Below are 144179 nucleotides of genomic sequence, written 5' to 3' on the forward strand. Positions count from 1 at the left end.
GCAAACTTCTTAACAGCACCAATAGAAGTCAGAAGACAATAGAATATCATTTTCAAAGAGCCAAGAGAAAAGTAACTGTCCACTTAGAATTCTATGCTTTGCTAAGTCACCATTGAAGAATAAGACTAAAAGAATTTATCTAACAGACTCTTGCTGAAAGGATAATTTTCTTCCTCCAAACATAAATGGCAAATGAGGAAAAAGCAAGTGACACCCAGAGAAGTGAGATATAAGAAGAAATGGTGAGGAAGAAGTGGGTACGCATGTGCATAAACCTAAATATTAGCAATCTAAATAATAAAGATCATGATTAATTTGGGGGATAGAACTAGAAATATGGGACAAAAGAAACTTGTAAGATGGAAGATTGTTATCAATATTAAAGCTTTCTAAAGTCTTTACATTGTTCAGGAGGATGATAGAGCTACTGACTAACTTTGGCCGTTAGGCAAAGTGTACATGATATAGTATTAAAATGTACTGTTAAAAAATTGGAAAGAATAACTTTCCAATCAGTAGAAGGGATGAGAAGGAATAAATAAAATGCAACCTACCCAAAAAAGACAAAAAAGGAGTGGAGAACATCAAAGCGAAGGGGGGGAAATGCTAGAATAAATCCTGACGTATTTTTTTTTATCAGTAATCACAAGAAATGTAAATGGATTAAGTTCTGCCGTTAAAATTCAGATTGTTCAAATTGGATAGAAAAACTAAAGCTAGTTAGATGCTACTTACAAGAGATATACCCAAAAGAAAAGGACAAAATGAATGTAAAAAGATGGGGAAAAAGATGTTGTTGTTAGTTACCATCAAGTTGTTTCTGACTCGCAGTGACCCTGTGTACAACAGAACAAAACACTGCCAGGTCCTGTGCCATCCTCATAATTGTTGCTATGTTTGAGCCCATTGTGGCAGTCACTGTGTCAATCCATCTCATTGAGGGTCTTCTTCTTTTTCACTGACCCTCTGCATTCCCAAGCATGATATTCTTCTCTCGGGGCTGGTCCCTCCTCATAACATGTCCAAAGAATGTGAGACAAAGTCTTGCCATCCTGGCTTCCAAGGAGCACTCTGGCTGTACTTCTTCCAAGACAAACTTGTTCATTCTTCTGGCAGTCCATGATATATTCAATATTCTTCACCATTACCATAATTCAAAGGCATCAATTCTTTTTCGGTTTTCCTTATTTGTAATCCAGTTTTTGCATGCATGTGAGGCTATGGAAAATATAAACCAGACATGTATCATCCAAAAGAAGCCTGACAAAATGGGGTTTAGGAGGAAAGGCATTATTAAAGACAAAGATGTTCACTATCTGTCTTAGTTTCTTTGTGCTGCTATAACAGAAATACCACAAGTGAGTGGCTTTAAAGAACAGAAATGTATTTTCTCACAGTTCAGGAGGCTAGAAGTCTGAATTCAGGACACTGGCCCTAAGGGAAGGCTTTCTCTCTCTAAGAGAAGCTTCTTGTCTCCTAGAGTTTCTCAGTTCCTTGTCAATCCTCGCATGGCATCTATCTTCCCCTATTTGTGCATGCTTATCTCTGTGTGTGTGCTGCTCTTTATATCACTCAGAAGGTATTAGGTTTAGGACATACCCTACACTGATGTGGTACATTAACATAATGAAGAAAACCCCACTCCTGAACAGGATTATATCCACAAATATTGACCTTAGGATTCTGCCTTAGTCATCTAGTGCTGCCATAACAGAAATACCACAAGTGGATGGCTTTAACACAGAGAAATTTATTTTCTCACAGTCTAATAGATTACAAGCCCAAATTCAGGCGTAGGCTCCAGGGGAAGGCTTTCTCTCTCTGTCAGCTCTGGAGGAAGGTCCTTGTCCTCAATCTTCCCTTAGTCGAGGAACTTCTCAGGCGCAGGGACCCCAGGTCCAAAGGATGCACTCTGCTGCTGGTGCTGCTTCCTTGATGGTATGAGGTCCGCAACTCTCTGCTTGCTTCCTTTTCCTTTTATTTCTTGAGAGATAAAAGGTGGTACAGGCCACACCCCCAGGGAAATGCCCTTTACCTTGGATCAGGGAGGTGACCTGAGTAAGGGTGGTGTTACCACCCCACCCTAACCCTCTCAACATAAAATTACAATCACAAAAATGGAGGACAACCATGCAGTACTGGGAATCATGGCCTAACCAAGCTGACACATACTTTGGGGGGGACGCAATTCAATCCATGACAGATTCCAACACACATTTTGGGAGACGCAACTCAATCCATAACAGTACCCAGTAATAAAAATTTTTCGGCAAGATATCACAAGTCTAAAGTTGTTTGCACCTAATAATACAATCTCAAAATATATAAACAAAAAATTGACAGAATTACCCTGTGAATTCAACAAATCAACAATCACAATGGGAAATTGTAGCACCTCTCTCAATAATTAACACATTAAGGAGAACAAAAATTAGTAAAGATAGAAGATTTGAATAACATGATTAAAAATTTGATCTAATGGACAGATACAGATCTCCCTACCCACATTATATAAGGTCACTATGAGTCAGAATCAACTTGATGGCACTGGTTACCCACATTCTGTCTGTCTTCACTTCCTCACCTCCCACTGCCACCTCCCATTCTTCAACCAGAAGCTTCCACTCACAACAATCCTCTGAAAAGACCATCATAAGAGCTACCAGTGACCTCCCAATTACTAAATCCTTATTCTTCTGCTTTTAACGCTGTTGGCTATTCTGTTTTTGAAATTCTTTCAAAACTTGACTTCTATGACCCTACATTCCTGTTCCTTCTAGCTCTCCATGTGCACGTTCATCATTTCCCTTATGTTTAGCCACATCTTCTGGTTTTCCAAAACTCTGTTCTCATCTCTTTTTATCTCATTCCACACTACCTTCCTGGAAACCTCATTGCTCACCAAGAATCTCTGTTAGAAATGCAAGTTTAGGAGTCAAGGCTGTATTTCAGGAGCCAGCACAGATGCAGTGCAGCCTGCCGGCTCCCTTAGTGAGCACCCTGGCAAACAGCAGGGCTTGGAGGTGGATAGAGGCTGGGAGGTCTGAATAATGACAGTGTCCCCCAAAATTCAGGGCAAAGACCATGTGTGTCTAATTCACCTTTACACCTAGCTCAGTGTCTAGTCTGTAACAGATATTTATGCTTAATAAAATTTTATTACTTGATTGATCATAAACTGAGTTTTGAATATTCTCCAGAGAGCTCCAGAAGTACAGTCCATTGAGGAAGGGAAGTTATTATCAATCTGTGAGCTTCATCAAGGACTTTTGGCTCAGACCAGGTGCTCTGGCCCAAACAATAGCCAAGATTATGGTCAAGAGGTCAATCAAAACCAACCCCGCCTCCCCCAGTGAGGTCACTACTTGAACACTTTATTGCTTTGTGAAGCCACTGTGGACCAGGGAAAGCCATGTTCTGGTCAGAGCAAAGTGGCCATTTTCACCGACATTTCATAAGCACAGAAGCCAAACCCCAAGCTGCTGAAAAATCGGTCTCCTGTTCTTTCACATTCCTGTGGCAATAGAAGTTCATTTTCTCATCATATACTGTAAATTACAAACTGAAAAGGTGGGTCGTGTCTGACTTCGCCCTATAAATAGCTGATCTTCCTTTGCTTTCTCAGAGGGGCCATTCTCAACAGTGGCTTATCTCAACACATCTCTGGCAGAGAGAAAAAAATGCAGGAACAGAAATCAAATCTCCCTCCAGTGAGCACTGGGGCAGAGTCTAGAGTTCTTCATGCTTCCAAATCAGAGAAGACCCTACCCAGTGCACACATATTTTTCTATAAAACAACATCTAAGTAAATCCATTTCTAGTCTCTCTTCATCTTTCTCACGCACCCCTTCTGCAAATAGCTCCCAGCACTGCCCCGGCATCTTGTAAAATAAAAATCAAAGCTGAGCAAATAATTTCAGACTCATGTTTAAACCCTGAATTCATTGCCTCTTAAAGTGAAAATGTTTCTGCCAGAGGCTCCTGAAGCCATTCAGAGATTACAGCCCCCCACCCCTTCCCACTGAAGACGTATTTTGTTTAGCATTTATGGAGCTCTTTTTCACAGGACAGGTGGAAGCAGCTTTTAATCAATCATCAATAGTATTTATCACCAGCCATATACATGACACTAAATAGATGGAAAGATGAATGAAAAACACAAGTTTTGTCCTCAGGGAGCACATAGTCAAGTGGAATAGACACAACAAACAGAAATGACAGCTGACAGAAGAGAACTATTATTAGGTGTTAGATCAAGTGGAACAGACTAAACAATAGGAGTTCAAGGAGAAATCTGAAAGAACAGAGGCTTCGTAGTGGAGGTGGGGACTGAGCTATTAGGTTTTTGAGAAACAGAAAAGATGAAAGAAAGCACCTGAAGCAAGAAGACCAGCAAGAGCAAAGGCAAGGAAGTAAAATGAAAATCATGTTTGGGGAGGATGTGTCATCCTATGCGTGAGGAGGAATGCAGGGTCCAGTTCTCTTGGAAATAGACCTCTGAGGCATCCCACTGGTCCAGCCAAGAGAGCATCTCGGCCTGAGCCAAGGCAGCAGCTATGAGAATGGAGACAGAAACGTGGATGTAAAGGATCAGTCTTAGAAGAAATACAACCAGAATATTCCTTAGAAGGAAGGATGGCGAGGCTTGGGCTCTCTTTGAATGCGCCATCAGGAAAGACCAATCACTAGAAAAATACATCATATTTGGTAAAGTAGAAGGTGAGTGAACGTGAGAAAAGTCCTCAAGGAGGTGGATTGACACAACAGCCACAGCAATGGACTCAGACATACCAATGGCCATGAAGATGGCACAGGACAGGGCAACATTTCATTCTGTTCTACGTAAGGTCTCCATGAGTCGGAGCTGACTCAAAGGCTACTAACAACAATGATAGCTAAAACTTGGTTACTGCTGCAGGGAGGGGTGAAGAAAGGGGAAGAGTTGAGGATGCCTTTGATATCTGAGGTAGAAAGACTCCAGGGAAGCCAGCTGCCATTTCAGTTCCCTGAGGCAATCTTTTCCACAGAAACCTGGCTTCTCTCCCTCCCCAGCCCCACCCCATCTCAGTGTAGCCTGAGACACTTTCAAGGGTGCATGATGCTGATGAATTCAGTCCCAACCCACAGTGCTTCCTGCTGGCTCCAGCTTGGAGCAACTTGTTAGGAGAAAAAAAAAAAAAAAAAACCCACAAATCATAACTTGGCACCTGCTCTAGCACTTCCCTGCCCAGATCTTAGTGGGAGCCAGGTGGGGAGTCAGGGAAGAAATCCCTTCTGGAAAAACAGTCCTTAAGAAACACTGGGAAGGAAAGTATCTCTCTCTTCATTCAGTCACTGGGAATCCTAGACTCCTCAATGACTCAGTTCCAAGAACCTCAATTGTAATCACTACCATCTTCAAACCTGAGACACCAGAGCTCATGCTGGAAGGCAGGAGTCAGAAAATGTGTACTGTGACTCCTTGATGAGAGGTGGCCCCTGGTGAGATCTCTGAGCTCCCAAGATACCTTTGAGCTTGTGCTACGACATGGTGCTCTCTCTCTGTGCAGGTACTAAGTACCTGTCATATACTGACGTATTTCATTCTCCCAACAACCCTGTGGTGGCAATGCGAATTGTAACTGCAATGTAACGTCACTATGAACCCACCAGAAGGGCTACCATAAAAAAGAAAAACTTACATGTTGGTGTGGACGTGGAGCAGCCAAAACTCCCACTCACTGCTGGGGGGAGTACAACCACTGTGGAAAACTGTCTGGAAGTAGCTACTAAAGCTAAGCATACATACACTTTATGATCCATTCCTAGGTCTATACCCTATGGAAACGTGCACATATGTGCATCAAAAGGCATATACAACAGCAGCATTACTGTTCTGGAAACCTCTCAAATTAAATGGGAGTGAATGAATGAACTCCAGCTATGCGCAACAATATGGTGGACTCTCACAAACATAATGTTGAGAAAAGGTAACTAAGCACAAAAGACTACATATTATATGATCCTATCTATATAATTTTATCTATATAAAAGCTCAAAAACAGACAAAAGTAATCTATGGCATCAGGAGTCAGATTAGTGGTTCTGCCTGGGATGGGGAAGAATGTATCCTTTACTACTCTAAGAGAACATGAGGGAGGTTCCTGAGGTTCAAGTGATGTTCTGGTTCAACTGGGTGTTGGTTTTATGGACGTGTTCACTCTGAAAATTCAGTGGGCTATACACTTATATTTGTACCCTTTCCTTTATGCATGTTATGTTTTAACTAAAAGTTAAAATAATTAAAACTCCATATGGTAGGAAAATTATTGCCTGGATTAAGGAAAACAAACCACAGAGAATTTAAGTAACTTTACCAATGTCAGATGGCCAATAAGTGTCAGAGACAGGATCTGAACCTAAACAGTCTGGCTCTAGGGTCCAGGTACTTATCCACTTTACTATGCCACCTCTTGGGAGAAGAGGAAGTCTTAGCACATGTCCTGCATTGTCTGTCTTGTGCAACCCCTGTAGAACGCTAAGCATAGTTTCTTGGCACTTAATAGGTGTCTAGAACGTGTCTTATGTTAAATAAATTCCACTGAAAACTATGTCCAGTAGGTAGCATGATCTCCGTGGTCTATAAAAGCCAGACCTATGGACAGATAACTACATTTATATCATAGATACTACAAATGATTCTTTAGACCTAGAAGAAGCCATATTTCACCCATCCCTTCCATCCTATTCTATCTTATCCCATGCCATGCCTTCCCATTCCATCCCATGTCATCCTATCCCATTTCATCCCATGCTATTCCATCCCACCTTATGCCATCTCATCTCATCCCATCCAACCTATGCCATCTCATTCCTTTTGGAGACCTCGTAGAATGGACCAACCCAGGCCTGGATTTCCTCTGGGCTAAAGATTTCTGTCAATAATCTGTGATGGACTGTACCCCAGTGACTTGGAAAAGCTATTTCATCCTGGCATTTAAGAAGATATCTTCAGGCCTTAAGGACCAACTTACTGGTCAGGAAGCTGTTTGAAGAATTTAGAACACAAAATATGGGGTGTAAAAAGAGTAGAAATCAAGTTGAACAATCTTTTCTCTAGAAAATGCTAGCGCCTGACTTCAATCCATTCATTCAGCAAGCTAGCCACTTCACACCCTGGGTATACAAAAGTGAATGAGACACAGTCCATGCCCACAAGGAGCTCACACTGGGGTAGAGGGGCCAGACATGTAAAACAGTCTAATGTCTCAGAAAATTCCTATCTCGTAGCATTGTTGTAAGAATTAAATGAGCTAATACAGGTGGAGGTTAGCACATAGTAAGCACTTGGTAAATGTTAGCCATCATTCTTATTATTTGCAATAACATGCTGCAGAAGTGTGTGCAGTTTTCAGTGAGAATTCAAAGAAGAAAGTGGTCCATTTCACTTGGTGCAGGGTGATTGGGGAAAGCTTCATAGATGAGATGCTCTAACAGGCCACTTTTTCCTAGGACATGCATTCCAAGGGCATCAGGGGGCTTTTCTATATGATGACTTGCCTCCATCTCTACCCCCACCAGCCTAAGCTTCATCCTTGATGATTCCACAGAAAACAAGAGAAACTCAGGCCCAAGGATGTTAGGACATCTCTGTCCAGACAGCAGAGGTTCCAGCCTCAATGTGCCTATTCTTCAGAGAGCTCGGGTGCACTGGAACTAGCTACTCACTGTTGGTGTCCTAATCCCACATCTCACCACCACCACCTCTAGCTCAGTTCACATGTTCCCTCTCGTCTCGTCACCACTGTGACTTTCCAGAGTCATATCTGGATTTCTGCTGAGTGGATGCTGACCACTCCATGACCCACCCATGTCTCCACTCAGCACAAGCAGGGCATCTGGGCAGTGTGTCTCCCCTTCCTGTTTCCCAGGGGAGAAATAGTGACATGTGATAGAACTGTCAAAAATACATCAAAACAGCTATATACATTGTGATCACTAAGTCACAGTTCTATTAGTTCTGTGACCTTGTAAAAATAACAAAATTTCCATCAAAATGGAAAATAACAACAAAGAAAGCACTTCGATGGTATTTGAAAATGATGTCTAAACAAAAGTCCCTTTTCCTCTCCCTGGCAATCTCTCAGTAGTAGCCTCTAGTTAGTTACAACTCCCTCTCTCTTACTCCCTGTCTTATCTCACTCCTGCCCTCTCTTCATCTCCTTCTTTCCCATCCACTTGGGCCCTTTTTCCATACCTCGCTCAGGCTTCCTGGGAGAGGTTGGGAAAGAGTCACCAGGGTCTCTCCCTAAGAGAAACTCCATGTCCCGGTTTACATTGGTGGTTCAGCACCGTGAGACAACTCATGAGGGCTGATGAGGGCTGGGGTGCAGGCAGAACTGGAGGGCCTAGAATGCCATTAACTGTGCCAGTTTTCCAGGCCCTGTCCACTAGCTGACCCCTAAGCCCATTACATAGACGCTGTCACTGAGGCAGCCCCTTGCACCCAAGCATTGCCCCCAGATGCCTCAAATGGAGCTGTCAGCTGTCAGCACCTCCCAATGCCCATTTCTTCAAGAATGTTCTATTCTGAAAATGGATTAAGAACAACCTCTAGAAGGAAATACCAAGTCTGTACAAGGACATTCAATAAACTCCAATGGCAGAGTCTTCTCTACTCATCAACTCAAGAAAATACGTGACAAGCACCTGCTGTATGCCTTGCCCTCTGTTAGAGTGCTATTATGTGGACCCCGCTGTACAAAGGACCCCCTTCAATTGAAGACATGTTGTCAAGCACATAGCAGATGCTTAGGAGATACTTGTTGACTGTATATCAAACTAATAAATAAATGATATTAATGAGTCTCACTAATAAATGATCTAATCAGTACTGCTGCTTTGGGAAAGTTTTATTCATTTGCCTATTTGATAATCTATTGAGTAGCCATCAGATGAAAGATTCAGAGGAAAATAGAACCCTGAATGTGAAAAGGTGCCTAAGGGCATGAGGCTAAGGGAAATAAGTGCCTTTGCGCAGCCCAGAGAAGCTCCTAGAGCAAGAGGAGCTCTGAGGCTGAGAGCAGTCAAAGAGGTCTGCCTGGAGGAAGAGGGACAGGTAAGTAGAGAGGGATCATGTGGGACACTTAGGCAGCTGACAAATAGAGAGATGCAGGCAGGCATCCCAGAGAGGAGAATGGCTTGGACAAAGCGTGAAATCAGGAAAGGGCAAGGTACCTTTGGGGAAAGCCAGGACACCTATCAGTCTGGAACATAAGGAGTAATGAAGATTAAAAAAAACACGGTCTTCAAGTTGATTCCAACTCACAGTGACCCTATAGGACAGAGGAGAACTGCCCCATAGGGTTTCTGAGGCTTTTTTTTTTTTTTTAATCTTCACATAAGCAGACCAGCTGGTGGGTTTGAACCTCTGACCTTTTGGTTAGCAGCCGAGTGCTTAACCACTGCACCAGCAGGGCTCCTTATAATGAGGATAGCAGGGGGAAATAACCCAGTGTTTCAGGGACTTGGGGACTGGAGGATCAGGAGGAATATAGAAGAGGTGCAGATTTCTGCCTCTTAAGTGTTAGTTCTACAGAAGATTTAACTATTCGCCTGCATTATTTTGATAAAATAAGAATTTTTAAATATGATAATTATCATAGATTTCCATCATAGATTGAATTATGTACCCCCAAAAATGTGTGTATCAACTGGTTAGGCCACGATTCCCAGTATTGTGTGGCTGTCCATCATTTTGTGATTGTACATTTATGTTAAAGAGGATTAGGGTGGGATTGTAACACACTTACCCAGGTCAAGTCCCTGATCCAATGTAGTTTCCCTGTGGTATGGCCTGCATCAGCTTTTATCTTAAAAGAGATAAAAGGAAACGGAAGCAAGCAGAGAGAGGAGGACCTCATACCACCAGGAAAGCAGCACTGGGAGCAGAGGGCATCCTTTGGACCTGGGGTCCCTGTGCCTAAGAAGCATCTCTACCAGGGGAAGTTTGATGATAAGGACTTCATTCAGAGCCTACAGAGAGAGGAAGTCTTCCCCTGGAGCTGACACACTGAATTTGGACTTCTAGCCTACTAGACCATGAGAAAATAAATTTCTCTTAGTTGAAGCCATACTCTTATGGTATTTCTGTTACAGCAGCACTAGATGACTAAGACAATTTCCATAAGCTTAATTTTATTATAAGCTAAATTTTAAGTTCATGGAGGAACTTAATTTCCCTCCCCACCATGAAGTTCTCATCGCACACATAGAGTCATTGGTTTATAGAATACCAACCATCAAAATTCAGTGTAGGCAGAATTTTAAAATGGCCCCTAGATTCCTACCCCTGGTGTACAAACTCTGTACAATCTCTTACTCTTGAGTGTGGCAGGATATCACTCCCATAACAGAATATCACTCCAATCTCTCCAACTGGATATCACTCCAATTTAGTATACAGGTTACTAAACAGTTCATTTTGAGTTAATCAAAAGGGAGATTATCCCGGGTGAGCCTGACCTAATCAGGTGAGTTCTTACAAGAGCCTTGCAACAGCAGCAAATATTCTCCTATTGGTCTTGTAGAAGTAAACTGCTATGTTGTAGAGAGGGCCACATGGTAGAAGGTGGCACGCAGCCTCTAGGATCTGAGGGCTTCAGTCCTTCAGGTGCAAGGAACTGAATTCTTCTAATAACCACATAAGCTTGGAAGAAGACCCCATGTCTCAGATGAGACAATCCCCAGCCAATACCTTGTTGCAGCCTTGTGAGATCCTGAGCAGAAGACCCAGTTAACTTGTACCCAGACTCCTGACCTACAAAAACTATAGATAATAAATCTGTGTTGTTGCAAGCCACTAAATTTGTGCTATTTTGTTATGTAATAATAAACTGCAGGAGGAGTTGACGTGTCCCTTTGTGTGCAGCATAGATCAAGTGGAAAAGATCATTATCTATGGTTACTGACCGATAATGAAATATTGTTATGTCTTTCTCAAAAATATGAGTTAAAAAATGACAAGGACAGAAAATTTCAATGAGTAATACAAAAAGATAGAAACCAACTTCTGCTGGAGACTCATTTGTTCCAGAGTGATGTCTGCTTAAACAAGAATCAAGAGGCTTCAACCTCTTGGACTTGAAGACAGGTTCCAAATGCCCCAGAGTCTCCCCCAACTCAGCTCTGCCAGTGCAGCCCCCAGTACCACTAGGAATACATCTAGATCCTCCAACCAAGGGATTATAATATTTAAATTGTTCTAACAAAGTCAGGACAGGTAAGTGTCAGGGTTGTATTCTTTCACCATACTGATTCAGTCTGTGTGCTGAACAAACAGTCCAAGAAGCTGTACTATGTGGAAGAAGAATGCAGCATCAGGATTGGACAAAGACTCATTAACAACCTGCTATAGACATATGACATGACCTTGCTTGCTGAAAGCGAATAGGACTTGAAGCACTTGCTGAGGAAGATCAAAGACTACAGACTTTAGTATGTGTTACAGCTCAACATAAAGAAAACAAAAATTCTCACAACTGGACCAACAAGCAAAATCATGATAAATGAAGAAAAGATAGAAGTTATCAAGGATTTCATTTTACTTAGATCCACAATCAATGCCCATGGAAGAGGCAGTCAAGAAATCAAAGGATGTACTGCATTGGGCAAATCTGCTGCAAAAGGCCTCTTTAAAGTGTTAAAAAGCAAAGATATCACTTTGAGAACTAAGGTGTGTCTGATCCAAGCCATAGTATTTTCAATTGCCTCATACGCATGCAAAAGCTGAACAATGAATAAGGAAGACCAAATAAGAATTGACACCTTTGAATTATGGTGTTAGTGAAGAATATTAAATATACCATAGACTGTCAGAAGAACAAACAAATCTGTCTTGACAGAAGTACAGCCAGAATGCTCTGTAGAAGCAAGGATGGCAAGACTTCATCTCACGTACTTTCGATATATTATCAGGATAGACCAGTCACTGGAAAAGGACATCATACTTCGTAAAGTAGAAGGTCAGGGACAGGGGAAGACCCTTGACAAGACGGATTGACCCAGTGGCTGCAACAATGGGATCAAGCTTAACAACAACTGTGAGGATGGCACAGGACAGGGCAGTGTTTAGTTCTGTTGTACCTACGGTTGCCGTGAGTCGGAATCGACTCAATGGCAACTAACAACAACAATTTGGCCTGAAAGAAGACTGGGGTGGGAGTGTTCCTCCAGATGCTACCACAAAATTCCCCAGAGCTGGATGCTCCATTCTCTGTACTCATATCTGTTATAGCATTGATCATTCAGATTGTCTGTTCCCCAGTTAAACTCTAAATTATGCGAAGGCAAGACAGCATGATCCTCCACCTCTCCATCCTCCATACACAGCCTGACTCCTACCCCAGAGGATGAAGATGTTGAGGAAATATATTAAATGACTAAACAAATAAATAAAGGCTGGCATGAATGCATGAAAAAATGAATGCTTAGATCACAGAGGAAAAATGCTTATAATTTTTAACTAATGTTTATGTGTATCACAATAATGCATGTAGATGGTCTAAATAAAATTCATAGAAACAACAAAAAGACAAACAATCTAATCAAAAAATGTACAAAGGATTGAAATAGACATTTCTCCAAAGAAGACAGATGAATGCTCAATGAGCACTTGAAAAGATGCTCAGCATCATTAGTTGTTAGAAAAAATGCAAATAAAACCACAATGAGCTATCACTTCACATCCACTAGGATGGCTATTGAAAATATATATACTGGAAAATCATAAATGTGGGCGAGGATGTGGAGAAACTGGAGCCCTCATACTTTGCTGGTAGGAATGGAAAATGGTACAGCCACTGTGGAAAACAATTTACGGGTTCTCCAATAAGTTAAACATAGAATTACTATGTGACCCAGCAATTCTACTCCTAGGTACAAACTCAAAAGAATTGAAAACATATTCAAACAAATATTTGTACACAAATGTTCATAGCTGCACTCTTTGCAACAGCCAAAGGCTGGAAATAGCCTAAATGTCTATCAACTGATGAATGGGTAATCAAAATGTGGGGCAGCCTTACAATGGAATATCATTGAGCCATGAAAAGGAATGAAGTACTGCTACAACATCAATGAACCTCGAAAAGATTATGCTAAGTGAAAGAGACAAGACACAAAAGGTCACATATTGTGTAATGGTATTTTATGAAATATCCAGAATAGGTAAATCTATAGAGGCAGAAAGCAGATTAGTGGTTTCCAGGGGCTGGGGAAGGGGTACTCCGTCTCCTTTGGGGGGACGAAAATGTTTTGGAGCCACAGAGAGGTGATGGTTGCACAACACTGTGAATGTATGAAATGCCATTGAACTGTTCACCTTAAAATGGTAAATTTTATGTTATATGAAATTTATTGTTGCTGTGTGCTGTCCAGTCAACTATGATGCATAGAGATCCTATACAACAGGGTAGAACTTCCCCATAGGGTTTATAAGGCTGCAATCTTTAGGGAAGCAGACTGTCACATTTTTCTCCTGTGGAGCAGCTAGTGGGTTCGGACCACCAAACTTTTTGTTAGCAGCTGAGCTCTTAACCACTGCACAACCAGGACTCTTTATGGGAATTTTACCTCAATAAAAAAAAAAAGAATTAGAAAAAACTCATACAGAACTAACACAAGGGAGACAGCAGTTTCCTTCTGCACACCTGCAGCCCTGATCCAAATGACAACCACTCCCATCTCTTTACCTCTTCCTTCTGATATTTATCTTCATATATCTTGGCTTATCAACTTTGGACATTGTGCATTGATTTCCTATTATGCTGGATAAGGATTTATGCTCTTATATCACCACACCCTCACTTCCCCTCCCATAACGTGTACATACAATGTTTCGTTAAATCAATAGTCGTTTTGTTACTTTGACATTATTTATAATTTTTTAATGAATGCTTATTTATATCAAAATAATGCATATACGTGTATTACATGTACTAAGTTTGTACCTTATCAAGCTGACCTATCTGTGGATAAAGCTGAGTCATTTTTTCTGTCACATCTGCTGCTGAGACAGGTAGTGTGTCATGATTGTGAGGAGTGGATGAAGGTACCAGGGCTCTAACCCCTTCATATCTACCAACCCTGTATTTTCACGTTCATAACTCACCCTTACCTCTCCTGAGGCCCTTCATCTCCAGGCCCTGATCCCTTTTTCCAGAAGAGTAAACTTGGTCCAGTTCTCACTGATATCACCCTCTAAAGATAAAACTTAGATTGTAACGTCCTCACTTAGTTAAATTAGCTACCACTCCATTCACTTTCCATTTTCCAAACATTTGTTGTAATCACTCACACACTCTTGCCTCCATTTCCATTCTCTTTGTTCTCTTAGCATTATAATTTTTTTAATTCCCTTACTGTCTTTTTAAGGAGCCCTGGTGACACAATGGTTAGGCATTTGGCTGCTAACAAAAGGTCAGCAGTTCAAAACTACCAGCTGCTCCTCGGGAGAAAGGCCTGGCAATCTGCTCCCCTAAAGACTAAAACCAAAAACAACCCACACCCGTTGCTGCTGAGTCAATTCCGACTCATAGCAACCATACAGGACAGAGTAGAACTGCTATATAGGGTTTCCAAGGAGCAGCTGGTGGATTCCAACTGCTAACTTTCTGGTTAGCAGCCAAGCTCTTAACCACTGCACCACCAGGGCTCCCCATAAAGATTATAGCCTAGTAATCCCTATAGCGCAGTTCTACTCTGTCCTGTAGAGTTGCTGTGAGTCAGAATCAACTTGATGGCACACAACAACAACAGTGTCATTTTAGTGGGATATCAAGAGGAGGAGAAGGAAAATATATGTGGTCAACCCACTTATGTTTAAATCAAAGCTGAACAACCTGTTAAGAAATGGGTAATTACATACTCAGTGTCAAACAGCTCATAACTTATCCGACATGGTTTCAGGCACCTTTTTGAGATGGAGGGTTGTAATGGATACTTTGCTATGCTATCCAGATCCTCTCTTTAGGAGACAGGCACTCATTCCCCCAGTAGCCAGGGCTGTTGGATGCTATGGGCTGTCAATTGTGTTCCTCGTTAGGAATACTCTCATCCAAAGGAGCCACCTCGACCAAAGGGAGTTGCCTCATCTAAGGTTACACTCCTCTATATGAGCAACCAGCATCCAATGACTGAGCCACTTGTTTTAACTTAGGCAACGTTGCATGGCCATCCCAACTCTAGAGCTCCACATGGAATCAGGTGAGGCTTCTGTGTTCCTGGGGTCAAAATATGTGTGGCTAAAAAAGATAATGCTTATACCACAAAAATAAAACAAGAATAGATGATCAGGAGATTGAGGGTAGTTTTTCAACAAAAAGTCATGACCCTTTGATAGTTTCTAGACCTGAGTCAATACTCAGACCCACAACTCACTGAGTAAAGGAAAGTCTGTGTCCCCAGAAGGAAGGATCCTGCAACTCCATGGTAAGTATATACAGTAATGATTCTCCAAATTCTTCCTTTTGTGGGAGGCCTGGCAGGAAACAATAGTGACAGGCAAACCATACACTGGAGAAAGAAGAATTCAGTTCTCTGCAGACTGTCAGACACAGAGCCTAAGTTGGCGTTGATACACAGGAACCTAAAGTGAATTCATGGCCCCCTGCTAGAGTGAAGCTTACATCAAATCCAACAGAAGAATCACAGTAGAGTTCCCTGGGGTTCGGAAGTCAGGTCATGCCGTGTGCAGCAGAGGACGACACACTACTTGAAAAATGGTCCCTGGATGATACTGGGCCCTGGTAGAAACAGATAATCTAATCCTGGACACTGAGAAGACCATGTGGGCAGAACCACCCAACATAAACTAAACTCTATTCATAATGTTAGTTGAGCTCTGCAGTAATCCATAGTAAGATCTCAGTGGTATATCTAGGACTGGGCACCGAAATGGCCACAGGGTATAAGTAAGCTGCTTGAGCAGATGGCTCAAATCCATATGTCATACACCTCTGTTGCACTGACACCTGTCCCTCAACTTACACCTATGGCCTCATGAAGTGTCTTCTATGACCTTCCAAGGGCAGCAGAAAATGACTCTGCTTTATTCACTGATAGGTCAGTTTGATGATATGTGGTTTCAAACAGAAAATGGATTGATGCTGCAGTATATTCTCATTTCGGGGTGGTCCTAAAAAACAGAAGTAAGGGGAAATCCTTCCAAAAGGTAGAGTTTCATACAAAACCACTTGTTCATCCACATTGTGTGGAAAGAGAAGTTGCCCAGGTTAAGAATATACATAGACTCATGGGCAGTAGCAATGGCTTGGCTGGTTTGTCCCTAGTAGAAACAGAATCTGGAAGGTTAAAGATTGGAAGACTGAAGACAAGGATGTCCGAGGTAGAGGCATGTGGACGGACCTGTGGTTAAGATCTTGGTATGTCATGTTAATGACATAGAGTATCCACCCGCCATGGAAGAGACATTAAACAACCAAGTAGAGAGAAAGGCTTGGCCAGTTAACATTAGCCAGCCTTTGTCACTGGCCACTCCAGTGTTAGCACAATGGCTCATGAATGGACTAGCCATGGTGGCAGGAATAAAGCTTTGAATGAGTCCAACGGTATGGACTTCCACTCACCAAGGTTGATCTAGCTTCTATTGCTACTGAATCTCCAAAGTGTCGTCAACATAAACCAACATTGCACCCCTAATATGACACCATCACTCAAGGAGACCAACCTTGGTGGCAAATAATTTAAACTTGAGCCCTTCCACTTAAAAAGGACAGTAATTTTTCTTGATTAGGGAAATACATATATCAAGTATATATTTGCTTTTCCTGCCCAGAAGTTCTTGGCCAGCGTTGAGGGATTACAGAATATTTGATCCACTGACATGAGATCTGCAATCAAAAAACTCTGGTCTGTGGGATCCACTCTACAACAAAGAAGTTGTGGCCCGCGTATGGGACCAGAAGATCAACTGTCCACTGTTTTATTACACGCCACATCACTCAGAAGCTGCCAGACTGATAGAATGATGAAGCAGCCATTTGAAAGCATAATTCAAATACCAGCTTGGAATGATACCCTGAGATGACGGGGGCTTAGCATTCACCAAAGTCAGTGACCATTATTTGGTACTGTGACCCCAGTAAGTAGAATATAAGAGTCTGAGAACTAAGAAGTGGAAGTAGGAATGAATCTATTTACCATCCCTCCCAGTCACCCACTGGGGGAATTTGTGATTTTCATCCCCACAATTTTACATACTGTGGGTCTAGAGAACCTGTTTCCAAAGGGAAAACACTTCCATCATAGGAAAATTAAAACACCCATTGAACTTTATTCCATACCTACTGTCTTAGGCTGCGCTCTCTAGAGAAGCAAAACCAGTAAGGCATATAACTATATAGAGAGAGAGAGATTTATATCAAGGAAATGGCTCCCGTGGTTGTAAAGACTGGAATGTCCCAAGTCCTTGGGTCAGAATAGAGGCTTCTCCTGATTTATGTAGCCGCAGGGGCTGGTGAACCCAATATCGGCAGGTCAGAGAGCAGGGCTCTTGCTCACAGGCTGCGAAGATCGATGAATCACAAGATCAGCAGGCAAGACCACAGGTAAGCTGCTAGATCAAGTCCCAAGAATCAGAGGTCAGATGAACAAGAGCCAGCTGCAGGATCCAGCAAGAGCAAAAATCCCCTGAGTCTTGCCAGAATGCCCACTTATATTCTATGCAAGGCCACATGCCCAAGGAAACTCCCTTTCAACTGACTGGCTACTCACAGCAGATCCCATCATGGGAGTGATCATATATCAAACCTCAACATGGAAGTGACCACAACATTGTATGACTACCAAAACACTGAGAATCATGGCCCAGCCAAGTTGACATACAATCTTAACCATCACACCTACTGAATAGTTACTTGTGTCAAGGGAACAACAAGCAAGGAAAGAAGTCACAATACTAGCAGGGGTATAAAAATATTTTTTTACTGACTCTAATCCTCAGGAGGATGTAGGGCTTCTGTTGCACAATGGAGTAAGGAGAAAATGGTTGACATCTAGGTGATTCACTGGGGCATCTCTTGGTAGTCTGACAGTTTTAATGGTAAAAACAAAAAGCGGCAGTCACAGCCTAAGAAGGGCATGGTGACCAGAGGTTCAGACTTAAACTTAGCCCACATTATAGGCAATTGAGTCATCTAGATGAGCAGAAATGCTAGCTGAGGGCGAGGGGAATCCAGTAGAAGAGAAAGAAGATGACGAGCATCAGCCACAGTTTCAAAGTCAGCCACAGCAGCAGGAGCTATAGTTCAACTCTCCTCTTGCAAGCTTCCCCAGAAAAAGGGACCAGCAAGAATTCTGGAGAAGCTGTACTCTGATATAGTCAATTTACTATAAAAAAGCACATGGAGCTAAATGATGCATATTGTAGCAAGTTGGCCATATTTACCTTCAGAAACAAGACACTCATTTTCTCTGCTGCGAGGCCTCCCAGCCAAGACTCTCTCTGGAATTATCCAAGGTCACACCCTTCCCCATGGGTAAAAAGGGTCAAAAAAAAGAAAAAAACAATTTTCTTGCCTCAGTTGGGAGTGACTCTGCAAGGCCAGCTCAGCTCAAGAGTTCACCATGATCCGGTTGGTGTCTTTGTAGCAAGTGAATTGCATTTCAACTTCTCACTCTGCCCAATTCTGCTCCCCTCACTTCCTTATAGGTGTTGTTGCCATGGTGGAGTAGGCAGCTTCTAAGATGCCCCCCACAATGATCCATACCTCTGGTATCCGTGCCCCTGTGCAATCACCTCCCCTTGAGTGTGAGCTGGATTTTTTGATTCACTCTAACTGAATAGAATCCAGATGAAGTGATGGGATGTCAATTTTGAGAAAAAGTTATGAAATCTCTGGCTTCCTTCTTGGGTGGCCTCTGACTCATTCTCAGGTCACCAGCTTCACAACATGAAGACACTCAGGAAGCCCTTATGGAGAGGCCCACATAGCAAGGAACCAAGCCCTACTAGCAACCACAAAAGCAAACTTGGAAGTGGATCCCTCCTCCAAGTCAAGCCCTTAGATAAGACCACAGCCCCCCCATCGACATCTTGACTGCAACCTCATCACAGACCTTGAGCCAGAGGCACCCAGCTAAACCACACCCAGATTTCTAACTCTCAGAAACTGTAAAGTATTGAATGTTTGTTGTTTTAAGCCACTAACTTTTGGGGTAATTTCTTTTCCAGCAGTAGATAACTAATGCACGAGGGCATTCCCCAGTAAACCTCCTGCCCACAAATTTCCTCAGAGTCTGTATCCAGAGAACTCAACTTACAGTTTCCAAAACCTTCACAGAACAAAACCCCTCATGTCCTCGCTTTGTTTCTTTTGACAGAGTTTTATAAAAGTTGTTGTATGTGTATAAATATATGTAACTTGGCCCACATTAGACCCAATAAAATCTAGAGAAGCTGCAGCCACTAAGTCCCTCATCCAATGTATAAATTTAGAGCAAAGGCTTTTAACCTACAGAAGAGAATTTCAACTCTCCTGCTGAGATGCTGCTGCTCTGCTTCGGAGACTCAGCAGACAGTTTTCCCTACAACTCACCCCTCCCTTAGGTAGCTCCTAGTGTGCCATGGATGCCAGCAGAGAGACTGTGCTGAAGTGTGGATGCTGCTGCCAATAGGCCAAGACAGTACTGACCCTACAGTGCCTCCTTGCTGTTCTAGAGTCACCAAACACCGGCCCTGACCTGGGTACTCCCAGTCCACCAGGCACCTAAGCCAACTTCCAAGACAGGCCTGACTCCCAATGGCTCTACACAGCCTGACGTGAAGGTGTTATGAGGCACTTTTTCAGTGAACTATAAACAAAACCTCCTGTGGTGCTTCTCCCAGATATTATGCCTGCTTGAAAGCCTGTGGTATGATGATTAAAGTGTCAAACAGAGTGAATCTGAGCCTAAGCTGTACCATTTATTAAATGTATAAGCACAGACAACTTACTTAACCAATTAGCCTCAGTTTCTTCCTCTGAAAAATGGAGAAACAATAATATCTACCTGAGAGGGCTTACGTGAGGATTGAATAAGGAACTGAATGTAAAAAGCTTAGCATGTTCTCTGACCTATCATAAGCCTGAATTAATGCTAGTTATTGGGCTTTTTTTTGGGGGGGGGGCTGTTGCTCTTATTGGATTCAGTATAGGTCCCTCCTGCCCATGGACGGAGTTGGGAGTCAGGCCAACTCAGTATGGGCCTATCTGGGAGGGGGAGCTCACTTTTGTGAATTTCCCTGCCTTATCCCAAGTCAGCCTTCTCTCCTTCCCTTTCCCCTAATTCCTTCCCCTATCCCTCCCTTCCTTCTTTCCTGCTTTCCTACCTCCCTTTCTTCCTTCCATCTTTGCCAAAATCTGAAGGCCTCAAGGAACAGCCAGAGAACTGACGCCAATATTGCCAGAAATGGGATCTACTCCATCTGCTGGCTGTTTCACACATACTCTGGGCTGACTTTTGAGGGTGAGTCAAAGAAGGGCAAGGTGACTCCTGCACCTGCTACCAGGAGGCTGCTTAGCTGGAGAAGGAGATAAACAAGTAAAAGTTTAAGAACTACTAACTCTAGCCATTGAATCAAAGGTCAAAGTCAAAGGTCTTTCCAAAATGTCACCTGCCCTGGGTTTTCAGGACATTTATGGGAAGAGCCTTGGGCTTTATGGAAGCATGGACAATAGCCCCAACTTAATTGCTGATGAGCTTCATAACCTTGAACGAGCCACTTTACTCCTTTGCCTTCATTTCCTCAGTTTATGAATGGAAATGACATTATCTGTCTTGTCTACCTCAAAAGAGTTTGACAATTCCCAAACAAGATGCTGTTGTTGTAGTTGTTAGGTGCCATCAAGTCAGTTCCAACTCATAGCAACCTTATGCACAACAGAACACCAGTACTGCGCCATCTTTGCAACTTGCCATGCTTAAGCCCATTGTTGCAGCCATGGTGTCAATCCGTCTCATTGAGGGTCCTCTTTTTCACTGATCCGCTACCTTACCAAGCATGATATTCTTCTCCAGGGACTGATCCCTCCTGATAACATGTCTAAATTATGTGTGACACAGTCTCGCCATCCTTGCTTCCAAGGGGCATTCTGGTTGTACTTCTTCAAAGACAGATTTGTCCATTCTTTTGGCAGTCCATGTCATTTAACAGTCAACATTCCTTGCCAACACACAATTCAAAGTCGTCAATTCTTCTTCAGTCTTCCTTATTCGTTGTCCAGCTTTTGCATGCATATGAGACGATTAAAAACACCACGGCTTGGGTCAGGCGCACCTTAGTCCTCAAAGTGACATCTTTGCTTTTTAACACTTTAAAGAGATCTCTTGCAGCTGATTTGCCCAATGCAATCCATCTTTTGGTTTCTTGACTGCTGCTTCCGTGGGTGTTGATTGTGGGTCCAAGTAAAATGAAATCCTTGGCAACTTTAATCTTTTCTTTGTTTATCATGATGTTGCTTATTGGTCCAGTTGTGAGGATTTTCGTTTTCTTTATGTTGAGATATAATCCACACTGAAAGCTGTGGTCTTTGATCTTCATCAGTAAGTGCTTCAAGTCCTCTTCACTTTCAGCAAGCAAGGCTGTGTCATCTGTATAATGCAGGTTGTTATTGAGCCTTCCTCCAATCCTGATGCCGGGTTCTTCATATAGCCCAGCTTCTTGCGTTATTTGCTCAGCATACAAATTGAGTAGGTATGGCAAAAGGATACAACCCTGATGCACACCTTTCCTGACTTTAAACCGTGCAGTATCCTCTTGTTCTGTTTGAATGACTGCCTTTTGATCCATGTACAGATTCCTCATGAGCACAATTAAGTGTTCTGGAATTCCCATTCTCTGCAGTGTTATCTATAATTTGTTATGATCCACACAGTTGAATTCCTTAGCATGGTCAAAAAAAAAAACACAGGTAAACATCTTTCTGGTATTTCCTGCTTTCAGCCAGGATCCATCTGACAACAGCAATGATATTCCTGGTTGCACATCCTCTTCTAAATTCGGCTTGAACTTCTGGCAGTTCCCTGTTGATATATTGCTGTAGCCACTTTGAATGATCTTCAGCAAAATTTTGCTTGCATGTGATATTAATGATATTGTTTGATAATTTCCACAATTTTATGTGTATTCCCAGGAAAAGCGATCCAACCAAACAAGATGCTAGAGTGCTGAAAATGTTTAAATATGAAATAAAAAGGTAAAAAACGTATATCCTTTCCAGAAAAAAAAGTGACTGTGGTCACAGGAAAATAGCATACATAAAGGGTATAGTAAAATACATAGTACACAGATAAAAAACCAATTGTCATCGAGTCAGCTCTGACTCATGGCAACCACGTATATATCAGAATAGAACTGTGCTCCACAGGGTTTTCAGTGACTGATTTTTTGGAAGTAGATCACCAGGCCTTTCTTCCAAGGTGCCTCTGGGTGCCCTTGAACCTACAAACCTTTCAGTTAGCAGCCAAGTCCATTTACATCACCCAGGGACTCCAGTACATAGATAAAGCCTAATAAATGCTAACCATTTTATAATTAACAGCAAATTTACCAAAAAAAAAAAAAACACTCAAAAAGTTACTTAATGAACAAGTGATTTCTGAAGATCAACAAAACAGTATAATAACTATAGATGAGAGATTTTGTTCTTACAGACTCTATACATATAACTCTTACAAACTCTATGGTTTCTTCAGCTCATTTATTACACTAAATAATGACCACACATAATAAAATAAAACAAAAACACATAATAAAATAGGTATAGCAAAAAATGCCAACTAGAAATTAAGACTTACTCCTTCTTCCTCAGGCTCTGCTGTTGCCAAAGCCCCATGAGCTTAGGCAAGACACTTTCTATCTTTCTTATTCCTTAGTTTCCCTGTCAATAACATGGAATACTAATATTATCCCTGATGTCCTTACAGTATCAGTGTGTGCATAGGAGTCCATGTAGTCCTACATCCTTCCAGTAAACAGCACCTGAGCACCAAACTATCATGGCCAAGGGAAGTCCCTCACCTTGGAGGACCTACAGTTCCTGTGAGGGGTAAACCCTGCACATGAGTAACCAGAATTCAAAGAAGGGCACTGCCAGAGCTATCAGAGATCTAGAGGTGAGGGGCCAAGGGAGCCTGAGAAAGGGAGGTTGTGCCCAATTAGGGAAAATCAGAGGGTATTCACAGAGGTGTTGGCCCATGAAAGAGTCCTAAAGCATGCACAGGATGTGGATAGAGGCAGTGGCAGAGATCAGGTACAGGAAGCAACAGGGACACAGTGCACCTGGAGTGCCAGATACACAAAAGTTTGAATGAGAAATGAAACTTAAAAGTCATGTCGTGGCTGGACCACAGAGGCCCTAGATGTGGTTAGGTTTCTTGGAGATGACAAAGACCTCTAAGTAGAAGAATCAGTGGAAGAACCAGCTGAAGACCCCTGAGAAGCTATCCCAGAAGTACCCAAGTTCATCAGCAGATAATTCATTCCATCTCCCTTATGACCCGCCCCCATAAGCAACCCTGACAGAACCAACATTGACAGAACTATGTCTATTTTATCATGTGTGAGAGAATTGTCTATCTCTGGCTCCACGGGTGTTTGTTGTTGTTAGTTGCTATCGAGTCGACTCTGACTCATGGCAACTTTATGTACAAACAGAACAAAACTTTGCCCAGGGGCAGAGCCAATATTGTGCCATAGACAGACGCATCGTGCCATCCCTCTGCAGCAAAGACCTGAAAACCTAAGTAAAATAGACACAAACATCAATCCTGCAACCCTAAGCATCAAACGAAGGGACAGAACTAGATAAAACACTGAATGGAAGAAGAAACTGAAGGAAAACAGAGAACAAGGAGAGATATGGAGTAGAGTTCCCCTGCTCTCTAACATGGCACAGTGTCACCATCTTTGTTCACAGTCAACAATCACCCCAGGGAGGGAGTACAAGAAGATAACTTCATGAAGCTCCCAACAGGAGACAGAGTGCCTGGTAACCAGAGAAACATGCTTTCCTACACCTCACCCTTCTGCTCAATATGCCACCTCCACCGCTTCCCAATGGGCTACATCATACCACCTTAACTAAACAGCCACCAGCCCTACCATCCCAGGTCTATCCTGCCCCCACCTGCCACCTCCCAATGTGCCATTTTTTTTTTCTTTTCTCCTTTCTTCCTTTTCTTTCTTCCTCCCACCTAGCCTCATATGCCACCTCTATCCCTTCTCATTGGGCCCCTCAGCACTGTCACAGGTAGAGAGCTACTGGCCAGCCACCAAACCAGGTCCTACCCACTCCACCCTCTGGCTCCCACAGTGCTATTTTTTTTCCTCTTTCTTCCTTTTCTTTCTCCCTCCCACATAGCCCCATAAGCCACCTCTAACTCTTCTCACCAGACATGCTGCACCACCATGGATAGAGAGCCACCACCCCAACAGCACCCTAAGTCTCATTCGCCCTCACCCACCCCCACCCGCCAGCTCCCACTGCACCATTATTTTTTCCCTTTCCTCCATTTCTCTCTTCTACCTAGCCCCATATGCTGTGTCTACTCCTTCCCACTGGGCCACACCTCACCACTGAAGGTAAACAGCCATCAGCCAGCCACATTCTACGTCCCACCTATCCCCATACACCACCTCCCCCCTTTCCACCAGCCTCCAGGTCCACCCTGACCCTACTTGTCAACTGCCTTTTTTCTTTCTTTCTCTGTCTTTTGATTTCCTTGTTTCCTACCTAGATTCATACTTCACCCCCTTCCCCCTGAACCTTGCCATGCTGCAACAGCTAAAGCATCCCCAGCTCAGAGTTGCCACTGTACCAGGCCTGCACAGCCCCTCCTGCCACTACTGAACAGAGGGAAACAAGCTCATACCACTCCCTATCTGATCCCCCCGCCTATCTGGTGAGGGGCTGTGAATGCTCCCACACTGCTGGACCAACATCAGGAGGCAGACAGCACCCACCCACTCTGCTCTCAGCCACCTCACCAAACCAGTATACAGTGAAGTGGGCTCACCCTGTCTGCTGCTACCTTCCCCTCCCAGACAAGGTTGTGAGAGGTATCATGCCCACAGATGAGCAAGCAGCAAAGCATGCCTGGCTCACCTGCTCTGACATAGCAAAACAAAACAAAGAAGGACATAAACAATGAATATAAAATCAATACATAAAGAAAATAATACCTTAATGTCTCAGAAACAGCCAACAATATCAAAACATAAAAAGCAGGACAAGGTGGCTCCAGCAAGTGACCAAAATAGTCACATGATCTTCTGTAAGAAGAAAAGGCAATGGAACTACCTGATATGGAATTCAAAAGACTAATATTTAGGGCTCTCCAAGACATTAGGAAAGAAATCAAGGAAAACACAGATAAAACCAAGGATAAAATAGACAAAATCATGGAAAACACAGACAAAACCAATGAAAACATCGTCAAAATCAAGGAAAACATAGACAAAGCAATAGAATAATTCAGGAAAACAATACAAGAACAAAACAAAATAAATAAATAAGAGAGCATATAAAGACAGCAACTAGAAATCCAAAAGTTAAACAACAAAATTTCAGAAATGGACAACTCAATATAAGGTTTTAAGAGCAAATCTGAAATAATGAAAAATAAAATCAGCGAGATTGAAGACAAATCTATAGATGCCACTCTGAGGAAAAATCAGAGAAAAGAATGAAGAAAACCTAAGAATTATGTGCGAAAAACTCAAGAACAAAAATTTGCAAGTGATTGGAGTTCAGGAATAAGGGAAGAAAATGGAAAATACAGGGAAAATTGTTGAAGATTTGCTGGCAGAAAACTTCCCAAATATCATTAAAGACAAAAACTTGCACATCCAAGAAGCTCCCTGAACCCAAAATAGGATAGACCCCAAAAGAAAGCCACCAAGACATGTCATAATCACACTTGCCAAAACCAAAGACAAAAAAAGAATCCTGAGAGCAGCTCAGGAAAAATGAAGTCATTTACAAAGGGGAAACAATAACACCAAACTCTGATCACTTGGCAGAAACTATACACACAAGAAGGCAATGGGATGACATATATAAATCCTTGAAAGAAGAAAACTGTGAACCAAGAATATAATATATTATGCAAAACTCTCACTCAAATACAATGGCTAAACTAGGACATGTCCAGATAAACAGAAATTAAGGGAATTGGTAAAAAACCAAACCAAACTCACAATAAATATAAAAGGGAATCCTTCAATTGGAGAACCAACAACATCAGATAACAAATGGAGTCTAGGACACAGGACAGCATCAGCCAGATACCAACCTAGGTAAAGGATTCTCAATAATAAAGCTAAAAGACTTAAAACAGGGAAAAAGAAATGTCAATCTGTAAATCATGACAAAGTCAAAGCAATAAAAGGGGGAATAAATAGTGCAGGTATAGAATTTTCAAATGGAGAGGAAGTCAAGTGATATCAAGTAATAAAATCTTTCAAACTTAAGGATACAAGGGTAAGTTTCAAGGTAAACACAAAGAAAGTTAACAAACCTACTCATGAGAATAAAAAAGAAAAAAATAAATAAAGTCTCAGTAAACACAAAATCTGTCAAAAAAGAAAGAAAGAAAATCCATGAACAAAAGGAACTCATTACAGGAAAGTAAGAGGAACAAAGAAAACATCAGCACCACAAAAAAAAAAAAGCACAACAATATGACAGCAATAAGCTCATAAAAAAAAAAACCTATCGATAATCACACTGACTATAAATGGATTAAATACCCCTGTAAAGAGACCGAGAGTGGCAGAATGGATTCAAAAGCACGATCTATCAATATGCTGTCTACAAGAGACACACTTTAGATGCAAGACATAAATATATTAAAAATCAAAGGACAAAATATATATATATATATATAGATCAAGCAACAGAAACCAAAAAAGGGCAGAAGTAGCAATACTAATATCAGATAAAATAGGCTTTAAGGCAAAATCCAGCATAAAAGACAAGGACATTATATAATTATTAAAGGGACAGTCCATCAAGAAGACATAACCTTAATAAATACCTATGCACCCAACGAGAGGGCTCCAAAATACATAAAACAAAATCTAACAGCACTGAAAAGAGAAATAGATAGTTCCACAGTAATAGCAGGAGACATCCACACACCACTCTTGGTAAAGGAAAGAGCATCTAGAAAGAAACTCAACAAAGATACAGGAGACCTCACTGACATATATAGAAAACTCTACCCTACAGCAGCAAAGTATATATTCTTTTCCAATGCACATGGAACATTCTCTGGAATAGACCACATTTCAGGCCACAAAACAATAAAATACAAAACATCAAAATAATACAAAGCATTCTCTCTGACCACAAGGCCATAAAAGTAGAAGTCAGTAACAGGAAAGCAAGGGAAAAAAACTAAATGCTTGAAAACCAAATAACACCTTGATTAAAAACAATTCAATAATAGAAGAAATCAAAGAAGGAATAGAAAAATTCCTAGAATTAAATGAGAATGAAAACACATCATACCAAAATCTTTGGGGCACAGCAAAGGCAGGGCTCAGGGGTCAATTTATAACAATAACCATATACATCCAAAAAGAAGAATGGGCCAAAATCAAAATGTTAGTCTTACAACTGGAACAAATAAAGAACAGCAAAAGAAGCCCACAGCCCAGAGAAAAAGTAAATAATAAAGATTAGACCAGAAATAAACAATATAGAGAAAAGAAAAACAATAGAAAGAATCAACAAGACCAAAAGTTGGCTCTTAGAAAAGATCAACAAAATCAACAAACCACTGGACAAACTGACAGAAGAAAAACAAGAGAGGAAGCAAATAACCTAAATAAGAAATGAGATGGGGGACATTATAACAGACCCAACTGAAATAAAAAGGATCATAACAGAATACTGTGAAAAATTATACTCCAACAAATTTGAGAACCTAGAGGAAATGAACATATTTCTAGAAACACACTATGTAGCTAAGCTGACACAGACAAGCAGAGATAGAAAATCTAAACAGACTCATAATAACAGAAGTGATTGAAGTGATTGAAAAAAAAAAAAAAAAAAAAACTTCCAACAAAATAAAAGCCCTGCCCTGTCAGCGCCACTGAAGAATTTCACCAAACATTTAGAGAAGAGCTCCCATCAGTACCACTCAAACTATTTCACAGCATAGAAAAGGAAGGAATACTCCAAATTCATTCTCTGAAGCCAGAATAACCCTGATATCAAAGCCAAGCAAAGAGGACAAAAAAAGAAAATTACAGACCAATATCTCTCATGAATGTAGATGCAAAAATTCTCAACAAAATTCTAGCTAATAGAATTCAGCATCATATCAAATAAATAATACACCACGACCAAGCGAGATTCCTACCAGGTATGCAAGGATGGCTCACCATTAGAAAATTAATCACTGTAATCCACCACATAATAGAACAAAGGAAAAGAATCACATGATAAACTCCAATACCCATTCCTGATAAAAACTCTCAATAAAATAGGAATAAATGGGAAATTCCTCAACATAATAAAGAGCATCTATACAAAACCAACAGCCAACATCATCCTCGATGGAGAAAGGATGAAAGCATCCCCCTGAAAATGAGAACAAGACAAGAATGCCCTTTATCACCACTTCTATTTAACATTGTGCTGGAAGTCCTAGCTAGAGCAATAAGGCAAGAAAAAGAAATAAAGGAGTCCAAATTGGAAAGGAAGAAGTAAACCTACCCCTATTTCCAGATGATATGATCCTATACATAAAGAATCCCAAAGATTCCACAAGAATACTGGGACTAATAGAAAGATTCAGCACACTAGCAGAATACAAGATAAACATACAAAAATCAATTGGATTCCTATACGCTAAGAAAGAAAACTTCAAAAAAGAAATCAGGAAAACAATACCATTTATAATAGCCCCTGAAAAGATAAAATACCCAGGAATTAATCTAACCAAGGACATAAAAGACCCATACAAAGAAAACTACAAATGCTATTGCAAGAAACCAAAAGAGACCTACATAAATGGAAAAACATACCATGCTCATGGATAAGAAGGCTCAACATTGTGAAAATGTCAGTCCTATCCAAAGCTATCTACAGATATAATGCAATTCCAATCCAAATACCAACAGCATTCTTTAACAAAATGGAAAAACTTTATATGGAAAGAGGCCCAGGATAAGCAAGGCATTATTGAAGAATAAGAACAAAGTAAGAGGCCTCACACTACCTGATCTCAGAACCTACCATATAGCCATGCTACTCAAAACAGCCTGGTACTGGTACAACAATAGACAAAGAGACCAATGGAACAGAATCAAGAACCTAGACATAAATCCACCCACCTACGGTCAGCTGATCTTTGATGAAGGCCCAAAGTTCATTAAATGGGGAAAAGACAGTCTTTTTAACAAATGGTGTTGGCAAAACTGGATGTTCATCTGTCAAAAAATATATATATATAGGAAACGGGACCCATACCTCACACCTTACACAAAAACTAACTCAAAATGGATCAAAGACCTAAATAGAAAATCTAAAATAATAAATTTCATGGAAAAAAAAAACAAGGATAACTCTAGGGGCCATAATACATGGCATAAAGAGAATAGAAACCATAACTAATAACGCATAAACACCAGAAGATAAACTAGGTAACTCGGAGTTCCTAAAAATTAAACACTTAGGCTCATCAAAGGCTTCACCAAAAGAATAAAGTGAAAACCTGCAGACTGGAAAAAAATTTCTGGCTACAACATATCCGACAAGGGTTTACTCTCTAAAATCTTTAAAATACTTTAATACCTCAACAACAAAAAGAGAAAGAACCCAGTTAAAAAATGGGCAAAGGATATGAGCAAACACATCACCAAAGAAGACATTCAGGCAGCTAATAGGCACATGAGAAAATGCTTTCAATCATTAGCCATTAGAGAAATGCAAATCAAAACTACCATGAGATACCATCTCACACCGATATTACTGGCAGTAATTTGAAAAAAAAAAAAAAAACAGAAAATAACAAATGTTGGAGAGGTTGCAGGGAGATTGGACCTCTTATGCACTGCTGGTGGGAATGCAAAATGGTGCAACAATCTTGGGGAATGATGTGGTGCCTCCTTAAAAAACTAGAAATAGAAATACCATATGATCCAGCAATCCCACTCCCTAGGAATATACCCTAGAGAAAAAAGAGCCCTCGCACCAATAGATGTATATATACCCATGTTCATTGCAGCAATACTCACAATAGCTAAAAGATGGAAACAACCTAAGTGCCCATCAATAGATGAATGGATAAACAAATTATGGTACATATGCACAATGGAATACTACCCAAGATAAAGAACAATGACAGATCTGCAAAATATCTCACAACATGGATGAATCTGGAGGGCATTACGCTGAGTGAAATAAGTCAATCCCAAAAGGACAAATATTGTATGAGACCACTATTACAAAAAAACAAGAAAAGGTTTACACACAGAAATAAAAAAAATCTTTGATGGTCATGAGAGAGGGGAGGGGTAGGGAGGGAAAATCACTAACTAGACAGGAGACAAGTGATAACTTTGGTGAAAGACAACACACAATATAGGGAAAGTCAATACAACTTGACCAAAGCAAAGTCATAGATGCTTCCTAGACACACCCAAACACCTTGAAGGACCAAGTTACTGGGGCTTAGGGTTGGGGACCATGGTCTCAGGTCAATTGGTATAGTTCATAAAGAAAATGTTCTACACCCTACTTTGCTAAGTAGTGTCTGAAGTCTTAAAAGCTTCCGGGCAGCCATCTAAGATACATCCATTGGACCCATTATGTTCAGAGCAAAGGTGAATGAAAACCAAATACAAGAAGAAAATATTAGTCCAAAGGACTAATGGACCACATGAACCAAGCCTCCACCAGCCTGAGCCCTGAAGATCTAGATGGTGCCTGGCTACCACCACCGACCGCTATCTCAGGGATCACAGTAGAGGGTCCTGGACAGAGTGGGATAAAAATGTAGAACAAAATTCAAATTCACCAAAAAAAGACCAGGCTTATTGATCTAACAGAGACTGGAGGAACCCTCGAGACTATGATCTCCAGACACCTGCTAACTGAAACCACTCTAAAGTCTACCTGTCAGCCAAAGATTAAACAGGTCTTTTTTTAATATATATATACAATAACACATGTGAGGAACATGCTTCTTAGTTCAATCAAGTATGCAAGACCAAATGGGCAACACCTGCCCAAAAGCAAAGATGAGAAGGCAGGAAGGGAATGAAAACTGGACAAATGGACATGGAGAATACAGGGTGGAAAGGGAAAGAGGGAGAGTGCTGACGCATTGTTGGGATTGCGACTAATATCACAAAATAACTTGTGTATAAAATTTTTGAATGAAAAACTAATTTGCACAACAAACTTTCACCTAAAACACGATAAAATAAAATTTTAAAAAACATTGCCCGGTCCTACATTATCTTCACAAGCATTGGCATGTTCAAGTCCATCGTTGCAGCTATTGTGTCAATTCACCTCACCAAAGGTCTTCCATGTCCTCCTTGGCCCTCTACTTGTCCTCCTCCAGTGACTGATCCCTCTTGATAATATGTCCAAGGAAAGTGAATCAGACAATGTTCTGTTGTGATCCATAAAATTTTCATTGGCTACTTTTACAGAAGTTAATTACGAGATCTTTCTTCCTAATCTGGAAGTCCACTGAAACATGCTCACCATGGACGACCCTGCTGGTATTTGAAATACTAGTGGCATAGATTCCAGGATTACATCAATATGCAAACCACCACAGTACAACAAACTGACAGATGGGTGGTGGCCCCAGATGTTTAGATGTTAGAAAACAAGCCAACAAAAAACAAACCTATTGCCATGGAGTTGATTCTGACTCATAGCAACCCTATAGACGGAGCAGAACTGCCCCATAGTTTCCAAGGAGTGGCTGGTGGATTGGAACTCCCAACCTTTTGGTCAGCAGCTGAGCTCTTAACCACTGCACCACCAGGGCTCCCTTAGAAAACTAGGGCAACTACTATCCTTTTAGCTACAAAAAGACTCAAGTCTTTCTGACCAAATAGCTCCATTTCCACTTCAGAGTGCTCTGTGAAGGCAGCCACAATTCACTCACCTTGAAAAATAAGCAAGGATGTGGGAGGGTTGTTGTTGTCTTTTATTGTTGAAAAATATAGATAAAACAATATTTGCCAATTCAACATTTTTCACGTGTAAAATTCAGTGGGAACAATTACATCAATTGCATGCAACCATCGCTAATATCAGCTGCCAAACTTTCAATCGCCATAAACAGAGGCAATGCTTTCTAAACAATGCTCCCCCTTTCGTTCTTCTTTCTGCCCTGCTGTTGTCGCTGTTAGGTGCCATTGAGTCAGTTCTGACTCCTAACGACCCATATATGACAGAACAAAACGCTGCTCAGTCCTGTGCCATTCTCACAATCATTGTTATGCTTGAGCCCATTGTTGCATCCACTGTGTCAATTCATCTCATTGAGGATCTTCCTCTTTTTCAATGACCCTCTGCTTTACCAAGCATGGTGTCCTTCTCCAGGAACTGGTCCCTCCCAATAACATGTCCAAAGTATGTGAGACGAAGTCTCACCATCCTCGTTTCTAAGAGGCATTCTGGCTGTACATCTTCCAAGACAGATTTATTCATTCTTCTGGCTGACCATAGTACATTCAATATTTTTCGCCTTATTCAAAGGCATCAATTCTTCTTCAGTCTTCCTTATTCATTGTCCAGCTTTTGCATGCTAACCACTGTTAAACTCTGATCTCTATACATTTGCCTATTCTAGGTATTTCATAAGTGAGATGATTCAACATTTGTCTTTTTATAACTGGCTTACTTCACTTAGCATAATGTTTTCAGGGTTCACCTACGTTGTGGCATATATCAGGACTTTATGATAGAGTAATATTCCATTGTGTATATACACCACATTTTGCTTATCCATGCACATCTGTTGATAGACATTTAGGTTGTTTCCACATTTGGGCTATTGTGAATAGTGTTGCAATAAACATAGGTATACACGTGTCTATTTGTTTTGCTGCTTTCAGGTCTCTTGTGTATAAACCTAGGAGTGGAATTGCTGGGTCATATGGTAGCCCTGTGTTTATCTTTTTGAGGAACTGCCAAACTGTCTAACAGGGATATGTTTTATTAACCATTAATTCATTCCTATTATCAAGGAGAAAAGATTTTTTATTTTCAGCCATATAAAGACCCTTGGTGAATGTTAGTTCAATAGTGCAATTATATGAGAAAACTTAAGCTCAGCAACAACAACCTAACAGCTTTACTGAACCCTCTAGTAACTGAAATGAATGGTACACAGAGATGCTAATTTACCTAAAGGAATCAGAGGAAAATCTTAATATGATGCATGCTATGGACAAAGCAAAGTCCACCAAGCCAGTAGAACCTACCTGTACGTTCTTCACGGTTTCAACGCTGCCACTTTGAAGACTCAGAATGGCGTCTGTGTGTGAAAGGCCAATTTCTCACATTGGGAAAAAGGAGAAATGGAGTCAGCATGAGTGAGCATTTATATGCATCAAACCTTCCTGTCTTCATCCCACTCCAGTCAAAGGCATCTCTTTAACTTTCTCCCAGAAGCTCAGGATGAAAACTTTGAAGTATCCTCCCATTTCATGGCACCCAACATGCAGTAACTCCTACAAATCACCAGATTCCACTTCCGAAATGTACTATTCCCTCCTCTCTTTTCCCTCAGCCTTTTCTCTCTCCCTACCTCACACTTAGAGGGGCCCGTTATGATTCTGAAGCATTCCTCCTTCCTGGGCCCTCAGGGAGACTACATTTCCTAGCCTTTCTTGCAGTTACATTGAGACCATGTGATGTGGAATGTGGACAGAAATTGTACATATGATTTGCAGTCCTGGCCATAAAACCACCTACACAATTGCTCACACTCTTCTCTTTCCACACCAACTGTGGAGGCCAGGTATTAAAATGGCAGCATGACAAGATAGAAGAAGCCTATATCCCTTAGTTACCACTTGAGGAAGAGCTTCCAGAAGAGCTTTCCAACCCACATCAGACATGAGAGTGAGGAATAGACCTTTTTGAGATTAAGTCTTTGAAAGTTGAGGGCTGCTCATGACCACAGAGCAGCATAGGCTATCATGACCAAAGAAGATCCCCTCCAACTTGCATGGATAACTGTAGACAAGAGTAAGAGTTACTTGGTAGAATTGTACAAAGGTTCCATTTCAGCAGACTGGATATCAGATAGATAAACTAAGTAGTATGAAGATCTACTATCAAGGCCAGATAAGACTATACGAAGGCTCAGAGTTAGACTTCACTAAACACCCTCTTGGACTAATTATAAAATGCATTGGAAATTTTTATGCAGATATATTACTGCTTCATTTATCAAACTGTGGTCCACAATAACCATAGAATGTTGTTGTTAGCTGCTATGGTGTCACCTCTGACTCCCGGCAGCCTTGTGTACACCAGAACAAAACATTGCCCGGTTCTACATCATTCCCACAATTGCCAGCATGTTTAAGTTCGTCATTGTGGCTATTGTGCCAGTCCATCTCACTGAGGGTCTCCCTCACCATTGGTGGCCCTCTATTTCATCAAACATGACATCCTCCTTTAGTGATTGATCCCCTCAGATAATGTGTTCAAAACAAGCGAGTCGGACAATGTTCTGTTGTGATCCATAGGTTTCCATTGGCTAATTTTCAGAAGCAGATCACCAGGCATTTCTTCCTAGTCTGTCTGTCTTAGTCTGGAACCTCCACTGAAACTCATCCACCGTGGGTGACCCTGCTAGTATTTGAAATACCAATGACATCGTTTCCAGCATTATAGCAACACTTAAGTTATGACAGTATGACAATCTGATAGATTGGTGATGAAACCATAGAATAGTAGTGGTGTATTTTATGCTTAATGTCATTTAATCCATTGAACTGGACATCCTCTGCTACTTAGCAAAAAAATTTAAATACTATTGTGTATTACATGATATCTTTCATTCTTAGAGTAAAGTCAGGCAGTGACATCTTTTAAAATGTGTATTGCCTGATTCTTGATTTCACTATAAGAATACTTTATGCAACTTGTCTCCTATGAATGTGCACCACTTGTTGATGTTAAAATCAGTCAGTTCACAAAGAAATTCAACCAGTCAGAACTGGGCAGTCATGAACTGCACACGCACAGAGTCTTTGTCTGTACTCATTTTAGAACTCAATACCTTAACTGTAGTATTAACTAATAAAACACTTCCAAACAGCAAAGATCAAGTAAAAAGTTACCTATAATTTGTGGTCAATAGAGCATTTGCAAGATCACAACAAAGGCAGAAGCTTGAGTTTCTTCTGCCAGAATATGACTGCATAAAAAGAGATTACAAAATTATATGAGTTCAAGGGGGACAAAAGTCTGGTATGCTAAAGTTTGCAGGCAAAAATGAAAAAGAATAGAGAGCCCAGAAATTAGAGCCCAACTGCTCGACCCCAAAGAATAAGAGATAAGGCTAAGAAAATGCTTCTGGCAATTAAGGGTTATTAAGACTTAAGACTTCTCCCTTAAGCAGAGGGACTCAATCCTACATCAAAATTAAATTAAGTACGCTATCTTCCTACCCAAGCCTATGGCTTTAGACAGTCTCAAGGTAGCTACCATTGAGCTAAGAGACACAATGGAAAGTAAGCAAATAAATAAGGTTAGCTTGATAATTACAGAAAAGAAAGAACTTTGGGTGAAGCTATAGATATAGGCAACTAAATACAAGCACATACATCAGGAGCCTGTTACATTTTTGACAGAACTTTATTATCAAAGAAACTATAATCCTGGCCTCCAAGAAGCTTGTGGTTACTAAACAACCTTCAAGCCCTTCACCTTCCACCAGGAGGAAAAAAGCAAGCAGGGAAGATTCCCCAGTGCCCACTTCAGTTGTACCTTTAAAGAATGATGGACAAGGTTTTCCAGAGGAAAGTTTTCCAGACAGTGGAGCCAGAGACCATGGGAACAGTAAACAAGAGAGCAAAATCAGGACTAACCAAGGAAGCTGCCCCCCTAACTAGGGCAGGAGTTTTCACAATGGACCAATGTCTACTGTGCCTTCCAGTTATCCCTTTTGTGAATGGGAGTGCTTGTTGTACTGATGCTGTCTCTGCTCCACCATTTACACTGGGAGAAAGGGCAGATATGTGTCTTTTGGTTCACTGGTTACTGGGCAGCAATGAGCCATATCCAGACCTGAAGGTTCTGCAAATCACCTGGAGTTTCAGGAATCTGAGTCCAATGCAGTAATTGAATGAAGCTTTAGGAAGAAGTAAGGATGGTCCAGGTGTGGGAAGAAGGGTGTGCACAGATATTCAATATCCAGAGGACAGACTCTGACAGTGACAACTAGCTGTCCAGCAATTCATGCTGTCCCTTCCATAGTGTGGATTGGCACTGGAGGTGGCTGTCAAGCCAGGGACTGCATTCCTTATCTCCCCAGACCCTTGCATGTGGTGTGGCCAAGTGACTCATTCTTGCCAAAGGAATATTCCTGGAAGAAATGTGCATCACTTTCAAGCTGGGGTTTTAAAGAAGTGAATTTTTTCACCTTCATTCTCCTTTTCCCCTACTGCCAGCTAAAAACAGAAGGTTTCAAGGTCCTAGGCAATCGTGTACAGCCAAAAGATGAAAAATGACTGGATTCCTGAACCACCATTTGGAAGAGCATCACCTACCAACCAGGAGCACCCAAAGTGGACTGACACTTGAGTGAGAAATAAACCTTTATTTTGCTAAGCCATTGAAATTTGGGCAGTATACATCAAGAGTGAGAGCTACCCTAAATCATATATTAACAGACTGTTTGAAGCAATGTTCTCTAATTTTTGCATTTACAGCATACTTTCAATATCAGAATTTTTGCCAACACGTTTGAAGGGCCCAAATTCTATCCAAATTGTTACACCACTCACTTCAGCATTGTGTCACTGCTTGAGTGGATCAATTTACTTGCTCTTTTACATACAAAGGAAGCAAGGTTCTTGCATTTTGCAGTGAACAGGTGATCTCCCTTTGGCACAGACGTGTCATGATGCCATCCCTTTACAAGATGACACAACCCTTTGAGTTCAACATTCCATTCCTATCCCCACCAGAGTTGACTGCCACAAAAATTAACTTTGCAAACTGCTCAATTATAAGGGTTCACAATTTGCCTGCCAGTGTACTGGGGCACACTGGTTAAGAACCACTTGTTCAAAGGTTGGAAATAACCAAGCACAAAATACTTTAGCCCAAGAATCCCTCAAAAGTCACAGATTCTCCAAGTCCAGGGAGATGGGGTCTCAGTGAAATAATTTCAGCTAGGTTAACTCTAGCTTTCATTTGGACAGGAGAACATTTCTGCTAAGGTCAAATTTGACTTTATGGCTCAAGGTCAAGAAGGGTTGAAATTTCTCTTTCTATTTCAGAGTGTTTTGGTGTCGCTGGGGTGAGGGAGAAAGAAATTCACTGTTATGTTGACAGCTAATATGAAACAGCAGTCTACAGCAGTTAAATTACAAAATCAATAAATATTAAAAGATAAATAATAAATAATACATACATACTGTCTCAGTTTCTTAGTGTTGCTATAACAGAAATACCACAAGTGGGTGGCTTTAACAAACAGAAATTCATTTTCTCACAGTTCAGGAGGCTAGAAATCCAAATTCATGGTGCTGGCTCTAGGGGAAGGCACTCTCTCTGTGAGCTCTGGCAAGTCTTGGTCTCAGCTTCTCCAGCCAGCCACCTTTGGAATTCCTGGCCTTGTCAACTGGTCTGCCTCTATCATCTTCAGATAGTGTTGGTCTTTCCCCTGTGTCTGCTTTCTTTTGTGCCTAATCAGCTCTTTTACCTCAAAAGTGATTGGTTTAAAACCCACCCTACACTGACAATGGCATCATTAACATAACAAAGAAAACCCTATTCCCCAGTGGGATTACATTCGCAGGTATAAGGGTTAGGATTTATAACACACAATTTCGGGAGACACAATTCAACCCATAACACATACATAAAAAGAATCAAAATCATTCACACAACTCACTGTCTACATAACATGACTTTACCCTTCCAGGAGATGATTTCCAAAGAAGATAAAAGTTGTCCATACCAGGAACTTGCTGAAACATTCACCAACTCTTCAATGGAAAGCATCAAAAGGCAATTGCTAGCTAAGACGCTTTGAACCCCTTGCCTCAAAATCCTCACCTTGCTGTGTCCACCAATTCCAAGCTATTATATCATGATTCTTAAACCCATTGCCACTGAATGAATTCCGACTCACAGAAACCCTGTAGGACAGAGCAGAATTGCTCCATAGGGTTTCCAAGGAAGGGCTGTGAATTTGAACTGCTGACTTTTTAGTTAGCAGCTGAGCTCTTAACCACTGTGCCACTAGTGCTCCATGATTCTTACTGGTCCTAATCAACATCTTAAACCAGACTTCAAAGTCTCAGGAAATACCCCAGCTTGGCTCTTTCCACATGAGACACTACCGGAATCTGTCAGTGAGGGGTTCTCTCATACTGCAGGAAGCAAGAAGCTCTGCTCTGTTTATTAACAGGTTGTTGTGGTGACATGGGGTGGCGGGGGGGGAGGGCAGCATTTGGTTACCAATACATACGTACATTCTAGTCCTGTTTCTGTGAATATTTCATTGGGTATCTCAGGGCAGGTGTCTTAACTTCTCTGTTTGCTCACAATAAATCTAGAGATGCTAGATAAACACATACGCCTAGCTATTTTAGGCAAGGCGCTCAGCATGACCTCAAGGTCCCTGGGTGGTGAAAACAGTTTGCGCTCAGCTGGTAACTGAAAGGTTGGCTGTTCAAACCCACCCAGCAGCACCGTGGAGGAAACAAGCATGGGGCTCTGTTTCCATAAAGATTACAGCCAAGAAAACCCTATGGAGCAGTTCTACTCTGTAACACATAGGGTAACTATGAGTAGAATTGACTCAGTAACACACAACAATAACAATAACACAACAATAAGCATGACCTAATGAGCCTGCGGAGCCCTGGTGGTGCAGTGGTTAAGAGCTTGGCTGCTAACGAAAGCTTGACAGTTCAAATCCACTAGCTGCTCCTTGGAAACTCTATGAAGCAGTTCTACTCTGTCCTATAAAGTCACTATGAGTCAGAATCAACTCGATGGCAATGGGTTTGCTTGTTGGTTTAACGTGCCTAAAGCAAAAAATCGCCCATCAAAATAGAGGTATTTGTATCACTGAGATCTGTCACTAGCTCCTTTGAGGATTCTTGTAATCATCATTACAAAACAGACATGTGCATTCACCGTGGTCAATTAGGAAACAAAAAACTATTTGAGAAGAGAAAGAGTTACAATTGGGAAGATGTTGGGAGAAAACGAAATTAAAAAAAAATTAACAGTTCTATTCAGATAAAAAGTCTAGAATATTAGAGATAGAGGAGAATTTTTTTCAACAATTTTACAAACTGAGCAATCATTTTCCCTCCTTATGACCCACATACTGAAGCTAATGGTAAAAGCATTAATTTATCATGAGATTTTAAAGACCTCTCTTGTCAGTAATGAAAGAAACACGTGATAGAGTAGCCAGACAGTTATTGTTTATGGGAAGTTTATTAGAGTAATTAAGATTTATAGCAATTACTTGTCATGTTTGTGGATTTTTTTCTTTGGGATACAACTGTAGCCATATTAAATACTTAATTAACACATCTCCATGTCTGGCTAAGAACACATAGGTTCACAAGGTCTCCATCTTCTTCGGTGTTCCATAACCAAATAAATAAATCAATAAGCACCATGCAGCACCTGGCTCCCATTTTGAAAGGAAATTTCTAAATGAAACCAGGCACTGGATCAGGGAAGGGGCCTAAAATGGAAATCAACACTTTTTCCTCAACCCATTGTTCAGGACCTTGTTAATTCCCACTGATGGCTAAGGAAATGAAGATTCTGGATCCCACTGCCTATTTGTGTGTTTTTGTGTGTGTACATAAATAAATATATATCTTGTGTTATATATTTCATATAAGTAATTTACCTTCATACAAAATGCGATTTTTTACTCTTCAGTCACAGCAGTATAAGAGAAACCTTAATTTTATTGAATGTTTTCCAGAGGAGCATGAAAATGGGTAAAAATGCTTCTTCATATTAGAATTCGGGTTTTTTGTTTTCTAAGGGAGGGGTTTGCCTTTTACACAACTCAGCACAGGGTAGGGGGGCAAGAGGAGGAGTCAAGGAAATCACTTACCCTCACCCAGAGGAAGTCCACAGTCTCTTCCAAGAAATGCTTGAGGTCACGAGGAACACAAAGAGAGCAGGGCCACGCATGAGACGGTCGCCTGCCTAGGGCCTGCTGCTGAACAGAAGCAAAGTGTGTTTTAAAAGAAGAAATGTTTGGCGGAAACAGGCAAAGGAAGTGCTTGCTCCCTCCCAAGTTAACCCTTCCTCAAAAATCGCAGGCCCACAGCTAAATTAGGATCACAGGCCAGAAAAGCAGACACTGGCCGATGTCGGGAAAGTCTGGAGCAGGAGACAAACTGGACAGTAGAATCCCTGCTTCCCAGGACGAGCTTCACCCCTCCCCACCTGGTCATTAAACTCACCCCCTCAGACACCTCTTTTCTACTCTGAATCTCCTCCACACACCACATACAAGTGCAGACACACAAACACATATCACACAGCCAAACCAAAAAACCAAAGCTGTTGCCATTGAGTCGATTCTGACTCATAGCGACCCCATAGGACAGAGTAGAACTGCCCCACAGGTTTCCAAGGAGCAGCTGGTGTATTCAAACTGCCGACCTTTTGGTTAGCAGCCATGGCTTTCAACCACTGTGCCACCTGCGCACAACCAGCAGCTGCCAAAGTACACAGAGTTTCACGTCTCCCTGAACACTCATTTTCAAACTGATAAATTGCATTCATTCTATAATAAACGTGTGTTTACCTGGTGATCTACTTCTGAAAAGTCAGCCATTGAAAACCTTGTGGAGCACATGTGTTCTACTCTGACAACATGGGGTCGCCATGAGTCTGAGTTGACTTGAAGGCAACTGGTGGTTGTGGTGGTGGTTGTATAGATGGGGGAGGGAGCGGAGGAAGCAAAGATGAAAAGGGGGAAAAAAAGGTATTTATTGAGCCTGCCAAGAAAGAGGATTGGTACTTGAGCTCTGGGCTTGGATAAAGATCACAAAGACACACCTCCTAATCGCTGAGAAGGCTACATGGAGCAGGAGGAAATAGATATTGTAAGGGAGTCACTTTCTTAGTAAAATAATACCTCGGACTTTGAAGTTCAGCTCCAGGAAAGAATCGTGGGAGGCGGCTAGTGTGCTCTCACCCACCTCTGCCTTCCCTTGGGACCATCACTCTGGCCGTATCACGACCCAGCCCCCAGAAGCTACTGGTGTTTTTCAGGGGAGGCGAACACTCCCCTTGACTTCTCTAATCCCAGCTGAAAAAGATGAGTTCACAAAAAGACTGCTGTATGCTGATAGAACAAAGGGAGGTAAATATGGCGGGAGAGAATGGGAAGCCTAAGACCACTAAGCTCACATAGCCCAAGAAACAGATCCCTCCATGGATAACACCTTCCCTGGGCACAGGAACCCTGAACCATCTAGCTCTCTAACTTCAGCCCTCCACACCTTTATTCATATGTCTTCTGCACCTGGGTTCCTTGCTTCCCAACTCACCGGTCTACATTCCCCTGCTTATTACTATCTTGCTTCCCATCCTCTTACCCTTCTTGGTTCTTCCAACCCCTAGGCTAGGAGAACAACCCTCACTCTGAGAGCCACCTGGGGATACCATTTGTTTTGAGGGTCTTCTGCCACAGAGTTATTATAGGCAAGAGTTATGTCCACCACTTAGGATAAAACCCATACCTTATATACAGGGCATGGCCTGGTCCCCTGAAGGGCTACACTGTCACAGAGCTTTAACCAACACCCACCCCACAGGAATGAGTCAGACATGGGAGCAGGGTTCCAGGTACATTTCCCCAAAGAGTTCCAAATGCAGACAAAGCAAGTGAAAGGTCATGGAGATCAGAAGAAGGAGCAGCTTCTTGGAGGAGATGACATTTGAACCTTATTTTGACCCAAGAACCTTTTTTTGCTTCCTTCTATAGGTAGGAATAAAGTAGAAGGAGGCATATAAGGGAGACATGAAGAGTATGAACAAAGAGATAGTGATAGAAATGTAAGAGGTATTAACAAGTTGAAGAATCTAAAAGGAAGGAGAAAACTCAAGCATATTGGATAGAATACATGAAGAGCAAAGATGGAACAGTCCCTGGGTGGTACAAAATCTTAAGCACTAGGCTACCTAAATAGTTGGAGGTTAAAGTCCATGCAGAAGTACCTCAGAAGAAAGGCCTGGTAATCTCCTTTCCAAAAAAGTCAGCTACTGAAATCTCTGTGACACACGTAGGGCTGCCATGAGTTAGAGCCAACTCAATGGCAACTCGTAAGCTGATAAGGTAAAAGTCAAGACAGCTTCTAAAACCCAAGATAAAAAATAGCCTGTCATAAAATTAAGTTCTGAGCCTTTCACGGTAGCTTACAGGTGTGGACACCGCATTCCTGTGGATGAGGCTCCATATGGTAGGCATGTGCAGGTACTGAGAACTAGAGCTCAGGGAGCAGTCTGGCTGAAGATGAGGAGGTGAGTGTCAAAGGCACACGGATACAGCTGAGGCTCTGAGAGGGAGATGGCCAGGGAAAGTATGCAGAGTGACAAAGATGCTAGTCAAAATGTAGAGCCCTCAAGAGCACTAATTTATAAGAAGCAGGCTGAGCAGGTGGAGAAGGACAAGGAGTATAAGTAACAGAGGCATAAGGACATCCAGAAGGCTGAGGAACTCAGAGACTAAGGAAGGAGAAAAGATCAAGGACGAGAAGCCTCACTTGAACACAACTGATGTCTGCTCCAGTGGCCCCCCTGAAGTTCATCCACCAATCCAATGTCACACTAATCCTCTGAGATTGCAGTTGTGACCATGACATCTGCTTACTCAGAATGCCTCAAAAGATTCTTTACCATCTTAGACTGGCATTAAGGTCCTTCATGAACTGGTTCTCACCAATCTCTCCACCCTCATCCTGTAAATGCTACCACAGAGATTCCCCTGCTCTAGTTAAATTACACTACACTGTTTGCTCAGCATTCTCCCCACTTTCTTGCCACCATTCTTTAATTCACACTGTTCCAACTTCTAGAATGCCTTGACTATTGTCTTTTATTCTTACTGTTCCAACTTCTAGAATGCCTTGACTATTGTATTACGCTGGGTTCTCTAGAGAAGCAAAGCCAGTAAAGTGTGTAAATATATACAGAGAGAGAGATTTATATCAAAGAAATGGCTCACACAGTTGTAGAGGCTGTAATGTCCCAAGTCCTTGGGTCAGGAAAGATGCTTCTCCTGATTCACATAGCCGCAGGGGCTGGTGAACCCAAGACTGACAGCGAGGCTGTTGCTCACAGGCTGAGAAGATAGACAAATCCCAAGATCGGCAGGCAAGACCACAGGAAATCTGCTAGATCAAGTCCCAAGAACTGGTGGTCAGACTAACAGGAGCCAGCTGCAGGAACCAGGACTAGCCAAAGCCGCTGAGCCCTGCCTGACCCTCCGCCCACACTGGATGCAAGCCACACACCCAAGGAAACTCCCCTTCAACTGATTGGCTACTCACAGCAGATACCATCATGGGGGTGATCGTGTATCAAATCTCAACAGGGAAGTGATCACAACATTATACATAAACTGCCAAAACACTGAGGATCATGGCCCCAGCCAAGCTGACACACAATCTTAACCATCACAGCTATCTTGCCTGCCAGAGAAGTGGGTGAACACGATCACTTTAGTCTATCTTATGACTCCAATAGTAAGCCACCCACAGCTAATGTGTACATTAAACCATACTGTGGATAGGCACAGGCAGACAAACCAGCCTCTCCTGTCTACCTTGGGTAGATGTGGGCCCTTTGATGGTCGATAGTCATGATATTCATAGCACGCCCCCTTGGACACGTAGAAGTGTGTAGGTAAGAACCATGGTAATCTGTATGTTTGCTACAATCCCAGAACAGTGGTCCCCCAACAGCTATTTAAAATCCTTGTTGGCTTCTTCATGGGTCTTCGTTGTCTCCCTGGGTAGGAGAAGCCTATTTGGCATTTGCAATCACTGACTCCAGGCTCCTCCGGCTACTGTCTAGAGAAATTGAAGCACTCCTTCAGAGCGTTCGGAGATCTCCCAAGGCAAGGCCCAGTATCAGTGTTAATAAAAAGCAAGTATGACTGCGTTGCTCTCCGCTCCGACACAGCATGGGAATCCTTATCAAACAAACCCCAGCATGGGAGGAGAGGTCACTGTGGATATCCCAGTGCCAACATTCAAGTGCTAATAACTTTACCGCGTAGATTAATTTTAAATGTCAGACAACAGTGCTGTGTAAAGCTAAGAAACTTGGGAAAACGTACGTCGTCAGGCTTCCTGACAACACCAGCACTTTCCGTGTTTGATCACCTGTGGGGTGGGCAGAATCGGAGGAGAAGAGGGCGTTTCTTTAGCAGTCATTGCCCCTGCAATGCAAACATGACGAATCCAGAGTATCTGAACACATCCACCGCCTAGTTTCTCAACCAGGAAAATGGCCGAGCTGATGGTAATGAGATTTTGCACAGAACCACAAGGCTGGGCGTGGCCTGAGACCTTGCCCTGGCTACCAGGTTCCAAGCTCAAACAAATGCTTGTAACTTGGTTAAGAGCCCTCGGAAAAAAGCATTTGTAATGAGAAGACTGGTCATGCGCAGCTGCCGATCCCGCCGTGGGGCAGGAGGCAGAGCTGGGTCAGGGCTGCTGGGGGTGCTCTGCAAGGTGAGAAAGGGGGCTGCCCCAGCCCAGCGAACGCTTGAAAGGAGGAGGGAGGAGAGGCAGAGGCTGCACGAGAAGCAGGGAGAAGGAGCAGATGCTGCACAAAAAACCCACCCAGGGCTGCCAGGATTGCAATTAAAAATTCACATATTTTGGACTGAAATTCTCATATTTTAGGAGAACTTGGGCAAAACCCTCCTCCCACCAATATTAGCAATGCAAAACTGGCAGTCAAGACAGACCCAAATTATCATCCATTTTGCAAAAAGGATGAAAATTGTATAGCACGGAGTCCAAAATTCTTCAGCAAAAACAATCATTACAGCGCACCTGGCAGCCCTTGGTTCCATCCCCCAGGTTCCAAGGACCCAAGGACTGGTGACAAAGAGGCCCACCCTCTCCCCCACAGAGCTATGGGCTCCAGGTCCGGGACTGACACAGAAGCCACAAGTCACCAGGGACTTGCAGGATTCTCTTTGTTTGAGAGGCACCCTATTTGGATAAACGTGCACATTGAATTCAAGAGGCCCTGATACTACAGCAGGAAAAAGTGAAATGCCAAACACGAAGAGTGCCAGATCTCCCAACACGAACAGGGTCCCAAGCCTGATGCAACTGGATTGGGTCTCTTATATCTTACGCCAACAAATGAGGTAAAGAAAAGGCCAGGAAGGAAAACGGTGGGCTCCCAGAATTCGAAGGAAAATGAAATCCACAGGAACAGAGTCCAGCATAGGGCTGAGCACTTAACAGCCAATCAATACCTCTGTTGAAGGATGATGAAAATCTTAGAGGTTCTACCTCCAAAACAGCTCTCAAATACATCTCCCCTCCTTCTTCCCTACTGTCAATCTCCCTACTCCAGCCTCCCTGCTCACTGCCTCCAGAGTGATCTTTCATGAATACCCATCTCATGTTACTGCCATGCTTAAAGGTCCCAAATTGCTGCCACTGCAAACAGGATTAACTTCCAGCCCCAGCCAGGCTCTCTGGGGCCTGGTCCAAGATGGTAGCACCTGCAGGGCCGACTAAAACACAAAAGGTAGGAAGACAAGAGGGACCTAGCCTTACCAAATAATGAAATGCATTTTGCATACAAATATCATCTTTATAAAAGGAATAGAAATATAAATACAAGTATAATATAAATATAACTAAATTCTGAGTTCCAAGCAGCATATTGTAAGAACTATTGGAGTCTTGTAATTACAGGACCGAGGATGGGATGGGCATGATCCAATTTCAGTCTGACAAAGGTGCAGGAGTCATGTTCGTAAACCGAATGCACACAGCAGGAGCTGCTGGGCTGGCATCAGGATTTGCAGCAAGCGCCTGTCTCTCTAATCAGGGTAGCAAGGCTCCCAAGGAGCAGCTGAAGGGGGCAGGAGCATCAGCTCTGAACTCATACATCTTAGGTTCAAGCCTCTGAACTCATAATTCCCAGGTATAAGACCTCAGTTTCCTCACCTGTAAAGTGGCATAATAATAGTACCTACTTCATAGGTTTATTGGGAGATTTAAATGAGGTAATTGGCACAAAGCATTTAGCATGCTGCCTTAAGACTCAATAAATCTTATCTACTGTTTTTAGAATTAGAAGACCATGACCAAAGAAGTGAAAAATCTTACCCAAGGTCAGAAGGTGAGCTGGTGTTAGGGCTAGGGACACAACTCTGGTCTCCAGATCCCCCATCCAAGGCTTCTTCCCCACACCAGGCTCCTTTCCTTGGCTGCAGAGTCTATAGCAGAAATATTACATCAGGAGCCAGAAGATAATAAACCTAATTGGGCCATTAGGACCAGTCACTTCCCTCTACATCGAGCCTTTGGGGGACATTTCGGGTGATCAATATAATAAATAACATTGCATAGTCTGAGGCACCTCTCAAGGGAGCATCTTGGAAACCAAGAACAGAAAGAGGTTGAGATCATAAGAAGATATTCAGAGAGAAAGCAAGATCTCCCAGCATTACTGAGGTTCCCCCTTGCCTACCTTGCCTTGCTTTGTGTCAGACGCTGGGGGACGGAAGAGGGATACCAAACAAGGACAGGTAACCCAGCTGTTTCAAGTTTTGTAGTTGGAGGTTTTTGTTTTCCAAGGTATATTTCCCAGTCATGCAACCAATGCACAGTTATGGTTCACAGGTAATAGTCGTAAGGCCTTGGTGATTCCAGCTCTGAATAGAGGCTTTCTTCTCTCCAAGGAGAACCTTAAATGCCTGAGAAAATCTCACCAGAGCCCAGGAACCCTTTCAATGGTAGTCCTCAACCCCAAAGGCATTCACCTGCTTGCCGTCTTTCAGAACCATGCAGAAATATCTGTCCTGGATAAATGTTCCTCTGGCTCCCTAGAATAACACAGGGATGACTTTGAGTTCAAAGGGCATAGGTTGAACTTACAGAACCAGTTCAGTGGGAGAAGGATGTTTCCTCTGGGAATCCCTAGCGAGTCAAAGAGCTGGCCAATGCATCAGAAAATCAGAAGTTCCCAAAGGTTTCCTAAGATTTCACTGCAGGTCATGGCCATGACCTAGGGGTACACACTGGAGGTTTTGAGAAGCTGGGTCACACACAGATCCACCGATGGCTCCAGGGCATGTGCTGCCCACATGACAATGAAAGTGAAATCATTGAACCAATAACCTTTGGGTGTTTCGTGCTGGTGGGGATATTCAATGGTGTGTACAGTAGCTGCTATGCCAGCTACTTTTGCCAAAGGAAGAAAATATTGTAAGTGTGGTCTCCAATCAGTAGCCTCCTGATTGGAGCATTGGTACTTTCATCTGGTGACCACAAAGTCTTCAGATATGAAGTGTTGCGGTATCGAGCCCACAGGTAGAGAAGCCATCATCCAGTACCAAATAAGGCAGCTCACAGCCGTGCAGAGAGGTACTGAAGGGATGCAAGCTCCTTAGCAGTACAATGACAAAGGTTGAGTACATCAAAGGACCTTTGACCAAGGGCATAAGTAGGGACAGAGAACTTTCTCCAGGTCAAAACTCCAAAATCCAGAGCTGACCAGACGAGAACAGTGCAGGACCTCCAGGAGAAACAAAGAACGGTAACTAGACCAGAGCAAAGATTATCTAAGTGAGAAGGAATGAAAATTAGTAACAGAACACAATATGTTATCGTTTGTTACATTAATCGTGCTTATTTCCCTGTTTGGTAACCACTTCTAGCTCTTTCTCTATTATCTCTGCTAATATCTTCACTGAAGGTACTTCTCCACATACTGTTATTGTAAACAGGGGCTTGGGCAAGCCCTGTCATCACTATAGGACACTGTTCCCAGATTAGACAAAGCCAGGTGCCTGGCCTTCTTAGAGGAAACCTACCCTAAGACAGAGAATTTCTATCTGAGAGTCCTCCATTACCCACTCACCAGGAGCCTGCTCATACATCTGTGAGTGCACATGGCAGTGATGATAACCACATACACCACCGGGGAGAAACTCTCACCTAAATCGCATTGCAGGCCTCCTGCCCCACCGCAGGTGCCTAACGTACCATGAATGTCTCTGGAACCTTCCTGTGAGCCCCGTGTGTGAACATGACAGCCTCCCGGGGAGAAAATGAAGCCAAGCAGCTAAGAACAGACCTTAAGGCACTGGTTCCTTTGTTATTCCCCAGAATATAAAAGAAGCAACCCTCTGAATGCCATCCCCTGAAAGCATCAGGCAAGGGGGTCCAGGGTGGTTTGGGGTCTGTCTGTGTGCCTGTGTGTGCATATATGTGGCTGTGTATGCCTGTTTATACCTATGTGTGTACATGTGTGCCTGTGAGTGCCTGTGCGTGTGCCTGTATATGCGCTTCTATGTGGCTGTATGTGCTTATGTCTATGCCTCTGTGTGCCTGTGTGCATGCCTGTGTGTGTGCCTGTGTGCCTGTGTGTGCCTGTTTGTACCTGTGCGTGCACCTGTGTGTGCGCCTGTGTTGGCCTGTTTGTACCTGTGTGTGCACCTGTGTCTGCCTGTGTGCCTATGTCTGTGCCTGCCTGTTTGGACCTGTGTTTGCACCTGTGTATGCACCTATGTGTAACTGTGTGTACCTGTGTGGGCCTGTGTGTACCAGCCTTTGAGGCTTTGTTTGCACTGCTCTGTGACTGTGGGAGCCATTTAGGCCATACCTGTCTCTACCCCTGTCTGCCCTCTACTTCCCATCTCTAGGTCCCAGACTCTGTCTCTGAGCCTGGGCCTCTGGGCTTGTCGCTGTCCAAGCCTGAACATAGCCATGACCCTGCCCATGTGTCCCTAGGGCACAGCTATGTCTGCGTAAAGTGATGGCTACCCCTGGAATTATGATTGTCTCGTTATACTTGCGGTTGTTTCTGGCTCTGTCTTGGTGATGCTCTCTGTCCACGGGAGTGATATTCAGAACATTTAACAACCGATACAGCACCAACCATCAAACAGGTGCTAATCATGACTAACTGGAATGGATACACTGGGGCATTTCAGCTGGTTTGTAGTGACGTATAATCATGAAAGTGTTTTATTTTTTTCCAATCACTGCCTCCAACCATGCTGTCAAAACCTTTCCCTGCCACTTAATGACATCTTGAGTGGATCCCATTGCTCTGCAGTCACTCAGTTATTGAAAGTCTGGTCCAGCCTGCAGGCTCGTATCTGATTGAAACCCCAGAGCAGACAGGCTGATGGCAGCCTGGCCAGAGAGGGAGGGAGCGTGGTCCTCTCTCATTCCTTCTCCCACTCTCCCTTCCTGAAGCAGGGAGGGAGCTAGGAGACCAATTACATACCTGGTCACCTGTGGCAATGGGGTGGAGTCCCTGGTTTTTTCCTGGCTCTGTATGGCTTCCTTGGCCTTGGGGTGGCTGCAATGTGGAGTTGGTGGGGAGATGGTGCCTGCGGTTTCCTTGGGGCTGTGTCCAGCTTCCTGGCAACTCCCTCCAACACTGAGGACAGCTGCTTTTGGCCCCAGCGCTGTCCACACCCTCCCCTCCCCCTGAGGGCATCCCTGAACTATGGCAGCAGCCACGTGGGCAGCCCTATGGCCCCATATCCTAATCTCCATAAGCCTTCCGAGGGCAGCCTGTGGCCCCGCATCCTAATCTCTGTGCTCCTTCCCAGGGCAGCCCCATGGCCCCACATCCTAATCCCTGTGCTCCTTCCCAGGGCAGCCCCGTGGCTGTACATCCTAATCTCTGGGCTCCTTCCCAGGGCAGCTGCATGGCCCTGCATCCTAATCTCTGTACTCCTTCCCAGAGCAGCCCCGTGGCCCCACATCCTAATCTCTGGGCTCCTTCCCAGGGCAGCTGCATGGCCCTGCATCCTAATCTCTGTACTCCTTCCCAGAGCAGCCCCGTGGCCCCACATCCTAATCTCTGGGCTCCTTCCCACGGCAGCCCCATGGCCCCACATCCTAATCTCCGTAAGCCTTCTGAGGGCAGCCTATGGCCCCGCATCCTAATCTGTGTGTTCCTTCCCAGGGCAGCCCCATAGCTCCACATACTAATCTCTGTGCTCCTTCCTAAGGCAGCCCCATGGCCCCACATCCTAATCTCTGTGTTCTTCCCAGGGCAGCCCCGTGGCCCCACATCCTAATCTCTGTGCTCCTTCCCAGGGCAACTCCAAGGCCCCACAACCTAATCTCCATGCTTCTTCCCAGGGAGCCATAGGAACCCTCGAGGCCTCCTTTCCTAACCTCAGAAGGCTCAAGGGAACAGCCCCCTGCTCTCATCCTCTTCCTGCAAGGCACACTTCCTCAACCCCCAGGTCCCAAACTTGCTGTCAGCCCTGTCCTTCAGAAATCTCCAGGGAAGAAGCAGGCACCAGACTCTCTGGCCAGGTAGATGCTGAAAGTATGAGGGGCTCAGGTTGAGTTCTCCCAGGACCCCTCTTACAGCACTCTGCAGTGCCAATTACCAAGCACCAAGGGGCTAGCACCTCAACCCCACCCCAAGCGATTCTCTGGGAGGTCTTTCTCACTTAGCTCTGGGGAGGGAGTGGGCAGCAGAAGGGAAGGGAAGCCTTGCTACAAACCCTGCACCCTCCTGTCAACTTGAACAAAGCCCCCTCTCACCCTTACCTGTCTTGTTTGATAGGAAGGGAAGATGGAGGTGGGGGGGGCAGTCAGTTGATGGTGCTGTTGGGAACAGGGTCTGTTCTCCCCTGAGGGAGATGTCTGGCCCCCACTGCTGGCAATATTCTTCTTTAGAATAAGGGGTGCTCAGCCCTTCTTTGACCTAAGCTTTGGACCAAGCTAACAATTTGGGGAAAACCCATGCCTAATCAAGTTCCCTGTGACTGTATCTTTGTCTATTCCCCTGCATGTAACAGTTTTTGTAGCTGTATCTCTCCCCTGTTGCTGATTCCAAGCTATCTTCAACTGAGGTCTGAGATTCTGTCTCAGTCTTCATTTCAGGTATCAATGATGCTTTCTTTCTAATGAGGAGCTTTCTTTGTGCCTGCAGCCATGGTCCAGGGCCCAGGGTAGCATGTCTGTAACTGTGTCTCCATGACAGCACTTCTCTGCCCAGGCCTGCACTCAGCCTAATGGGGCCTCTGTCTCTTCGGGAGCAGCCTTTTCTGACTCCTCTAGCTGTCTTGGCTGCCCCTTCTCTGGACCCTTATTGTCCTTAGACTATAAAATTTAGATCCCAATGATAAACTAGTTGGCCTTCCCAATCTACGAGCCCATGACTGGGGTGTGTGTGTGTGTGTGTGTGTGTGTGTGTGTGTGTGTGTGCGTGTGCATGGGCGTGTGTTCTTCCCATAAGTTCTGGGTGGGCAGGGTCCTGTCAGTGCCCCCTTGCTTCCCACTCCTGGCCACATCCTGAAGGTGCCCTGTCAATACTGTCAACGTATAGGACCCAAGGTGACTTTGTGTTGGTGGCCCTGGTCAGTGCGGGCCTTTTGTCAGGGACAGCTCATGTGGACCCTGGAGGGGACAGTAACAGGCTGTTAGGTCACACAGCATGTCAGGATGGTCATGAGGAGGGCCTTTTCTCCCACTTAGCTCTTTTGTCTAACTGCGTGGACTAAAGAAAAAGCTTTAGAAAAATCAGTTCAAAGAGTAGATAGATTTTTCTCTCCTCTCTCACTCCTCTCCTTTTTTTTTTAAGAAGAGGTAATATGTCCCTTACCTTCCTTTAGTTTACAAAGATTTTATTCCTAAGTGAATTATGAATAATTAAAAGTCAACTCCATTTGTTCTATATTGTTGTTAATTGAAAAAATTAAAGATGCATAGGCTGCAACCTCTGGGTGGCCCCGGGGAAGCCGGTGGACAGCTCGGGAGGGCTGTGTAGGCGCCTCCCAGGCCCGCTGCCAGCTTCCCTCTGAGTGCGCCTTGGCCTACCACCGTACGCACTTTCTCTGCCTGTCCTCACCACTTCCCACCAAGAGCACTGAGGGAATAATGTAATTTCTTACCCTAATGCACATTTCTCTCTTGCTCATTTAAGAACCAGGAGGTGAAAGGAGTGTATTAATCACTCAGGCAACAAGGAACATTGTTCTCATTTCTCTTGAGTGCCCTCTCAGGATGACCAGGACCCCAGAAGCCAGGGTGACTGGTGCGTGTGGGAGGTGATGTCTTCTAGGGACACCATATAAAGTCTAAATCTGATCGTAAGACTAGTCACACTACCCAGCACTACCTCCCACAGGTAACAGGCACAGACCTGGAGCTCAAGAAACCAAGGTCCATGTCTTCTCCCTCAAAACTTAGCCTGGTGTGTTCTCACTCAACTTGGTAGGACTTCATCTGGCCCCTATGACCCTCCCTTCTTCCTCTGAAGTTCTCTATATCCCTGTCTGCTTGGGCTCATCAGACCACACCTGCTGCCTCAAAAAGTATTTGTTGAATGAGTGAATGATGTTCACAGGCTGGGTTAACACTTGTGAAGCCCAAGCAAAGTTAGGCATTGCATTAGGCAAGGTAGGCTAATTGCTGTAACAAACAACCCCAAATCGCAATGGCTTAATACACTGAGTGTTTATCTCTCAATTACCACTGGGGCAATAGTCTACTGCCCTCCTGAGCTGTGGTTCTGCTCAAGCAGCAACTCAGAGTCCTGGGGTCCTTCCTTCTTGCAGCCCACCCTACCCTCTATTTGTTGCTTGGAGAGCTGTCCATTCAGCTGGTGGATAGAGAAAGAGAATGGAGGCCCACCTGCCATGCTTTGCCATCATGTCTGCCCTCTCCTCCTGGTGAAAGGCCCCACCACCAAGGCTCTCCAGGGGGCTCTTTCTTCCAGATCTCCTCATCTGTCCTGTTTAGAACGAGCTCTTGAAATGCCTTGTCCTGTAGGCATCTTTAAGGATGATTGCCCTAATTCAGTCTTGGTCTGAGGAGGGCTTCTCCAACATGCTCCATCTGAATAGCCTACCATGGACATGGTATAAGCTATTGGGGCTGAAGAGACACCCAGGCCATGAAGGAGAGGAACTGGCTGGGACTTAGGTTCCTGTTTGAGCTGGGCTTCCAGTCTTTTGTCTGGTGCACCTTTACTTAGTGGGCAGAAAGGCTTTTTCCAAACTCCTCACCCCAAGGGCCAAGCTGACATGTCCCTGCAAGGGTGAGCAACCCCTTCCAGACAGGCCCAGAATAGGGCTCATCCCCTGGGAAAATTGCCCAGTTTGAGTTTTGCTTGTTTTCATTTTAGACAGTTCAGTGATGGGAGGAGTTGAGAATTCACATCCAGAAACCCAGGGAGAGCCACATTCTAATTAGTTGCTTTTTGCCTTGGTTTGTGAGCAGTTCTTGCACGTGCTCACACCTTGCTGTGAGCGCGACTTTGTACATTTGTCTCCCCCACCTCTAATGTTTCCAGGATCCAATTTCCATGGCAATAAATAAATAAAATGTTTTCGTTGAATACAAACCTACTCCCTGCAAGAGGCCGGGGCAGCGCATAAACTATGAAAAATTAGTTTTCTGTGTCAAAGCAGTCAGTTGTTAATCTGCACACTTTCTCCTTCCCCACAGTCTGACTTGATCACGTGGAAATAAAACCACAGCCTCATCTCAGGAAGGTGTTCACTCCCAGAGGTTCACACACTAATAAGCCTCAGCCTTAGAGAAACGCACGCATATGGCAAAAATCAGCGCCGCCCAGGGCCTGGAGAGAAGCAGGCAGCAGGAGTCCTGAGGGGCAAGAATGGGGCTCCAGCAGCTTCCCTGGAGCGAAGTCCCTAGATGGCGCAAACGGTTAGCCATTGGACTACTGGCCAAAAGACTGGTAGTTCAAACCCATCCAGAGGCACCTCAGAAGACAGGCCTAGGCCAACATGAGCAGTGCTTCACACCAACCCCAATGCCAGTGTTTCCTCCACAGCTCTCGTGTCTCCCAGACAGATGCCAGGAAGCAGCTGCCTTCATCCCGTCTCCCCCCTTGCCTCTCAGACTGGCAGTGCTGTCACACAGTGCCAGGCTGACCTGTGGATGCCACAGCTTTGGGTCAACACATTTTAGGCAAGCTCTGGGGGTGTCCCCACCTCCTTCAGAGGGTTGAGCCCCTACCTGCATGACTTCACAGGGCCATGGGAAGAGAAGAGGGGTGGTTTTAGGGCATAATCACTGTACCATTCAATGCAGATCATAAGACTTGGATAATGATAGTTGAATATGAGCTATTTGCAAGTCTGCTTTAGTTCAAATACTTATGGAGCAAGTGTAGTCCTATTGGTTTGAATCAATCAACCACCATTGACAAGTATCTATGGTACACCCACCCTCCTAAGAAGAGTGGGGTGAGGTAGAAATAAAGATATTGCCCCACTCTCAAAGAGCTTAGTCTAGCTAAGTAGACTTGATGTGCACCTGAAAAATGAGATAAAATAACAGCAAGAAAAGCCCAAATTTTTTTTAAAAAGCCCAAACGAAAAGTTTAAGGGAGGCAGAAAGTAAAAGTATAGCAATAGCTACCATTCCCGGAATGCACTCCCACACTGTACCACAAAGATCTTTAATCTTCGCAACAACTTTCTGAAATAGGTGTTATTATTATCATCTCCATTTCACAGTGAGAAAACTCATGCTTGGAGAGGTTAAGTGATTTTCCTGAGGTTACACAGCCAGTAAATGATAGAGTCGAAATTGAAACTCTATTCAATTGATTGTGCTCCTTACCACTGAGCCATCCCAAAGAGCATGTGCCAGGGGAGAGGAGACTCAGAGGCAGACCTCAGGGCAACATAAAGAAGACATTGCTAATATCTCAGGTTTCCCAACAATGGGATATGCTTAATGTTGAGTAAATGAGCCCCCTGCCCATGGAAAGACTTAGAGACTGCAGGTCCTGGTTGGTGAGAAGAATCTGGTCCTGGAAGGGAAATGCTGCAGTTGTTAGGGAGGTGGAATTGAAAGGGCTATAACTTGATTAAGTGGAAAGGACAGGAAGCTGGAAAATGTCTTGGCAAAGATGCAGAGGTAGGGTCAAGGGTGCATCTGGAGGGTAGAAAGTAAAGCTGATTGGCTGAAGCAAAAACTCCACACTGGTAAAATCTCTCCTGGCGCTAGACAAAGCATTGCAAGGCACTGGGGTTGGGTTAAGGGGACTGGTTATTAGAAGTGGCCAGGAAGAAGTAGGGGAGGGCGTTGAGTACCACATTCTACGAAGAATCAGAGTATAAAGACAGAGAACTCGGTTTCTGTCTTTCAGATTAAGAAGCCAGCCATCTAGATCAAGAACCAAGAGGCCAAGTCACCAGACAGCAGAAGCTGAGGAGCAAGACTCAGGCTGGGGGTCCTTGGAAATGCTTCTGGCTACAAGGCCAATGTCATGAGTGTCCTTACATCCACATGTGTCTCAGTTACCCAGTGCTGCCTTAACAAAAAATACCACAAGTGGGTGGCTTTAAGGAACAGAAATTTCTTTTCTAACAGTTCAGGTTAGAAGTCCAAACTCAGGGTGTGGCTCTAGTGGGAGGTTTTTTATTTTTTTTATTTTATTTATTTATTTTAATTTTATATTATCTTATTTTATCTTATTTTATTTTATGTCTATTTCAGCTTCTAGTAGCTGGCAACCTGGCATTCCTGTGCTTGTAGATACATCTGCCAGGTGTCTGTCTTTGTGTGGCATCTTCCCCCGTGTGTCTCTATTTGCTCTTTTTATAACTCAGAAGTGATTAGGCCGGGACTCACCCTGCTCTAAGGAGCCCTGGCAGAGAGAAATGGTTAGGCGTTCAGTGGCTAACCGAAAGATTGGCGTTTCAAAGACGTGGCGATCTGCTCCCATAAAGACTAAATAAAACCAAACCCATTGCCATCGAGTAGATTTTGACTCATAGCAACCCTATTGGACAGAGAAGAACTGCCCCATAGAGTTTCCAAGGAGTGCCTGGTGGATTTGAATTGCTTACCTTTTGGTTAGCAGCAGTAGCACCTAACAACTATGCCACCAGGGTTTCCTAGGAAACCTCATGGGGAAGTTTTACACTGTCCTATAGGGTCACTATGAGTAGAAATCTACTGGAGAGCACACAACAACACCCTACTCTGGTATGGCCTCATTAAAGTAACAAAAGAAAACAGATTTCCAAATGGGATCACATCCACAGGTACAAGGGTCAGGGCTTCAATATGGATTTGAGAGAGGGGGGGGGCTACAATTCAACCCATACAGCACAACAAAGCCCTAGAAGCATGAATAGACCCTGAGACCAGAACGCCCCGTCCAATTCAGAGCACAGCGACATGGCACCTCTCCCAGAACATTCATCTGGGCAGAGATAAGAAAACTGCAGAAAATAATATGCCCTTTGCCATTTTCTACAAAATGGCTTCACTAATTCACTTGTAAAAAGAAGGAGAGGAAGGAATACGGGCCAGTTCTGAGGGCTAACTCTCTTTATTCTCAAATAGTTGTTATTGTTAGGTGTCATTGAGTTGGTTCCAACTCACAGTGACCCTATGTACAACAGAACAAAACAGTGCCCAGTCCAGTGCCATCCTTACAATTGTTGCTATGTTTCAGTCCATTGTTGTAGCCACTGTGTCAGTCCATCTCCTTGAGGGTCTTCCTCTTTTTTGCTGAACTTCTACTTTACCAAGCATGATGTCCTTCTCCAGGAACTAGTCCCTCCTGATAACATGTCCAAAGTACATAATACAAAGTCTCACCATCCTCACTTCCAAGGAACACTCTGGGGCTATACTTCTCCCAAGACAGATTTATTCATTCTTCTGGCAATCCATGGTGTGTTCAATTTTCTTCACCAACACCATAATGCAAAGGCACCAATTCTTCTCTGGTCTTCCTAATGCTTTCACGTGCATATGAGGTGATTGAAAAGATCACGACTTGGGTCAGATAAACCACAGTCCTCAAGGTGACATCTTTGCTTTTTAACACTTTAACCCTTTCATTCTTCAATTACGTTCTGCTTTGAATTTTGTGTTGATACCGTGTGCTTTAATTAATTGAAGCATACTGAATCATTGTGGCACATGCCCTTTTCTTCAGTTTCAAACAGTCATAAAGGCTACCACCTTGCAGCAACATGAACTGTCAGTGGGAAAGCAGCTTCCTAATAAACCCCACAGGCTGAAAAATAAGTGGTCACTATATATACTGCTGGGTATGAAAGTGTTTTAACAAGACCTTTTGCAGCAGATTTGCCCTATGCAGTATATCATCTGATTTCTTGGCTGCCGCTCCCATGGACATTGATTGTGGATCTGAGCAAAATGAAATCCTTGATGTCAACATTTTCTCCACTTATCATGATATTGCTTATGGGTTCAGTTGTGATGATTTTTGTTTTCTTTATGTTAAGGTATAATCCATACTGAAGGCTATAGTCTTTGAACTTTATCAGGAAGCGCTTTAAGTCCTTTTCACTTTCAGCAAGTGCGGTGGTTAAGATTGTGTATCAACCTGGCTGGGCCATGATTCTCAGGGTTTTGGCAGTCATACAATGTTGTGACCACTTCCCTGTTGAGATTTGATATATGATCACCCCCACGATTGGATATGCTGTGAGTTGTCAATCAGTTGAAAGGGAGTTTCCTTGGGCGTGTGGCCTGTATCGAATGTAAGCAGACATTCTGGCAAGGCCTAGGGGCTTTTTGCACATGCTAGATCCTGCAGCTGGATCCTGTACATCTGACCTCCGGTTCATGGGACTTGAGCTAGCAGCTTATTTGCTGATCTTGGGATTCATTGATCTTTACGGCCTGTAAGAGACCTGCTCTCTGACCTGCTGATCTTGGGTTCGCCAGCCCCTGTGGCTACATACATCAGGAGAAGCCTCTATCCTGCCACACAAATTTAGGACATTCCAGCCTCTGCAGCTGCATGAGCCATTTTCTTGATATAATTCTCTTCCCGTGTATATATTTCTGCGCTTTGCTGATTTCGCTTCTCTAGAGAACACAGCCTAAGACAAGAAGCAAGGTTGTGTCATCTGCATATCTCAGGTTGTTAATGAGTCTTCCTCCAGTCCCGATGCCACGTTCTTCTTCATATAGTCCAGCTTCTCAGATTATTTGCTCAGCACACTGATAGAATAAGTATGGTGAAAGGATACGACCCTGACACACCTTTCCTGATTTTAAACCATGTAGTATCCCCTTGTTCTGTTTGAATGACTGCCTCTTAGTCTACGTACAGGCTCCACGTAAGCATGATTAAGTGTCCTGGAATTCCCATTCTTTGCAATGTTATCCATAATTTGTTATGGTCCACAGAGTTGAATGCCTTTGCATAGTCGATAAAACACCATTCTGGTAGTTTCTCTCTGCTTTCAGCTAAGATCCATCTGACATCAGCAATGATATCCCTGGTTCCACTACCTCTTCTGAATCCAGCTTAAATTTCTGGCAATTCCTTGTTGATGTACTGGTGCAACCTTTTTGTGTGTGTGTGTGCTTTAAGTGAAACTCTACAGTCCACATTAGTTTCTCACACAAAAATTTATACACACATTGTTATGTGACTCTAGTTGCTCTCCCTATAATATGACAGTACACTCCTTCTTCCCATCCCGGATTTCCCACGTCCATTCAACCGGCTCTTGTCCATTTTTGCCTTCTCATATCACTTCTGGACATTTAGTCTCATGCATCTATTTGAGCTAAGAAGTACACTCTTCGTGAGTATCATTTTATACCTTATACTCCAGTCTTTGTCTGAAGAGTTGCCTTTGGGAATGGTTTCAGTTCTGTGCTAAGAGACTCTGGGGCCACGTCTTCTGTGGCCCCTCCAGTCTCGGTCAGACCATTAAGTCTGGTCTTTTTACTAGAATTTGAGTTCTGCACCCCACTTTTCTCCTGTTCCATCAGGGACTTTCTGTTGTATTCCCTATCAGGGTGGTCATTGGTGGTAGCTGGACACCATCTAGTTCTTCTGGTCTCAGGCTGATGGAGTCTCTGGTTTATGTGGCCCTTTCTGTCTCTTAAGCTAATATTTTCCTTGTGTCTTTGGTGTTCTTCATTCTCCTTTGCTCCAGGTGGGTTGAGACTAATTGACGCATCTTAGATGGTCGCTCCCTAGCTTTTAAGACCCCAGACCCCACTCTCGAAAGCGGGATGCAGAACATTTTCTTAATACACTTCATTATGCCAATTGACCTAGAAGTTCCCTGAAACAATGGTCCCCGGGCCCCAACCCCTGCTATTCTGTCCCTCAAAGTGTTTGGTTGTATTCAGAAAACTTCCTTTGCTTTTGGTTTAGTCCAGTTGTGCTGTCTTCCCCTGTATTGTGTGTTGTTCTTTCCTTCACCTAAGATAATTCTTGTCTAGTATCTAGTTTGTGAACACCCCAACCCTCCCTCCCCACCTCGTAACCATCGAAGCATGTATTCTTCTGTGTTTAAACCTTTTCTTGAGTTCTTATAATAGTGGTCTCAAACAATATTTGTCCTTTTGTGACTAATTTCACTCAGCAGAATGCCTTCCAGATTCATCCATGTTATGAGATGTTTCAAGGATTCATCATTATTCTTTATCGTTGTGTAATATTCCATTGTGTGAATTTGTTGATCCATTCATCCATTCATAGGCACCTAGGTTGCTTCCATCTTTCTGCTATTGTGAACGGTGCTGCAGTGAACATGGGTGTGCATGTATCTATTCATGGGCTCTTATTTCTCTAGGATATATTCCAAGGAGTGGGATTGCTGGATTGTATGGAACTTCTATTTCCATACAACTTTTTAAGGAAGCACCAAATCGATTTCCAAAGTGGCTGTGCCATTTTACATTCCCACCAGCAGTGTATAAGTGTTCCAGTCTCTCCAAAACCTCTCCAACATTTATTATTTTCTGTTTTTTGGATTAATGCTAGCTTTGTTGGGGTGAAATGGTATTTCATTGTAGTTTTGATCTGCATTTCTCTAATGGCTAATGGTTGTGTGCATTACCTCCTGTATCTGGTAGCCGCCTAAATGTCTTCTTTGGTGAATTGTCTGTTCATAGCCTTTGCCCATTTTTTAATGGGGTTATTTGTCTTTTTGTTATAGAGGTTTTGAAATATCTTGTAAATTTTAGAAATTAGAGGCTGATCGGATTTGTCGCAGCCAAAAATTTTTCCCCAGTCTGTAAGCTGTCTTTTTACTCTTTTGATAATGCCTTTGGATGAGAATAAGTGTTTGATTTTTAGGAGCTCCCCATTGTCTAGTTTCTCTTTTGTTGATTGTGCATTGTTAGTAATGTTTTGTCTTCTGTTTATGCCATATATTAGGGTTTCTAGTGTTGTCCCTATTTTCTCCCATGATCTTTATCATTTTGGGTTTTAAGTCTTTAATTCATTTTGAGTTACTTTTTGTACATGGTGTGAGGTATGGGTCTTGCTTCATGCTTTTGCAGATGTATATGCAGCTATGCCAGCACCATTTGTTAAAGAGACTGTCTTTACCCATTTAATGGACTTTAGGCCTTTGTCAAATATCAGCTGCTCATAGGTGGATGAATTTATGTCTGTATTCTCAATTCTGTTCCATTGGTCTATGTATCTGCTGTTATACCAGTACCAGGCTGTTTTGACTACCATAGCGGTATAATAGGCTCTAAAACCAGGTAGTGTGAGGCCTCCCACTTTGTTCTTCTTCAGTAATGGTTTACTTATCTGAGGCCTCTTCCCTTTCCATATTAAGTTGGTGATTTGTTTCTCCATCTCATTAAAAAATGCCATTGGAATTTGGATCAGTATTGCATTGTATCTGTAGAACACTTTGGGTAGAATAGACATTTTCACAATGTTAAGTCTTCCTATCCATGAGCAAGGTATGTTTTCTACTTATGTAGGTCTCTTTTGGTTTCTTGCAGTAGTGTCTTGTAGCTTTTTTTGTATAGGTCTTTTACATCTCTGATTAGATTTATTCCTAAGTATTTTATCTTCTTGGGGGCTATTGTAAATGGTACTGATTTGGTGATTTCCTCTTCGACGTTCTGTTTGTTGGTGTAGAGGGATCCAACTGATTTTTGTATGTTAATCTTATATCCTGACACTCTGCTGAGCTCTTCTATTAGTTCCAGTAGTTTTCTTGTGGATGCCTTAGGGTTTTCTGTGTAGAAAATCATATCATCTGCAAATAGAGATATTTTTACTTCTTCCTTACCAATTTGGATGCATTTTATTTGTCTAGCCTAACTGCTCTGGCTAGGACCTCCAGCACAATGTTGAATAAGAATGGTAATAAAGGGCATCCTTGTCTCATTCCCGTTCTCAAGGGGAATGATTTCAGACTCTCTCCATTTAGGATGATGTTAGCTTTGTATAAATGCCCTTTATTCTGTTGAGGAATTTTCCTTCTATTCCTATTTTGCTGAGAGTTTTATCATGAATGGATGTTGGACTTTGTCAAATTCCTTTTCTACATCAATTGATAAGATCATGTGGTTCTTTTGTTTTATTTATGTGATGGATTATACTGATTGTTTTTCTAGTGTTGAACCATCCCTGCATACCTGGTATGAATCCCACTTGGTCATAGTCAATTACTTTTTTGATATGTTGTTGAATTCTATTTGGCTAGAATTTTGTTGAGAATTTTTACATCTAAGTTCATGAGGGATATTGGTCTGTAATTTTCTTTTTTTGTGGTGTCTTTACCTGGTTTTGGTATCAGAGATATGCTGGCTTCATACAATGAGCTTGGGAGTACTTCATCTTTTTCTGTGCTCTGAAATACCTTTAGTAGTAGTGGTCTTAACTCTTCTCTGAAAGTTTGGTAGAATTCTCCAGTGAAACCATCATGACTGGGGCTTTTTTTTAAATTAACGTTTCAATCTGTTCTTTTGTTATAGGTTTATTTAGTTGTTCCATGTCTGTTTGTGTTAGCTTAGGTAGGTAGTGTGTTTCTAGAAATTTGTCCATTTCCTCTAGGTTTTCAAATTTGTTAGAGTATAATTTTTCATAATATTCTTTTAATTTCAGTTCAGTCTGTTGTGATATTGCCTATCTCATTTCTTATTTGGATTATTTGCTTCCTTTTCTGTTTTTCTTTTGTCAGTTTGGCCAGTGGTTAATCAATTTTGTTGATCTTTTCAAAGAATCAGCTTTTGGTCTTGTTAACTCTTGCAGTTGTTTTTCTATTTTCTATTTCATTTATTTCTGTTCTAATTTTTATTATTTGCTTTCTTCTGGTGCACGAGGGCTCCTTTTGCTGCTCTCTATTTGTTAGAGTTGTGGGGTTAATGTTTTTATTTTGGCCCTTCTTTTTGGATGTGTGCATTTATTGCTATAAGTGGACCTCTGAGCACTGCTTTTCTGTGTCCCAAAGGTTCTGTAGGATGTGTTTTCATTCTCATTTGATTCTGTGAATTTCTTATTCTGTCCTTAATTTCTTTTATAATCAAGTAGTTTTTGAACAAGGTGTTGTTCAGTTTCCATGTGTTTCTTCCCCCCCCAACCCTCACTTTTTCTGTTCCTGATTTCTACTTTTATGGCTTTATGGTCAGAAAATATGCTTTGTAATATTTAGATGCTTTGGATTCTGTTAAGGCTTTCTTTACGGCCTAATGTGTGATCTATTCTGGTGAATGTTCCATGTGCACTGGAAAAGAAAGTATGCTTGGTTGCTGTTGGGGGAGTGTTCTGTATATGTCTGTGAGATCTTATTGGTTGATTGTGGCATTTAGACCTTCCGTGTCTTTACTGAGCTTCTTTCTGGATGTTCTGTCCTTCACCGAAAGCTGTGCGTTGAAATCTCCTACTATTATTGTGGAGCTCTCTTTTCGGTGCTGTTAGAGTTTGTTTTATGTACTTGAGTGCATAAATATTTATTCTGGTTATGTCCTCCTGGTGTATTGACTGTTTAATCATTATATAGTGTCCTTCTTTATCCTTTGTGGTGGATTTTACTTTAAAGTCTATTTTGTCAGAGATTAATATTGCCATTCCTGCTCTTTTTTGATTGTTGTTTGCTTGATATATTTTTTTCTAACCTTTGAGTTTTAGTTTGTTTGTCTTTAAGTCTAAGGTGTGTTTCTTGCAGGCAGCATATAGACAGATCGTGCTTTTTTATCCATTCTGCCACTCTCTGTCTATTGGTACATTTAGTCCGTTTACAGTCAGCATAATTATGGGTAATTACGTAGTGCTTTTTTTAGTGCTGTTGACGTCTTTTTGTGTGTGTGTGTGTGTGTGTGTGTGTTGTTGACAGTTTCTTTGTTCCACTTAATTTTCTGTGCTGAGTTATTTTTCTTTATGTATTTTCCTATATCTTTTTCATTGTTGCTGATTTTGTATTTGCTGAGTCTTTATGTTTTCCTTTTTATTTTGATGTGTAGGACTGTTTCCTTTGTGGTTACCTTAATATTTACTCCTATTTTTCTAAGTTTAAACCAATCTTTTATTTCTTTATATTGCCTTGACTTCCTCTCCATATGAAAGACCGGACTACATTTTTAGTCCCTCTTTTTTTGTTTTAATGTTGTTATCTTTTACATTTTGATGTCTCTCTTTGCCTAATTTCAGTGTTTTAGCTTTGATTTATATTTATGACTTCCCTATCTGGATTGATATTTGATTGCTCTGTCCTGTGTTCTAGTCTTGGGTTGTTAGCTGATGTCATTGATTTTCTAACTGGAGGACTTCCTTTAGTATTCCTTGTAATTTTGGTTTGGTTTTTTCCAAATTCCCTAAACTTCTGTTTATCTGGAAGTGTCCTAATTTCACCATCATATTTGAGAGACAGTTTTACTGGTTATATAATTTTTGTCACAGTTTTTTTTTTCCTTCAAGGCTTTATATATGTCATCCATTGCCTTCTTGCTTGCATGGTTTCTGCTGTGTAGTCCGAGCTTAGTCTTATTGACTGTCCTTTGTAGATAACTTTTCATTTATCCCTAGCTGCTCTTAAAATTCTCTCTTTATCTCTGGTTTTGACATGTTTGATTATAACTTATCTTGGTGATTTTCTTTTGGGATCTACCTTGTGTGGGGGTTTGATGAGCATCTTGGATAGCTATCTTGTCATCTTTCGTGATATCAGGGAAGTTTTCTGCCAACAAACATCCAACAATTCCCTCTGTATTTTCTGTTATCCACCACCTGCCCACCCCACCCCCCCACCCTGTTCTGGTGCTCCTGTCACTTGTAGGTTTTTCCTCTTGATAAGGTCTCACATAAATTCCTAGGGTTTCTTCATTTTTTTTAATTTTTTATATGATTTTTTCCTCAAGTAAGTTAGTGTCAAGTGCTTTATCTTCAATCTCACTAATTCTGACTTCCTTTGCCTTGATTCTGCTACTATGACTTTCTACTGAGTTTTCTAATTCTGAAATTTTATTATTAATCTTCTGGATTTCTGTTTGCCATCTTTCTATGGATTCTTGCAGCCTGTTAAATTTGTCATTGTGCTCTTCTATAATCTTCTTAAGTTCCTCTATTGCTTTATCTGTGTGTTCCTTGGCTTGTTCTGTGTTTTGCCTCATCTGATCTCTTTAAGTGTTCTGTATATTAATCTTTTGTATCTACCTCCAGTAATTCCAAGAAATTATCTTCCTCTGGAAGATTTCTTGATTCTTTGTTTTGGGAGCTTGCTGAAGTCATCATGGTCTGCCTCTTTATGTGATTTGATATTGACTGTTGTCTCCAAGCCATCAATAAGTTATTATATTTATTTATGTTTGCTTACTGTGTTCTAGCTTTTTGTTTTGTTTTCTTTTGATATGCCCTAATAGGTTGTGTGAGCAAGTTTGATTACTGGTGCCTTTGAAGCTCTAACATCCTGTCACCGGGTTTTTAGATTTGTTACTAGGTATGTGAACACAGGAGTCTGTTTACTTTTCTTGTATGGATTCAGCTCATTTGCCCAGATAGTCGATCACCACGTGTGTGGTGCAAGCTCTTACCTACAGTGCTAGATGGGCAGGGATGATTGGAGTAGGTAGAGGTATCTGGCTGCAGTAGGGGTCATGAGCTGAGCAAGGCAGGGGGCTGACAGCTGCCCCTGAGTGTCTCTGGGGAAAGTATGTCCCTGTTTCCTAGAGTGCATAGGTAAGTGAGTTTTGCAGCCAGACTATGGGTACCCAATGCTATTGGCTGTAAGGACAAGGAGGCACCACTTATCCTTGGACCCCTGTTGCCAGCAGTTAGGTGGCATGGGTGGAGCCACCTGTCTGCAGGCCCTGATGTGGGTAGGTGAGGACCTTGCTTAATGGGCAGAGCAGTGTCAAATGTCACAAACCTACCACTCCACCATATAGCTGATACAGTGAAGTTAGGCTTCAGGTCTATACCCTGTTGTACTATACTAATGAGGGCCTATGCTGTTGAAATGGGCCCACACAGGTCTATGCAGGGGTGAAAGGCATTCAAAGTCCACAGACCCCTTAGGCTTGTGCCTAGAAAAGGAGCTGTACCTGCCCTGAGTTTCCAGCTTAGGGGAGCTGGCAGATTTTTTTTTTTTTTTTTTTTTTCCTGTTTGTTAGTTTGTTCCTTCTCCCAGGCTGGGAGAATGGTTCAGAGCATGTGGTGGGCCCTACTTCTGGCCCAGTGGAAGAGGCAATTGTTAAGCTGGCCCGGGACCGGTACAGAGTGGGGAGGGAGCAGGGAGAGAGGATCTTCCCAAATATGGTGTTTTTTTGATTCCTGCAGTAGGTTAGATACATGTACTTATCTTTTGCCAATTGAGGGCCACTTCTCACTGGTTCTATAGGGTTGAGCAGACTCTCTGCCACGCAGTCTTTCCCAATGCTAAAGACACATCCCAAACACCACTGCTTGCCTCACTGCACTCATCAACCAATTCGGCCTGCAGGGTGCCGGTTCCCGCCAGGTCAGGTCTAGCAACTCCTCACTGCTTGTGAACCGTCTCTCCCTCCCCCTGCCACTCAGTCTGATTCCTCAACTTTGCCTTTGATTTTCAGGCCTCGTAGATTGTCATATATAATCGATTCACTTGTTTTTCGAGTCTTTGTTTTAAGAGGGACCACTGGAAGCGTCTGACTACTCCACCATTTTGGCCCTGTCTCTGCAACCATTTTTTATTTATCTTCAGCATAATTTTACTTACATGTGATATTAATGATATTGTTCAATAATTTCAGCATTCCATTGGATCACTTTTCTTTAGAATAGGCACATACATGGATCTCTTCCAGTCAGTTGGCCAGATAGTTGTCTTCCAAATTTCTTGGCATAGACAAGTGAGTGCTTCCAGAGTTGTGTCCATTTGTTGAAACATCTCAGTTGGTATTCTGGCAATTCCTGGAGCCTTGTTTTCCACCAATGCCTTCAGTGCAGCTTTGACTTCTTCCTCCAGTACCATTCATTCTTGAACATATGCTACCCCCTGAAATGATTGAACATCGACAATTCTTTTTGGTATAGTGACTCTGTGTATTCCTTCCATCTTCTTTTGATGCTTCCTGTGACATTCACATTTTTGCCCATAGAATCCTTCAGTACTGCAACTAGAGGCTTGAATTTTTTCTTCAGTACTCTCAGCTTGAGAAATGTTGAGTGTGTTCTTCCCTTTTGGTTTTCTAACTCCAGGTCTTTGCACATTTCACTATAATACTTTACTTTGTCATCTCATGCCACCCCTTGAAATCTTCTGTTTGGCTCTTTTACTTCATCTTTTTTCCCACTCACTTTACCTATTCTACATTCAAGAGCAAGTTTCAGACTCTATTCTGACATTCATTTCGGTCTTTTTTTTTTTCTTTTCTGTCTTTTTGATGGTCTTTTGCATTCTTCACACATCATGTCCTTAATGTCATTCCACAATTAGTTTGATCTTCAGTCATTAGTGTTCAATGCATCAAATCTATTCTTTAGATGGTTTCTAAATTCAGGTGAGATACTCTAGGTCACACTTTGGCTCTCGTGGACTTGTTCTAATTTTATGCAGCTTCAACTTGAACTTGCATATGAGCAATTGGTGTCTATTCCGAAGTCAGCCCCTGGCCTTGTTCTGACTAATGATATGAGCTCTTTCCATAAAAAAAAAAAAAAAATCTTTCCATAGACATAGTCAATTTGATTCTGCTTGCAAATAGAGCCCATACCTTTTCCAACAAACATTTCCTTCTGTCACTGTACTGACAGATCCACTCTTGGTTTCCAATCAGCACTGAAAATAGGCTTTGATAGAGATAATAAGAAGAATAAAAAGAAATTTAGAGAAGCAGAAAAAGGAAAGAAAAGTCATTCCTAACTGGCGGCACAGAAGTTGTTTTCATAAAGAACCCTTCAGTTAGTGCCTGATTTGTCTGCAAAGAGCAAGGTGTTAAATAAATGCCAAGAAACAGGCTTGGACTAGGGCCAAGGTTCTTTAGCTAATTTTTTAGGTCATTGATTCCTTTGAGAAACTAGAAAAGCCGTGGATCCTCTCTCTCTCATCAGGAAAATAAACATAAGCACACATTCCATATACCAATTCAGGGGCTTCATGGACATCTCCACCCCCATCCCATCCACTGTAAAGCCCAACCACAGATCCTAGTTAAGGACTCCAGATATACGCAATCTCTTTTAAAAAGCCTCTCCTACCTTTTTTCCCCCTCTATATTTACTTTTTTTTATATATGTATTTACAAGGGAAAAGTTGAGCTACATTTCTTCAGGCATAGTCTACGGGATTTTTAAACTGTTCATTTTGAAACTGTGAAAATCTTTCTGCCAATAAAGGAGTGTAAGGAGCCAAACAGGGGCGTAGTCTTTGGCTCCATGTGAATCATACTCAGCAAAGATGGACTCCGAGGTGGGCAACACCCAGCACCAGTATTCACAGAAGATCCTGGAGACTGTCTTTCACCTGCAAGCCTTAGCAAGAACAACCAGACCACCTAAAATGGTAATAATGGTCAAGGGCTCTAAAGGAGTTGTTGGAGCCCTGGGCCCCCAGCCTGAGAAGAATGATATAGGCTAGGGCTTCGCAAAATTTAATGTACATCCAAATCCCCTGGGGATCTTGTAAAAATTCAGATTCTGGTTCTACAGATCTGGGGGGAAGAGGGGCTAAGAGCCTGCATTTTTAATAAGCTCCCGGGTGATACTGATGCTACTTTGAGTGACAAGAATCTATGCAATTCTCCTTTCCTGGCCTTGAATGCCTGCATTAAAAGATGGAGCACTGTCAGGATACCCAGGGTACAAATGTTTCCTGAGTTCAGTGTGATGATTTCTGAGTTGATGATGCCAAAGATTCTATGCCAAGAGTGTCCATGTGTTCAAGGGCTGGGACCTCTTCTTGGGCCCACCAGGGCTGTTGACTTCAGGAATGGTACAGTAGCAACCTACTCACCTCTTCCTCTTTCCTGGCTGTGTCCTCACAACTCAATCAGTCCAGGGCCAAGTACACAGTAGGTATCTTTGCAGGGAGTAAGCAATTGAGGGCCCATAAGCTGGGGCGGTTATTTCTATAGGGTGTGCTCTATAGTCCTGGATCTGTGAGAGGTGGAATATGAGGCCTAGGGATCATTTGTACTCAGAGAACTGGCCTACTGGTACATAATGCTGGCCAGTGAGCATTTATTGAACACCAATTGTGTGATCAATTTCATGCTGGGTTCTGCAGGCAAGGCCAGTGAGGGGTTGGAGGGTGAGTAGGAACTAAAATGTTAAGGAAAGTTGAATCCTTAAGAATTTTATAATCCAATCCTTATTGTTTTACAGATGGGAACACTGAGGTCCACAAACACTCATTCAAGATCCAAGAACACAGAGTTGAAAAAACAGCAGGGCCAGACCTAGAATGCAGGTCTCTTGACCCCCTGCCATCCCAGCTCTTGTCCTGAGGCCTGGCTAGAGTACATACAGTCATGCTTAATGAAGGCCAACTGACAGCTTGAGCAAAGTAGGCCTAAAATATCTGAGGACACAGTTGCCCAAGGTAGAACACTTTCCAGTCTAGCCTTGGGGCAGATAAGATTGGAGCTGCCCCCATGATGAAGCGCAAGGATTTCCATTTATCAGAGACTCCGCCTGCTTAGTATCAGAGTCAGGCGTGGCCAGTGAGGCCTCCTCTCTAGATTACGAGGAGGTCGTGGAGAGTAGTCCTCTGCCTCAGCCCTGCCCTTCAGGCAGCCCCCATTCAACCTGGTACACGCCCTGGCATGAGGCAGGTGTCAGGGAGCACCTGTGATATGCAGACAAGGGACAGGGAGAGGCTTACCTGGAAGCAGTACTAACACAGGGCTTCTCCCAACACATGACAGACCGTCAACCTAATAGGCACTGCTCTGAGAGCCTGGGGGAAGATCAGTTTCAATCAGGTCATGATCTGTGGCCAGCAGACAAACCTGGGATGAAGACAGGTGATCTGGCCTCAAAAGCAATGCAGCCTAGCTCTCCAGCTCTCTCAAACCAGCTCACTCCTGGAGACGAGGAGGAAAGATGAAAACAGATTTCCCCATGGGCAACAAAGGTGCTCCCCTTCCACATTTTTGTCTAGAACCACCATTAAGAAGATGCTGAAGGTCTTGTCCCTTGAGACGCAGAGCTGCAGATGCTCGGAGCACCAGGGAATCTGTAGGCAACGTAGCCCAGCATCAAACTCCTAGCCTGTCCCTGGCTCCCAGAGGCCTTAGCCCAGCCCCGAACTCCTGGCCTGTCCCCGGTACCCAGGGGCCTCAGATCCACAGTGATAGATAGCTTCTGAGTAACTCAGACAGGCCTCTTCTGAAGGCAGAATCCAATCTTCCCACTGCTGATCCTAGATCACAAACACCCATTTACAAGGACCATACGGGATCTTGTGAACAGAGGGTGGCTTTGCCATGACTGAGGCAGAGGGGGAAGCTTTCTCAGAAATGTCCATGCCCAGGGGCTGTTATGGATTAAAGTGTGCCCTCCCCCAAAAAACACAAGTTGGGATCCTAACCCCTGTATCTGAATATAATCCTGTTTGGGATTAGAGTTTTCTTTGCTGTGTTAATGAGGCTATATCAGAGTACGGTGTGTCCTAAACCTAATCACTTCTGAGTTATAAAAAGAACAAATTAGACACAGAAGCAAGCACAAATGCGGGAAGATAGATGCCAAGTAGAGATTGACAAGGAACACTGGGGCTATGGAAGCTGAGACAAGGATCTTCCCCCAGAGCCCAGAGAGAAACTTCCCCTACAGCCGGTGCCTGATTTCAGACTGCTAGCCTCCTAAACTGTGAGAAAATAAATTTCTGTTCTTTAAAGTCACCCACTTGTGGTATTTCTGTTACAGCAGCACTAGGAGGCTAAGACAGGGGAGACGTACATTTCTCATTAGTGACTCAAATGAAATCCACAAATAATTAAGCACCTACTGTATGCTAGGTCTGCATCCTGTGCAGTCTCAGGGCTGAGGTGGCCTGCCGGGTGGAGCTGGCCTTCCCTTTTGTAAACTGAGACTGAGGCTTCTCTGCCCCACTTTCTACATCCTAACCATACTGCAGGGATTTGGGAATGGTGTGGCTAAATTTACAAGCAAGTGCCTTTAATCAATCTTTCAAAAACTGCAAAACTATCTGGGCTTCTTCAGTTTGCCACCCTGAATCAGTCTGTCTCCCCCTGAGAATGATCCTTGCCAAGGCCTCCTGCATCCAACATTGAGGCTGTGAAACAATTTAGCACCCAGCCCACAGTTCACAGGAAGAGCTGGTCCTCTTCAGAGTCCTCTAGAAGCCTCAGTTTCCTCTGACATTAGCAGCACCTGCTGCTTAGGATTAGTGTGAAAGCCACATGAGGCCATTCATGTAAAAGTACCCAGCAAGGGCTGGCACATAGTAGTAGTGTTGTTCTTAGTTGTCATCAGCCCCACGTACACCAAAACGAAAGTTTGCTCGGTCCTGCACCATCTTCACGATCATTGGTATGCTAGAGTCCTTTGTTGCGACATGTTTTGAGTATTTTGAGTGTCTTCCAACCTAGGGGGCTCACCTTCCAGCACCATATCGGACAAGAGTCTATTGTTATCTATGGGGCTTGCACTGGCTAATTTTCAGAAGTTGATCACCAGGTCTTTCTAATCTATCTCAATCTGGAAGTTTGGCTGAAAGCCATCCACCTTGGTAACCCTAATGGTATCTGAAATGGTGGCAGCATAGCTCCCAGCATCATAGCAACATGCAAGCCACCACAGTAAGACAAACTGACAGACAGTGGAGTGAGCAGAAGTGGACTCAGTTGTATCCTCTTCTCTGCTCCTGCCCTCTCCACACACAGGAGATACGGATAGCCAACCTGAAATTAGGCACCAGTGGGTTCCAGTGTGCTGTGCTGAGCCAAGACCTACCCTTGTTTCTGAACTCTACCATCCTAAAAATGGCCCCCTGAGACAAAATATCTCAACGCACCATCCAGTAGGAGGCCTCAAGACAGGGCATGAGTGATGTTGCTGGGCTGTAAAGGCTCACAGGTGTGTCTGGTCTGTTGTCCTGTTTCATTAAAGCACAACAGAAAATTACTTTGTCAATCATCTCCAAGGGAAGGGGGTCTGGTGGAAGCTGAGTACTTCGTTGGTGCTGGCATTGGAGACTTGTCTTGTGTACAGACTATTTTTAGCATAAATAATGTACACTCAGTTATATTGTCAAAATTGACAGATGAGCGTTCTCAAGGCACCCACAGAATGCTCTTTCAATTGAGAAAATGTTAGCAAATATTAAATGAGCCTCTCCCTAACTGTGGCGCGCACACACACACACACAAAATAGCTCCTGCACACCACGTACCACTGCCTCTAATCTCTGTGGAAGGGCTCTGTCCTCTGAACTCTGCAGCAAGGGCCTTTGAACTCTAGGGCAGGGACCTTTGATCTCTGAACTCTGTACTCTGTGGCTGTTACCCTTGGCCTCTGAACCCCATGACAGGTGTCCTGGTCTTGGAACCCCATGGCAGGTGACAATCTTAGCTGAAAACTCAGCCAGGATTAGCTGAGTCCAGGGAATCTGGTCTGGCAAAGCAGTTGCAAAAACGCATATCACAGGGTGAGGGATCAGGGAATGAGACTTCCATAGTCCTTGTGGCCCTGGAAAACAACCCGTGATTTCCAGTTGTCTGGTCTCACCAGGCTCGCTTACTTTGGACAGTTCATGGGAAAAGACCAGTTGCTAGGTCATAATTTTTTGTTAAAGTAGAAAGTGAGTGAAATCAAGGGAAACTCTCCGTGAGATGGATTAACACAACAGTCACAACAATGGACTCAAATTGACTTATGGTCATGAAGATGGTGCGGGACTAGGCAATGTTTTGTTCTGTTATACATAAGGTCACCATGAGTAGGAGCCGACTTGATAGCACCTAACAACAGCAACAAGTCTCACAGCCATGATGCCCTCCTTAGTCCCACCCCAGGGGAACCACTGCGTGTGGCTGGCTACAGGGCAAGAAACTCAGTACAGTATGTCCATCAAACACTAAGACCCAGTCCAGTCCGTTAATCTGAGAGAAAAAAGGGTTTTCTTATTTTTGTTCTAATGATCCTATAATTTGTTTACTGTTTTTGTTTTGTGTCTCCTTCCACTCACTGTGCTCTCTCTGAATATGCGTCTTCATTATAGTGCCCAGCACACTGTATTCTGCCTGGAATGCTTCACTCTCTCCCCACCCAGCTAACTCAATTCTTTTTTTTTTTTTTAAGTTTTTTTTTTTTTATTGTGCTTTAAGTGAAAGTTTACAAATCAAGGCAGCCTCTCACACAAAAACTTATATACACCTTGCTACATACTCCCAATTACTTTCCCCCTAATGAGACAGCCTGCTACCTCCTTCCATTCTCTCTTCTTGTGTCCATTTCACCAGTTTCTAACCTCTACCCTCTCATCTCCCCTCCAGGCAGGAGACGCCAACATAGTCTCAAGTGTCGACATCATCCAAGAAGCTCACTCCTCACTGGCATCCTTCTCTAACCCATTGTCCAGTCCAATCCCTGTCTGAAGAGTTGGCTTTGGGAAGGGCTCCTGTCCTGGGCCAACAGAACATCTGGGGCCATGACCACCGGGGTCCTCCTAGTCTTAGACCATTAAGTCTGGTCTTTTTATGAGAATTTGGGGTCTGCACCCCACTACTCAACTGCTCCCTCAAGGGTTCTCTGTTGTGTTCCCTGCCAGGGCAGTCATCGGCTGTAGCCAGGCACCATCTAGTTCTTTTGGTCTCAGGCTGATGTAGTCTCTGGTTTATGTAGCGCTTTCTGTCTCTTGGGCTCATAATTACCTTGTGTCTTTGGTGTCCTTCATTCTCCTTTGATCCAGGTGGGTTGAGACCAATTGATGCATCTTAGATGGCCACTTGCTAGCATTTAAGACCCCAGATGCCACTTTCCAAAATGGGATGCAGAATTTTTTCTTAATAGATTTTATTATGCCAATTGAGTGAGCACGCTTGATTGTTTTCACCTTTGGAGCTCTGACGTCCTGTCCCCAGATGGCTAGAGCTGATATCAGGTATATCAGTCTAGGAGTCCATTCACTTCTCTTGTATGAATTCAGCTCAGGTGTCCAGGTAGCTGAACATCAAATGTGTGGTACAGGCTCCATCCTACAGTCTTAGAGGGGCAGGGGTGATTGGTGTAGGTACCTGTATCTGGTTGCAGCAGGGGATCACACTCTGAACAAGGCTAAAAAAAAAAAATTTTTTTTTTGTGGGCTGAAAATTGTCCCCCATGTGTCTCTGAGGAAAGCGTGTCCCTGTTCCCTAGAGCATACAGGTGGGTGGGTTCTGCAGACAGACCATGGGCACCCAATGTTTTTTTGTTGTAAGGACTGGGAGGTACCAGTTATCCTTGGATCCCTGTCGCAGGTGGCTGGGTGACCTAAGTGGAGCTACCAGTCCTTAGGTCCCTGATGTGGGTAGGTGAGGACCCTGTTTAATAGGCAAAGCAATGTCAAACATCAAACACCCACCTCTTTGCCACAGAGCTGAAACAGTTAGAGTCTGCCAACAAAGGCCTGTTCTCCTGAAATAGTCCCACGCAGGTCCATGCGGAAGGAAAAGCTACTAAAAGACCATTTATGCCTGGACAGGAGCCGCTTCTGTCCTGAGCTCCCAAGGTTAATGGAGCTAGCAAATTATCTTTTTCCCCCAAGTTGCAAATTTTTTCCTTTCCCAAGGCCGGGAGGATGGCTCCAGGTACTCACCAGGGTCTATCTCAGGCCCAGGGATTCAGCCGCTGAAGCTGGCTTGGGGGTGGGGTGGGGGGGCGCGGTAAAATATATGCAAGGACTTAGCTTTTGCCAAGAGTGTCCTTCTCCTCAGGTTCCGGAGGTGTGAGTGGGCTGTGTGGCTGGCTGCTTCTCCCTGAGGAAACTGCGGCCCAACGCTAGGACCAGCCCGCAGCCCTAGCTGCTCTGGGAATGGTGCCCGACGGCTCCCCGCGATTCAGGTCCGGTAACTCCTCTCCGCTTCTGAACCATCTCTTCCTCCCCCTGCCCCTCAGTTCATTTTCCAAGCTTGCCTTTGATGTTCAGGGCTCCTAGCTTTTCATAAATATACTTGTTTCACTTGTTTTTTCGGGTCTTTGTTGTAAAGAGGGCTGGCGGAAGCGTCAGTCTATTCCGCCATCTTGGCTCCGCCTCCTCACTCAATTCATTCTTTAGGGCTCGTCTCTCATTCTGCAGGAATGCCCCCAACACCTGGCCTCCCCGGCCACCAACCCAAGATGAATGCTTCCATTCTTCCGTCTCAGAGCATCCTGCTCTTCTCCTGCAAAGCATGATAACAGCTAGCATCCATTACCCATTTGTCTCCCTCATTAGCCTGCAAATTCTGTTCATCACTGTTTACCAACACCTGGCACAGAACCTGGCACGGATTCCAGCACAGAATAGGGACTCAGGAAGTGACATTCACTGAGTTGAATGAATGGATGAATGAATGCTAAGAGGAACCCAAGAACAGTCTAGGGTGAAAGTCTCCAGTTTTCCAGAATTCTTCACATTCCTTAATTCTTTAAAGAGGGAGAACTTTTTATCACCTAAAACAGGTGAGATGCATGCCTCTTTGTGGAAAGAACTGTGCTAATGCAATTATTTGTCCACTAGGATGACCAAGGAAGGGCTAGGGGAGGGGAGGACTCAAAAGTTTCTTTTCTGACACCAACAAGCATATCCAGGCAAGGCCACCTTAAGTCTTGCCACCCAACAAAGTGAATAGCTAATCAAATTCAGGGATTCCAGTCTGCCACTCTCGAATGTTGAAGGCTCAGTGGTCCAGTGCAAGCCCCCTCTCCTGGGAAGCCTCTACTGACCACCTGGCCTCACTGACCTCCTCTCCTAGGTTCCTCCTGCACCTCATTATGTCACCGTGGGGTCCCTTCTCAGCGCACTTCCTCCCTATGCTGCCCTGAAGGGTGAGCTTTCTCCAGGTCAACCATAGCTAGGCTCATGGCTGGGCATGCTCAATCAAGGTAGTTAGTTTATTGCTTGATTGTGATTATAACAATAGTATTTTTCAGCAGGAAGGGCAAATATAGAAAAGTCACATAGCCTGACACAGTTGGAAAAATTAAAATATAGGGTAGAAATGAGGAAAAAACAGTGAGTGACAATGCCAGCGGCTCCACTGTGCACTTTTACCGCAGAATAACTTTGGACGTGGTCCCATTTTGTTTGTTCACTTGAGCCACTGCTGCATCCTCATGTGTGCCAGGCACAGAGCTAAGTACAGGGGGTAGCAAAGCAAGCAGGCTCAGGCCCTGCCTTTTAAGTTTCTCAGTCTTGTCTTCAGGTAAAGACAGACCCTCATGTTACCGCAACATAAGGCAGGGCATGAAAGAACCTAGCAAGGATCAACAGAGGACTGGGAACACGCCTCACACTTGGCAAGCTTCTCCAGGAAATCTGCCCTCTGTGCTGGCACCCCTCAAGCATTCTTCTCTTCCTGACAGTGGGAATGAACTCAAAGATTACCAAACAAGAGAGACAGTCCAGGCATGAGAGTGAGTGAGCCACCAAGGACTGGATTATAAAGAAGAGTAGAAGCACCAGATCACACCTGCTGGAGAAAGAAGAGGGAAACAGCAGATTTGGAGAGGAGAAAAAGTTGATACAAACTGCTCCTCCTAGAAACAGAGGATGTGAGAGCTTGTTGGAACCCAGAGATGTCACCCCTGAGGAATGGGGAAAGATAAGTCTCTCTGTCATTTCACAAGGCCCAGAGATGCAGAAAATCTTAACAGGAAGAGGTGCAAGGGAGTCTGGGAGACAGAGAGAGAGCAAGTGAGCCCACCAAGAAAAATTTGTGGCTCAAGTTGTTAGCCAGCATGACACTGGCCTCCTGCAAATTGACATAGCCTTGCCCTCAACCCTGGACAGTCACTGGTCTCCATATGTGAGAAGCTCACTGTCAAGACCTGTGAAGGGTCCCAGGTCTTTCCCTCCTTGACAGCTAACACACTAGCCTACCACAGTTTCATGGGTGCTGGCAAAAGACATGAGACTTTTGGATCAGAAACAAAGGACATTATTACTCACAGTTCAGCAAGAGACTGGGGCATCACATGTGCATCACAAGTTCCTCTTGCCCTTTCAAGTCCATGGGCAATGTGGAGGGGCCCAAGTGGACACTGCACACACAGTGAGTTTCTTTCACAGAGAAGGAACCCCAAGCTCAGTAAACATGAACTTTTGAAAATGGGTAGTAAGCCTGTCTGAACTTTGCTCTGGAGAGAGACATTATCCTTATTATTCTGGACAGTAAAAGTACCTGCTCTTAACCCCAGAGGGAGACATTATCTGCATCTCTGTCTGCTGAGACTGTTCGCTATATGATCATCCCAGAGAGATAGTCTGGGACAAAGGCCATCAGTGCCTCTGCTCACAAAACATGCAGATGTGCAAGAACCCCATGGATAATTGTCTCTCACACTCACAAGCTAAACAGAAATAGAGCCCCAGCCTCCATGACAGTTCCTACCTCATTCCCGTGGAGAGCACCGGGACAGAGGAGGCAGGCAATGCTTCATGAAGAGAGTCCTTGAGACTGACCTTGAAATATGACAGAGACAATCTTGCATTTTTGGGTGGTAATGATGACCCAAGCTTGAAGAATAAGTGGGCTTGTTCTTAGGAATGCCCCCTCATCCCACTCAAAAACACAGGTCAACCAGGGTACAGAGAAGCAAGGACCTGTGCGTGAGCAAACAGAATCCCCCTGCCCTTCCTTGGGGAAAAAGATGGTCTCGGGCTTTTTTAGGGGTGGGTGGGTTGGTGGGTTGGTGGGTTGGTGCATTGGTTGGTTGGTTTTAGGATTGCCTAGAGTCTGAAGGAGACCCTGGGTGGACACACTCAGCTGCTAACGAAAGGTGAGAAGTTCAAATCCACCCAGGGGTCCCTTGGAAGAAAGGCTTGGTGATCTACCTCTGAAGAAAATTGGCCATTGAAAACCCCATGGAGCACAGTTCTATTCTGACCCAAATGGGGTCACCACGAGTCAGAATCAAATCGACAGCAACTCGTTACTGGTTTCACAATAAACAAGTGCTGAGTGATTTAGATTTGGGTCATTTTCTATCGTTTATCTTCTGTGCTCATTGAGAAGCTCACTAATTCACAAACCTTGCACTTAGAAGAAAGTCAAAGGATCATTTCCGTGACTCCAGTTGGTTTGCTGTTTCCAGCGGGGCCCTGCCCAGCAGCCAGAACCACCTGAGATGGCTCTTCTAACTTACACATTCCCCATCGCAGATCTCAGCTTAGCACTCCACCTGCCCCTTCCCAGAGAACTCACAGCAGGGAGGGCACAAGCCAGGTCACAGGATTCCCCTCTGAGCAGCCCCCTCCTAGGGTCTCTCTGAAGGTCACCCACAAGCCCCTGGCCCTCTCTCCCTCTGCCCAGGATCTCTTAAATAAATGTTATATGATCAGTTACTGCATCACCCTATTTAATTGATTTATACACACTTCAAAAAGCTTTATACAGCACAGGAAACACATCTATCATAACACTTGATTGAACTGGAGAAAGGAGAAGGGAGAATAGGAATTAAAATTTATTGAGGACTTATTATGTTGCCAGGTAATGCATGAGGCACTTTACATACGTTATTGAGTTTAACCCTCACAACAGCCCTGTGAGATGGGTATTTTCCCCTATTTAGTATATGAGGAAACTAAAACCTTCAGGGGTTAAAGGACTTGCCCAAGATTGCCAAGGTATTGTTTAACAGAAATGAGATTCAACTACAGTTGGGTCTGACCTCAGGCCAACACATGCTTCAGGATTTAAATATCAAGTATTTGGAGCCCTGGTGTCGCAGTGGTTAAAGCACTCAGCTGCTAAACTAAAGGTGGCAGTTCAAACCCACCCGCCATTCCACAGGAGAAAGGTGTGGCAGCCTGATTCCATAAAGATTTACAGCTAGGGTCACTATGAGCTGGAATCAACTCGACAGCAATGGGGTTTTGTTTTGTTTTGTTTTCCGTACAAAGTTGTGAATAAGGAATATAACCCCTATTGTACCCTTGTTTCACTGAGGAAATGATTCAATTTGCATTGTTTCCTCTTGCAGCATCTTTTCCTATAATTGAATATGGTGGCTGTCTGCAGCTTTGGGTCAAGCTCCACGACACTGAAGTACCGGTAATGAGGGGAGGGTGAGAAAGGGGGTACTGTGGAAATAAATTAAACGTATTTACAAAAGCCTGGGAGTTTTTCCTTCTAAACATTAACACTTTTTAAAAAATTTTAGCTATGGGAAAAAAAAAACTCTTTAAACTATTTCTATTCAACACTATTGTAAAAAGGCATAGGAAACATTCATTCATTCAGCAAGTATTTATAGAAGACAACTCAGTGTGTATGGGCACTGGGAGATGGCAAGGAACATGTTGCTCAAGGTCCCTCAGAACTTGTATTCTAGAAGAGTCTGAAGTGATTCCCAAACCATGTAACAGCCAGGTGAGCACAGCCCCACACAGTTGGAACAGACACTGGCCTCAGTGCCGGGCAGGGTCCAGGAGCAGGTGGCCATTGGGCAGAGACATAACTGACAAGGAGGAGCAGCTCTGAGCCTTCCCTCAATGACTATAAATTCAACCACCAGGAGTTCCGAGACCTAAGCAAAGGTTGGGAAAGTATTTACTGCTTTTCTAAGTAGAACCATGGTATGGTGCAAACCGTCAACTCACTTGGCTGCTCACCGAAAGGTTGGAGGTGTGAGTCCACCCCGAGGCACCTTGGAAAAAAGGCCTGGCAATCTACTTCCAAAAAATTAGCCATTAGAAACCCTACTGAACACAGTTTTACTCTGACACACGTGGGGTCACCATGAGTCAAAAATGACTCGACAGCAACTGGTTTAAGTAGAACCAAACTGCTGAGTTTTGTGTTTACGTCTGTTTTGTAGTTTTCTGCCTTATTACCAGACTATCAACTGCCACTCCCAGTGATCACTGCCCCTGCCCAGAGGAGGACCCATCTTTATTTCTAATTTAGTCTGGGCTTTAAAACAAAGAGTATGCCCTTGCTGGAATGTAAGGTCCTGAATGAGCCCGGGGGCCTGGAACACCTGAGACATAGGACAAACACCTTGTGACATCTCTTTTGGCTTCTGAGGGGAAGTTTTGCTTCCATTCTTAGACCTATGTTCTAGAGAAAGTTACCAGATAATGTGAAGTCTTACTGTCTCAGGATGAATAAAAACAAAAATTGAAATAATAATCTGAGATCAACCCTCGGGAAGAGAAGTTTTCACAACCTCGGGGGCAATTTGGTATTCAGGAATTATAAAACACAACAAATGTGAAAACAAGTAGTTAGTTACGCAGACCCATTTCCCCTAGCTTTATTTAAATTATAGGAAGAGATGTTGTTAGTTGCCATCAAATCAGTTCCAACTGATGTGACTCCATGTATAACATACTATTGCCCAACCCTAAGGCATCTCCATGATCACTCGCAAGTTTGAGGCCATTGTTACAGCTACTGTGTATTTTGAGTGTCTTCCCACTAAGGGGACTCTTATTCCAGCACTCTGTCAGACAACATTCTGTTGTGATCCATACGGTTTTTATTGGTTGATTTTTGGAAGCAGATCACCAGGCCTTTCTTCTTAATCTGTCTTAGTCTGGAAGCTCCACTGAAACCTGTCCACCATGGGTGACACTGCTGGTATTTGAAATACTGGTGGCATAGCTTCCAGCATCACAGTGACACGCAAGTGACCACACTATGACAAACTGACAGAATGAACTTTCACTGTGATTTCCCATACAATGAGCTGGTTAGGTCCTGCCAAAGAGTTTCCAGACACAATGGGTTTTTACTTTTTAAATGATCAGAACACTCGGTACTTAAAATAAAAAAGTAGCAACGATTCTGCTTGGCACCATTTTATCAAGTGTGAGTGTCAAACTTTTTATAGCTTCGAATTAACAACAAGGAGCTGTAATTTTTGTGTTTGTTTGTTTAAAAGACCAGCAGAGATTTTTCTTTTTGCTTGTTTAAGCTTCATTTAATTCAAGCTCCAATCTGCCCCTCTTTGATTGCATTTCCAAATACTAAATAAAAGTGATAACTCTTTCTGCCAATTGTAACAAAGTGCTGGTGCCAGTTATTGCTTTTTGCAAAAAAGCAAAAGCAAAAAAACAAAAACAAAAAAAATCCTTTAATACTCAGCTGACAGCTTTATCCAAAAGGGGGGAGAAAGCCCTGGCCTTTTCAAAACCACCCAATATATTTGTAACAACCTCTTTACTGAGTTCATATATCTTCTTTATTGTTCTTCATAAACAGGCTATTGGCTCTCTCTTGCTTGCAATGTGAGAAATGAAAGAATTTCCTCCCATCCATTCCTTTCTTATCTCATAATTGTTTTGTTCTGAGAGGTAGGGGAAACCCATATAAATGTCTCTGCTGTTTTATTTTTCCTCTCCAAGCCCATTCATGCTTTTCTCCAGGGCTTTTGACTCCTGTTCTGTTTCTGCCTGAATCTGTATCTGCTTACTGTTCTCTGCATCAAACCCCACTAAATTGTTTGAGATTTCATTTCAGAGGGTGATATAAGAGAGATAAGAGTCAAAGGCACTTTTAAAAGCCACTTTGCAGCATGTCTGTGCTGGGTAGGTTGAAGACGGAGGTAGTAAGTAGCTACTCACCTGACATCACAGAGAACTTCTTGGTTTGCATTTGCAAAGTCCTCCTGAGGCACGAGCCCTCAGAGCTTTCTTTCTCTGTTCTTTGCAGAGGGTCCTCCTAACTATGCCTTCTCTGCCTGCAGCTGCAGCCACTTCCTTTCTCAGAGCTGCATCCTCCCTGTCACCCCCTCTAAAGCTAGGATTCTTGCAGAAGAGAACAGCCACTTGTTGGGGATGGGCAGTTCTGAGAGTCTGTAGAAGTCACCTATTTGAGCAAATGGTAGAGCTTTTTAAATGTGGTTAACTGTCCTATGGGGGGCAGGTATCAGTGGTTCGATGGTAGCAGGCTCCCCTTCATGCAGGAGACAAGGGTTCAATTCCCGGCCAATGCACCTCCCGCACGGCCTCCACCCATCTGTCAGAGTAGGCTCATGTGTTGCTATGATGCTGAACAGGTTTTAACCAATCTTCCAAACTAACACAGACTAGAAAAAAGGCTGGTAATCCACTTCTGAAAATCAGCTAATGAAAATCCTGTGGATTACAAAGTCTGATCTGCAACTGATCTGTGTCTACTTTACCCAGCAACAGATTACATGGCTGGTGCAGGACCAGGTAAATTAGATTATTGTTCAACAAATACTCGCTTAATATTCACTTTCCCCTAACGCCCCCTTGGAATGGTGTATACTTTCCTGCCCGCTGTCACTTTGGGCATGGCCATGTCACCTGTGCACAGACGTAAGAGAGTTCCAAGGCCTCGTGTATTTACTTTTGTCTTCTGGTGCTTCTCCCTCCACCAGGAGATCAGCATATGGTAGCCCTGGTTCCAGAATGAACCATGGAACAGACCTCAACCCAATATGCTCAGCCAGCCCCAGCCAACTAGTCAATGTACAGACCCATGAGTGAGAGAAGTTAACGTCTGTTGTAAGCCACTGAGATTTGGGAGCTATTTGTTACACAAGGTTACTGCAGCAAATCCTGACTATTAAGTGTTCATTCTTTTAAGGGAACTACTCCAATACGCAAGTCTTTTTTTGCAGGGGACTTTAAGTCTGAGCCCTGGTGGCACAGTACTTAAAAGCTTGCGTGCTGGCCAAAGGGTCGGCAGTTGGAACCCATCAGCCACTCCACAGGAGAAAAATGTGGCAATCTGCTTCCATAAAGATTACAGCCTTGGAAACCCTATGGGGCAGTTCTACTCTGTCCTCATAATCATTGCTATGCGGGTTGGCAGTTCAAATACGCCAGGCGCTCCTTGGAAACTCTATGGGGCAGTTCTACTCTGTCTTATAGGATCGCTATGAGTCAGAATCAACTCCACGGCACTGGGATGCTTGAGCTCACTCTTGCAGCCACCGTGTCAATCCATCTCATTGAGGGTCTTCCTTTTTTCACTGACACTCTACTTCACCAAGCATGATGTCCTTATCCAGGGACAGATCCTTTCTGATAACGTGTCCAAAGTGTGTTAGATGAAGTCTTCCCATCCTTGCTTCTAATAAGCATTATGCCTGTACTTCTTCCAAGAAAGATTTGTCTCCTCTTCTGGAATTCCATATTCTGGAAGTCAATATTCTTCACCAACACCATAATTCAAAGGCAGCAATTCTTCTTTTGTCTTCCTTATTCATTGCGCAGCTTTCACATGCCTATGTGGCAATTGAAAACACTATGATGGCCTGGATCAGGTGTACCTTAGTCCTTAAAGTGATACCTTTGCTTTTTAACACTTTAAAGGAATCTTTTGCCACAGATTTGCCCAATGCAATGTGTCATCTGATTTCTTGACTGCTTCTTCCCTGGTCATTTATTAAGGATACAAGTGAAATGAAAACCTTGGCCACTTCTTTGTTTATTATGATGTTGCTTATTGGTCCAGTTGTGAGGATTTTTGTTTTCTTTATGCTGAGGTGCAATCCATATTGAAGGCTGTGGCCTTTGATTTTCATCAGTAAGTGCTTCAAGTCTTCTTCACTTTCAGCAAGAAAGGTTGTGTCATCTGCATATTGCAGGTTGTTAATGAGTCTTCTCCAATCCCGATGCCCCATTCTTCTTCATGTAGCCCAGCTTCTCAGATTATTTGCTCACCATACAGATTGAACAAGTAGGGCGAACAGATACAACCCTGACACACACCCTTCCTGACTTCAAAACACATAGTATTCATTTCTTCTGTTTGAACAACTGCCTCTTTGTCTAAGTACAGATTCCTCACAAGCACAGTTAAGTGTTCAGGAATTTCCATTCTTTTCAATGTTATCCATAATTTGTTATGATCCACATAGTCAAATTACTTTGCATAGTCGATAAAACACCAGTAAACATCTTTCTGGTATTCTCTGCTTTCAGCCAAGATTCATCTGACATCAGCAATGATATCCCTTGTTCCACATCCTCTTCTGAATCCCACTTGAACTTCTGGCAGTTCCCTGTAAATGTACTGCCACAACCACTTTTGAATGATCTTCAGCAAAATTTTACTTGCGTGTGATGTTCATGATATTGTTGATAATTTCCGCATTCTGTTCCATCACCTTTCTTTGGAATGGGTACAAATACAGATCTCTTCCTGTTGGTTGGCTAGGTAGCTGTGTTCCAAATTTTTTGGCATAGACGAGTGAGCACTTCCAGAGCTATATCCCTTTGTCGAAACATCTCAGTTGGTATCCTGTTAATTCCTGGAGCCTTCTTATTTGCCAATGCCTTCAGTGCAGCTTGGACCTCTTCCTTCAATACCATCGGTTCTTGATCATATGCTACCTCCTGAAATGGAGGAACTTCAACCAATTCCTTTTGGTACAGTGACCCTGTATATTCTTTCCATCTTCTTTTGATGCTTCCTGTGTCATTTAACATTTTCTCTGTAAAATCCTTCAATATTGCAACCGAAGGCTTGAACTTTTTCTTCAGTTCTTGCAACTTGGAAAATGCCAAGTACGTTCTTTCCTTTTGGTTATCTATCCCCAGGTCTTTGTACATTTCATTATAATACTTTTGTTTGTCTTCCCAAGCCGCCCTTTAAAATCTTCTGTACACTTCTTTTACTTCATCATTTCTTCCCTTCACTTTAGCTACTGGACATTCAAGAGCAAGTTTCAGAATCTCTTTGGATATTCACTTTGGTATTCTTTCTTTTCTGTCTTTTTAATGACTTCTTGCCTTCTTCATCTATGATTTCCTTGATGTTATTCCATAACTCATTTGATCTTCAGTCATTAGTGTTCAATGCATTAAATCTATTCTTGAGATAGTCTCTAAATTCAGATGGGATATACTCAAGGTCGTACTTTGGCTCTCCTGGACTTGTTCTAATTTTCTTCAATTTCAACTTGAACTTGCATATGAACAACTGATGGCCTGGTCCGCAGTCGGCCCCTGGCCTGGTTCTGACTGATAATATGGAGCTTTTCCATCGTCTCTATCCACAGATGTAGTTGAGTTGATTCCTGTGTATTCCATCTGTTAAGGTTCACATGTATAAACCAAAAAAACCAAACCCAGTGCCGTTGAGTCAATTCCGACTTGCAGCGACCCTATAGGACAGAGTAGAACTACCCCATAGAGTTTCCAAGAAGCTCCTGGCAGATTCTAACTGCCAGCCCTTTGGTTAGCAGTTGTAGCACTTAACCACTACATCACCAAGGTTTCTTCCACTTGTAGAGTCACCATTTATGTTGTTGAAAAAAGTATTTGAAATGAGTAAGTCATTAGTCTTGCCAAATTCTATCAGAACTGTGAAAAAATAGGTTTCTCTTCTTTAAGGCACTCACTTGTGGTATTTCTGTTACAGCAGCCCCAGCACACTAAGACAATGGTGAATAGGCAAGCAGGGGCACAAGGAAAGGATGGTGACTGGCCATGAAAAGAGCACAGAGTTCACAGTAGGAAGTCACTGATGTGCTTTAAGCAGGAGAAGGAATGATATAATTTGGATCTTGGGCCGAGGCACAAGCATTCTGTGTTTATATCCCCATGTAGTCCTCTGTGGGGGGAAAGCCCACCTGAGGGACTTTATGCTGTCCCAGCTGAGTTTCACCTTGTTATTCCAGGCCCTTTGATCCAGCCTGTCAGCCAACAAGCCAGCTTGGCCTCACGGCTCCATGCCACCAGCCTGGGGGCAGGATTGCTCCATGGCTTTAGCCAAGCCAGAAGGAAATGCATGGATAACAGGGTGAACAGCAGAGCCCTCAGGCATATCACCTAAGGTAGGAAAATATAAAAATCTGACAGAAAAACTTTAAAAGCAGAGCCTTCAGGAGCCACGATTTTCAGAAACAAGCAGTTCATCTTGGTAAACAACCCAGCTCAACTGCTAGGAATAGATCCTGGGTGAAGAGCAATAGGTGTGCAAAGCCACACCCTCAGGGAAACAGAAATGCAAAGTATCTTCCAAATAGGCAGGCAGAGCTAGTGCCTGCCTGAAGTCAGTTAAACCAACCCTGTGGTCATGTTCGACCAGGGAGAAAGAGGTCTGTGTGGCCTGCTTCTGTCTGACCTCATCAACATGTGCTCCATGATCACCTGCTCAGCGGGTTAGTGCTTTGCTGGGGGTACATAGCTTCTCCCTCCTCCCCCAGGTACCCACATGGGCCTGCAGTGTGGGACTGGACAATGTGACTAAGACATGTGGAAGCCAGAGGACTGGTGAGGAAGCAGGGGTCCACAGAGCAGAGCCCAACGGTCAAGGAGACTCAGGAAGAGACCTGGGGATTCACACTCCCTCCCCCACCCCTACTAGAGATAAAGGAGGAACTGTCAGCACAGATAAGGCAGGCATGAGGAAGTCCTGTGGACAATTAGAGCTTAGAGTTACCAGAACTCTTTCCTGAGCCCACACACAAGGAGACACTTGCTGATTTGGTCTGAGTTTGGGAGACCTGGGAAGGCCTTGTTATTGATGTTAGGTGTCCTTGAATCAATTTCACTCATAGTGACCCCATGCAACAGAGTAGAATTTACCTGACCCAAACACATACCTCCCCCAACAGGCACCTTTTCTTCAGTGATGGACCTCCCTTGAAAACCAAGGAACTCTGGAAAATGCAAGGATTGACTAAGAACCACCAAGGGCATGAACTGAAAACAGCCTTTATGGAAGGCAATGGTGAGGTCCAAAGCCCTGTGTAATAAGGGGTGTTCTGTATCAGCCTGCTGCCTCTCCTTCCTCTCCTTCTGTCTCCTTTCCAGCACCAGAGAGGCTATTTCCTTTGCCTCCTGTCATAGCTTTCCCTTCCCTCCTCCAGACCCATGACCTTGCCTAAAAGACTCAAAGACCTCAGGGACCAAATTATTGAAAAGGGAAAATATATCATCATTACTCCAATTACATTTTTCAAATCAATATGTATAATAATTCTATCTATAAAATATATATTAATATGAGGTGCATATGTATATATGTGTCCCCCACTTGTCTGTCAGTTTGTCATACTGTGGGGGCTTGTGTTGCTATAATGCTGGAAGCTGTGCCACCAGTATTCAAATCCCAGCAGGGTCATCCATGGCAGACAGGCCTCAGCCGAGCTTCTAGAATAAGACACACTAGGAAGAAGGACCTGGCAGTTTACTTCTGAAAAGATTTAGCCAGTGAAAACCTTAAGAATAGTAGCGAAACACCATCTGATGTAGTGCCAGAAGATGAGCCCCTTAGGTTGGAAGGCACTCAAAATACAACTGGGGAAGAGCTGCCTCCTCAAAGTACAGTCCACCTTAATGACGTGGATGGAGTCCAGTTTTCCAGACCTTCATTTGCTGATGTGCCACAACTCAAAATGAGAAGAAAGAGCTACAAATATCTATTAATAATCAGAACATGAATGTAAGAAGTATGCATCTAAAAAAATTGGAAATCATCAAAAATGAAATGGAACACAAAAACATCAATATGCCAGGCATTACTGAGCTGAAATAGACTGGTACTGGCCATTCTAAATTGGACAATCACATGGTCTACTATGCTGGGAAAGACAACTTGAAGAGGAATGGCATTCCATTCACTATGAAAAAGAACAATTCAAGATCTACCCTGAAGTACAATGCTGTCAGTGATAGGCTAATTCGATGGCACTAGTATATATATATATATATATATATATGGAAGACCAGTTAATATGACTATTATTCAAATTTACACACAAACCACTAAGGCCAAAGATAAAAAAACTGAAGATTTTTACCGACTTCTGCAGTATGAAATTGATCAAACATGCAATGAGGACACACTGATAATTACCAGTGATTGGAATGTGAAAGTTGGAAACAAAGAAGGATTGGTAGTTGGAAAATATAGCCTTGGTGACAGAAATGATACCGGAGATCACATGATAGAATTTTGCAAGATGTGGACTTTCTATTGTGAACTCTGTCCCCTTTGCATGGCCAGTCACCATCCTTTCCTTATGCCCCTGCTTCCCTGTTCACTATCGTCTTAGTGTGCTAGGGCTGCAGTAACAGAAATAGCACAAGTGCATGCCTTAAAGAACAGAAACCTATTTTTTCATAGTTCTGATAGAATTTCGTAAGACCAATGACTTACTCATTGCAAATACCTTTTCCAACAACATAAATGGCGACTATACATATAGACCTCACCAGATGTAATACACAGGAATCAAATCAACTATATCTGCGGATGGAGACGATGGGAAAGATCAATATTATCAGTCAGAACGAGGCCAGGGGCCAACTGCGGACCAGGCCATCAGTTGTTCACATGCAAGTTCAAGTTGAAATTGAAGAAAATTAGAACAAGTCCAGGGGAGCCAAAGTACAACCTTGAGTATATCCCACCTGAATTTAGAGACCATCTCAAGAATAGATTTGATGCATTGAGCACTAATGACTGAAGATCAAATGAGTTATGGAATAACATCAAGGAAATCATACACGAAAAAAGACAGGAAAGAAAGAAAACACCAAAATGGATATCCGAAGAGACTCTGAAACTTGCTCTTGAACATCAAGTAGCTACAGTGAAGGGAAGAAATGATGAAGTAAAGGAGCTGAACAGAAGATTTCAAAAGGCAACTTGGGAAGACAAAGTATTATGATGAAACGTGCAAAGATCTGGAGATCGAACACCAAAACAAAAGAACATGGTTGGCATTTCCAGAGTTAAAAGAACTGAAGAAAAATTTCAAGCCTCTAGTTGCAGGATTGAAGGATTTTATGGAGAAAATGTTAAACAACAAAGGAAACATCAAGAAAAGCTGGAAGGAATACACAGTGTCATTATACCAAAAAGAATTAGCGAAGGAGGTGGAGCCAAGATGGCAGAATAGCTAGACAGTTCCGGGAATCCCTCTTCCAAAAAAGATTCAAAAAAAACAAGTGAAACTATTACATTTATAACAAACTAGGAGCCCTGAACATGAAAGGCAAAGTTAGAAAATGGACTGAGCGGCAGTGGGACAGAAGGTTCAGAAGCGGACAGGAGTTACCAGACCTGAATCGCCAGGATCACTCAGGAACCATTCCTGGGAGCCACCGCGGCGGGCTGGTTCAGCCACAATTTCCTGAGGGAGAAACAGCCAGCTGCACAGCCTACTTGCACCTCCGGAACCAAAGAAGAACATCCCTCTCAGCAAAAGCTAAGTACTTGCGTGTATTTTACTGTGCCCCCCACCCCCAAGTTGGCTTCAGTGGCTGTTGATTTCCCTGGGCCTGAGATAGGCCTTCTGTGCACTCTGAGCCATTCTCCTGGCCTCGGAGAAGGACTAAAGTCACAATTAGGGAAAAAGATAATTTGCCAGCTCCACTAACCTGGGGAGCTCAGGCCAGAAGTAGCTCACGTCCAGGCATAAACAGTCCATGGACTTTAAATAACTTTCCCCCATGCATGGACCTAAGTGGGCCTATTTCAGGAGAACAGGCCCTTGTTGGCAGACTCCAACAGCTTCAGCTGTGCAGCGGTGAGTTGGTGTTTGATGTTTCACATTGCTTTGCCTATTAAACAGGGTCCTCACCTACCCACAACAGGGGCTTAATCAATGGTGGCTCCACCCAGGCTACCCAGCCACCTGTGACAGGGGTCAAAGGATAAGTGGTACCTCCCAGACCTTACAACTAAAAGCATTGGGTACCCATGGTCCATCTGCAGAACCCACCCACCTGTATGCTCTAAGGAACAGGGACATTCTTTCCTCACAGGCACTCAGGGAATGGTTGTCAGCCCCCTACCTTGCTCAGGGCAGAACCCCCTGCTGCAACTAGATACCAGTAACTACACCAATCTCCCCTGCCTCTCTAAGACTGTAGGAAAGACCCTGTACCACACACTTCATGACCAGCTACCTGGACACCTGAGCTGAATCCATAAAAGAAACCTGAATGGAGTCCTAGACTGATATACCTGATAACAGCTCTAGCCATCTGGTGACAGAACGTCAGAGCTTCGAAGGTGAAAATAATCAAGCTAACTCACTCAAGCAACCCATTTGGGCATATCAAAATAAAACAAAGCAAGAAGCTAGGATACAGTAAGTAAACATAAAATAAACTAACAAAATAACTTATAGATGGCTCGAAGACAACAGTCAATATCAAGTCGCACAAAGAAGCAGATCATGTTCGCTTCAACAAGCTCTCAGAACAAAGAATCAAGAGATCTTCTGGATGAAGGAGGCTTCCTGGAATTAACAGATGCAGGATACAAAATATTAACATACAGAACTCTTCAAGATATCAGGAACGAGATTAAGAAGGAGACCAGACAATATGCTGAACAGCCCAAGGAACACACAGATAAAGCACTTGGAGAAATTAAAAAGGTTATTCAAGAACATAATGAAAAATTTCATAAGCTCCAAGAATCCATAGAGAGACAGCAATCAGAAATTCAGATTAACAATAAAATTACAGAACTAAACAGATCAAAAGAAAGTCAGAGGACCAGAATTGAGCAAGTGGAAGGCAAAATTAGTGAGACTGAAGATAAAGTACCTGGCACCAATATATTTGAAGAAAAATCAGATAAAAGAAATTCAAAAAATGAAGAATCCATAAGAATCACATGGGACTCCATCAAGAGAAATAACCTATGAGTGTGATTAGTATACAGAACAGTGAGGGATAACAGAAAATACAGAGAGAACTGTTGAAGATTTTTTGGCAGAACACATTCCTGATATCATGAAAGATGAGAACATATCTATCCAAGATGCTCACTGAACTCTACATAAGCTAGATCTTAATCAAACTTGCCAAAAACGAAGATAAAGAGAGAATTTTAAGAGCAGCTAGGGATAAATGAAAAGTCACCTACAAAGGAGAGTCAATAAGAATAAGCTCGGGCTACTTGGTAGAAACCATGCAGGCAAGAAGGCAATGGGAAGACTTATATAAAGAACTGAAAGAAAAAATTGCCAGCCAAGAATCATATATCTAGCAAAACTGTCTCTCAAATATGAAGGAGATATTAGGAAATTTCCAGATAAACAGAAGTTTAGGGAATTAGCAAAAACCAAATCAAAACTACAAGAAATACAAAAGGGAGTTCTTTGGTTAGAAAACCAATAATACCAGGTATCAACCCAAGACTATAACATTGGACAGCGCAATCAGATGTCAACCCAGATAGGGAAAACACTAAAATAAATCAAGATTAAAAAAAAATGCTCAAAACAGGTTAACAGTGATGTTACTATGTAAAAGAAGACAACATTAAAACAATAAAGAGAGATTATGAAATGTAGTCATAGATTTTTCATATGGAGAGGAAGACAAGGCAATATACAAAAATAAGGGTTAGGTTTAAACTTAGAAAAAGAGGGGTGAATATTAAGGTAATCACAAAGGAGAGTAACATCCTATTCATCAAAATAAAATACAAGAAAACAATACAGACTCAACAGAAACAAATTCAACAACAAGGAATAAGAGGAAAACACAATATATAAACTTCAGCTACTCAGCACAAAAAATTAAGTGGGGAGAAAAAAAACTATCAACACACACAAAAAAAGACATCAAAATGACACCACTAAACTCATATTGATCCAAAATAATGCTGAATGTAAATGGACTAAATGTACCAATAAAGAGACAGAAAGTGGCAGAATGGATTAAAAAAAAAAGAAAATGATCCTACTATATGCTACCTACAAGAGACACACCTTAGACTTAGAGACACAAACAAACTAAAACTCAAAGGATGGAAAAAAAAATATTAAGCAAACAACAATCAAAAAAGAGCTGGAGTGGCAATACTAATTTCTGACAAAATAGACTTTAAAGTTAAATCCACCACAAAGGATAAGGAAGGACATTATATAATGATTAAAGGGACAATAGACAAGGAGGATATAACAATATAGATATTTATGCACCCAATGACAGGGCTGCAAGATACATAAAACAAACTCTAACAGAATTGAAAAGTAAGATAGACAGCTCCACAATAATGCTAGGAGACTTCAACACACCACTTTCAGTGGACAGAACATCAAGAAAGAAGCTCAATAAAAACACAGAAGATCTAAATACCACGATCAACCAACTTCACTTCATGGACATATATAGAACACTCCACCCAACAGCAGCCAAGTATATGTTCTATTCTTTTGCACATGAAACTTTCTCTAGACTAGACCAGATATTGGGTCATAAAGCAAGCCTTAGCAGAATCCAAAACATCAAAATATTACAAAGCATCTTCTCTGACCATAAGCCATAAAAGTAGAAATCAATAACGGCAAAAGAAATCAAACACTTCAAAACTGAACAATATCCTGCTTAAAAACAACTGGGTTATAGAAGACATTAAGGATGGAATAAAGAAATTCATAGAATCCAATGAGAATGAAAACACTTCCTAACAGAGCTTTTGGGATACAGTGAAAGCAATGCTCAGAGGTCAATTTATGTCAATAAATGCACACATACAAAAAGAAGAAAGGGCCAAAATCAAAGAATTATCCCTACAACTTGAACAAATAGAAAGAGAGCAACAGAAGAAACCCTCAGGCACCAGAAGAAAGCAAATAATAAAAATTAGAGCAGAATTAAACAAAATAGAAAACAGGAAAACAATGGAAAGAGTTAACAAGACCAAAAGCTGGTCCTTTGAAAAAATTAACAAAATTGATAAACCATTGGCCAAACTGACAAAAGAAAAACAGGAGAGGAAGCAAATAAACCAAACATGAAGTGAGATGGGTGATATTACAACAGACCCAATTGAAATTAAAAGAATCATACCAGATTACTGCAAAAAACTGCACTCTGACAAATTTGAAAACCTAGAGGAAATGGATGAATTCCTAGAAACACACTACCTACCTAAACTAACACAAACAGAGGTAGAACAACTAAATAAGCCCATAACAAAAGACATAGAAAAGGTAAGCAAAAAAAGCCCCAGCCCAGACAGCTTCACTGGAGAGTTCTACCAAACTTTCAGAGAAGAGTTAACAACACTACTACTAAAGGTATATCAGAGCATAGAAAAGGACAGAATACTCTCAAACTCATTCTATGAAGCCAGCATATCTCTGATACCAAAACCAGGTAAAGACACCACACAAAAATAAAATTACAGACCTATATCCGTCATGAACTTAGATGCAAAAATCCTCAACAAAATTCTAGCCAATAGAACTCAACAACATATCAAAAAATAATTCAGGAGGCGGAGCCAAGATGGCAGAATAGACAGACACTTCTGGAGAGCCCTCTTTACAACAAAGGCCCGAAAAAACAAGTGAAACGGGTATATTTGTGACAAGCTGGGAGCCCTGAGCATCAAAGGCAAGCTTAGACAACAAACTGAGGGGCAGGGGGAGGAAGAGACCATTCAGAAGCAGAGAGGACTTACCGGACCTGAATCGCGAGGAGTCCTCAGGCACCATTCCCGGAGTGGTGGCAGCGGACTGGTACTAGCGTTCGGCCGCATTTTCCTCAGGGAGAAGCAGCCAGCCACACAGCCTACTCACACCTTCGGAACCAGAGAAAAATGGGGCTCTCAGCAAAAGCTAAGTACTTGCGTATTTTTTGCCTCACCCCACCCCACCCCCACCCCCAAGCCAGCTTCAGCGGCTGAATTCCCTGGGCCTGAGATAGGCCCTGTTGAACGCCTATGGCCATCCTCCTGGCCTTGAAGAAGGAAAAAAATTGCAATTGGGGGAAAAGATAATTTGCCAGCTCCACTAACCAGGGGAGCTCAAGACAGAAGCGGCTCCTGTGCAGACATAAATGGTCCACGGACTTTGAGTACCTTCTCTCTCTGCATGGACCTGTGTGGGGCTATTTCAGGAGAATAGGCCCTTGTTGGCAGACTCTAACCATTTCAGCTGTGTGGCAAAGAGGTGGGTGTTTGATGTTTGACATTGCTTTGCCTATTAAACAGGGTCCTCACCTAACCACATCAGGGGCCTAAGGACTGGTGGCTCTACTCAGATCACCCAGCCACCCACAACAGGGGTCCAAGGATAACTGGTACCTCCCAGTCCTTACAACCAAAAGCATTGGATGCCCGTGGTCCATCTGCAGAACCCACTCACCTGTACACTCTAGGGAACAGGGACACGCTTTCCTCAGAGATATGTGAGGGATGAATCTCAGCCCCCTGCCTTATTCAGAGTATGACCCCCTGCTGCAACCAGATACCAGTACCTACACCAATCATCCCTGCCCCTCTAAGACTGTAGGACGGAGCCTGTACCACACACTTGATGATCAGCTAGCTGGGCACTTAAGCTGAATTCATACAAGAAAAGTGAATGCACTTCTAGACTGATATACTTGATATCAGCTCTAGCCATCTGGGAACAGGACTTCAGAGCTCGAAAGGCAAAAATAATCAAGCGTGCTCGCTCAAGCAACCCATTTGGGCATATCAAAACAAAACAAAGCAAGAAGCTATGATGCAGTAAGCAAACATAAAATAAACTAATATAATAACTTATCGATGGCTCGGACACAGCAGTCGGTATCAAGTAACATAAAGAAACATACCATGATCGCCTCAACAGGCTCTCAAAACAAAGAATCAAGGGAAGTTCTAGATGAAAGTACATTCCTGGAATTACCAGAGGCAGAATACAAAAGATTAATATACAGAACCCTTCAAGACATTGGGAAGGAAATGAGGCAATACACAGAATAAGCCAAGGAACACACAGACAAAGCAATCAAAGAAATTTAAAAGATTATTCAGGAACATAGTGAAAATTTAATAAGCTGGAAAAATCTGTAGACAGACAGAAATCAGAAATTCAGAAGATTAACAATATAATTACAGAATTAGACAACTCAATAGAAAGTCAGAGGAGCAAGTGGAAGGCAGAATTTCTGAACTTACTTGGTGGTAATATATTTGAAGAAAAATCAGATAAAATAATTTTAAAAAATGAAGAAACCTTAAGAGTCATGTGGGACTCTATCAAGAGAAATAACCTACGAGTGATTGGAGTACCAGAACAGGGAAGGATAACAGAAAATACAGAGAGAATTGTCGAAGATTTTTTGGCAGAAAATGTTCCTGATATTGTGAAAGATGAGAAGATATCTATCCAAGATGTTCATCAAACTCCACATGAGGTAGATGTTAAAAGAAAGTCATCAAGACATATTATAATCAAACTTGCCAAAAGCGAAGATAAAGAGAGAATTTTAAGAGCAGCTAGGGATAAACCAAAAGTCACCTACAAAGGAGAGTCAACAAGAATAAGTCCCAACTACTTGGCAGAAACCATGCAGGCAAGAAGGCAAAGGGATGACTTATTTAAAAAACTGAAGGAAAAAAACTGCCAGCCAAGAATCGTATATCCAGCAAAACTGTCTCTTATGTATGAAGATGAAATTAGGACATTTCCAGATAAACAGAAGTTTAGGGAATTCATAAAAACCAAACCAAATCTACAAAAAACACTAAAGGCAGTTCTTTGGTTAGAAAATCAATAATATCAGGTATCAACCCAAGACTAGAACACTGGGCAGAGCAATCAGAAGTGAACCCAGAGAGGGAAATCAAAAAAACAAAGCAAGATTTTTAAAGTGCTCAAAACAGGGTGACACTGTTTTAACAACATTAGAACAATAAAGAAGGACTAAGAAATGTACTTATAGATCTTCCTTATGGAGAGAAAGATAAGGTGACACAAGCATAAAAATGTTAGGTTTAAATTTAGAAAAATAGGGGTAAATAATAAGTTAACCACAAAGGAGAGAAACTATCTTACACATCAAAATAAAATACAAGAAAAAAACAAAGACTCAACAGAAACAAAATCAACAACAACGAATATGAGGAAAAGATAATCTACTCAGTACATAAAATTAAATGAGAAAAACAACTGTCAACAACACAAAAAAAGACATCAAAATGATAGCAGTAAATTCATACCTATCCATAACTACCCTGAATGTAAATGGACTAAATGAATCAATAAAGAGACAGAGAGTGGCAAAATGCGTTTAAAAACAAGATTCTTCTATATGCTGCCTAGAAGAGACACACCTTAGACTTAGAGACACAAACAAACTAAAACTCAACGGATGGAAAAAAACATATCAAGCAAACAACAGTCAAAAAAAAGCAGGAGTGGCAAGATTAATTTCTGACAAAATAGACTTTAAAGTTAAATCCATCAGAAAGGAAAAGGAAGGACACTATATAATGATTAAAAGGACAACATACCAAGAAGATATAACCATACTAAATATTTATGCACCCAATGACAGGGCTGCAAGAAACATAAAACAAACTCTATCAGCACTGAAAAGTGAGACAGCTCCACAATAATAGTAGGAGACTTCAACACACCACTTTCGGTGAAGGACAGGACATCCAGAAAGAAGCTGAATAAAGACACGGAAGATCTAAATGCCACAATCAACCAACTTGACCTCATAGACATATACGGAACAATCCACCCAACAACAACCAAGTATACTTTCTTCTCTAGTGCACATGGAACATTCTCTAGAATAGACCACATCTTAGGTCATAAAGCAAGCCTTAGCAGAATCCAAAACATTGAAATATTACAAAGCATCTTCTCTGACCATAAGGCCAAAAAAGTGGAAATCAATAACAGGAAAAGCAGGGAAAAGAAATCAAACACTTGGAAACTGAACAATACCCTGCTCAAAAAAGACTGGATTATAGAAGACATTAAGGATGGAATAAGGAAATTCATAAAATCCAATGAGAATGAAAACACTTCCTATCAGAACCTCTGGGACACAGCAAAAGCAGTGCTCAGAGGTCAATTTATATCAATAAATGCACACATACAAAAAGAAGGAAGGGCCAAAATCAAAGAATTAACCCTAAAACTTGAACAAATAGAAAGGGAGAAACAAAAGAAACCCTCAGGCACCAGAAGAAAACAAATAATAAAAATTAGAGCAGAATAAAATGAAATAGAAAACAGAAAAACAATTGAAAGAATTAATAAGACTAAAAGCTCGTTCTTTGAAAAAATTAACAAAACTGATAAACCGTTGGCCAAACTGACAAAAGAAAAACAGGAGAGGAAGCAAATAACCAGAATAAGAAATGAGGTGGGTGATATTACAACAGAACCAATCGAAATTCAAAGAATCATATCAGATTACTATGAAAAATTGTACTCTAACGAATTTGAAAACCTAGAAGAAATGGATGAATTCCTAGAAACACACTACCTACCTTAACTAACACAAACAGAGGTAGAACAACTAAATAGACCCATAACAAAAGAAGAGATAGAAAAGGTAATCAAAAAACTCCCAACAAAAAAAAGCCCTGGTCCAGACAGCTTCACTGCAGAGTTCTACCAACCTTTCAGAGAAGAGTTAACACCACTACTACTAAAGGTATTTCAGAGCATAGAAAAGGACGGAATACTCCCAAACTCAATCTATGAAGTCAACATATCCCTGATACCAACACCAGGTAAAGGCACCACAGAAAAAGAAAATTACAGACCCATATCCCTCATGAACTTAGATGCAAAAATCCTCAACAAAATTCTAGGCAATACACTATTATAAGAACTTGAGAAATAGTTTAAACTGAGAAGAAAATATTCTTTTGTGGTTATGAGGGGGGGAGGGAGGAGGGTGGGAGAGGGGTATTCACTAATTAGATATAAGTAGATAAGAACTACTTTAGGTGAAGGGAAAGACAACACACAATACAGGGGAGGTCAGCACAACTGGACTAAACCAAAAGCAAAGAAGTTTCCTGAAAAAACTGAATACTTCGAAGGCCAGTGTATCAGGGGCAGGGGTTTGGGGACCATGGTTTCAGGGGACATCTAAGTCAATTGGCATAATAAAATCTATTAAGAAAACAATCAGCATCCCACTTTGAAGAGTGGCGTCTGGGGTTTTAAACGCTACCAAGCAGCCATCTAAGATGCATCAATGAGTCTCAACCCACCTGGAGCAAAGGAGAATGAAGAACACCAAGGATACAAGGTAATTATGAGCCCAAGAGACAGAAAGGGCCACATGAACCAGACACTACATTATCCTGAGACCAGGAGAATTAGATGGTGCCTGGCTACAACTGATGACTGCCCTGACGGGGAACACAACAGAGAAACCCTGAGAGAGCAGGAGAGCAGTGGGATACAGACCCCATATTCTCATAAAAAGACCAGGCTTAATGGTCTGACTGAGACTAGAAGGACCCTGGTGGTCATGGCCCCCAGACCTTTTGTTGGCCCAGGACAGGAACCATTCCCGAAGCCAACTCTTCAGACAGGAATTGGACTGGACAATGGGTTGGAGAGGGATGCTGGTGAGGAGTGAGCTTCTTGGATCAGGTGGATATTTGAGACTATGTTGGCATATCCTCCCTGGAGGGGAGATGAGAGGGTAGAGGGGGTTAGAAGCTGGCGAAATGGACACTAAAAGAGAGAGTGGAGGGAGGTAGCAGACTGTCTCATTCAGGGGAGAGTAATTGGGCGTATGTAGCAAGGTGTATGTAAGTTTTTGTGTGAGAGACTGCCTTGATTTGTAAACTTTCACTTAAAGCGCAATAAAAATTATTAAAAAAAAAATTCTAGACAATACAATTCAACAACATATCAAAAAAATAATTCAGCATGACCAAGTGGGATTCACACCACGTATGCAGAAATGGTTCAACATTAGAAAAACAATTAATGTAATCCATCATATAAATAAAACAAAGGACAAGAATCACATGATTTTATCAATTGATGCAGAAAAGGCATTTAACAAAGTTCAACATCCATTCATGATAAAAACTCTCAGCAAAATAGGAATACAAGGAAAATTCCTCAACATAATAAAGGACATTTATACAAAGCCAATAGCCAACAGCATCCTAAATGGAGAGAGCCTGAAAGCATTCCCCTTGAAATCAGGAACCAGACAAGGGTGCCTTTTATCACCACTCTTATTCAACATTGTGCTGGAGGCCCTAGCCAGAGCAATTAGGCTAGATAAAGAAATAAAGATCATCCAGATGGGCAAGGAAGAAGTAAAATTATCTGTATTTGCAGATGACATGATCTTAAAACCCTATAGAATCCTCAAGAAAACTACTGAAACTAATAGAAGAGTTCAGCAGATAATCAGGATACAAGATAAACACACAAAAATCAGTTGGATTCCTCTACACCAACAAAAAGAACATCGAAGAGGAAATCACCAAATCAATACCATTTACGGTAGCCCCCAAGATGATAAAATACTTAGGAATAAATCTTACCAGAGATGTGAAAGACTTATACAAAGAAAACTACAAAACACTACTGCAAGACACCAAAAGAGACCTACATAAGTGGAAAAACATACCTTGTTCATGGATAAGAAGACTTAACATTGTAAAAATATCTACTCTACCAAAAGCCATCTGTAAATTTAATGCAATTCTGATCCATATTCCAACGACATTCTTTAATGAGACGGGGAAACAAATCACCAACTTCATATGGAAGGGAAAGGGGCCCCGGATAAGTAAAGCATTACTGAAAAAGAAGGACAAAATGGGAGGCCTTATGCTATCTGATTTTAGAACCTATCATAACACCACAATAGTCAAAACAGTCTGGTACTGGTACAACAACAGATGCATAGACCAATGGAACAGAATTGAGAATCCAGACATAAATCTATTCACATAGGAGCAGTACATATTTGACAAAGGCCCCAAAGCAGTTAAATGGGGAAAAGACATTCTTTTTAACAGATGGTGCTGGCATAACTGGATATCCATCTGCAAAATAATGAAACAAGACCCATACCTCACTCCATGCACAAAAATGAGTTCAAAATGGATCAAAGACCTAAATATAAAATATAAAACGATAAAGATCATGGGAGAAAAAATAGGGAAATGTTAGGAGCCCTAATACATGCCATTAACCATATACGAAACATTACTAACGATGCAGAAGAAAAACTAGATAACTGGGAGCTCCTAAGAATCAAACACCTATGCTCACCCAAAGACTTCACCAAAAGAGTTAAAAGATTACCTACAGACTGGGAAAAAGTTCGGTTTTTAGCTATGACATTTCCGATTAGTGCCTGATCTCTAAAATCCACATGATACTGCAAAAACTCAACTACAAAAAAACCAAGAACCCAACTAAAAAATGAGCAAAGGATATGAACAGGCACTTCCCCAAAGACGAACTTCATGCAGCTAACAGATACATGAGGAAATGCTTAAGATCATTAGCCATTAGAGAAATACAAATCAAAACTAAAATGACATTCCATCTCACTCTAACAAGACTGGCATTAATCCAAAAAACACAAAATAATAAATGTTGGAGAAGTTGTGGAGAGACTGGAGCACTTATACACTGCTGGTGTGAATGTAAAATGGTACAACCACTTTGGAAATTGATTTGGCACTTCCTTAAAAAGCTAGAAATAAACTACCATATGATCAAGCAATCCCTTGGAATATGTCTTAGAGCATTAAGAGCCTTTACACAAATAGATATATCCACACCCAGGTCCACTGCAGCATTGTTTACGATGGCAAAGAGATGGAAGCAACCAAGGTGCCCATCAACCGATGAAAGGATAAATAAATTATTTACACAATGGAATACTACGCATCGATAAAGAACAGTGATGAATCTGTGAAACGTTTCATAACATGGAGGAATCTGGAAGGCATTATGCTGAGCTGGAAAAGGATAAATATTGTATGAGACCACTATTACAAGAACTGGAGAAATAGTTTAAAAAGAGAAGAAAATATTCTTTGACAGTTACGGGAGTGAGGAAGGAGAGAGGGAAGGAGAGAGGTATTCACTAATTAGATAATAGAGAAAAACTATTTTAGGTGAAGGGAAAGACAACACACAATACAGGAGAGGTCAATACAACTGGAATAAACCAAAAGCAAAGAAGTTTCCTGAATACACTGAACACTTCGAAGGCCAGCGTAGCAGGGGAGGGGGTCTGGGGACATTGGTGACATGTAAGTCAATTGGCTTAATAAAATGTATTAAGAAAACATTCTGCATCTCACTTTGGAGAATGGTGTCTGGGGTCTTAAATGCTAGCAAGCGGCCATCTAAGATGCACCGATTGGTCTCAGCCCATCTGGAACAAAGGAGAATGAAGAACACCAAGGACACAAGATAATTATGAACCCAAGAGACAGAAAGGGCCACATAACCAGAGACTACATCAGCCTGAGACCAGAACTAGATGGTGCCTGACTACAACCGATGACTGCCCTGACAGGGAACACAACAAAGAACCCCTGAGGGAGCTGGAGAGCAATGGGATGCAGACCCCGAATTCTCATAAAAAGACCAGCCTTAATGGTCTGACTGAGACTAGAAGGACGCTGGAGGTCATGGTCTGCAGACCTTCTGTTAGTCCAAGACAGGAACCATTCCCCAAGCCAACTCTTCAGACAGGGATTGGACTGGACTATGGGATAGAAAATAATATTGGTGAAGAGTGAGCTTCTTGGATCAAGTAGATACATGAGACTATGTGGGTATCTCCTGTCTGGAGGGGAGATGAGAGGGCAGGGGGGTCAGAAGCTGGCCGAATGGACATAAAAACAGAGAGTGGAGGGAAGGAGTATGCTGTCTCATTAGGGAGACAGCAACTAAAAAACTAGGAGTATAAAAAAAAAAAACCTGTTGCCACTGAGTCAATTCCGACTCATAGTGAACCTATAGGACAGAGTAGAACTGCCTCGTACGGTTTCCAAGGAGCTGAATTCGAATTGCCGACCTTTTGGTTAGCAGCTGTAGCTCTTAACCACTATGCTACCAGGGTTTCCAGGAGTATACAGCAAGGCGTATGTAAATTTTTGTATGAGAGACTGACTTGATTTGTAAACTTTCACTTAAAGCACAATAAAAATTTATATAAAAAAAGAATTAGTCAATGTTCAACCATTTCAGGAGGTAGCAAATGATAAGGAACTGATGGTACTCAAGGAAAAAGTCCAAGCTGCACTGACGGCATTGGCAAAAAACAAGTTTCCAGGAATTGACAGAACACCAACTGAGATGTTTCAACAAAAGGATGCAGTGCTGGAAGTGCTCACTTGTCTATGCCAAGAAATTTGGAAGACAGCTACCTGGCCAAGCAACTGGAGAAGATCCGTATTTATGCCTATTCCCAGGAAAGGTGACCAACAGAATGTAGAATTCATTGAACACTATCATTAATAGCACACGCAAGTAAAATTTTGCTGAAGATCATTCAAAAGCGGCTGCAGCAGTATATCAACAGAGAACTGCCAGAAATGTAAGCTGGATTCAGAAGAGGACTTGGAACCAGAGGTATCACAGCTGATGTCAGGTGGATCTTGCCTGAAAGCAGAGAAAGGCAGAAGGATGTTTTAAAAAAGAGGATGTTTACCTGAGTTTTATTGACCTTGCAAAGTCATTCGACTGTGTGGATCATAATGAATTATTGATAACATAGCAAAGATGGGAATTCCAGAACACTTAATTGTGCTCGTGAGGAACCTGTACATAGATCAAGAGGAAGTCATTCAAACAAAACAAGGAAATACGACGTGTTTTGAAGTCCGGAAAAGTGTGAGCAAATATATGCTGAGCAAATAATCTGAGAAGATGGACTGTATGAAGAAGAATGCAGCAATGATTGTGAGACTGGCACAGGACTGGGCAGTGTTTCGTTCTTTCGTACATAGGGTCACTATAGTCGGAATAGACTCAAAGACACCTAATAACAACAACAATATATATATGTGTGTGTGTGTGTGTGGTGCAAGCTATTACTACGCTCAGCTGCTAACTGAAAATCTACCCAGAGGCACCTTGGAAGAAAGGCCTGGTGATCTACTTCTGAAAAATCAGCCACTGAAAACACTATGCAGCACAGTTCTACTCTGACACACATGGGGTTGCCATGAGTAGGAGGCGACCCAAGGGCAACTGTTTGTTGTTGTTGTTGCTGTTGTTTTTACAGAGGGGGAAAAAAGCCTTGTAGATATTTACCAAGAAATCTGTGCTCTTCTGAGTTCATTCATTCCCTTAGATATTTACAGAGACCATCTATGTTAGACACTTTACCGGAGCTAGGTGACAGAATTTAATTTAATTAAATATAATTAATTTAATTTTCTTTTTTCATTCTGTTTTTCTTTTTGCATATCTATGTTTTCTCAGTTTAAAGCGCACATATAATGATAATGCACCAAAGAAAAATGTGTTTCAAAGCAAGCCTCCTTCGGCCCTGCATGTTCACTCTTCAACCATTAGCTCCTATTGCTTCTCCCTGTTTGAGCCCCTTCAGGCTTCTACTAGAGCATTTGGACCTGAACTTCCTGCTCCACTCTTGGTCCTGCTTCCCTCTCTGATCCTGGTATCTTTTCAGATCCCAGAGGAAACCTCTCCCAGTCACTGTAGAGCCCCAGCCATCCCCAGGGTTAGGACTTGGGCAGCTGTGTGGGCCCCGTCATCTCGTGGACGCCATGTGTCTCTCCCTTCATGAAGCACTGGACAGGCAGCAAAGGAGTCAATAGCATTTCTGCTCAACGAGTTGATGATAATAATATATAAGACTTGAGATCTCCAAAGACTTGAGACCTGTTGGCTAATTTCATGCATAAAATGATTCGTTCAAAAAATCCTCTCCACAGACTTGAAGCAGTTGGGGGATTAGTAATTATTAGCCCCATTTTGCAGATGGAGAGCTGAGGGCCCAGCGAGAGCAGGAGCTCATGATCGCTGGCAAAGCAGGTGTCCTGACTCCCTGGCCAGAGCCCTATTTGGAGAGGGTGAGATCATAGCCCCAAGCTGGCATTGCAAGCACAGGAGCAGAAGTCATCCCGGCAGCTTCAAGAGTCTCTGCTCAATGTACCACCTAGTTTTCAAACTGCTTCTCTCCTCTTTCTCTCAGCTCCCTAAGGACTGGTCCAGCGTCTCTTCCTCCCTCTCTGTCTTCACAAGACTGAGCAAACTGAGGGCAGGGCTGGTCTCCCCCTCTGCCTCCCTCATACAGAATGTGCTCAGGGCAGGGCTCCCAGGAGGCCCAGTGCGAGCTGGAGTGGGAGTTTCATGATTGATAATGCATGGACTGGCAGAACCCTTGCAGAAGAGCTTCTCTGGTCCAGGGTCTCATGTTTGCCAGGAGAATCTATCTGCCCAGGGAGGCTGAGAGGCAGCCATGTGGCTCGGAGCAGGGAGGGGACATCTTTCCCTGCTCTGCCTTTGACTGTTGGAGCTACCAGCTTCTGGGTAACCACGGTAATAACCAGCATTAACCACGGCAGCGACAGGAGCCACAGCAGGCCCACTCTGACATGCTCCCGCTGCAGATGGTTGCAGATGGTGTGCCATCTCCCTGCAACTTCTGTGGGAAGCTGTGACTGAGCACACAAGCCCCCTTCATACTCCTGCACGCCTACAGCCTGTGCCAGGGGCTCCTAATGGTGGTCCATCTGCCAGACCCAGGAGTCAATCCTGAAGGGAGAAAGTGGGCCTCGAGCCTCCTGTTACCCTTAGCCAGGCCTAGGATGAGGCCTGGGATGAAGAGTCTATGGTGTGGTCCAAGAATTTAGTGGTAATGTTAGCAGGGGCTGAGGTTTGGGGTTTCTCCTCTGGACACCTGTTCAGTCCTAGCCCCAGCTCCAAAGATGGCAGTTGTCAGTGAGGCACCTGCGGAAAGTCAACCTGACTCAAACCAGTGGGAGCCTCTCCTGCTCAAAACCAGAACACTCTCCTACCAGGAACTAGGGGCATCCAGAAATAATCTGCTGCTGTTCTTTACCTAAGTGTCATGCTAAGAAAAGCCACAGCAAAGCCATTCTTTCCAAATTAAAATGCTGCCGCCCCACCATGCCCATCAGCTCCATATTTGGGATATTTGGAGCCAGCTTTCCCTGCCTGCAGATCTCTAACACCAGCTATGTGTCCTGCCTGTCCAGCCTCACCTCATTCCTGAGCCCTGCTCCCTAACCTCTTCCATTAAGTACTAAACCACTTTCCCAGAGTAACACAGAGCTGAACCACTGCCCAGAACACAGCGGCCTGTCCTTTCCAGCTCTGACAGCCAGACCCGCTGCCCACGGGAGAGCCAAGCTGAGGCCTGCAGCTCTTCCCAGGTCCCCCAGTGCTGGGCGAGATGAACAGCTTCTGTCAGCTACTGGAATCCCAGTTGCCGCCACCCCCGGGTTTGCGGGAGCCTAAGACTGCATCCCGAACCCCAGGCCCACAGAAAGGGCTCTGCAAATTCCTGCCAAGCAATTCTAAGGATTCTTGGAGCCAGCTTCTGAGAAATCTTTAAACGGAAAAAGGCAAAGGCCAAGCGGGTCCGTTTCCCAGGAACCCTCAAGCTTGGCTTGCGCCCAACCCAGTTTGCGCTGCCCCTTGGAGCCTGAGTGCTGTGACTGGGAACGATGAGGCACGCCCTCTAGTGGCCAACTTCTCGCACAGCCCCGGCGCCTCCGCACCAGCGGGAGCCTTCCCTCAGTGCAAACTCACACCAGGCGGGCAGCTTTCCCTCCTTTCCCGTGTGGAAGGGGTGGCCTGGTCAGCTTTGGGGAGCAGAAGCACCTCATCCGTGCCAGACGGAAGACGCCGCAGCAGAGGGAGCCTCAAAGGCACTCCCAGTCAGGAGTTCACCAGCTGGTTCCCCTGGCCTGGGAGAGGCCACCGCGCAGGAAAACTGCATAAGGAGCCCCAAATCGAGCTCTCTGTAAAACGCAAGCCTCTAAGCTGCTTTGCCAAGCCGAGTGGACTGCGTGTTGCCCCGAGCAGCCCCCTACCCGGCTCCCTCAGCCTCTAGCACGTACCCTGCTGGTCAACATAGTTGGTCGCGCCCCCCGCCCCACCCCCATCCCGTGTTTATCTCTGCATCCCCAGCACCAGACACAGTAACTGTCTGTTGAATTCATATAAGAATGAAGAAATAAAACGGTAGTAGTTGTGATAAAAGATGTTTCCCCACAGAGTGATTCTCCCTTACCAGAGTCCCCACAACACTTGATCTGTGGCCAGGCTGTTACATTCTGTCTTGGTTGTGGTCATCCCTTTTCACACGTCTGTTCCATCCCACTCCGCTCCTAACTAAACTTTGAGCTCCTTGAGGACCAAAGGCCTGTCTCACTCATCCCTGGCTCAGGTTCTCTGGAAGAATGGTGAGGAAACATGTGATTAAGTAAGGAAGGAAGGGAGAAAAGGAAATGCAAGGAGGGAAAGACAGCAGCCCTTTTCTGCAGATCCAACCAAACTTGCCATTTGATACAAAGCCACTCCAATTGGCCTGTTCAGTCAGAGGGCCGGGGGGCTCTTATTATAATTTTATTTATTTATTTTAACAGCTGTATTAAGATAAAGTTTACCATTTAAAGTGTACAAGTCAATGGCTTTTAGTATATTCAAAATTGTGAATTCATCACCACAATCAATTTTAGAACATCTTTATTACTCTAAAGAAATTCCACACTCCTTAGCCATCAATGGAGCCCTGGTGGTGCAGTGGTTAAGGGTCGGCAGTTCAAATTCACTAGCTGCTCCTTGGAAACCCTGTGGGGCAGTTCTACCCTGTCCTTTAGGGTCACTATGAGTTGGAATCAACTTGATGGTAATGAATTTGGTTTTTGGTTTGCTTAGGCATCAATGCCCAAATCCCCCACCCCACCTCAGGCCCTGAAAACCACTAATCTACTTTATATCTCTATGAATTTGCCTATTCTAAACACTTCATAGAAATGCAATCATACAATATGTGATCCTTTTTGTGTCTGGCTTCTTTAATTTAGCAAAATGTTTTCAAGGTCCATTCATGTTGTAGAATGTATCAGTGCTTCATTTCTTATTGCCCAGTAATATCCCATTGTATGGATAGAAACCAAAAAAATAAACCAAACCCATTGCTGTTGAGTTGACTCTGGCTTATGTCCCATTTTATTTATCTATTCATCAATTGATGAACATTTGTGTTGTTTCTACTTTTTGGCTATTATGAATAATTTTATTTTTATAGTAATGAAAAAAAAACTGATGCTTTCCCTGCTTCCAAAAAGGACATAAAGTAATATACCATAAAAATGCTGAAGATATCATAAAACCCAAGACTATTCACATGGATGTTAATATGTAATTTGAGGTTTCTTCTATGTGTCAGGCAGAGTGCTAGGTATTTTCACTCAATAATATCTGGTTTTAGCTGAAAAATTAGGGCTAATTTTTGCATGGCAATTGAGTACAAAGTTTATCTCTATACTTCTTAGCAGCCAAAGCCAAAAAAGATGTGCAAGGCAACATATATTACAAAGTTGTCCCATTGTCATCACAGTAGGGTTAGAAACAGTGCTCTAGTTTATCCATCTCCTTCGATTTGGAGAGCAGAGCTGCTTTTTGGTTTTCAATCAAGCAGAGAGTCTTTTTCCCCATATTTGCTTGTATTCAGTTTACCACTAACATTGATAATACTATTCTGTAACACACATGGGACCAACACGATGCTTTCATACCCATGGTCTCTCTTAACTCTGTGTGGTAGCCTGAGTGCGTCTTACTGGCCCCATTTTGCAGGTCATTGGTATTGATTCAACAAATATTTACTATATTGCGTGTTGAATACTATGCATCTGGCATTGTGCAGACCTGGGGATACCATGGTGAACAAAACAGATGTGGGACTGCCCTTGTAGAACTTACAGCCCAGGGAAGGAGACAGACAATGAACACATGAAACGTGATGAGCTATGAATGAAACTAACAGGAAGTTGTAATGAAGAACATCAGAGTAGGCAAAGAACATACTCACATGGCGTGGTTAGAAAAGTCCTCACTAAAAAGGTGGCTTTTAGGCTGAGAGCCTGAAAATGAGCCAGCCATGTGGCCAGAAGGAGGACGGTATTCACAGCAGAGAGAAAGGTATAAGCAAGAGCCTCAAGGTAGAAAAATGCACATGGTCAGGGAACAGGAAAGAACCAGTGTGGCTAAAGTATGGGAAAAGGGAAGTATCATGAGATAGGGATGCAGAGATAATCAGATGCATCAGGAAGGGCCTTGTAGATCAGGATAAGGAGCTCAGATTTTATTCTAAGTACAATAGGAAGCTTTTAGAAAATTTTTTAGAAAGGAAAGTCATTGGATCCAATTTAAATTTTGAAAAAAAAAATTCCTCTGCCTGCAATGTGGAGAGTAAATTGAAGAGCAAGAGAAGAGGCAGGAAAACCTGTTGGGAGGCTCTAGAGATGGTCCAATCAAGGGGTGCCCAAGTCCTGGACAAGGCAGCGGGAATCGAGTTTGAGAGAAGTGACCTGAAATATGTTTTGGAAGTAGAATCAATAAGACTAGCTGATGACTTGGATATGGGGCAGGAGGAAGCAAGCATGATAAAGAGGAAAGAATCATGGATGGCTTATAGTTTTGATTTGTGGAATTAGGTAAATGATGATGCCATTTACTGAAAAGAATAGAGAAGGAACAGGTTTCAGGAAATATCCAGAGCTCTGTTCAAGAAGCATTAGGTTTAAGAACCTTGTGCAATACCCACATGGATATGTCTAGTAGGCAGTTGGAGTAGGAGACTGGAGCTCTGGGATGAAGTCTTCCTGGAGATGCAAATTAGGGACTGTCAGAATCAGGGTGGTATTTAAAGGCATGGGCAGATCACCTGGGGAGATCTTGGAAGCTTGTCTCTATACTTGTGCCTCCCAGGTGCCAAAGCAACAAGCCAATTCTGTGAAATAGTTTAGAGGGGAAAAAAATTCACCAAGGAACGTGATCATTTGGTGCCATGTAAATAGTGTTTTGGAAGAAGTAGAACCAGAATGCTCATTAGAAGCAAGGATGGCAAAACTACATCTCACATACTTCGGACATGCTATCAAAAAGGACCAGTCCCTGGAGAAAGCCATCATGCTAGGAAAAGTAGAGGATCAGAGGAAAAGAGGAGGACCCTCAACTAGATGGCCTGACACAGGGGCTGCAACAATAAGCTCACGCATAACAACTGTGAGGATGGTGCAGGACCAGGCAGTGTTTCGTTCTGTTGTACACAGGGTCGCTATGAGTTGGAACCAACTCAACGGCACCTAACAACAACAGATCACTTTTTCTCCAATCAGTCATAGGTTTGTTTCAATGTGTGTACATACAGATACACAAACACCATTCATATCCTCCTGACAGATGAGAGCAAAGAAAGAGATTTGGGCAGGCTGCCAGACTCAGGACAGCAAGGTGGCTGCCCCCCAAGATGGGAAAACATGTTTCTATTAAGCACTTAGATTACTTGTCAAGAGATTACCGTTGCAGCAGAAATGTTGTAACAACACAACCGTTACCAACCAGTGATGCGGACTGGCATAGCACTCTCAGGGCTATAAGGAAATGAGAGACTGAAGCTCTGTGTGTCCTGACTTAGCTACAAAATGCAAGGAAGAAGCTCCAGCCAGCTTTGACCATCCACGTATTACACATCCATCAGCAGCATCAGCAGCGGCATTATCACTCTTCAAATGGAGGAGACTTGTTTTGTCCAATGAAAAATCTAAATTCCCAACTGTGATTTTTTTGAAAAATCACCATTAACTACAGAATTTTCTCTGGGTTCATTGAGGTATATTGGTATACTTCCAAGACACAATCACATTCTTTTTCTAATTCTATTAGCAAACATGGGTGACTACAAACGACTACTCTAGAATCTCATTCCAGAAGTAAGGACAACTCTAGCATTAAAAAAAAAAAAAAAATTATGAAACGAGTGACTCAGCCCCTTCTTCTGGCCACATGGACCCTGCCCTGGAGGGAGTGTGGGTAGCACCGGTAAGCTACAGGAGAACTTAGCAAGGTTTTGTTCAGATTCAGCTCCGTCCAATCATTTCTGAAGGATGAGGGTGATTCAGATATAAACAAAGCAGTGACAGTTGGGTTTTAGTTTATGGAGGAAAAGAGAGATGTAATGAATCACCCAGTTGTCAGTTATTGATTATGATGATGGGCCAAGACCCAAGTTGGACGACAGGAGAGCAGAGGAAAGAGGAATACCCCAACCTACTCTCAGGAAAGCCAAAGAGTAATGGGGGCTAAGGCAAGGGTGTGTGCAAAGTTAGCAGCAAAGCCAGCCAGCATGCACTAATACCAAATAATTGAGAAATCAATGAGGCAGGAAATCTGGGGGAGGAGAGCACTGTGCTTGGCAGAGTGAGGACAAGACACAGAGGGAGTGGACCTCAAGTTGAAAGGATACTGGAGGAATCAGATAGAGGAAAGGGGGTTCACTGCCAGCAGGAAAGGACCAGAGCAAAGCTCTAAAGCTGAGAGGCAGGGGTGTGATTGGGAGACACCAATGTAGGAAAGTCACAGAAGGGAGGGATAAGGGCACACAGGTAAAGCATTGAACACCAGGAGGGGCAGAGGGATGTAAAGGCCTCTTTCCACAGGTGGGACCTGGTCTCACCTGAGGCTGTAGGCTGACATCTTCCTATCCTGTAACCCCTCCAGGAACCACTCAGCAGGCCTGACTGCACTCTGTCCACATTCATTTCTTCAAACTCAGGAGGGTGGCCGTCAGCAAGCTTTTGTAAGACTGAAATGCGATTCATTAGAACTCAGACCTTGCCTTCCTTTGTCAAGCTTTGAAACCATATAGATGTTGTTTGTTTTGAGGGGAAGGGGAAGGAGATGAGTGTTAATCAATTTTGTGGTTCTAGAGTCGACTCAATGGAGCCCTGGTGACACAATGGTGAGGACCTTCGCTGCTAACAGAAAGGTCGGTAGTTCAAAACTACCAGCCACTCCTTGGAAGCCCTATGGAGCAGTTCTACTCTGACCTATAGGGTCACTATGAGTCAGAACCAACTCAATGGCACCTAACAAAAACAACAGAATCAACTCGAAGGCAACGGGTTTGGTCTGGGTTTTGGTATGCCAGAATAAAGCACAAGCCCTCCAGTCCCTCAGAATGACTGATTCTTATAAAGCCATGGTATTTACTGCCCACTATTCATCTTTACAAGGAGCCCCTGGTAGTGTAATGGTTAAGTTCTCAGCTGCTAACTAAAAGGTCACCAGTTCAAATCCACCAGCAACTCCTCGGGAGAAAAGACCTGCTGATCTTCTCCTGTAAAGATCCCAAAACAACCAGACCCGTTACTGTTGACTACAGCCTAGGAAAACCTATGGGGCAGTTCCACTCTGTCCCATAGGGTGGCTATGACTTGGAATCAACTAGACAGCACACAACAACAACATTCACCTTGACAATGGACTCAAACATACCAAGGATTGTGAAGATGGCACAGGATTGGGCAAAACTTTTGTTCTTTTATACGTAAAGTCACCATGAATCAGAGTCAGTTTGATGGCAACTAACAACTTTCACCTTTATTTTAAAAGATCATAATGAGTACACAAATTACAAAACCCAGCCAGCCTCTGGCTCTATCTATTTAGTGAAGGATGGCCCCCAAATTAATAAAACCTTGTTTTATTTAAAAACATATCCAAAAGGTACATTTTCAAGATTTCCTCATTTTAGTGCATTTAAAGAGAGACTCACAAATTGGGAAAGTAAATGAATTTCTATCTAGAATGCCCATCAGTCCAATTTTTGGCACCTATTTCTGTTTTTAGTGGGCTGTGTGCATAAGGAGGGCTAAGACTGAGAAAGTGCTACAAGTCCTTTTGGGTCGCTTATGTGCTTTGCCCATGGAGAGAGGAGAAAGCCCAGCCAGGCAGGGCTTGGGGCACAGGGAAATGACCCAAAGAAGGTGACTAGCAGTTTAAGTTACTATGTCCACACTTACAGTGATGTTATAAAGTGCAAAGATGATTTAGAAATTACTTCCCAATGTCATTTCACTAATCCAGTTTTTTTTTTTTTTCTTTTCCTTGCAGCTTTCTTCCAGTCTACACAATAAAGCTTGTTACCCAGTGAAGGTGGAAGGCGGTATCAAAAACGTCGTAGAGCAAGGAGGCAGGATGTGATATAAAGATGCTCCCAACAAACTGAAAAATGAAGTAGACTATTCTCCCATTGCTGCTAGGAGGCACCTGGAAAAAGAGAAAAAGGCAAAAAGGTTAGATATGAATGCCTGGTTCTCCCTAGGGGTTGAAACCTCTGGGGCAGGAGAGAAATTGACAGGTTTGCAGGGGAAATTCCAGTGCACAGCAGCTTACTCCAGCCTTCTCAGTGTATATTCCAACATAATTAGCATGCCTTCAAAGAAACTGTCTGTAAGCATAGTATCCACCAAAAAAAAAAAAAACCAGTTGCCATCAGATTGACTCCAACTCATGGTGGCCCCATGTGTGTAAGAGTAGAGCTGTGCACCATACTGTTATCAACGGCTGTGATCTTTTGGAAGTAGATCACTAGACCTTTCTTTCAAGGCACTTCTGGGTAGATTTGAACCACTAACCTTTGGGTTAGTAGAAGACAACTTAACTGTTTATACCACCCAGGGCTATCATCCACCACAGTAATAAAAACCAAACCCGTTGACATTGAGTCAATTCTGACTCATGGCAACCCCATAGGACAGAGTTGAACTGCCCCAAATGGTTCCTGAGACTGTAAATTTTTACAGAGGCAGACTGCCGTATCTTTCTCCCACAGAGCAGCTGGTGGGTTTGAACCACCACCGTTTCGGTTAGCAGTAAATCAGAAACGACTGAAGGAGTTGTCTAGATTGGCCTAAGATGGCACCCTCTCCTCATCTCCTCCTGTCCTAGGAGTGTCGCATAAGGAATCAAGAAACTTCCTCACACCAAGCCCCCCAGGATCAGTCACCAGGCTCTGCCTGAACCAAGAAAACATACTAAGTTACCACAAGCAGTGGATGCTCCCACAGCAGAGTTAATGCGGACAAAGTCTCTGCCAGAGACAAGTGGTGCAGGCACGTCAGCGGAGGGTAGCACCTGGAGCAGCAAGCTCATCAGTGCCGGAAGACAGGAAGATGTCACGTACCCACACATCATCTTGGGAAATAGGAGGAGGAGAAAGGGAAGGAGAAGAGGGGAGTGACAGACCTGAAGGAGAGTATGAATTTTAATTGATTCGACATTTACCGGTGGGTAAAATAAACCAAAAACAAACTTGTTGCCATCAAGTCTATTCCGACTCCTAGCCACCCAGTGTGTTACAGAGTAGAACTGTTCCAGAGACTTCTCTTGGATGTAATCTTTATGGAAGCAGATCACCAAGTCTTTCTTCTGCGGTTCCACTGAGTGGGTTCCAACCACCAATCTTTAGATAGTAGTCAAGGGTGAACTGTTTGCACCTCCCACAGACCTCTACCAGGTGGGTAGCCTCCTTAAAACTAAACGAAACAGTGCTACCTTCAATTGCCAATGTAAAGATTGTTTTTGGTGATAATGATAGTGGTGGTGGTATTTGTGTTTTTGTTAGCTTTTTTTTTTTTTTTTTTTTACTGCTATCAGCAAGAAAGCAAGATGAACACAGTTCTGGAAAATAGAGGAAGCTACCTTTTCCTACCCACACCAGTTTTTGACTGTTAAATTTCCACCCCTCCACCACCCACAATACCCAAACAGTCTATTATAAATGGACACACACAGCAGATGGAATCTCTGAATTCTGGCAGTTCTCAGAGCCTAGTCAGTTGCTTTGTCCATCTCCGTTGAAGAAGGATTCTACCAGAGCTAAAGGACAGGACCAAGCCCTTTGTAGCAGCTGGCAGGGCGTCCAGCACCAGCCAAGCTTTCAGCCCAACGAGAAATGAAGTTCCAGGCAGGAAAACTAGTGCAGTCTACTCAGCTTCTACATTGAAGAGACTAACTAAAGTTTCCGTGGGAAAATAGCAACGAGAGGCAAGGATGGATTACCCAATAAGCAGATACGCATGGGCTTACTTGTGCTTGCTTGATAATCTGTAGCGCACAATTTCATCTGTTTTTCACCACATCAGTATGCTTACTGTAAGCTTGTGCGTACCTTGCTTACTGGTTAATCTGCCCCTGACCAGAGAGGTATCCTATACTGGACATAGCAGCAAGAATGATCCCAGCACCCACTCATGGCGATAGATGGGGAATAGACACTTTGCCTGGCTTGACTCCCACAGAGGCAAAGCCTACTAATTCCTCAAAAATGCCAGCTTTTATTGTTCTCCTACTTCCAAATGAGATGAGATGAGATAATGGATTCAAAAGCACTTCATAAACTGCAAAGTGCTATACAAAAGCTGGCATAATTATTAATATTAGCAGTTTTTTTTTTTTTTTTTTTCCCAAGAGAGGCAGAGAGAGATGCCAGCATTCATATGTTGATATATCATAAAAAAGCTTCTTGCCTGGGCGTTCTTCCCTTTCTCTCTTCTGATTGGCCTGTGAACTTCTGGGTCCCACCAATGAGTCATTTTGATGGAAACATTGTTCGTTATCGTGGACAAACAGTTCATGCCTGAGAGATGATATTGTAGGTGGTGGCGTAACTGAAATTTAACAGTCAAAATTGGTGTAGCAAGAAAATGTAGCTTTCTCTATTTTCCAGAATTCGTCTCAGCTTGGTTTCTTGCTGGTGGCAGGCAAAACAGCAATGGTAACAAAAACACAAATACCACCACCACCAAAAATAGGACAGATGGTACCTGGGACACAGGAGGCCTTTGCTGAGTACCTGCTTGTGGGAATGAGCAGAGCCGCAAAAGATGTCCCCCTTGTATAGATACGAAAAAGACAGGGTGAGCAACAGCATGAGCACAAGCAAGCCCCTGATGAGGCTGGAGTCCATCATTGGTTACTAATTTCACAGGTGTGAATCTCATCTCTGAAAACTTAAGTTTTCCTGAGGGGCAGCATCCATTTTTTTCTACTTTGCTCAAACCTTCATAGTCTCCAGCCCAGGCTCCAGGCTTGTTGGGTAAAGGAGTGCTCAAGTAATTGAGTAATTGCTCAGTTGAAGAGTTAAAAAAAAAAACAGTTGCAGTCAAGTTGACTCCAACTCATGCTGATCCCATGTGTGTCAGAGTAGAACTGTACTCATTAGGGCTTTCAATGGCCATGATCTTTCAGAAGTAGATCACCAGGCCTTTCTTGGAGGTGCCTTTGGAAGGACTTGAACTTCCAACCTTTCGGTTAGCAGCTAAGCATGGGAATCCTTTGAGCCATCCAGAGACTCCTAGTCTAAGTCCATACATCATTTCATGAGCCCTCAAGCCTCAGCTCTTATGGGGCGATGCTGCACAAAGAGGCAGGAGGCCTGAGTTCTGAATCTATAACTGCTACGGGTTTAATGTGTGACATTGGAAAAGTCCCCTCTCTTCTCTGGGCTTCAGTTTCTTCATCTTTAAATTCAGGAAAGTGAACTCTTTTTTTTTTTTTGAGTGTGTGAATCACACATCCTGTGATTCCATCTCTCCCCCTGCTCTCCTGGGTGATGCAAACAAAACCAAACCAAACAAAATAATCTTCAGCAATTTAGCAAAAAGAGCAGCTCTCCTCTTAATGAGATTCCAATGAGGTTAAGACTGGTTTTTATTTGATTCTGCAATTATTTAATGCTATTAGAATATTGTTTGCAGGATGATTAAAATGGTGAGTAAAAACTAAGTCAATGATTTATTTAAATTTGAGTCCAAAAAGATGATAGAGTTCCCAGGAGCACCAGAGTATGGTTAAGTAGGGAAGCCAAAGGGGCAGCAGGAAGTCAGCCCTGAGCATCAGGGGCTGCACATGGGACTGCCCACATGTGGCCTCACAATGGAATGAAGAGCCCGTGATGGATCCAGGCCCCTCCAATCTGACTTATAGGGAAACCCTGCTGGAGTAGTAGTTAAGAGCTATGGCTGCTAACCAAAAGGTCAGCAGTTCGAATTCACCTGGAGTTCCTCAGAAACCCTGTGGGACAGTTCTACTGTGTCGAAAAGGGTTGCTATGATTTGAAATCAACTCGATGGCAGTGGGTTTTGTTTAGTTTTATAGCCAACACATGTATCCCTGTAAGTCAAGTGAAATTCCAATTTAAAAATGTACATATATGACGCAATAATGTTGTCTTAGTTTCTTAGGGCTTCCATAACGAAATATCACAAAGTGAGTGACTTTAAAGAACAGAAATGTCTTTTCTCACAGTTTTGGAGGCTGGAAGTCCAAACGCAGGCTGTTGGCAGAGTCAGGTGCCGTCTCCATTGGCTCTAGGGAAAGATCCTTCCTGGTAGTCCTGGGCATTTATTGGCATTCCTTGGCATGTAGATGGATACTCACACGCTGTCTTGGCCTGTGTGTGACTCAGTTTCCCTGCCTGTTCTTCCCCTTTAGAAGACATCACTCAGAACGGATTAGGATTAGTGTCCACCCTACTCTGATATAACTTTGTTAACCTCACAATAACATCTGCAAAGAAAAATCCTCTCTCCCCAAACAAGGTCACATTCACTGGTGCAGGGGTTAGGACTTCAACATACCCTTGTGAAGGACACAATTCAATCCATAACAAATGCTAAAATCATACTCACCATAGTCTAAGATTAACTCTTTGATGATTCATAACATCCTGCCTTCCACTTGAAGGCATATGCAGGTTTACACGCACACACACACACACGTGCACACACACCACACACGCGTACTTCTCCTCCCACCTCTCGGAATCAGTGAAAGTTTTGGTCTTGATGTTGAGAAATAAAATGAGCATTGACATGAGCTGCTACCCAGATTCTTCCATGTGAAACCATAGCGTGATGTCTGGAACATGATGGTTGCTCAACAAACATTAGCAATGATGATGATGATTACGATGGCAATGAAGACAGTGAGGACAGGAAAATTACAGATGACACGTAATAGGGAGACCTAATCTGACTAGGCACCAGTGAGATTCTGGTGGGAGTGACACTTTGACCAAACATAAGAGGGGATGCGGGGAGATGGCCTGCATGCAAGCCAGTGTAACTCCTAAATTGGCTGACAGCAGAAATTGCCATGATTACAACTCTCACCTGATGAGCAGGCACTTCTGGTAGCCTTGTTTCTGTCCTAACTTTGACTTCAGTTCTCATTGTTGCAACTGCAGCCTCTCCTCACCTTTCAAACCTGACTCTCGGCAGGCTGAATGTGTGCTGCCCTGGTAGGTGCTTTTGAAATTGATAACTTTAATTTAAAGTAAAACAAATCTCTGATTTTTAAAATAAATAAAGCTCCGATCTGAATTTGTTTTCTGGATATCTGACTCTTTCTCAAATAGTAACTCATTTAATAATGAACGATTACATGAGGTTAGTAATATTAGCATCCTGAACATATAAAATGGTGAGTACGATGTGAACTGGGTAACTGAGTAGCCTTTTACAGAACAGGAAACTGAGGCACATATAGGCTAAGTATATTGTCCATCTTCGTATAGCCTAGGGTACATTGGAGGGCTGATGTGTGAATCCAATTCTATCTCCTAAGTCTGTAAGACACAATAGTGTCTCAACACACTTTATTCTAAAGACTAGAGTCCATCTTGCCCACAAAGTGGTGAGCTCTACAGGGTCAGAGATATTCCTTGTTTTGTTCACTGCTGTATCCCCTAGTACAGTGCTTAGCTGGGGTATTGAGTTGTTTCTCAATAATTATTTGTTTAATGAATGAAAGAATGCTCTGTACCTTAGGAGGCAAATGTATTTCAGTGGTGCTTAAATTATATACATATGACAGCAAAATATGTTTGAAGTACAGTTTTTTAGCAAATAAATTAGTCAGAATCTAAACAGGAAAGCAGCAACCTCTCCAAATGGTCACACACACAAAAAAAGGTCACACAGAGGATAATTAATAGTGCTTACTGGTTATTATGGAGCCCTGGTGGTACAGTGGTTAAGAGCTCAGGCTGCTAACCAAAAGGTCAACAGTTTGAATCCACCAGCTGCTCACTGGAAGCCCTATGGGGCAGTTCTACCCCTGCTCTATAGTGTTACTATGAGTCAGAATAGACTTGATGGCAAGGGGTTTGGTTTTATCAGTATTACAAAGTGGGTCACACAAACAGTTAAGGCACTCAGCTGGTGACCAAAAGGTTGGCGATTCAAGTCCACGCAGAGGCACCTTGGAAGAAAGGTCTGGCAATTTACTTCCAAAAAATAAGCCATTGAAAACTTTATGGAGCACAGTTCTACTCTGATGCACATGGGATCGCTGTAAGTTGGAACTGAATCAAACAACCACTGATTACTGGTTATTGGTATTAAGCATGATAGACGAGGCTGTGAAACCAACATGGGGCGGTAAGGTAACCTAGAGATGAGCATAGCAGGGGGCTACTGCCATCCAGGCTGGAAGGACGAAGAAAAGCCACACAGTTTTACCTGAGCCAGGAGCTGGGGTCTCCTAGCAGATGCCAAAATGACATCAAGCCCATCCATGAGGAGCTGGAGCCTTAAAAGTTGCAGCTTCTGCCAAGGACTCAATCCTAGGCAAAGAGAAAGAAAGACCTTGGTATCTCTCTGCTTCTTGCCCTCCAACTCCACCCAGTGCCTCTCATTGGTCAAACCCCACCAGAAGCCAGCCAGTAGGGAAGACTGCTTAGTGACACAGAGCTGAGCACCAGAAGGGAACAAATGGGTTGAGGACCAGCCTAGCAACTGAAACTGAACCCAAGTTCTAAAAACTCTCACTGGTCAATAGAGTAATTGGTGTCTTTCAGACATGTTGTTCAAAATGGCATTTTCAGAAAAAAACAGGAGGAGTACCTTTTGAACTTGAGAAGCAGCCACTTATTGATTTGTAATTCCCAGCTGAAATGGTTGAATGATGCAAGTTTGGGGGTGACAGGTGCACCGTGAGTTTCCTTCTTTCATCCTGTGATTCACACTGGGATATGGCTCTCTGTGAGGTCCCACTGCCCGGTGCATCTGCCTGTCCAGGAACACAGCCCAAGCCTGGGCTATTCAGCCCCCATGTCTCAAAGAACACTTACCCCACAGCCTCAAGGCTGAGTTACTTAGGAGAGTGAGTTCTGCAGCCCAAATAGAAATCCATCAGCTCAGAGTAGCATGAGTCTGAATGTTCCACCAAGAACCTCCAGACCAAGTCATAAAAGACAGATTGACCACCAGAGGTAGAAGGACTCCTTGAGACTGCCTGGTCCTACCCTACTCCTCACCCCTATGTCATGTTCCAAATGAAGGCACTGAAGACCAGGGGTTGAAAGAGGCTTGACCTCGGTCATATTGTAATGTACCAACAGAATCAGAATGTCAACTCAAGCCAAAGTTTCCGGAGGAATGAGGGAAGGAGGTGTGTGCGTGTGCATGTGCGTGTGTGTGTGTGAGTTTGAACTTGAGTGCCTCACAAGAATACAAAGTGAAAGATGGTAAACTAACTTTCAGAAAGAAAATTGGAGAGACAGTGCAATGGTAAACTGATGTGACAGAATTATTTTATCTGGCAAATTAGTCTCAATTTTAAAATAATAGCACGGTTAATACTTAAAAATCCTACTCATCCTAAATTATGCTACTTTTGATAGTGCTGAAGATGTCAAAAGACTTTGCAGGCCCTCAGTTGGAGATGTCTCAAGGAGATGTAGGAGATTGAGCTACATGTGCAATGGCCTCAGAACATGTCCCAGGAACTATTTTTAAAAATAAATCCCTGGAGACTTTTGCTTCTATGATAGAGTAGCTTCTGTCAGGTTAGCCATCCTGCTGAGAACAACTATAAGAGCTAACTATATTGTAGAAAACAGCAGTTAGAAGTCACTGGAGAGTAACAAATGCAGCCAGAACTTTAGGGACCAAGATCCTGGAAAGAAGGTAAATGCAGTGAAGTAAAACTTCACTTCCCTCATGTTTTCCCCTCAGGGTATCTCCCAGCTCTCCATGGGAGTCATTGTTACAGAGCAGAAACTGACCTAGAACCACAGCAGCTTCACTGATCTGGGAAGACAAAACTTGGACATCAAAGCTACCACAGTAGCCAGAACCTGGAGAAAAGAACCACAGAGAAATGAGTCAGGTATTCTACATACAATTTCCCCTCAAGGAATTTTCTAATTTCTATGCTTTGCATATAATGGGTAACAGGCTAAAAAAACTAAGCAGTAAACAGCGTTCTAAAAGGCTGGAAAGCCAGCTAGAATCTGAGCAGTCTCAAAGCACTAGGGAGAAAAACATATTGAAGTTCAGGTCCTGTGGAGCAGGAAAGGGTTTGGGAAATAGCCTCGATTTCAGTTGAGACAATTGAAGGGTTACCCTAAAAGTAAAGACAAGCCAGACATACAAAAGCCCTCATAAAGGCTAAAGTCCAGCCTCAAATAGCTCAATTCCTAATTGGATTAAGGTGATCTCCCCACTCATTCACTGCCTGCTAAGACAGAAAAAGAAAGAAACTCTAAAAGAAGGCAACATAATTCAGTCACAACGATTTTGTATTCACAATGCCCAGCATTCCATCAAATATTACTCAGCATGTTACCCATTGCCAACTCCAACTCACAGCAACCCTATCAAACCAAGTAAAAACAAACAAAAACAGAGACTTCAGAAACATTTAGATGACCCAGGTAATGTAGTTATCAAACCAAGGCTTTAAATACCAAATATTAATGTGTTCCAAAAAAATAAATTAAAAGATGGAGAACTGGACTATATTTCAAAAGAACATTCTAAAACTGAGGAATGCAGTAACTAAAATTAAGAATTCAATAGATGGGTTCAACAGCAGATTAGACATAGCAAAAGAGGGTTATTGGATAATAATAATATCAGTCAGTAGAAAAATAACCAAATTGAAGCAGGGAGGAAAAGAGATTAAACATATACACACACACAAGAGCATCAGAAATACATGGGACACATTGAAAAGAACTAACATATGTAGAATTTAAATGCCAAAAGGAGAAAAGAGAAGAAATGGAGCAGCAGCAGGAGAGGAAATAAAGGCCACGAATTTTCTAAAACCAACAAATAACATTAATATAGTTATGTATGTCTCTTCCTCCTTCACCCCCTTCTTTTCCTCTTCTTTTTTTTTCTTTCTCTCCTTTTCCTTCTTCCCCTTCTTCTTTTCCTATTTCTTCTAGCAATTTCTTAAAAATGCAAAAAACATTCTTAGCTCCTGAGCTGTACAAAACAGGCTGTGTGTCCAGATTTGGCACGGGTGATAGATTTAAGAAGCGCTAAGAAAACTCAAGCTACCTAAATACAAAGGTTCATTATAATAAAATCTCAAAAAAAACAAAGTCAAAGAGAAAAATCTTAAAATAGCTACAGGAAGAAAAATAAATACATTAAGGAGCAACAATAAGACTTACTCAACACAAATAATAGAAGCCAGAAGACAATAAAACTACAAAAGCTAAAATGCTTAAAAAAAAAAAAAACTGCTAATCTAGAATTCTATACCCAATGAAAATATTCTTAATAGTGAAAGCAAACGAAAATTTCAGACAGAAAACAACTAAAAAAATATGTTTCCAACAGATGCACACTAAAAGAAATACTAAAGGAAGTTCTTTAGACAGAATGATCCCAGTTAGGAGAACAATAATCCAGAAAGGAATAGAAAGAACTTATGATGGTAAGTATGAGAGTAAAGTATGAACAGAGGCTAATTAAAATAATGTAAGTATAAATAAATAATAATAATGTCTTGAGGGATTTTAAATATATAAAGACTTAAAATATCACTCCTTAAAATAACAAAAAAGGACAGGGTGGAGGTGGGTAAACTGAATTAAAGTGTTATAAGGTCCATGCTTTGTTCAGAAAGTGGTAAAATTACTAATTGAACAATATATTCTTTTAAGAAAAGAAACTAAAACCTGTTGCTGTTGAGTTGATTCCAACTCATAGCAACCATATGAGAGAGAGTAGAACTGCCCCATAGGGTTTCCAAGGAGTGTCTCATGGATTTGAACTGCTGCCCTTTTAGATAGCAGCCATAGCTCTTAGCCACTATGCCACCAGGGTTTCCTAAGACAAGAAGCCTTATGGTAAATCTCTGACAAAGATTGGCAAACTATCACTCATGCCCAAATTTGACACACAGCCTGTTTTGTACAACTCAGGAGTTAAGAATGTTTTTTGCATTTTTAAGAGATTGTTAGAAGAGGTAGGAAAAGAAGAAGGAAAAGGAGAGGAAAGAAGGAAGAAGAGGAAAAGAAGAAGGTGAAGGAGGGACAGGAGGAGGAAGAGACAGAGACCGTATATGGCCGTCAAAGCCTTAAATATTTACTACCTGGCCCTTTCCAGAAAAAGTTTGCCAAACCCTTCTGTAGCGTAACACTACAAGAATAAAGAATTTAGAACTAACATCTATTAGATGGGGAAAATGGAATAAGGAAAAGTACTTGATTAATTCAAAAGAAGGGCAAAAGAAAAGAGGAACAAAATGGATAAAAACAAACCAAACAGCAAATATAAAACAAATGATAAGATGATAAAACTAACACTAAAAATATCAGTAATTTATTAGATGTAAGTGGACTCAAAACTCCAATTAAAAGAAAAATATCACCAGACTAGAAAAACAATAAGAATCAACTATTTTTTTTATATGTTGCTTACAACAGAAAAACACAGAAAGGTTGAAAATAAAAGAATGTAAAACAATATGCCATGAAAACTCTAAACAAAAGAAAGCTGACCTACCTACACTAGTATCAGACAACATAAGGCTTTAGGGCAAGAAGTATTTCTAAAGATAAAGAAGGTTGTTTCATAATAACAAAAAGTTAATTGAAAGGAAGCTTTGATAATCTGATTTGTATGAACCTTAAATTAAACCTCAAGACATGCAGAGCAAAAACTGAAAGAACTGAAAGCAAAAATGAACTCTGAAGATCCAAAATACGTGTTTCAGCGACTGATAGAACAATCAAACAATAAATTTGTAAAGACAAAGGAGACTTGAACATGACAAACTTGACCTTATTGATACATATATAACACTGAGCCCATCCACAAGATTACAGTCTTTTCATATGTGTATGGAAAATTTACCAAAATAAACCATTTACTGAGGGATAAGGCAAATTTCAAAGGTTTAAAAACATAGAGTATGTTCTCTTAATAGAGTGGAAATAACTAAAAATTGGTATGAAAACGCTTTTTAAAACCCCAAATGTTTGGAAATCACTGAATACACTTCTAAATAATTCATGGTTCAAAAAGCAAATAAAAAATTAGAAGTTTCAATGGAAATTAAGAAATACTCTAACAGAATAATAAATAATAGCACATTAAAACTTGTAGGGTAGACTTCTGGCCAGCATGGGTGCCATAGAAGCACCACACTGTTCCTCTACAGCAAAGACCCAAAAAACTAAGTAAAACAGAGACAAATGTCATTCCTGGAACCTGAAGTGTCAAATAAAGAGATAAAGAACTCAGCCAAGCACCTAATGGAATAAAAAAAAATGACAGAGGACAGACAGCGAAGAGAGATCCCTGTGGAGGACCCCATCGCTAACACAGCACGGATCCACCATCTTGGACTCCTGAAAGGAGCTTCGCAGAACTCCCAGTGGGGGACCAGCAATAGGCGCTTTACCACCCCCTCATTCTCTCCCTGATGCTCTACCTCTGAGCTTGCTGGCTGGCTGCTGTGGCTCGGCCAGCAAGGAAGTGCAGCATCCATGCCACTTGGATTTGTCCCACCCGCATCAGAGATCGGCAGACAGGGAGTACACAAAAGCAGCCTCACAAAGTTCCCAGCAGGAGACAGAGCACCCAGTAACAAGCAATATACGCTTTCCTAACCCCTGTTCCCCACCCTCCTCAGCCTCCTCTGCTTCCCACCAGCTGCAGTCTCTTGGCTGGGAGATAAATGCTTTGACCTCAGGCTGCTTGGATTAGTCCTGCCTACACTGGCAGGGCTCCTGAGCTGGTGTTGGTTCTTTCTGTCCCTTTTGGTTTCTTCTGTGCCTCCTCCTACCTTCCCCCCACCTTTCTGTGTAACACCTGGCTCCATGTGCCACCTTTGCTTTCCTCCTACCTTCCCCCCACCTTTCTGTGTAACACCTGGCTCCATGTGCCACCTTTGCTTCTCCTTGAAAGGCTGTAAAGCTACCCTCGACTCAGGAACCACTCCTCTGGCCCCTGACACCACACTGATGGGATCCCTGGGGCTTTTTTTTCTTTTTGCCCTGTTTTGCTTTGTTCTGTTTTGTTTGTTTTCTTTCTCTTTTTGCAGCTTGGGAGCCCCTTCTAGCCAGGCTGCACTGCATGGCTTAGGAGCCACTCCCCCAATCTGTTCACATAGGTAGGATCCCTGGGGGCATTTCTTTTTATCCTCCTTTTCTTTTTTTTTTTCCTTTTCTCTCTCTTTTTTACCCTTTCTGTCTTTTCACATTCTCAGTTCTCGTCTCTCTACACTTACCTTCTTTTCCTGTCTGCTGAATACTTGGTGCTGTGTGACATCTATACCCAGTCTAGCCAGGCTATACTGTGCAGCCTGGGAGCCACTTCCCGGGTCTTAGCAGCCCCACCAGTAGGACTACAGGACTCCTGGGGGCTTTTCTTTTCCAAATTTTTATCTAGTTATTTTTTTTCTTTTCCCCCTTTTTTTTTCTCTTTGCATTTCTCCATTTCTCAGTTTCTTTTCTCTCCACTCCAATACAAAGCTCCCTTAGCACTCTTTTCTTTCTTTCTTTGCGTGTTTGTTTTTAGCTCCTGCTTCTTTCCTTTCTCTCATCTTCCCTGTACCACTATTAGCTCCACACATCACAACGTCCCCCCTCTTTCCTGCCTACCTGCACCATTCACTGAACTTCACACCCCCAAGCAGCACAGACACAGCCTACTGGAACCTGCCCAGCACTAATTCCTGGCCCACCCTGTTGGCCCTAGTACGTGCCACAAACAGCCCATCCCAGGCCCTCCCCTTCAGCTGGACCTGCCCTGCTGCACCATAGCTGATTGACTGGCCCTGCCCATTGGAAAAGGAGGTGAAAAGTATTGTGACTACAGATGAGCAAACAACAAAGAGTGCACAGCCCGCCTGCTCAGATATAACCAAATAAAACAAAAAAGCAGGATTAAACAAACAAATCTACAATCAAGAAATGAAGAAAATAACTTCTGAATGTCCCAAAGACAGCAGACAATATGAAAACATTTAAAAAAAAAAAAAAAAGGACTGGATGGTTCCAGTAGGCTTCCAAAATAAAACACCGGATGACTTTCCAGTAGAAGAAAAGGCACTAGAACTACCTGACAGGGAATTCAAATCTCTAATATTCAGAGCAATCCAAGAGTTGAAGCAAAAAGCAGAAAAAAATGGAGAAAAAACAGGCAAATTTATGGAAAGGCAGACAAATTCATGGAAAATACAGATAAGAAATGGAACAATTCAAGAAAGTAATACAGGAACAAAATGCCAAAATAAACTTACAACTAGAAATCATACAAAAACAACAATTAGAAATCCAAAAGATAAACAACAAGATTTCAGAAATGGGCAGTGTCACAGAAGGGCTGAGGAGCAGATTTGAAATGATGGAAGATAGAATCAGTGGAATTGAAAACAAACACTTGGATACAACTCTGTTTGAGGAGAAATCAGAAAAAAGAACAAAGAAAAATGAAGAAACCCTGAGAATTATATGGGATACAATCAAAAGAAAAAAATTGTGAGTAATCGGAGCTCTGGAACAGGGAGAGAAAACAGAAAACACAGAGACGATCACCGAAGAATTGCTGACAGAAAATTTCCCTAATATCATGAAAGAAGGAAAGCTAACCATTCAAGAAGCTCAACAAATCTCATATGGTATAGACCCCAAAAGAAAAACACCAAGGCATATCATAAACACACTCACTGAAACAAAAGACAAAGAAAAAAAAAATCCTGCAAGCAGCTCAAGAAAAACAAAAAGTCGCATACAGAGGAGAAACAACAAGACTAAGCTCTGATTATTTGGAAGAAACCATTCAGGCAAGAAGGCAATAGGATAACATATATTAAACCTTGAAAGAAAAAAATTGCAACCAAGACTCATATATCCTAAAATCTTTCATTCAAATATGATGGTAAAATTAGGACATTTCCAGATAAACAGAAATTAAGGGAAAATGTAAAAAACCAAACCAAACTTACAAGAATTATTAAAGGAAGTCCTTCGGTCTGACCAAGAGGTCAGCAGCTGTAGCACTTAATCACTACGCCACCAGGGTTTCCAAGAAAAGCATAAAGCCTCAATAAAAACAAAATCTGCAAAAACAAAAGAAATCCACAAACAAAGGAGCTCAGCACAGGAGAGTAAGAGGAATAAAAAAATGTTAGCACTACAAAGTGACAGCAATAAACTCACACCTATCAAAAATTACACTGAATGTAAATGGCCTACATGCACCCATAAAGAGAAGCAGAGTGACAGAATGGATAAAAAAACAGGATCCATCAATATGCTGTCTACAAGAGATATACCTTAGAAACAAAGATGTAAATTTATTAAAAATTAAAGGATGGAAAAAATGTATCAAGCAAATAACTACCAAAAAAGAGAAGGAATGCCAATACTAATCTCAGATAAGATAGCCTTTAAAACAAAGTCCACCATAAAAGACAAAGAAGGGCACTATATAATGATTAAAGAGACAATACATCATGAAGACTTAACCATAATAAACATCTACACACCCAATGACAAGGCTCCAAGATACATAAAACAAACTCTAACAGCACTGAAAAGAGAAATTGACAGTTCTGCAATAATAGTAGGAGAATTAAACACATCACTCTCAGTAAAGACTTCAACACAGAACATCTAGAAACTCAGCAAAGATGCAGAAGAGCTGAAGAGCACAATCAGCCAACTTGACCTCACAGACATATATAACACTCCACCCAACAGCTGCAAATTACACATTCTTTTCCAACAGACATGGAACGTTCTCCAGAATAGACCACATTTTAAGCCTCAGAGCAACCCTCAACAAAATCCAAAACACTGAGATAATACAAAGTATCTTCTCTGACCACAGTGCAATCAAAGTAGAAATTAACAACAGGAAGAGTAAGGGAAAAAAAATATCAATTACAAGGAAACTGAATAACGCCCTGCTTAAAACCACTGGCTAATAGAAGAAATCAAAGATGGAATCAAAAAGTTCCTAGAATCAAACAAGAATGAAAACACATCATACCAAAACCTCTGGGACACAGCAAAGGCAGTCCTCAGAGGTCGATTTATCGTACTAGATGAACACATCAAAAAAGAAGAAAGGGACAAAATCAAAACATTAGTTACACAACTTGAACAAATAGAGAACAGCAAAAGAAGCCCACAGCCACCAGAAGAAAAGAAATAATAAAGATCAGAGCAGAAATACATGAAATAGAGAATAGAAGAACAACAGAAAGGATCAACAAAACCAAAAGTTAGTTCTCTGAAAGGATGGACAAAATCGACAAACCACTGGCCAAAATGACAAAAGAAAAACAAGAGAGAATGCAAATAACCGAAATAAGAAATGGAGTGGAGGACATTACAACAGACCCAACTGAAATAAAAAGGAACATAACAGAGTATTATGAAAAACTATACTCCAATAATTTGAAAACCTAGAGGAAATAGACAAATTTCTAGAGTCACACTACCTACCCAAACTAACACAAAATGACATTGAAAATCTGAACAGACCCACAAAAAGAGGAGAGATTGAAAAGGAAAAAAAAAAAAAAGTCCCAACCCAAAAAAGCCCTGCCCCAGATGGCTTCTCTGGAAAATTGTACCAAACATTCAGAGAGCTTACACCAGTACTATTCAAACTATTTCAGAATACGGAAAAGAAAGCAATACTTCCAAATTCATTCTATGAAGCCAGCATAACCTTGATACCAAAACCAGGCAAAGACACCACCAAAAAAGAAAATTATGGAACCAATATGTCTCATGAATATAGATGCAAAACTTCTCAACAAAATTCTAGTGAATAGAATTCAACATCTTATCAAAAAATAATACACCATGACCAAGTAGGATTCATACCAAGTATGCAAGGATGGTTCAACATTAGAAAATCAACGTAATCCACCACGTAAATAAAAGGAAAGAAAAGAATCACACGATCATCTCAATCAATGCAGAAAATGCATTTGACAAAGTCCAACACCCATTTCTGATTTAAAAAACTCCCAATAAAATAGGTATAGAAGGGAAATCTCTTAACATAATAAAGGGCATCTATTAAAACCAATGGTCAACATCATTCTCAATGGAGAGAGGCTGAAAACATTCCCCTCGAGAACAGGAACAAGGCAAGGATGCCCTTTATCACCACTCCTATTTAACATTGTGTTGGAAGTCTTAGCTAGGGCAATAAGGCATCCAAATTGGTAATGAAGAAGTTAAACACTCCCAGTTTGTGGATGATATGACACTAAGGAAATCCGAAAGACTCCAACAGAAAACTACTGGAACTAATAGAAAGATTCAGCAGAGTGGCAGGATACAAGATCAACATAGAAAAATCAGTTGGATTCCTATACATCAATAAAGAGAATGATGAAAAGGAAATTGGGAAAACAATACCATATACAATAGCCTCTAAAAAAATAAAATACTTGGGAATAAATCTAACCAGGGATGTAAAGGACCTATGCAAAGAAAACTACAAAACACTAGTACAAGAAACCAAAAGAGATCTACATAAATGGAAAAACATACCATGCTCATGGATAGGTAGACTCAACATTGTGAAAATGACAATTCTACCCGAAGCGATTTACAGATACAATGCAATACTGATCCAAATACTAACAACATTCTTCAGAGAAATGGAAAAACTTATCATTAATTTTACGTGGGAAGGGAAGAGGCCCCAGATAAGTAAAGTGTTATCAAAGAAGAAGAATAAAGTAGGAGGACTCACACTACCTGACCTCGGAACCTGCTATACAGCTACAGTAGTCAAGACAGCCTGGTGCTAGTACAACAACAGATACATTGACCAATGGAACAGAATTGAGGACCCAGATGTAAACCCATCCACCTATGGTCACCTGATCTTCAACAAGGGCCCAAAGTCCATCGAATGGGGAAAAGACAGTCTTTTTAACAAATGGTGCTGGCAAAACTGGATGTCCACCTTCAAAAAAGTGAAACAGGACCCATACCTCACACCATATAGAAAAACTAACTCAAAATGGATCAAAGACCTAAATATGAAGCCAAAAACTATGAAGTTCAGAGAAGAAAAAATAGGATCAATACTAGAGGCCCTAATACATGGCATTAATAGGATACAAATCACAAGCAACAACACACAAGCTGCAGAGGATGAGCTAGATGACTGGGGTCTTCTAAAAATTAAACACTTATGCTCATCAAAAGACTTCACCAAAAGAGTAAAAACAGAACCTACAGACTGGGAAAAAAAGTTCGGCTATTACAAATCAGACAAAGTTCTAATCTCTAAAATCTACAAGAGAATCTGACATCTTTACAACAAAAAGACAAATAAGCCAATTAAAAAGTGGGCAAAGGTTATGAACAGACACTTCACCAAAGAAGACATTCAAGTGGCCAACAGACACATGAGGAAATGCTCACGATCTCTAGCCATCAGAGAAAGGCAAATCAAAACCACAATGAGATACCATCTCACCCCTGCATTACTGGCACGAATCAATAAAACAGAAAATGATAAATGTCGGAGAGGCTGCAGCGAGATCAGAACTCTTATGCACTGCTGGTGGGAATGTGAAATGGTACATACATTTTGGAAAATGATATGGTGCTTCCTTAGAAAGCTGGGAATAGAAACACCATATGATCCAGCAATCCCACTCCTAGGAATATATCCTAGAGAAATGAGTCGTCACACGGATAGATGTATGTACATCCATGTTCATTGCAGCATTGTTCACAATAGCAAAAAGATGGAAACAACCTAGATGTCCATCAACAGATGAATGGATAAACAAACTGTGGTACATACACACAATGGAGTATAATGCAGCTCTAAAGAACAATGATGAATCTGTGAAGCATCGCATAACATGGATGCATCTGAAGGACATTATGCTGAGTGAAATAAATCAATCACAAAAGGACAAATATTGTATGAGACCATTGCTGTAAAAACTCATGAAAAGGTTTACATACAAAAAGAAACAATCTTTGATGGTTACGAGGGTGGGGAGGGGTGGGAATGGAAAAACAATATATGTAAGTGGTCACTTTGATGAAAGGTAAGACAGTACACAATATGGGGGAAGCCAGCACAACCTATAGGAGACAGGGCCATGGTAGCTCCATAGACACACCCAAACTCCCTCAGGGATCGAATTGCTGGGCTGAGGGCTGTAGAGACCATGGTCTCAGGGAACATCTAGCTCAACTGGCATAACAGAGTTTATAAAGAAAATGCTCTACATTCTACTTCTTGGTGAGTAGCATCTGGGGTCTTAAAAGCCTGTGAGTGGCCATCTAGGACACTCCACTGGTCTTAACCCTTCAAGAGCAAGGAACAATGAAAAAAAGTAAAGACACAAGGGAAAGATTAGTCCAAAGGATTAATGGACCACATCTACCACAGCCTCCACCAGACCGAGTACAGCACAACGAGGTGGTGCCCAGCTACCACCACCAACTGCTCTGACAGGGATCACAATAGAGGGCCCCGGACAAAGCTAGAGAAAAGTGTAGAACAAAATTCTAGCTCAGAAAGAAAGACCAGACTTGCTGGCCTGACAGAGACTGGAGAAACTCTAAGAGCATGGACCCTGAACACCCTTTCAGCTCAGTAATGAGGCCACTCCTGAGGTTCACCCTTCAGCGAAAGATTGAACAGGCCCATGGAAGAATACAAGACTAAAGGGGTGCACCAGCCCTGGGGCAGGGACTGGAAAGTAGGAGGGAATAGGAATCCGGGTTGAGAAGGGAGAGTGCTGACATGTCGTGGGGTTGTAAACCAATGTCCTATCACAATGTGCATACTAACAGTTTGATGAGAAACTAGTTTGTTCTGGAAACCTTCATCTAAAGTTCAATGAAAAAAAAAAAAAACTTGTAGAGTAGAGATAAAACTATGTGTGCGTGTGTTAAAAAAAAAGACCAACAGAAAAGGTGGAAAATAGCTTCAAAATGAGCGCAAATAAGGTAAAATGAAAGAAATAATAAAGATATAAGCAAAAAATGAAGTACAAAACAAATTTAAAATAGACATATTGGTTCTTTGGAAAGACTAATAAAATCTACAAATTCCTAGAAAGACTGGTCAAGAAAATGAAGGAACAAACTACTAATACCAGTAGTGAAAAAAAGGCTTAATCACCGGAGATTCATACAAACATTAAAAGGTTGATGAGCAGATGTTATGAACAACTTTACACCAATAAATTGGACAATTTAGATGAAATGGCAAATTCTTTAAAAAATATCCATTGCTGTCGTGTCAATTCAGAATCATAGCTACCCTATGAGACAGATTAGAACTGCCCCATACTTTTTCCAAGGAGCAGATGGTAGATTTGAACTGCCAACTTTTTGGTTAGCACCCAAGCTTTTAACCACTGTCCCGCTTGTTAATATTGGCACAAGCTGAACGTGTGTATTCCCATGACCCAGCAATTCTACTCCAGTGGAAGTCCCTACCTGGGTGAACTGAAAAATGTATACAGGAATGTTCACAGAGACAATATTCCTAATACACAAAAACTGAAAACTCCCACAAACGTCCATTAATAGTAGAAAGGCTAATACATTGTGGTATATTCATACAATGGAATACTACACAACAGCGTAACAGCTGAACTGCTACAGGCAGCAATGTGGATGATTTCACAGACACTACTTTTGAGTGACTTGCTGAAAGTAAAGAGAACTTGGAACATTTACTGATGAAAATCAAAGACTAGAGCCTTCAATATGGATAACACCTCAATGTAAAGAAAACAAAAACCCTCACAACTGGACCTATAAACAATATCATGATAAACAGAGAAAATATTGAAGTTGTCAAGGATTTCTTTTTTTTTTTTTTTAATCCACAATCAATACCCATGGAAGCAGCAGTCAAGAAATCAAACGACTTACTGTATTTTGCAAATCTGCTCCAAAACACTTTAAAGTGTTAAAAGCAAAGATATTACTTTGAGGATTAAGGTGTACCTAACCCAAGCCATGGTATTTTCAATCTCCTCACATGCATGCAAAAGCTGGACACTGAATAAGGAAGACTGAAGAAAAATTAATGCCTTTGAATGTTGGTGAATAATATCGAATATACCATGGGCTGCCAGAAGAAAGAACAAATGTCTTGGAAGAAGTACAGTCAGAATGCTCCTTAGAAGCAAGGATAGTGAGACTTCATCTTACTTACTTTGGACGTGCTATAAGGAAGGACCAATTCCTGGAGAAGAACATCATGCTTGGTAAAGTAGAGGGTCAGCGAAACAGAGGAAGACCTTCAATGAGATGGATTGACACAGTGGCTACAAGGTACTCAAACCTAACAACGATCGTGAAGATGGCACAGGACAGGAGAGTGTTTTGTTCTGTTGTATACAGGATGACTCGAAACTGACTCGTCAGCACCTAACAGCAACAACTTTGAGTGAAAAGACACCAGACACGAAATAACAATCACTGTATGATTTAATTCATATGGCAAAACTAATCTACTCTGATAAAAAATAGAAGACAGATATTGGTTACTTTGGGGGTATGTATTAGTTCCCCAGAGCTGCCATAACAAAGTACCACAAACTAAAACCAAAAACCAAACCCGTTGCCGTCAAGTCGATCCCGACTCATAGGAACCCTATAGCACAGAGTAGAACTGCCCCATAGGGTTTCCAAGGAGTGCCTGGTGGATTTGAACTGCTGACCTTTTGGTTAGCAGTGGTAGGTCTTAACCACTAAGCCACCAGGGTTTCCAAAAGGGCGTCTGCCTCCCTGTCGGGGAATCGAACCCCAGTCTTCTGTGTGACAGGAGAGAATACTCAGCACTATACTAACGAGGATGGCACCACAAACTTGGTGGCTTATAAGAACAGATATTTGTTGTCTCATGGTTCTAGAGACTAGAAGTCCAAGATCAGGGTGTTGGCCATGCTGATTCCATTTAAGGGCTCTGAGGGAGAATCTGTTCTATGCCTCTCTCCTAGCTTCTAGTGACAGCCAATGATATTTGGCGTTCCTTAACTTGTAGATTCATCAATCTCTGTTTCCATCATCACATGGCCATCTTCCCTGTGTCTCTTCCTCTGTTTTATAAAGGTATCACCCACCCTACTCCAGCATGACCTCATGTTAACGGCCAGCTCTTCGAAAACCCTATATTCAAAGACAGTCACATTCACAGATACCAAGGGTTAGAACTTCAACATATCTTTTGGGGGACATAATTCAATCCATAACAGGAGGTAAGGACTGTTGTTGTTGTTAGGTGACGTCAAGTTGGTTCCAACTAATAGCAACTCTATGTACACTGCCCGGTCTTGCACCATCCTCACAATCATTGTTATCCTTCAGCCCATCGTTGCAGTCACTGAGTCAGTCCATCTCGTTGAGGGTCTTCCTCTTTTTTGCTGACCCTCTACCAAGCATATCTTCTTCAGGGACTGATCCCTCCTGATACATGTCCAAAGTATGTGAGACGTATATGAGACTGTGAGGGGCTTATGGAGATTTCTGGGCTATGGTCAATGTTCTCTATTTTGACCTGAGTGTGTTCGCTATGCAAAAGTTTAAGATTTTGCACTTTTCTGGATGTATGTTAACTTCTTTCTTTTTGAAACTTACAAGTAAATATTAAGTTAGTTCCTGATTCAAGTTTGTTTCTGACCATCTGTCTTTTTCTTATAAAAGTAGGCAGCAGTACAATATTTACCTCTTCATACTCTTCCAAAAAGAACTTAGAATATTTTAAGAATTTCCAACCTGAGATCAGGTTAGAAATTCTTATACCTTGATCGGAATCTTATACCTTGATTGGAAGAATGACTTCTCCTTCTGCCGGGGAATGAATAGGCTTCTGTATTTGATGATCTTTCAGCATAAGGAGGACAGACTGTAAGATTAGGAAAAAGGGCTGGAACCCCATGCAGTGAACCAGATCTGAGGGGTCGGTCTATGCAAACAATGGTATACACAGCAGGGGAGCCAGCAACAGATTCTGAACTTTCTGGCTATTGGGTTTTCTAAAATGCGTATTTACAATAGAAACTGTTCTTGATGCACTCATTGTTCTGTGTACTTTTCACCCCTAGAAGGTTGGATGACTGAATAGTGCCTTTTATCCCAGAGAGGTGGCCACTTATGCAAAGGGGCAGGATTGGAGCACTCTTGGCCACAGTGGTTCTCCCACAAAAGAGTGAGTACTGGAGTGGAAGGACAATCTGAGTGAGAAATGAATAAATAAAATTTAAAAGGTAATTCTTACCATGGTAAATAAGGTTTGCCCATACCTACATCTATTTCATTGCCTATGTGGTGTTGTGGAGGCAAGTGATTTTTAAAGAGCAAATTAAAAACTTATAAGTCCCAATAGACAACAATGTAATATTAGCTAATGGCATTTACCATCTCTAAAATAATTACTTTTGTAATAATATATTTATTAATGAAGTGGTCTGTAAAATAATCATTTCTTGAGATTTTGGGCACAGGGATTCTTCTTTCCACTTTATTTTGCTTCTTTTGCAAAAGTACAGCATACCCAAAATTTGCTGACAGATTGTCTGCAGTATAACAGTTTCAGACTTGCATGCTCAAGGAAGCTGAATGAACCCACATTTGCTGTATTGGGCTCATACATTATCCCCTCTGGTGAGGGGAATGTTCTAAAACTGTTGTGGTGATGGTCACACACCATCATTTACTTACATTCACTTAAATTCATTGACTTACACACTAGCAGGTGAATTTTATGGTATGTTAATTAATATTTAATGAAACTTTTTAAAGTAAGAAAATTGAACGTTAAAAAAAAATTCTTGTTTCCCCCTGTTTTGTCACAGAAATGTTGAGTTTGAGAAGAGAACATTCCAGGGATAGATGACAACCACACAAAAGCTAATTAGACACAAGCATGGGGAAAAAAAGATCCAAGAGTCCTAGTGGACCACAAGCTGAAAAAAATACACGAGTCAATAGCAGAATGTTATTTTTAAGAAATCAAGTCATCTGCTGAGGCATGTTATGAAAGAAGTACCTTTCATGCCATAAAACTAGCATTCTGAGAGAAAAACAGCCTGGGTACTCTCAAACCCGACACTTCCTCCACTTACTACTCTTGCTACTTTTTTTATCATCATTAATTACCATCCTGTTTAGTCTTTATGTTGTTGGTATAAATGTTAGCCTTCGCAGACATGTAGGCTTTGAGCTCCCCAAGGGCAGAAACTTTGTGATATTCCTTCTTGTCGCCAGGGCCAGTGAAAGCCCCTAGCCTGTGCCTGGCACAAAACACGTGCTCAGTAAAGGTACTTCCTGTCCTCCCTAGCACAGTGCCTGGAATATAGAAAGTGTTAAAAAATGTTAGTGTCCTTCCCTTCTAAAACCCTAGGTGCTTATTCAATACCAACCTTATTACGTTAACTTGAAAAAAGTTTCCAAGACACAGCTGTGCGAACCATCTAGAAACCACCTGCCCAGTAAGGCCAGCTAGGTCCCAGCAGTTGAATAGAGTCTGAGCCCAGTGAATGGCAGGCCCTGTCATTCCCCTATGGCCACCCAGCCACTACCCACCACCACAGTTAGTTCAAAGCTTCTACCTAGCCAAGCCCTTCCAAGGCCCTGGGGACTCATGTCTACTTGTTGAATGCTGGCAAATACTTCCTGGTAACATCAGTGACCCCCTCCATCTGTGCGCAGGGCCTCCCCCCAGCCAGGCTGTGCGCAGCCCACATCCAGCTCAGCTTGGTCCCGGGGCCCAGCACAGCCCAGCCAAGCACATGAAGCGTTCAGCATCCCAGAGCAGCTAGTGGCAGAACCGGGACTAGAACCCACAACCTTCGACTTCAGGCTCAGGGTCTCCATCTGTAAAATGACGCACTGGCTTTGCCTCCCCCTCAGCTTGGTTTTGGGGTAGATGTACCCATGGATGTTCAGATGCTGAAGGGAGTGTTCTAGCACAGAGGGCCTGAACAGGAGGCTTGCTCACTGCCCACCTCCACAGGCCTGAGCACCGGCTGGGGGAGAGCAGAAGCTGCAGCTGTGACATACGCCCTGGGCCCTGAATAGCATCATCCTGGGTGCTGCTTCTGCTGCCTTGGGGACTCACTAGGTTTTTCACCTGCATTTCTGGAATCTTTTTACACTTTCCCTGACAACTCTGTTACTTTGGGTTAAAAACAAACTTTTGCAGATGTGTAACCTTTAGTCTACAAAGATTGTCAGACCTGATTTCGGAAAATAACACTGCTCCAAACTCCTGTAGCCGAGGAGGCCCAAGGTGACAAAACCAAGGAGGGGAAAAGCTGTGAGCTGAGGAGGCTAAGGAGATAGCAGGGGGAGGCCAGTTAAATTTAATACCAGCCAGAAATGTCTGACTTATGTTACATTTTAGGAAAACAAGCTGCAATCATGTTACCACTAAATTAACACCACTAAAGAAGAGCAATTATTAGTGCTGAGAATTACAGGCTCTAGAATGATAACACGCACAGTACAGTGTCACAGTGGGTAAAGGCCTGGCCTTTAGAATTAGAATGGGGTTCATATCCCAGCCACACTGTTTCATGGCAGTGCAGTGTGTTACTTAGCCCAACTGGATCTCTGTTCCTCCATTTGTTAAGTAGAGACGATACCCAACTCTTCAAATGGTAAGGAATTAAAGGAAACAATATGTAAAGGCTTGTTGTAGACAGAATAATGGTCCCCCAAAGACATACACAACCTAATCCCCAAAATTTGTGATTAAGTTACCTTAGATGGCAAAAGGAACTCTACAAATGCAATTACGTTAAGGACCTTGAGATGGGGAGATTAACCTACATTATTCATGTCGTTAAAAGAGAGAGGCAAGAGGGTCAGAGTCCGAGAAGGAACTGTGACCACAGAAGCAGAAGTAGGAGATGGAGATTTGAAGATGCTACAATGTTGCCCTAAAAGCTAAGGAGGGAGCCAAGAGCCAAAGAATGCAGGCAGCCTCTAGAAGGTGGCAAAGGCAAGGGAAAGGTTCCTCTCTGAGAGCCTCCAGAGGGAACCAGCCCTGCTGGCACCTTGATTTTGGATTTCTGACCACCAAAACTATAAGATAGTAAATTTATGATTCTTTAAGCCACTAATTTGGGGGTAATTTCTACAGCAGCAAAGGGAAACTAACACAGGGCTGTTGAGCCCCCTGGAGCACAGTGCCTGTCACATTTTAAGTTCCTACACGATGGTAACCCAAGCCAGCTGCCATTGAGGCAATTATAGCGCATGGTGACCCCATGTGTGTCAGAGTGGAACTGTGCTCCATAACGTTTTCAATGGCTGACTTTTTGGATGTAGATCTCCAGGCTTTTCTTCCAAGGCACCTCTGGGTGGACTTGAACTTCCAACCTTTCAATTAGCAGCTCAGGAGCTTGATCATTTGCCCTACCCAGGGACTCCCCACAAATGGTAGCCAATTAAAATACCTACTAATATTTGGAGAGACTTTAATGATTTGGGGGGGCCAAACATCTATCAGATGACTTAATCCCTTCCATGACATGCCTCCCATACCCTCCACTTGATCGTCCCCACTGACAGATGCCTCACCTAGTGAGCTGCCTGTCCCTTTTGGACAGCTGTGAGGTGGCTGTGAGACAGCTTGTTCTCACAGAGACCTGAAATCTGCCCATTAGGCCCTTTTCCTAAGCCTGGGCCCTCTGTCACTGACACCTTTTCAGATAACTGCATGCAGGTCTCAGCTAACCCCAGAGGCTCCATAGAACCCTGAGTCCTCTTGCCTTCAGTCTGAGCTTTCCCAGTTCCTTAAATCTTCTCAAATGACAGGATTCTGCCTTCCCTCTCCAGGACATTGGTCATCCTCCCCTGGACACTGTGTCTCACAGAAGGGAACTCCCCAATGAATATCAATTTCCAGGTGTGTCCTGACTCCCGTGGAGACCCTAGACAGCATCCCCTTCACTATGCTTTCCTCAATTCGACCTCAGACCATATTGGGCTTTTGGTGGCTAGATGACACTGCTGACTGTGCCGCGTTACTGTGAGATGAAATTCCTAAGTCTTTTCTCTCAGACTTTGGCTAATACCTCTCAGTCCTGACCTTGTGCAGCTGACTGTTCAGACTTAACTCCTTGACTCTATAGTTTCCTATTTAATTCCATCTTATTACATTTAGCTTATCACTCTGGCCTGTTTTTTGGGCCTTGTAAGTCCCTGGGTATACAAATGGTTAACTCACTGGGCTGCTAACCAAAAGGTTGGAGGTTCGATTCCACCTGGCGAAAAGCCTGGCAATCTACTTCCAAAAAATCAGTCATTGAAAACTCTATGGAATACAGTTCTACTCTGACACCCACGGGGTCGCTGTGACTCAGAGTCAACGCGATAGCAACTGGTTAATGTCAGCCTATGTGTTCTCTGTATGTCACCTCAAAATTTAAGTATTAATTGAGTCATCTATGTCCCTGTCACGAATAAAAATATCAGATGGGACCATGACTGTGGCTTCCAACTAGAAACTTACTTTCTCAGTGACATTGAGCAGCACCTTTGGATTTAGTCATAAAACAATTCCAAACCCACCTGCTAGGCACACTAGTATACAGTTGAAATTAGTTCATCTTGTGGACAAATTTATCATGCACTTCTTTGACTGATACCTAGCTGAGGTATGTTTTGTCTCTACCAGAGCCAATACAGTTTCCTGATTCAAGAATCTAGCAAGTCTACCACAACCTGGGAATATGACTACCTTGTCATGACTTGCTCTTAAAAAACCTATGGAGGAGGCGGGGCCAAGATGGCGGACTAGGTGGACGCTACCGCGGATCCCTCTTGCAACAAAGACTCGGAAAAACAAGGGAATAGATCACATACATAACAATCTACGAACTCTGAACAACAAGCACAGACTTAGAGACGGAAAACGAACAAATACGGGCAGACAGCGACCCTTTTCAGAACCAGGAGCCAGCGTACCAGCCAACTACTTGGAAAATCTAGTTTCCCAGTGATGGCTCGGAGACAGCAGTCCATATCAAACCACATAAAGAAACAGACCATGACAGCTTCTCCAACCCCCCAAACAAAAGAATCAAAATCTTTCCCAAATGAAGATACAATCCTGGAATTATCAGATACAGAATATAAAAAACTAATTTACAGAATGCTTAAAGATATCACAAATGAAATTAGGATAAATGCAGAAAAAGCCAAGGAACACACTGATAAAACTGTTGAAGAACTCAAAAAGATTATTCAAGAACATAGTGGAAAAATTAACAAGTTGCAAGAATCCATAGAGAGACAGCATGTAGAAATCCAAAAGATTAATAATAAAATTACAGAATTTGACAACGCAATAGAAAGTCAGAGGAACAGACTTGAGCAATTAGAATGTAGACTGGGACTTCTGGAGGACCAGGGAATCAACACCAACATAGCTGGAAAAAAATCAGATAAAAGAATTTAAAAAAATGAAGAAACCCTAAGAATTATGTGGGACTCTATCAAGAAGGATAACTTGCAAGTGATTGGAGTCCCAGAACAGGGAGGGGGGACAGAAAACACAGAGAAAATAGTTGAAGAACTCCTGACACAAAACTTCCCTGACATCATGAAAGACGAAAGGATATCTATCCAAGATGCTCATCGAACCCCATTTAAGATTGATCCAAAAAGAAAAACACCAAGACATATTATCATCAAACTTGCCAAAACCAAAGACAAACAGAAAATTTTAAAAGCAGCCAGGGAGAAAAGAAAGGTTTCCTTCAAGGGAGAATCAATAAGAATAAGTTCAGACTACTCAGCAGAAACCATGCAGGCAAGAAGGGAATGGGATGACATATACACAGCACTGAAGGAGAAAAACTGCCAACCAAGGATCATATATCCAGCAAAACTCTCTCTGAAATATGAAGGAGAAATTAAGATATTTACAGATAAACACAAGTTTAGAGAATTTGCAAAAACTAAACCAAGACTGCAAGAAATGCTAAAGGAGATTGGCCGGATGACCAATAATATCAGGTACCAGCACAATACAAGGTCACAAAACAGAACGTCCTGATATCAACGCAACTCAAATAGGGAAAGCACAAAAACAAACAAATTAAGACTAATTATAAAAAATAAATAAATAAACAAAATAATACACACAACAGGAAATCATGGAAATCAATAGATAAACGATCACAATAAGCAAAAAGAGGGACTAAATATAGGAGGCATTGAACTGCCAGATGGAGAGTGATACAAGGCGATATAGAAGGATACAAGTTAGGTTTTTACTTAGAAAAATAGGGGTAAATAAAAAGGTAACCACAAAAAGGAATATCAATTCCATAACTCAAGAAAAACGTAACGACTCAATAAACACAAAGTTAAACATTATGAAAATGAGGATCTCACAAGCTGCTAAGAAAAACGTCTCAGTACAAAAAAGTATGTGGAAAAATGAAATGGCCAACAACACACATGAAAAGGCATCAAAATGACAGCACTAAAAACTTACTTATCTATAATTACACTGAATGTGAATGGACTAAATGCACCAATAAAGAGACAGAGAGTCACGGACTGGATAAAAAAACACGATCCATCTATATGCTGCCTACAAGAGACACACCTTAGACTTAGAGACACAAACAAACTAAAACTCAAAGGATGGAAAAAAATATATCAAGCAAACAATAAGCAAAAAAGAAGAGGAGTAGCAATATTAATTTCTGACAAAATAGACTTTAGACTTAAATCCACCACAAAGGATAAAGAAGGACACTATATAATGATAAAAGGGACAATTGATCAGGAAGACATAACCATATTAAATATTTACGCACCTAATGACAGGGCTGCAAGATACATAAATCAAATTTTAACAGAATTGAAAAGTGAGATAGACAGCTCCACATATATAGTAGGAGACTTCAACACACCACTTTCGGAGAAGGACAGGACATACAGTAAGAAGCTCAATAGAGACACGGAAGACCTACTTACAACAATCAACCAACTTGACCTCATTGACTTATACAGAACTCTCCACCCAACTGCTGCAAAATATACGTTTTTTTCTAGTGCACATGGAACATTCTCTAGAATAGACCACATATTAGGTCATAAAACAAATCTTTCCAGAATCCAAAACATCGAAATATTACAAAGCATCTTCTCAGACCACAAGGCAATGAAGCTCGAAATCAATAACAGAAAAACTAGGGAAAAGAAATCAAATACTTGGAAAATGAACAATACCCTTCTGAAAAAAGACTGGGTTATAGAAGACATCAAGGAGGGAATAAGGAAATTCATAGAAAGCAACGAGAATGAAAATACTTCCTATCAAAACCTCTGGGACACAGCAAAAGCAGTGCTCAGAGGACAATTTATATCGATAAATGCACACATACAAAAAGAAGAAAGAGCCAAAATCAGAGAACTGTCCCGACAACTTGAACAAATAGAAAGTGAGCAACAAAAGAACCCATCAGGCACCAGAAGAAAACAAATAATAAAAATTAGAGCTGAACTAAATGAATTAGAGAACAGAAAAACAATTGAAAGAATTAACAAAGCCAAAAGCTGGTTCTTTGAAAAAATTAACAGAATTGATAAACCATTGGCTAGACTGACTAAAGAAAAACAGGAAAGGAAACAAATAACCCGAATAAGAAAAGAGAAGGACCACATCACAACAGAACCAAATGAAATCAAAAGAATCATATCAGATTACTACATAAAATTGTACTCTAACAAATTTGAAAACCTAGAAGAAATGGATAAATTTTTGGAACAATACTACCTACCTAAACTAACACATTCAGAAGTAGAACAACTAAATAGACCCATAACAAAAAAAGAGATTGAAACGGTAATCAAAAAACTTCCAACAAAAAAAAGTCCTGACCCAGATGGCTTCACTGCAGAGTTCTACCAAACCTTCAGAGAAGACTTAACACCGTTACTATTGAAGGTATTTCAAAGTATAGAAAAAGACGGAATACTACCCAACTCATTCTATGAAGCTACCATCTCCCTGATACCAAAACCAGGTAAAGACATTACAAAAAAAGAAAATTTTAGACCTATATCCCTCATGAACATAGATGCAAAAATCCTCAACAAAATTCTAGCCAATAGAATCCAACAACACATCAAAAAAATAATACACCCTGATCAAGTGGGATTTATACCAGGTATGCAAGGCTGGTTTAATATCAGAAAAACCATTAATGTAATCCATCACATAAATAAAACAAAAGATAAAAACCACATGATCTTATCAATTGATGCAGAAAAGGCATTTGACAAAGTTCAACACCCATTTATGATAAAAACTCTAACCAAAATAGGAATTGAAGAAAAATTCCTCAACATAATAAAGGGCATATATGCAAAGCCAACGGCCAATATCACTTTAAATGGAGAGAACCTGAAAGCATTTCCCTTGAGAACGGGAAGCAGACAAGGATGCCCTTTATCACCGCTCTTATTCAACATCGTACTTGAAGTCCTAGCCAGGGCAATTAGGCTAGACAAAGAAATAAAGTGCATCCGGATTGGTAAGGAGGAAGTAAAGCTATCACTATTTGCAGATGACATGATCGTATACATGGAAAACCCTAAGGAATCCTCCAGAAAACTACTGAAACTAATAGAAGAGTTTGGAAGAGTCTCAGGATATAAAATAAACATACAAAAATCATTTGGATTCCTCTACATCAACAAAAAGAACACCGAAGAGGAAATAACCAAATCAATACCATTCACAGTAGCCCCCAAGAAGATAAAATACTTAGGAATAAATCTTACCAAGCATGTAAAAGACCTATACAAAGAAAACTATAAAACTCTGCTACAAGAAATTCAAAAGGACATACTTAAGTGGAAAAACATACCCTGCTCATGGATAGGAAGACTTAACATAGTAAAAATGTCTATTCTACCAAAAGCCATTTATACATATAATGCACTTCCAATCCAAATACCAATGTCATACTTTAAGGGGATAGAGAAACAAATCACTAATTTCATATGGAAAGGAGAGAACCCCCGGATAAGCAAAACATTACTGAAAAAGAAGAAGAAAGTGGGAGGCCTCACCCTACCTGATTTCAGAACCTATTATATAGCTACAGTAGTCAAAACAGCCTGGTACTGGTACAACAACAGGCACATAGACCAATGGAACAGAATTGAGAATCCAGATATAAATCCATCCACGTATGAGCAGCTGATATTTGACAAAGGACCAGTGTCAGTCAACTGGGGAAATAACAGTCTTTTTAACAAATGGTGCTGGCATAACTGGATATCCATTTGCAAAAGAATGAAACAGGACCCATACCTCACACCATGCACAAAAACTAACTCCAAGTGGATCAAAGACCTAAACATAAAGACTAAAACGATAAAAATCATGGAAGAAAAAATAGGATCTACCCTAGGAGCCCTAATACAGGGCATAAACAGAATACAAAACATTACCAAAAATGATGAAGAGAAACCCGATAACTGGGAGCTCCTAAAAATCAAACACCTATGCTCATCTAAAGACTTCACCAAAAGAGTAAAAAGACCACCTACAGACTGGGAAAGAATATTCAGCTATGACATCTCAGACCAGCACCTGATCTCTAAAATCTACATGATTCTGTCAAAACTCAACCACAAAAAGACAAACAACCCAATCAAGAAGTGGGCAAAGGATATGAACACACATTTCACTAAGGAAGATATTCAGGCAGCCAACAGATACATGAGAAAATGCTCTCGATCATTAGCCATTAGAGAAATGCAAATTAAAACTACGATGAGATTCCATCTCACACCAACTAGACTGGCATTAATTCAAAAAACACAAAATAATAAATGTTGGAGAGGCTGCGGAGAGATTGGAACTCTCATACACTTCTGGTGGGATTGTAAAATGGTACAACCACTTTGGAAATCCATCTGGCGTTATCTTAAACAGTTAGAAACAGAACTACCATACAACCCAGAAATCCCACTCCTCGGAATATACCCTAAAGATACAAGAGCCTTCACACAAACAGATATATGCACACCCATGTTTACTGCAGCTCTGTTTACAATAGCAAAAAGCTGGAAGCAACCAAGGTGTCCATCAACGGACGAATGGGTAAATAAATTGTGGTATATTCACACAATGGAATACTACGCATCCATAAAGAACAGTGACGAATCTGTGAAACATTTCATAACATGGAGGAATCTGGAAGGCATTATGCTGAGCGAAATGAGTCAGTTGCAAAAGGACAAATATTGTATAAGACCACTATTATAAGATCTTGAGAAATAGA

This window comes from Loxodonta africana, chromosome 12 (assembly GCF_030014295.1).
Source record: "Loxodonta africana isolate mLoxAfr1 chromosome 12, mLoxAfr1.hap2, whole genome shotgun sequence".
NCBI classification, from domain to species: Eukaryota; Metazoa; Chordata; class Mammalia; order Proboscidea; family Elephantidae; genus Loxodonta; species Loxodonta africana.